Below are 144,179 nucleotides of genomic sequence, written 5' to 3'. Positions count from 1 at the left end.
AAAAGGGAAAATATATATTATTATGTAAGAAAAACAATTGTCCAAGGGTTATAAGGTTGAAGCATGAAGACTCTTGATCATTTTATACCCATGTGTAGATTAACTCATGTAATAGAGTTAGGACATAGTGTTGACTAATCAAAACAACATGAGATTGAGGTAAATATTTCATAACAAAAAATATTACTACACTCAAACATATGCATTGAAAAAAAAACATGGTGAAAATACCCTTAATTTTTGTCCACCTAATTAAAGAATTTCAAATGATGGTTGGACATGAATGCTTCATAATGACACTATATGAAGTTGCATCAACTAATGGAAACTTCAAAAACAAAATTCTCATTTTAAAATAGAATAATTGGTTTGTTGTTTCTATGATTCTAGAAAATTTCTTATTGATAGTACTCAAACCATTCAAAAGTGTTGAGAAATCTAGGGCGTTAGTGTTAGTTGATTTCTCTTCCATTAGTGACTGCTTGTGAATTATTTTTACTTATTTAGATTAGGATCTTATTCACATTATATTATTAGTGTCCTTCTTCATCAAAAATAACCAATGCATGAACATAGATAGACAAGAGACACAGCATGTAGGCTATGATCCAGGACCAAAACCTCTCACTTTTTGAGATGAAAACCCGCACAAATTCTTATTATAGAGATTCCAATTGACGAATACCAAGACCAATACCCTTGACCTATTATCCACTCCAAGACCAAGACACAAGTCCTCTTCTGCTTCTGTCTTCTAGATTCTTCTTCCACTGCTTTTACCTTCTTAGCATTGTGACATCATCATGACACCGAGATCTCTTCTTATGAACCTTCACTGAATCATAGCACAGAAGTTATCATGGTACTATACTGAACTCTAGCTTCAAACTGCACCCTCTCATGTACCTTCTTTTGTCATTTTTCATTCCACATTCAAAGAGAGAGAAACATCTGAGCTGTCTCCTATAGTCCTTCCTTGCTATCCCTTGGAATGTCTTTGATGTCGCTAGAAAGGTCCTCGGTGTCCCTTTGATGTCTTTCCAAAAACCCATCCGAACTTACCTCCTTTCTGTGGTCTAAATTTCAGAGGAATCCAAGCTTGATGACTGTGGAGATTTGAAACAAACCTTCATTGTCCCTTCTCTTATTCAAACTGTATGTTGTGATATAACATCTGAAAAAACATCACCAAAAATATCAGTTGTTGTATGAATGGGTTTACTGTAATTAGCATCAAAAATCTTAGAGTTATCTAAGTTCTGAACTATCCTTATGTGAAGATCCGAGCTGGGTATCTATAGTAGTTTGTCCTCCATAAATGAGCCGACATGTTCGTTCGAATAGGTGTGTCTATTTGAGGTGAGCCGACATGAATGTTTTATTTTTACTTGAAGATGACATGAAGAGGATGGCAAGTGCTTCTCATTGGAGGGCTATCTAGACACATACATAGACTCATATACATTGACTCATGTGCTCAAGAAGAGATCTTCATACATGACATTGACTCTTTGACTCTAATGATAAATCCTAAGTCTCTCAATGGGAGCCACTAATAAAATAAAACCTCTTTTTGATGAAACCCATGAAGCGAGGCATGCAAAAATAATTTTATTTCATTCTTTTCATCATTTACAAAGATCATAATTACATGTCATTATGAAGACCAGACCTAGTTACACTTTTTAACACTCCCTATTAACTAGGGAGGTATTCATAATTGTACTTGTTCATTCTCATTCTGAAGAATTTCTCATAAGAAGAATTCGGATTTGTAACTCATTTGTATAACATCATACCAACTAGCATTTATATAGCAAGGCCTTGACTAACAGCTCTAACTCTCCATAGAGAAAAATGATGGCGAGACAAATGATTTATAGACATCTTCATCATTGTCTCTCTCAGAACATACCCCACCCGATTTCTCTCGGTATATGCTCCATGAGGACTATTCCTTTCTTGGAATCCTCGGTCCCCAAAAGAATATCGGCCCCCCACGACTACTCTTCCATGGGATTCTCTAACTCATCCCACCAGAGAATCGAATGCCAAATGATTACACAATCCTCCATTCTATCTTCTTAGGTGAAGCACATAACAACATGTATATTTCTCCTTCTTATATCAAGAGTGTTTATTCCTTTGATGTACCCATTCCTGTCACAAAGGAATGCACCTAAGCTTTCGACTTAGAAATTTCCAAGTTTCCTCCAAGTAGAAAACTTCTTCTCGGGCTCCCTCTTAACTAGGGACCTGTAGTATCTCTAGAACACTTAGCTGCATGAAGAGCTCACTTCTTCGATGTCATGAATTTCTCTTAAGGAGTCTTCAAATTTTGGGAACTTCTATATACAAATGATCAAACACTTTTATCCATGAGTTAGTCATGTCCTTAACTCATCAGAAAGTGATTCATCGTATTTTCCATCTGGCTTTGCTTCATGTCATTTTGCTATTATGCCATATTTCTGAAATAACATTACATTCTTCCATATGGTCTACTTGGAAGTCATTCACAGATCTTCCCTTTTTTAGTTCTACATAGGCCCCTCTAGATGTTAGTTCAAAAATAATCAATGTACACTTCAAATTAGAATTACCTTTGTGATGATCTTTCACCGTGACATCTTCCTGTACGTATCAACATCCTACATACAGATTGACACATCTTCCATAGATATTCATTATCAAGGGTATCTATCTTTTATGAATTCTTCCGAGAGATATTCTAGTCAAATATTCATGGACTTTGAATTCCTTCTACCTTTGTTGCATATTATCACGATCTCTTCCTATATTTTCACACACTTCATTCCTAGGGTATTCCAATCAGAGTTCCTCAATTGTAGTCAACCACCTGATACTTCTTATGAGGACACATTATGTTGATTTCATCTAGTGTGACTCACATTCCTTCATAGGAGGAGATTCCTTTCCTTTGATCATACTTCTCACAATAGAAGTAGTGATCCTTGTTACCTACAACCATATGGCATGAATTTATAATATTAAATACAAGCATACATACCTGATTTTACCTTTAGGTCATCTAGGATTCTTTCAGTAACTTCCTTGATTGAAAATATCTTCAACCCCTTGATCTTCTTCATCTCTCATGACATAATATTGTCATTCCACAAGCTATAGGTCCTAGTGAAACACTTGCTTCCTTGCTCAATCGACAAATCCTCCAATGAGAATTCCATCACGCATATCCTTATTCAGCAGATGTTTCCCTTTTAAACTGATGTATGATGAGACTTGTCCTGGATGACTTCTTCCTTTGATCTTCCAATGAGGTAACCAAGAGCTATATCCTTCAAATTTTAATACCATAGATTTTGTTCTAGTGGTCCTTCATGTTTCCTTATGGTCATGTCACGAGTTCTTGCTTCTAATGCTTCTTTTCCTTGGACTTCCTTCTTTCAACTTCCTCCACTTCTTCGGTGAAATGGACTTCTTCTCTATCCTTCTTGTTATTGTCCTTATTAAGCTAAGGAAAATATTTCCTGTAATGTTCATAGTCTTTGCATTATAGATCAATGATTATTATCTTCTTTTCTAGATCTTTTAGATGAGATCTTATGAAGATATCCTTCATCCTTTGATATCTTTACGTTTGTGTAGATCAAATCTAATTCATGTGACCTTCTTTATCATACCTTTAGAGAATGAGTTTATCATATGAATCCTTTTTATGTCTCCAATATTGTTATATGAGGGGATCTTTCATAAGTATCCCTTTCCATGAATTCAAAGGAGACCTTTTGATATGTTTAATGACTTCAACTACTTAGAGGACTATGTTTATCCTCCTTCTTCATGCAAGGAATTTCGATGACCCATCTAATTTATAGATCTCCTTGCAAACATGAAGTCATTTTACCAAATCGATTAAAGAATAAAAGATACTTACTTGACAAGCAAAGATTAACTCTTCTACTTGATCACTTTGATGATGGTTGAAGAAGATGTATTAATGCTCCCTCTTGGATGATCTTCTTCCAAATGAAAAATCCTCTCTTCAATAGGGAAGGTTGCTTTTTTTTTTATGATGGTTGAAGAAGATGTATTAATTCTCCCTCTTGAATGATCTTCTTCCAAATGAAAAACCTCTCTTCAATAGGAAAGGTTGCTTTTTTTATGATGGTTGAAGAATATGTATTAATGCTCCCTCTTGGATGATCTTCTTCCAAATGAAAAATCCTCTCTTCAATAGGGAAGGTTTCTTTATTTGATGAGGATGATTTGTTGCTTCCTTGGATTAACTTCTTCAAGGGCTAGGAGAGAATCCTTAATTGTTTTATAACTTTGAAAATTATGATAATTCCTTCTTGCCTTCAACATACTTCGACTTCTCTTGTAGTGTAGATCAGAAATGCTTCTAGGGTTTTTACTTTTTCCAAGATGATGTGATATTCATATTTTAAAAGTCCTTAGAACTTATCTTGCCTTGTAGACAACTTGGTGAGGGTCTTTGTGGCCTTTTAATGATGACTATAGAAACAAAGGCTCTTGTTGTTTTAGATTGCTTCTTCGATCTAGGGTATGGTTCTTCAATGTAGATCTTAATATTTTTCTTTGATAACCTTTGACTTGCTTTGATGCCTTTCCTTGAAACTTGATCCTTGAATGTCTCTTTGATTAGATGCCCTTCCTTTGACTTCAGCACCTTAGCTTTGATACCATGTCGATAAATCTAGGGCATTAGTGTTAGTTAATTTCTCTTCCATTAGTGACTGCTTGTAAATGATTTTTACTTCTTTAGATTAGGATATTCTTCACATTAGATTATTAGTGTTCTTCTTCATCAAATAGTAACCAATGCATGAACATAAATAGACAAGATACATAGCATATAGGTTATGAGCCAGGGCCAAAACATCTCATTCTTTGAGAGGAAAACCCGCACAAATTCTTCTTATAGAGATTCCAATTAACGAATACCAAGACCAAGACCCTTGACCTATTATCCACTCCAAGACCAAGACACAAGTCCTCTTCCGCTTATGTCTTATAGATTCTTCTTCCACTGCTTTTACCTTCTTAGCATTGTGAAATCATCATGACATTGAGATCTCTTCTTATGAACCTTCACCGAATCATAGCATAGAAGATATCATGGTACTATACTGAACTCTAGCTTCGAATTGCACCCTATCATGTACCTTCTTGTGTCATTGTTCATTCCAAGTTTAGAGAGAGAGACATATGAGTTATCTCATGCAGTCCTTCCTTGTTGTCCCTTGGAATGTCTTCGTTGGTACTATACTGAACTCTAGCTTCGAATTGAACCCTATCATGTACCTTCTTGTGTCATTGTTCATTCCAAGTTCAGAGAGAGAGAGACATATGAGTTATCTCCTGTAGTCCTTCCTTGTTGTCCCTTGGAATGTCTTTGTTGTCCCTAGAAAGGTCCTCATTGTCCCTTTAATGTCTCTCCAAAAACCCATCCAGACTTACCTCCTTTTTGTGGTCCAAATGTTAGAGGAATCGGAGCTTGATGACTGTGGAGATTTGAACCAAACCTTCATTGTCCCTTCTCTTTTATTTAAATTGTGTGTTATGATACAACATTCGAAAAACATCACCAAAAATCTCAGGAGCCGTCTGAACTGGTTGACTGTAATTAGCATCGAAAATATCATAGTTGTCTGAGTTCTGAACTATCCTTATGCAAAGATCCGAGATGGGTATTTATAATTGTTTGTCCTCCATAAATGAGCCGACATGTTCATCCAAATAGGTGTGTCTATTTGAGGTGAGCCGGCATGAATGTTTTATTTTTACTTGAAGCTGACATGAAGAGGATGGCAAGTGCTTGTCGTTGGAGGGCTATCTAGACACATACATAGACTCATATGCATTGACTCATGATCAAGAAGAGCTATTTATACATGACATTGACTCTTTGACTCTAATGATAAATTCTAAGGCTCTCAATGAGAGTCACTAATAAAATAAACCTCTTGCTCATGAAACTCATAAAGCCAAGCATACAAAAATAATTTTATTTCATTCATTTCATCATTTACAAAAATTATAATTACATGTCATTATAAAAACCGAACCTAATTACACTCTTCAACAAACAAAAAAATATGTATTATTATAATTAAAGACTTCAAAAATGAAAACTATTTATACATTAAAAGCCTCCCAAATAAATACAACATTGTCCAAACAAAACACAATTTGAAACAATCATCTAAGAAAAGCATTTCAAAATACCTCTTTAAACATATTATTCAAACGTTACAAATAACTTCAATCCAAAGATAGAATCACATGCTCTATACTTTATGTAAATATTTTTAACATTACTTTAATTACACTATTCATATATAATAAAAAAATACAAAAGGTAATAAAGACGTCTTAAAACTATCGTAACATTTCTCATCTTGGTGCATATTCACTCATCTCTCAACTATATCTTGAATTAAAAAGTTGAAATACTATCTCTAATATGGAACAATTCTGTAACTTTAATAGTCAATCTCATGCTTCTTGAGAGACCTAAAAACTAGAAAATATACCCATGTTATGTGATTAGCTAAATTCAAAATACACTTTCTGAACTTCCATGGAAAGACTCCTGCTAATTAATAATTTAAGAATCACAATCAAGATAACTAAATGACTTACAAGATATTAATCATGTCTTTTACTACATTATTCCATAATTATTGCAGGTATCATTTTTATATTAATATTATGTTTATTTTATGATTATATAGGAAAAAATTGGTTGGTCCTTTAAACTTAGATTATTTTTTTTATTTGTGTTTAGACTTCAGCTTTTCATTTTTCTAAGGTTTATATTCATTATTTTAACTTAAAACTGATTTGTTTAAGTTTTGGTTTTTGAGTTGCTAAACAAATTTTGTATATAGAGAAATTAAATTAAGTAAAGTTATAAGAATGTTATTTATTCAATTTTTAATCACAAATTTATATAAAAATAAGTTTTATATAGTAGTTAGTCTTTATGACATAGTTTATATATAGTTAAATTAAAGTAAAAAACAACAAAAATATATTGGGACAAAACCATTGACTATTGTATCCAAAAGTGGAGCATTTTACCCATAAAATTTTTCATGTAGTCCATTGTACCATTGAATTTATTGTGTATGAGTGATTGGGTAGATTGACTATTGGAGTGTGAAAATGGGGTTATATGAAATAAATATATTAATATATATAGTTATTAAGTATCGTAAAAGGTATTCCTAACGTCCTAGAGAATAGAATACATGTGTATTGATGTTATTGTCATGCACTAATGTTATGTAACTAAATGAATTATGGGATGAAGAACACATCTTATCTTATAATTTACATGTCATCATCTCAACACCATGGAATTATGTATCAATGGCATTGATTGTAGACCTTCCTTGCAGCAATATTGATGTCATATAATATCATATCACAATTAGCATCTCTGGTTATTGGGTCTATAATGGTTGGTCCGGCATTGGTTGATTCCTACATTTCTTCAAATAAAATGATGTTATTTATGTATCTCGAATTAGAGGAATAAATAGATTTAATATAGACACTTCTTACCTATATAAAATATATTTAACTTAGTAGTAACTTTTATTAAAGTACAAGTTGGAAGTACTACTTTTTTAAATAATAAGTACAGAGTATTTTTATTAAAAAACACCTTAATGATGTATGCTCTTTAAAGTCTTAAAGTAAATGTGAGATACATGTTCATAATGAAGTAAAGGGAGGTAAAAGAAACAAACAAAAAATAACAACAAAAACAAACTCAGTAGCAACAAGAATACAGATGACTCTAATGCAAACTCGTCTTAATGTGGAGAAATGTATAGCAGTTCAATTTATTTATTTGTTATTGTGACATACAGTGTTCAAAGTTCACACCACATCATGCATTATATCTTGATGTAGTGCTAACAACTCCCAAAATAAGATAATTAAAAATAATAATATTTTTTTGTAAATTGTGATCATCGCAACTCATGTGAACTTCATAGCATATGAACAGAGAGTATAGCAGAGAACTTGCCCATACTCTCGATAAGATAGTGGCCATCTGTATCATTGTTTGACTATGTTCACAAGGAATAAATTTACTAATGATTCAACTAATTTTATTATATTTATGATTAAAGTTCTAATTAGAATTCAAATATATAATTTTATATATAATGGGTCGATAATTTTAAAATTGAATTCAAGTTTTACATATAGTATAATGATATATTTAAAATTGAATACAATTTTAAATAAATACAAATAACAAAAACAAAAAAGTGTAATCAAATCTCACATTGAGAATCCTCGATCAAGGTGTGAGACAGCTATATGTCCCTCTCAGGATTCCCGTTATGTGTGAAAGGATGGCTGAAAGGGTTGGAGGGCAGCCATACCATCTCCCTCATATGTGTGATCAAGTAAGTGGGGTGGTCATGTGCAAGGGTCAAGTTAATGTTGATGAGACGAGCTGCAGGGCTCTTGATATCAAGGTGGGTAAGGTTTCATGCCCCATGCATGCATTTGTTTTGTGTTGGGCTCTCCCTCTTGGAGGTAAGTGTCCATTCTTGGGTTTCAATCTCTGGTCTGCAAGGAAGGTTAGGTGGTTCTCCTCTCGAGACGAGTCTGGTCCTTGCTGGTTCATGGCATTTGCAGTCGGGTATGTTATTCTCCTTTATCCCCTTCCTCGACAGTGGCCTGCCAATTATTATATTGTCTCTCAAAATTTTAATGGTACTCTCTACCATTCGCCTCTTGCGAGAAATGAAACTCATTGTTTGGAGACTAGGAAAGTTTATGTGGCTTCATCTTCTATAAAGTTTTTTGTTTCTATGTTAGTATTTGTTTTCTTTGGTATTCTTTTGTCTCAAATGGGAATGTATATTCCTGGTTTATAGTTTTATGCTGGCGGAATGTATGTTCATTAGCAATGGTTATATTATTGGTTTGTTGACCCTCAGCATGGGACTGAGCTCCAATTATGTGCATCTAACCTATTACATCTATGGTGTGAATCTCATTTTTATTTGGCTTCGGGAACCAGTCTGTGGAATCTATACCCTAAGGAGACATGTTATCATCGGTATTTCTTTGTATCTTGATTTACTTGAGCACGGAGTGTTGGTACTCAGTCTTGAGCGCCAAAGGTGGTTGTCCTATTTAACCTTAGTACGTATGAAAGGCCTGAGCCTAACCTTGTTCATCTCTTGCTTCCATTTCGTGCTATTGTATCAAGTTTTTATAATTTCAGTTATCACCCTACCCGCGAACAGTTGGTCTGGTTCTGGACTATGGCTTATTTTGCTCGGGTTTCAGTTTGTAGTTTGATTGTTTGGTTAGGAATTAAAATGGCTCGCCCATCCCTTGGTGCTAGCTCGTCCGAAAATGGGGGGCGAGGTCGTAATCATCAGTCAGGGAACCACGGCAGTCGGAGTTCATCCTCTGCTCATCCACCGAGAAGAAGCAGTCATAAGTCAGATGTTTGAATTATCAGTGAGGTGGCTCAGGCCTACAACACAAAAACCCCGGCCTAGTTTAAAAAAATGATCTCATCTTGGGAAACATAATTAAATCAGTGGGCAGAAGTTGAAGTGCAGATTGAAGATTGGAGTGTCCTCATTCCCGATCCGGGACATACTCGCGGTTGCACCACCCAATATAAGCAGACTTTCCATCTCTACTGGCTGATTAAAATTATTGTGGCCAAAGCTATCATGACCTCTCCTGCAGGTTCTGTCAAAGCAGATCCAGGTTTTCAGGAAATTCAAAAAGAATTTCAACTTATTCAATTTCAAATCCAGCAACAAAATGTTCGTCTTTGCTGCATTGAGTAGCACGTCCCATGCCTTCCACAGTGAGAATTACCAAGATCCATTGCTAAGGATCCATTTCTCGTGGAGTCCTCTGATGAGTAGTTGTTAGTATGGATATGGTAGTTCCTAATTTTGTCTAGTTTTCTTGATGTATATGTCGGCTAGTAGTTCTTACTATAGTTATTTAGGGTGATAGATGTTTTACAGAAATTCATTCATATAAGGATTTATTTGACCGGATTAAACTTTTGAGGTTTTTGATGGTATATAATGTGGTTCGGTTGCCAACAGACCTAATTTCCCAATGGGCAGGTTGAGGCCACTGAACATCTTTTATGGATATAACCTGCTTTTTGCAAATGAATGAATGAAGAGGTCATGTTAAGCTTACAAACAAAAAATTCTCACATTGAGAAAAGAATCTCACATAATTACATAGTGTATATTATGTGAAGTTATCTTGGTAAAAACTATCTTATCGGAGGCTAATATTAAAAAAATGAAAAATATTGACTTCTTTCCCAACCAGTTGTCATATTAACAAAATGCACTCATAAAATAAGACTCAGGACACGGCATGTATCTGGTGGTTAAGTTTCAAACAATTTCAAGCATTTATTTTTCAAACTTTCTTCAACTAAACATGTCTCTACGGCAGTCCAGAGCTGTTATTACCTTCTTCGTAAAACACATTTAATTTAGACCCACACATTTAAGAATACATGAATGAAGTGGCAGAAACGTTTAATTTGTGCCACACATTTAACAATAAAAAATGAAGTGATTTAAAAATCGCCCACATTCTAAAAATGGAATAAGTAATTATTTAATATAATATTGAAGAATCTGTAATAGAGATTAACACATATGAACAGATACCCTCAAAGCACGAAAGTAGTTGTAGAAACATAAAATGCATGGCTCTCAATTCCAACACAAATTAGGTTTACTCATCTTCACGATTTGTTCTTGAATACCAATCTCAAACCATATTATCAAAAATGTCGTTAAAATATATATCAATGTTGCCATGGTAGTTATCATGGCTACTGGAAACAACATAAACTAGTGCACAAGAAAGCAACATGCATGCCCCACATATATATGGTAGAATTAATAAAAAACAACTATTGGAATTTGCCATGATTGATTGTATAGGAATTTTGAATGGAAAATTTCATCATGAATGGATGAACATAAATACTATAATAAAAATAATGTCTCAAATATTTACTAGAAATTAAGTGGAGTAAATTGAATTTGATTTCAAGTTTGGAAATATTTGAAATTCTCATAATAGGAGAAAAATGAAAAGTCATCCATACTAATCAAATTTTAAAATAGTTTTCAAATCTATAATGAAAATAAGAATAACCAACTAAACAGAAATACCAAAATATTATATCTTATTTAAAATGAAAAGCGAAATAAGAATCGAAGGCCATGCTAGAAATGGTCACATGTGGTTCTTGCCACATTTCAGTTAAAAGTGATGTTATGTTTCATCGTATCTCTGAAAAATCAGACATGATGATGATGATGATGATGGTTAACGTCCACTGAGACCAAATTGGTCTATCAGACCTACAATTTTCTTAATTTTTACTTGTCTGGCTCCTCGTCTTTCTTGGCGAGATTGGTGTTGTAGCTTTCTTTCTTTTCTCTACGGTCTTCCAACTTCCTTTGTCTTGCATCTCCTTCATCTCCTCTGGTTCTTGGGACATTGGTGTCTTAGCTTCGCGATCTATAGTTGGAGAAGTTTGGTTCAGGAGATCTGCTTTGCTGTTAAATGAAGATTTATTTTTTGCGGTATTCAAATCCTCATAACTGTTGATTTGTTGGGGCGGGCTTTCTCCTTGCTTGCTTTGAGAGTTGTTTCCTTCTTCCTTGATTTCTTGTGACTCAGAGTTTTCTCTAGAATATTCTTCTTTGATGACAGTGTAGTGTTCTTTTTGTGCTCCTTCCCACCATGTAGATCTGTGGTGGTTTTTTCTAGCAAAATTTTTCTGAGAGGCTTTTGGGCAATTTTTGGCTAGATGCCCCGTCTCAAAGCACGATCGACATCTAAAGAGGACACTTTCATAATCAAGCTTCTGGTTCCACACATAGTCTTTACTTGTTAGGTTTATTTCAGCTGGGAATCCGGCGCTGAAATCCATTTCCACACAGATGCGTGCATAGGTGGTTCTGGCATATTCCTCTGTTTCTGGGCACCTGCAGTAAAATTTCCCAATTGCATTTCCGATGGCTTTTAGCGAGGAGAAATTCCAGAGATGCAAGGGTAGGCTTGGCAATCTCACCCAAACTGGTGCTGAGGTTATCACTGCTGTAGAGGGATCGAATGATGGGTTCCATGGCTTCATGAATAGGCCTGATTTTTCCCAAAACCAAGGGCCGGAATCTAGAATACATTGTCTGCTTTCAGGGTTTTCAAAATCTACTATAAAGAAACCTCTAGCACAGGGGTAGATATTAATTTCATCAGAAATGATAGGCTTCCATACCTCCAAGATCCAATTGTGGAGTGCTATCAGCCGCGGCCAAAAACCATTGAACCGGCAAATTAGGGCACTTTCGGAGAACTTCAAAGCTTCATCGAGTGAGTCCTGGACCACTTGGATAGTGGGAGCTGGGGCTTCACTCACGATATGGGCAGGAGATTGCCCTCCAGAGGCGGATGAGCCACCAGTTATTTTTGCGAAGCTCGGAGCCATATTTTATGCAGATCTGCACCAGATCGTGCCCACCACAGAGACGAGAAGATATCGAGCCACCGCAGATCTAGGGGCTTAAGAAATTTTAACGTGAAAAAGACAGCAGGAAAATACAACCTCGAGCCACCGCAGATCTGAAGATATCGAGCCACCGCATAGACGAGAATATATCGAGCCACCGCAGATCTATCGAGCCATCGCAGATCTAGGGGCTTAAGAAATTTTAGTGCACATGTGTGAACACAAATTTGAACAATTATTCAACCTTCCACGAAGGGTCAAACTTAGTTTGCATAAAATGCAACAAAAGGCTAGACAACTAAGAATTGATAGCGACAATTGTATATCAAAGGAGATTAAAAGCATATGTGAAATGTTATTACAAAATTCAAAGAAACAGGATGATTTGGTTTGAGCAAAAAAACAGAGCACATAAAAGATTTTTCAGAGTCATCCACATGTCATAAGTATAAATATCACGAAGTAAAAGAGCCTATGTACTTGCTTCAAAGTAACAAAACATTTTGGTTCAATAATGTTATGTTAATGTATCAGAGTGCATTCGGTTCAATAGAAGTTGATTGTCAGCGTTTTTATACAAAATTTCCAAAAATCCTTGCTTTCCAAAAAACTTCAAATGTCATCATTTTTTTGATACAAAATTCATAGAAATTTCATAAATTTTACTATTTTTCCAATTTTGTTATTTAATTTTTTCATAAATATCGTTTATTTAACATGTCATTTTTAGCGAAAAGGTCCTGGAATATGTATTTTTTTAATTATACCTATATGCAAAATGTGGATTTTTTGTTGAGTATTTATGTTAATGACAATTATTTTTTATGTATTGAAGTATCAATTAGTGATAAATAAATTTTAAAAAAATCCTAAACTCAAAATATTAATGTTATTGTTTTTTTTTTTTTTTAACTTTGCAAAAAAAATTAAAAATTATAAAAAAACATTGCAAAGAAAAACAAAAAACTTATGTTTGGAAAATCCTTAAAAAACAAACATCTTAGAACATAAAACAAGAAGAAGAAGAAGACAACTTGAAAAATGATTATGTAATCAACATTTAAAAAAAAAATGTGCATACTTAGGACATAAGAAAATTTATAAGTGTCAAAAATATGCTTTATAAAAAAAATGTTGATGATTTTCAAAATCCACATGAAAATCACCAACATTTAAAAAAAAATCCACACTTAATACATTAGAAAATTTAAAGTGTAAAAAAATAATCCCTCTAAACAAAGAGAGTTGATGTTGCATCAACACTTTTCAAAATCAGCATAAAAATCACTAACATTTTTAATAAAATGTTCATACATTTAAAGTGGCAAAAATAAGTCCTCTAAAAAAAATGGGTTGATGCTACATCAACATTTTTCAAAATCAACATGAAAATCACCAACATTTAAAAAAAAATGTCTATACTTGATAGATAAGTAAATTTAAAATGGCAAAAATATGCTCCAAAAAAAGGTGTATTATGAATAACCACTTTTCAAAAGCAGGTGAATTTTTTGCTACATCAAAAAAACAGTAATCAGTAATGCTCTTGTTTGATCGGTAACTATGTTATTTATTCAACCTTCCACACAGTATCAAACTTAGTTTGCATAAAATGCAACAAAAGGCGAGACAACTAAGAATTCATAGCAACAATCGTATATCAAAGGAGATTAAAAGCATATGTGAAATGTTATTACAAAATTCAGAGAAACAGAATGTTTTGCTTTAAGCAAAAAAATATAGCACATTAAAGCTTTGTCAGAGTCATCCACGTGTAATAAGTATAAATATCACGAAGTAAAAGAGCCTATGTGTCATGCCCCTACACCTGCGGTAGTCTTTCAACCGCTTATAGCGAGGTGCGGCACTACCAATCATTTTATTTTCACCAATACTTACGATTGTAGAATACGCTTAACATTCCATACTTAGTTTTATTTTCGTTACCAAGTATTATTATTAGCCTTTATACAGATGAAAACCCATACATATTCATCATCAACAGCGATTAACACATATACAATTGCACAACAGTATAAAGGGAGGGGCAACTCCCTGCAATATGAGTCTGCCCAAATCAATATATATAATCTTCTTTTACAAGTACAAGTTAAATCTTGGGAAACCCCAAATTTACACTTAGCCAAATTTCCAACTTCGGCAAACTTGGTTGCCTAGCTCGTCGACGCCTCCGCACAGTCGTCGCATGACTCACCAACCCTTTATTCACCTCGTTACACGATCGTGTTGTTTGCCCAACTTGGGCGTGCCTCGTCGTAACCAAGTCGCCACACATGAGCGCCTCCGCACGAGTCACACCTTCGTTCACAACCTCAACACTTCACCATTTCCACTGTTTCGTCGTGCATGGCGCGCCCTACCCAAGTCGCCCGTTCGCACGATTCTTCGTTTCGTCGTGCACGGTGCGCCCTCACCCGGCCACCCGTCTGCACGTCCACCCGTTCACCCAAACTCGTTCACCCGAACAACTTCACCCGAGTCGCCACACGACTTCACCCGGGTCACCACACGACTTCACCCAGTTCGCCCGAACGACCTCACCCGGGTCGCCACACGACTTCACCTGGTTCGCCCGAACGACTTCACCCGGGTCGCCCGATGACTTCACCCGGCTCGCTCGAACGACCTCACCCGGTTCACCCGAACGACCTCGCCCGAGTTTCTTGCCCAACGACCTCGCCCGAGTTCTACCTGAACGACCTCGCCCGAGTTCTACTTGAACGACCTCGCCTGAGTCCTGCCTGAACGACCTCGCCCAAGTCCTGCCTGAACGACCTCGCCCGAGTCCTGCCTGAACGACCTCGCCCGAGTTCTGCCCGACGACCTCGCCTGAGTTTCCTGCATGAGTTTTTCGCCCGAGTTTTCTGCACGAGTTTTTCGCCTGAGTTTCTCACCCGAGTTTTTCACCCGACTTTTCTGAACGAGTTTTCCACCCGAGTTCCACCCGTCGTGCGGGCTCATCCACGCACCATAGAACTCCTTGTTCGAACTCGTGTTGATCGAATGATGATTTGCCTCCACAAACCGTCCACTAATATATACGGGCAGGTGGCGGGTTATGTCACCTGGCCGACCCATGCCCAATGCCCAAGCCGACTCGTTCAACATGTTGCCTTCGCCCGAGTGGAGGGTCAGCCCGCCCAACTCGTGGGACCGCCCTCTCAACTCGCCCAACATCGTATAAACTCGCCCTTGGCTCGTTCAATTCGCATTTCGCACGAGCTCCTCGCCTGTCCTTCGCATGGTGAAGGTGACCTGAACCGCAGGTCCATACATCCTCCCCCACTTGAAGTCATTGTCGTCCTCGACAATATCTCATCCCAGCAACCATCTGTCACCAAGATATCCATACCAAGGCATACACCCCATCGGTATGTCATACATCGGAAATCATCTCAATCCATGACCATCAACCACCCTGTCACAATCTCCACATGCTGCTCCCCATCATGGAAGGTTGGCCCCTCCATCTTAAGCTACATGCTTCCTGCAACATCTCGTGTCGACCTCATCATGTATCGTCCTCGTGTGAACTACTGCCATGATACTCCAACATAATGCTAACACATCTCTGCACATTGCTAGCCCTCATGTTTGAACTAGTTGGGTAGCTAATCCAACTGTCACTCCCAAACCATGAGAATGTCCATCCACATGCCATCATCAGTCGTTTCTCAGAACATCCCATCACATCCTCAACTCGATCAAAAATCCATCTCCATATAAGTGTAAGCCATGCTCAAGTCCATGAAGTAGTCTCCATCCGTCTGTAACATGTTGTCCATGATGTTTTCTATCCAGCATCATCATCCATTTGCAAAACATCCATCTCCTCAAAGTGAAGAGATCATCTCATCAAACTCCGACTCTCAATGTGCCACATCCAGGTCCATGAAGCAATCTCCATCATATCTGTATGTGCCATCCCTCAAGCCTGCCATAGAAACAAGTATACACCTATCTCATCTATCCATGTGTTGCCCATGATCACAGATCAATCAGCTCCCATGTGTCAAAGGTGGTTGAGTCTCGGCTCAACCCATGCTCAAGTGTTGCCACCAAGGCATCATCATCGTTGTAACTCCATCACTCCAAAGTGTCTCATATCGATCCTCCACATCAAGTCACTAATGTGCATAAGAAGTTATGTTGCCATGGTTTTCTTCTACATAATCAATTGAATCAATTACAATTTCATCACCAGGAACAATAGACAATATTTTCTTGTTGTGGAATGCAACATCCCTATTCCTAAAAATAGATAAGGGGAGGTGGGATCATTAGGAGCATTTTGAATACAATTTCTATTGAGGTAATGAAAATCGTCTTCGTTTTTATTATTTGTACGCATCCTATTCAAAATGGCAATGAATATTTCATTTATTTGATGCATTGTAGGGTGCAATTCATAGTACTCTACATGTTCTTGCCAAAAGTCATATATTATTGGTCGCTTTCTCATTGTAGGTTGTTCAAATATTAGTGAATCATGTATAGGATGTGCTTGGTATAGGTCACCGCAAAATATGATTTCAATGTTTCCAAATTATTTTGTTTGAACATGCTTAGTATTCCTTAGTCGATCATCGATGTGATATAGAAAACGATTTCCAATCAAAGATACTTCATCAATGAGAACTATTCTCAATTCTTGGTAAAGTTTTGTTAAGTTGTCTAAGACTTCACTGCTAAGTGGAAGAAAACTAGATTTGTTGAAAGGAATTATAAATGCATAATGAATTGTCAATATGTCTTCATTATATGCAGCTTTACATGTATATGCTAATATTAATCCCTTCGGTTTCAAAGGATCTGCATTGTAATGTGCATTCTAAATTTGCATGAGCATTTGAAATATGGCTTTTGTTGTAAATGTTTTTCTAGTGCTAGCTCCTCCAGTCAAGAATAAGTAGAGTGTTCTGTATATTTTCGTTCATTTTTTCATTGTAATGTCTTTGAGAATTTCATGTTGTTCTCTATTAAGCATTCTTCTAGTTTTGTAGTATTCTTGGTTGCTAAGCATAAATGAGTGTTCTGTCAACTGAAAACCAATATTAAGATGTCATGTTTTGTCATGACATTGGAGCAATTGCAAATCTTTATCCAGGTCATATTTTTCATCGAGATTGTTGGATATTCGAGGTTGTTTTATTGTATCGGTAGAAGCTATAGGGTCGTTGTCAATTTTTTGAATTACTTCTTCCAAATCACCCCATTTTTTGTTGACATTATATGTGAACTTATCTTCATTTCTCTTTATTGTATGCTTATGTAACATGTATGCAGTTATCCATGTTGGCAAGTCTTGCTTCAGTGCATTTTAATTGCTTTGAAATGGGACATATAGAAAAAGATTTTCTTTCTAATAGTTTTCAAAGTCAATGTGTTTTTTTGTATTTGATGAATCGTATTACTCTTGTTTTTTTCCTTTTTAATATTGGTGTGCCATATTTCTTATACTTTGATACAAATTCAGCTAAACATACATGCTTAATAACATGAGGCCTATTGATGTAGTAACCAATGATGGAATTGCACATAACGTCTTCAGAGTTGTCATGCAATTGTTTTAGAAGAATGAATGGTTTAAGTATAAATGTGCGCTCATCTGCTGGTGTTGTGTTTATAAAGTTGCATTCTCTTAAAGTATGATTCAATGGTAGGGAGAGTGTTATATGGAATGCTTGTTGAGCTGAAATTTGTTGAAGATTAAGCAAGGAATTGCCTAATGATTGTATCATTTGAATAGCATCATTTTTTCTCTTTTCATGTTCTTGTTGTATCCTTTTGAATGTAGTTGTCATTTATTTGTCAACATTGGTCATATATGAACTACAATATGATGTTGCAGCATATGCGTTGAGCACATATTGAGCATCCGTATTTTCATTCCATAGATGTGGTATATTGATTGCAAAGATGTTGTTCCACATACGTGATGGTTTTTGTTGTAAGAATACCAATGGTTGTGTCAATGTACTTTGTATTACTTTGATGTAATCGGTTTCTGTTAAATGCAACTCGTCCAAGAAATCTTCTTAAGTAGCTGAATTCCCATAGTGTCTTTGTTCTAAGGTACTCTGCAACAATGTTGCTTTTTCATTTATTGATTCATCTATTAAAGTAATGGGTTCAATAATTGTTGTCCTTTTCATTGGGGGCATTTGGAAATCATATCTACAATGTGATGCTTTTATTTTTTTACAACTTCTAGTATGATGGTTTCCATGTATCTTTGCAAGCTCTGGATGAAGGTGATTTGTGTTACAAGTTATTTATTTGTCTAAGAAGTTTTCAATTTCTTAGTTACTATTTATTCCATATATTGGAGCATTTTTTATCCATACAAGTGTAAAATATGTAACTAGATTCGGTTTTCATAATGACATATGTAATCATGATTTTATGTATTTAATGTAAAGAGAAAATAAATTTATTATTATTCTTCTTGAGGAATGGGTTTCATGTTGAAGGGAAATTTATTTTTAGGTCAAGCACCCATTGAGTGCTTATAGGGCTTGTCATTGAGTCAACAAGTCATAAGAGTCATTGTGATGTGTGGAAAACCCTTTTGGGAATGTTACATATTGTAAAATAAAAATTAGTTGAGTCAAAATAGAGTCAAAAGACCCTCCAATAACTCATCATGGTGCAAAGATCAAGTCAGTCTTCATAAGAGAAAAAGTAGGCCTAAAGGAAGGAAGTTGTACCCCTAGAAAGCCTATAAATAAGAAGGAACTCAACCTCATTTGGACACACAACAAGTAAGTTCGATCTCCTCAAGAAAGAAGCTGGAAAAACAAGAAGAAGAAGAAGAAGATAAAGTTTGAAGTTTTGGATCTCTCTCTCTCTCTTGTGTTAGGGTTTCTAATATTGTTGGGCAAGTCGAGTTGCTGGAATGTTGTTGGGCAAGTCGAAGTGTTGGAATGTTGTGGGGATAGTCAAAGTGTTGGAAAGTTTTTGGGAAAATTGAAGTGTTGGAAATTTGTTGGGCAATTCGTAATTGCTAGATCGAAATTGCAGAAGAAATTGTTGGGTCAAAATTGCAGAAGAAACTGTTGGGATGAAATTGTAAAAGAAATTATTGGGTCAAATCTACAAAAGAAACTATTGGGGTTGAAGTTGCTGAAGAAATTTTTGGTGTCTAAATTGCTAGAAGGAAAGGAGAAAGGTTGAGATGGTCTTGGAGGGGTCTTTGTCAAGGGTCTTAGGTCTTGGAATTCGCCATTTGAAGTTCTGTAAGAACAAAAGAGTTCTTGCAAGTTTTCCTTTCAAGTGGAGAGGTTTTGGCCCTGGTTGATCACTTATATCTTGTGTCCTCTTGTCTTAATGTTCTTTATGGTTTGGTAGATGTTTGATGATAAAAACATAATAATAACAATTGAAATAAGAAACTAATCAAGATAAGCTTAAATGCATCACAAACAGTTATCAAAGTAAGAGAAATAATTTAATCTAGCTGCCCTAGATTTCTCAATATGGTATCAGAGCTAAGGTGACAAAACAAGGAAAGGAAGCTTATAGAAGGACCATCAAAAAGGAATATCAAGAAAGTTCAAGACATCAAGCAAGAATACTCGAGGGCTGAAGCACAAGAAGATCAAAGAATACCTTAAAAACCTAGCTCATTCAAAGAAGGGTTCTTCAATTGAAGCATTCTTTCGAAGCTTACACATTGACCAATCTTCATCACAAGGAAAAGAAGACCTTAAGGACCCAACATCTACTCAATCAAAGAAAGACTCTACATTTGAAGCACCTTGGGAAATCCACCACATTCTACTCTATCATCCAAGGAAGCAAGAAGAGACATTTCCATATCACCAAGGAATCAAAGTGGTATCCCTCTCTTTGAGTCAAGGATCACTTTTGAAGGAAGATTGTTACACGTCAATTTGTTGCCATGACACCTGATCAGTTTATGGATATTCTTACTATCCATGAAAATGTTGAAACTAGCTCCCTTAGAAGTCAAACAACTCAAAATATGTTGAAGTACATGAGAAATTTGGGTCAAATAGCTCTCACACCTTGTTAAGTTCCACCTGCACTGATTTATCTAGAGTTTCCCGCGCATGCGCTGAAATTGAATCTGAGAACAATGCAGAGTTGCACTCTATCTGTAACTATAAACCCACGCATGTCAATTCTAGAAAGTAAAAATAAAAAGTACATTTTTGAAACATAGTTGGTCGAATATTTCCTAACTGAAAGCTTCTAGGTGATGATTATTCAAACTATAACCCTCATAATATGCATCTCCATCCCTTTTCTCATGGTAACCTAATCCCTCATTAAAGGAGGTTCATCCTCTTCTTAGGAATCTAAAACTTCCTCCTCTTTCATCTATAAAAGGACTAGAGGGTTGAGGGATGAAGGAGGTCAAAATTCAGAGAATATAAACTTATGATGTTGGTTTGAGATTGGAGAGTTTGTCATCTGAGGAGAAGATTGAAGACATTTGGGAGGGACCTCACGGCATCAAGGTGAAGGTTGTAAGGCTCCTCTTATCTTTTGATTAATACAAATGAGCACTTTCTCCCATTGATTTTGTCTTTTGTGAATGATGAATGCTTTGCAATTGTTTATTATATTTATTAAGGAAAATTCAATCCCTAATTTTCTTGATCATTAGGCTAATTTGTTTGGATTATTATATCAAATGTACTTTTGATCCTGTCATGGTTTATGTTTGCAGGTCCTGTCAAGCATTGAAGAACCACATCAAGTCACAACAAGGGATCTTCATCAAGCATTTTGTGAAACCGGTGAGAGGTTTATCCATTAGCTATATTGCTTATAATTTGAACAATATTAACTTAGGGAAAGAGTCAGTTCATTTGTCATGATTGTTTCTAGTTTCCATCTAGGATCTAGGGAGATCACTCTTGTCCACAAGAGGGATTGTCCGATGTAACAAACTAGTGACCATATTGGGGAACGTCTTTTTCCTTAGTCTTGCTTTCTGATTTGTTTGATTTATCCAGACCTGAGTCTTCATAAATTAATGGCCTTTTAGATCTGATTGGTTAATTATTGAATTTTTTTATTTTTTCTTAAGGTTTTCCTCCCTGCGCTTTTTCTATTTATAAACAAAGAGCACATCTACGCCTTTTTTGTTGTAGCAACTGATCCCATGCGCTCAGTTTTCTACTGGAAAACCGTGTAGGCCTTGAAAATTTCATACTTGCTTCAACCCAGACCTGAATTTTTCTTTCTGAAAGTGTCGTTCTCTTTGTTTAGAGTGTGTGTTGTCTCTTCTAAACTCAGTTGATTGCTTTATGGATAATTTTTTAAAATTAGGTCTTTTTGAAATAATACCTTACGGTTTTGCCTGGTTGATTTGCTAATTGATCAAAACAAATTTGAATGTCTTTTTTCAAGTGATATTTCTATTTTGTTCTATCAAATACATTGGTTAAGCCTTAAATATTGCTTATTTGTAGTCAAAATCATTTTGAATTGCAAATTAGGGTTTCTGAAGACCTCGTGCTTTTGTGAAAGGATTGTGGTTATTTTTGCTTGATAAAAGAAGTTGTTGTTTTCATATTGGGAATATTTTAGTGATTGCACTGTTATTATTGTTTAAATCAAAGCATCCATAGGAGAATATGTCTTTTCTCCAACTTTCTTGATTGATTTCTGTGTGCTTGAAATTTTTGAGTGATTAGAAGAAAAGAGTGTTTTAGTTTATTTTGATAATTAGGGAAATATGGAAATTAGTTTGTTGACTGTGTTTTTCATTACAAAATAGTGAAATTGGTTGCTTTAGGAAATTGGAAAAGTTGTGAGTTTTTGTATCTCATTTCTCAAAAAAATAAAGAAACTCTTTCTTTTCTCTAAATAGAATTTCATCAAAATTGAAAGTTACTTTTGCATTTTAGAGGGCATTAAGATTTCGATTCGTGTCACTACATCATAAGTATCACCTTCATCCCCCATTGAGTAAAAGAACAGCTTAATAATATATTTTTTAGGGCTCTTTTCACCTACAGTAGCTTAAGTGTAGGGCTTTGGAATAGGGAAGGAAGTAAACTTTACAAAGCTACAAGCCAACAATAGAATCTTGAGTTAGGGAGAGAAAATCCAATTATTTTCATTTTTCCCTTGGAAGCTCTTCTTATACATGAGTTAAGCATGAGGTCGTGTCGAATCTAGTGAAGTGATCTGACCCACTTCATTGGCCTAGATACAGTGATTTACACGTATTACAATGGTACCGAAAGATACTTGGGGTCACTTGGAAGTAAACCTCCAATTGATCATGTGGAGGAGCCTTCAATGGGGTTGATCTTGTTATTTTTCCCTTGTGTTTACGTCTGATCTACGACTGTCTCCCCAGGTAAAATTGTTGTATTTGGTGAACCTAGTGACTTTAATCCTAGGGCTCTACCTAAGGTGACGGCAGAGGGAAGGTCATGTTGTACCTGGAATAGACGTTGGGTACACTCACTTGGACTCTTTAGAGGGTAATATTTGCTTGAGATGGTTTATAGCAGAGTTACTTGCACAATATTGTTTCATTAAGCAGGTTGTAAGGGTAACTGGTTCCAAATGCTCATTTTCTATAAAAAAAATTGACCTTGATCTGTTCGATGTTGGATTTCATCACCAACTAGTAAATATTGATCTCTGTGAAGAGTAACTTTTTATGGTTTGAACTCCTAGATTTTTTAGCATGTGTTAATTTCTGTGTTGTTTTTTTACTTTTTAGAGACATAAGGTGTAATTTAGATATTGTGTGATTAATCAATTGAAAATTTTTCATTGTGGCATAACTACCAAGACAATCACGTAGGATACTCGGGGATCCCCCTGAGTATACACCAAGTCAGTTAGAAAAGATTAAAGAATAAAAACCTAAATCATCTGAAACTGGAACTACAACAGAAACTGAAACTTCTACTATTATAGATTCTGATGTAAGAGGAACTAAAGTTAATCAACCTATAACATCTACTATTTTAGGCCTTGAAGTAACAGAAATTGAATTTGATCAAACTCAGAATTTAACATCACACTCAGCAGTAACTGATTTACAAATTACTGAACTCATTCAAACTGAATCAGATACTAGAGAATCTTCTGATAGAAACCCTATTTCCAAACCAGATATTGACGAACCTGAGTCTGATATTTCTGAGCCTGAAATTCATACATCTGCTATAGCACATATTCCATATCCTCCACTTTCACCGAATGTGAAACTTATCATTACTGATAGTCTCCCTCCTAGTCTCATTTCCATTGAAGAACTTGTTTCAGACAAAGAGGAGGAACCTATAGTTTCTACCAGTGAACCTGCAGATATCTTAGAACTTTTGTTTCAATCTCTTCACCCTGACCCTTGGTATTTTACACCCTTGAACTTTTTAGGGAAAGGTATTCCGTGTTACATAACTGCTTATTCTACCATACCAAGTTTTGACTGGTCCACAATGATTCCTAGAAGTGTCGTTTCAGATACATCCATGTTTTCCACTTCTCCGGAGCCCACATTGTATAGTGGTTTTTTACCACCTAGATATCACTCTCTCGCAGGAGCTTATTCAAGAGCTTCTTCCTCAAACTCATCTTCAAACATGTCAACTAGTATAATTAACTCTACCAATGAATGTTTGGCATTTGCAAGTCATTAATATTATTTTTGGTAATGTTGGTAATCCACAAGCTAACCTAACATGTGGTTATTACCCGCCTGGGGGCCAACTGTCATATCCATCACCTGGAGGACAACCTTTTGGTGGACCTTACCCTACAGATGGGAGGAAACCCCCTACCGGAAGCTACTTTAATTATGTTCAAATGCCTCAAACCAGTTTTTGTCAACCTATTATGCCTCAACCCATCATTGGAATGCCTTACCCTGGATTGAATACAATCTGGAACCCTTCTCAATAATCGATTCCTATTGCTTCTCAAGTGCCTTCATATCAACCTGGCCAACCTCTTGGACAACCTATGCAGCAAATTCCTTTTCAAGGTATGCCTTTTAAAATCCAACAAACCATCCAGGCTAACCCATCGACACCTGCCCAGCAATCGCTTCGGCAACCCACCCTAAATACTCATCAAACCATGGGGTAGTCTTCCACACCAACAACTATTCAGAACCCAAGTTCACGTTCACCTAAAACTCCCATTCCAGGAGTATCACAGATAAGTGTCCTGCTTACATCACAGGTTACTATGCAACCCCTTGTTCAATCTTTACCTCAGGCATCTAGTGTTCAATCCCTTCCTACGATTCTGTCAACACCTCAAATACCTGTTGTTCAGCCTAGCATTCCATATATGCAAGTAACTTTTAAAGGGCTACCTTTCCAAGGTTTACCCCAGAGTCAGTTTGTTCAAGGTACACCTTTTCAAACTCAATTTCTTCAAGGTCAACCCTTGCAAAGTCAACCCTTTCAAGGACAGTTTGTTCACGGTCAAATGGGTTAGAGTCTCCCCTTCCAAAATCAACTGTACCCAGGTCATATGTTTCAACAACCTACTCAACCATAATATGGTATGGCTCATCCTGGACACCCAGGAGGTATGGAGATTCCAACTGCTCAGGCTATCCCAGGATATCCTAGATATCCTCCTCCCAGTACGGGACTCGTCCCTCAGGGTTATCAATCTCCATTGTAGGACCCTAATTGTTAGTTTCCCTTCATTGTAACTTTGGATTTTCCTGACCTTTCTCGGTTAACTAATGATCCACTTCTTTATTTACCATATTGGTTGGATATTCCTACTAATTTTCCCAATGATATTCCTAAGTTTGAAGGTAAGTAGGATGAAGATTTGTCCAACCATGTCATGACCTACCATCTTTGGTGCGTGTCCAACTCATTAGATGATGATTCTATTAGATTACGACTTTTTCAACAAACCTTGACTAGTTTGGTGGCCAAATGGTATGTAGAATTACCGCGTGCTTCCTTCAACATGTTTAACGCCCTTGCTACAGCTTGTTTGACCCATTTTCAGTTACCCATTCGGTATGACAATGGAACTAAACTTTTGACTTCTTTGAAGTAGTCAATGTCAACCCATATCTCAAATCGCATTCACGAATGGAGGCGAAGACGTCACCTAGTTAACGTTTACATTCCAGACCAGATTTTGGCCGAATGGTTCATAAAATCTCTTTTACCAGTAATAACTAAAGATGTTTCCAAAGGGGGTGTTGTAACTGAAGAGCAAGTAATTTCCCACACTCAATATCTCAATCTTGTTTATACTCAGTCTGGTACTTTGTATGAAAAGATCCCAAATTTACCCTGATCTACTCTGAATAATCCACCTCTTCCAAGATCACATGCCACAGATGGCATGATTGGTTATGTGAGCCAGAAATCTAAAAATGAAAAGAAAAATTCTAAGAATGTTCAAGTTTCGATTCTATCTGATTCACCTGACAAATATCTTTCTCCCGGAATTAATTCCAAAACAAACGTCGTAGATTCCTCTACTGGAAAGGGTAAGCCATCCAGAAATAAGAAAAAGGAAAAAGGAAAAACTAAACAAGACAACCGCTCTAAGGAGAAATCAACCAAGAACGAACTGTCTGACGAAAAGAGGAAACCTCGCTATCCTTTCTTAATTTGTGAAGAATATCATTATACTAAGGAGTGCCCTCAACGGGCCGAAGTTTCTAAATTCATCAAAAGTTCACCCAGACTTGTTGTCTTGAAGGATCCTTTTCCTCCACAAGACAGTAAAATGGTCTCTCGCAACCAATCTTCCTCATCCCCATCGGCACATATCATGATGATGTCTTCCAAAGTTATGGTAGTAATGAGATCCAAAGATTACGCATCAAAGAGTCTTGTTAAAAATGGAGATGACTCCAGTTCACGTAGTCAAACTTCCGCGTCTATTCCTCCTTCTTCTGAACCATTACATATTGAAAAACTGAATCCTAATATGGTAATTCATCCGCCTCCTAAGGGTATGCTTCGTAAGTCATCCTTTAATCCTCATGCAAGGGCTGCCCAAAATTATAACATCGTCGAAGATCTGGCTATGTCACCTTTGGCCACATTTTCCCTTGAAGTGCTGCAAACTTGTCCAGCGCAAAGGAAATTATTATTATCATCCATAGGAGATGTAGATCCTCAAGACTCCCATTTGATTGTTTTTTATCTCAGAAATCATGTCTCACATCTCCCGCACCAACTGGCTTTTCAGATACCAGTTCACATCAAAACTCGACGAGTTTTTCAAACAGTGATTGACGAAGGAGCGTCGACATGTATTATGTCCATTTCCTATTGGAAAGCCTTGGTTTCTCCAACAATCAATCAATATCCCACAACTTTGAAAGCCTTCAATGGAAGAGGTTTTCGTCCATATGGACTTTTAAATGATTTGTCAATCAAGTTAGAGGGCAAAACAGTTGACATAGACGTTGAGGTTGTTGATGCTCAACTTGACTATAACCTTTTGCTTGGTCGGAATTGGACTTATGCCATGGCGGCAGTAGTCTCGTCGTATTTTAGGATGATTATGTTTCTTCACAAAGGAATAATTGTGAAAGTAGATCAATTGTCCTACTATACCTCTGACCCTGATTCCACCGGCAGTATCCCATTTGTTGAAAAATCCACCACTCCATATGAGGAAGTTGGTGTTAAACTACTCAAAGACACATCTTTGATGGGAACTTTCGCGTTCCCTCCACCCATTCTTGTTCATAATGAAGCACAAATTAACATGATTACATCAAGTACTTTGGAAATGGGAGATCCATGGAAAGTACTCTCAGAATCAGAAATGATCTTATATGGCGATGAAATGCCTCATAGTCCTTTTGAGTTAACATATGAGGTCATTCAGTCTTTTTCCAACCCATAAACATGTGATGATGATCGAATGAATATGATCATTGATGAATATTCTCATTTGTCACGCTAGGAACCAATCCCTTTGCCTAATCCTTTTAACACAGATTCTTTAAATGATGAAGGGATTATGGAACTTATGACCTTGGACGAAATGCCATGGAACGATACTCATCATCATTCAACTTTCTTACCATCCTTTGACAAAATCGAGAATAATTTCTCATCATTATTTTCATCTGAGACCCTTAGCGATCCTCAAAGTCCAATATCTACCCTTTCCTCCAATTCTAAATAGAATTTAGGGAACATATCGGCAATGATACCTATCAATATCTCAATGAAACCCAGAATAATTGAAAATATTCATATAGGATATTCTTGTTCGTTAGAAGAGATTTCAACTTACAAAGCCCCATTTCAGGAATTCGTGACATTTTTTCCTGGTCCTACGAAGAGATGCCACGAATTGACCCTAGCATTATTATACATGAAATAAAAAATTATCCGAATGCTAAACCAATTAGACAACGATTACATCCTATACATTCGTGAAAAGCTGCTACTATCAAAATTGAGGTTGAGAAATTGTTGAAAGCATGTTTCATTTACCATATTCCTTTAGCTGATTGGGCATCAAATATTGTGCCTGTTAATAAAAAGAAAGGAACTATTCGAGTGTGTGTTTAATACCGAGATATCAATAAAGCTTGTCCGAAGGACAATTATCCAACTTCGTATATCGACCAAATTGTCGACGACTGTGCCAGAAATGAAATTTTTTCCTTTATGGATGAATTTTTTGGCTACAATCAGATAAACATACTCCCTGTTGATCAAAATAAAACCGCATTTATATGCCCATGGGAAATTTTTGCTTATCGAAAACTCCCATTCGTTCTATAAAATGTTGATGTGAATTTTCAAAGAGCAATGTCTTATGCATTCCACAATATCAACCATATTGTTTAGCCTTATTTAGATGACCTCTTGGCTCATTCCATGAAACGTCAGGATCACCCATTGCACTTAAAAGCGATTTTTATTAGGTGTAGGCATTACAATATTCGCTTGAATCCGCACAAATGTGTCTTTTATGTGCAATTCGGTCAGCTTCTAGGTTTCATCGTTTTGAAGTAAGGCATTCATGTCGATCCGCTCATGATAGAGGCAATTTTGAATTTGCCTTATCCTTATAGCCTTACTCAACTCCAAAGTTTGCAAGGGAAGGCAAACTTTTTGTGTAGATTCATCCACAATTATGCTAAACTAACACATGGTTTTATTCTACTATTGAAAAAGGGTATTCCATTTTTCTGGGATGAGCTTGCTGATAAATCTTTCAATATATTCAAGCATGCACTGAATAATACTGCATCCACCCGATTATCATCGACACTAATTTTTGTACTTAGCTGCATCTGATGCCACCATTGGCATGGTGTTAGTCCAAGAGGATGATTCTAGCAGCGAACATGTGATTTACTATTTGAGTAGGAGTCTCACTAAAATTGAGATTAAATATCCACATGTGGAGAAGCTAGCCTTGGAAGTTGTACAAGTTGTTCAATGATTCCGTCAATATATACTTCTCTGAAAAACCATTTTTATTTCATATTGCAACCCCATGATGTACATTCTTACAAAACAATTGCTAAGGGGAAAATACTCGAAGTGGATAATCATTCTACAAGAGTTTGATTTGGAATTTGAAAATTCCAAATCAAAGAAATCCTTGGTATTCAACGAACTATTGTGTGACTTTCCCCATACTGATATAAAAACTGTAGCAGAAGATTCTTTTGCTAACGAAACTCTATTTCTTATTAGTATGTTAGATCTGTGGTATGGAGACATCATTATATATCTCCAAACACAAACTTTTAGGCCCGAGTTATCCAAAATTGATCGTCGGTGAATCTGATACCAATCCCAACAATACAACATTATTGGCGACACTCTTTATCATCGTGGTGCTGATTTTGTATTCCGACGTTGTTTAAATTTTCAAGAAGCCGAAAAAACTTTAAATGACTGCCACTCTAGAGCATGTGGTGGTCACATGTCTAAGTATGCTACTACCCAAAATATATTATGTTATGCAACCAGCTCAAGAAAAGATAGAAAAGATAGATCAAGGCCTTAGAATTTAGCCTCTTCGAGGGGGCAACCTCCTTTACATTACATAAATGAACAATTCTTGGATGATACAAATGAAAAGACCTCCTTTCTATATATAGGAGTCTAAGGGGTCATAACATAATCATAGCTGACATAACAATAATAATGTAAGGGCACAATAATAACAATAGTGGGCTTCTATGGGGCACAATAGTAACAATATGGGCACTACATGGGTACATCAATATAATAAGTGGGTTGTACTAATAACCATAACGGGTTACACTAGTATTATAGGGGCCTAACATGCCCCTCTCCTTCAAAAACCGTTGTCCTCAACGCTTGAGTAGTTCTTGATGCTTCTGTATAAAATTCTTATCCTCCCTTGTGGAATCTTTAGTGGGTAAGTTCTTCCACTTGATGAGAAACTCTGAAATTGATCGATTTCGTAGCTGTCAGGTTCTTGTTTCTGTGACTGCTCCAGGTTCCAATATGATTTTTCCTTCCTCTTCAATTTCTGGCAATATTGTTTGAATTGGGATCTTTTGCAACTTTTGAATAAGTGTCCATACTTCTTCGTCCTTCTTCCATTCATCCCTTGCTTCGTTTATCCAATCTGGTTGGATAATAGAAATAGCACAAAATAATGCTTCCACATCCTCATCCTTGAAGAGTCTTCCCATTCGGTAAGGTCGCCATTTTTTAAGTGCATGTAGTATTGCCAACATTTCCTTCTCATAAATAGCTTGCTTGAGATGTAGCAATAAAAATACCCAATCAACAACATCAAAACATTTTTCACTATGATGTTGATCTACCTGTTGCTTCGTTTGATTTTGCACCGAAGTGGTGTTATCCTTTAAAAGTTGGAGAACTTCTTGTTGATGCTCGATGTGATCTTTCACTTCTTGAACCTTTTTCTTCTTCATATGTCCTTCTATCTCTAGATTTTGAGGAGTGGCAATTTCTTCCAATCCTTTACAAGATATGGTCGGATTCATTTCTTGATGCTCGATGTGATCTTTCACTTCTTGAACATTTTTCTTCTTGATATGTCCTTCTATCTTGATAGTTTGAGGAGTGGTAATTTCGACCAATGAATTACAAGATATGGTTGGATTCATTTCTTCTTTCTCGATGTGATCTTTCACTTCTTGCACCTTTTTCTTCTTGATATGTCCTTCTATCTTGGGAGTTTGAGGAGTGGTAATTCTTGCCAATGCTTTACAAGATATGGTCTGATTCATTTCTTCTTTCCCTAGGGTGGGGTCCTGGCGTAGATCCTCTTCTTTTGATGTTTTTTGATCCTTTTCTTCCTCCTCTTCATATTCTATGTAAAATAATTTCTTCTCAGCACACTTATGACCTTTAGTGTATTTTCTATCACAATTGTAACAAAGCCCTTTTTCTCTTTTTTCTTCCAATTGTTGTGGTGTAACCCTTGTAGGTTGTGGAAGGCTAGGAGAAACAACACTTCCATCTTTATAGTTGTGAGGGGTATGCTTCCTGGTTTCCATAATTTTTCTTTCCACTATGTCACAAAACCCTTTTACTCTTTCCAATTGTTGTGGTGTTGCTCTAAAGAAGGTGTTGCTCTTTGTATCCTCATAATGCGCTATCATTTCCTCCATGAAAATTGACCACATAACAAGTCGTTTACGAGAACAAAGCCCTTCATACCATAAAAATTGATCAGGTTCTAAATATGAAGTTGCAATACATACCTTTTGTAACAGTGGTACACCATGTAGATCAAAATATTGCTCCATCTGAAGTATCCAATTTACCGGATCCTTGCCATCAAACTTCCTCATCTTGCTTTTCTTGATTTTAGGAGCTCGATCTTGAAACGACTGTCACTCTGTACTTTCAAATCTTTAAGTTATGAAATTGTGACTTGTAGTAGCCCTCTATGTCTTCTTTCCAATGCCACCAGTCTGATCCAACTTGGATTCTCCAAGAAAGAGTTATGTGAAATCTCCCACAGCGACTTGATTATAGACTAGTTCAGTAGAGCGAACTTGTATGACGTGCCACGAGTCACTATTTCGACCTTTGGATCTGAAAAATGCATACAAGAAACTAAAGTCTGTCCTTTTTCTGTACCTTCTTACGAAATTTCAATCTGATCCCCAGAGAGAAAGTTAAGACGATTTTCCCCAGGTCACCTGTTTGGAATGTAATTCAGGAGTCTGCAAAAAGACCAACTTCCTCAGATCATATCTCCGCAAATATAGCGCGAAAAGCTCTAAAATTCGGACCCAAGGTTCAACTCGATTTCTTATCAAATGGGTTTTTTTTTAAACTTCTGAAACATCGCAGAAAAAAAGTTATAGCGAAAATTCCACGATGACCTGTTTGGAGCAGCAAAACCCTAGAATCCAAAGCTCTGATACCAAATGTTATGCAACCATCTCAAGAAAAGATAGATCAATGCCTTATAATTTAGCCTCTTCGAGGGGGAAACCTCCTTTACATTACATAAATGAACAATTCTTGGATGATACAAATGAAAAGACCTCCTTTCTATATATAGGAGTCTAAGGGGTCATAACATAATCATAGCCGACATAACAATAATAATGTAAGGGCACAATAATAACAATAGTGGGCTTCTATGGGGCACAATAGTAACAATATGGGCACTACATGGGTACATCAATATAATAAGTGGGTTGTACTAATAACCATAAGGGGTTACACTAGTAGTATAGGGGCCTAACATATTACATGCTGGTTATTTTTGGTTGTCAATATTTAAACACTACATCACTACAGTCCGAAAATGCCATAATTGCCAAATTTATGATCGCAAAATGTGAGCACCTCCCGCTCCTCTTCACCCTATCGTAGTTGTCGGTCCTTTTTCCAAATGGGGCATTAACTTCATCACTTGTAACCCTCACTTGGATGGGGAGCATGGATATATTATCCTTGCAATGGATTACTTTGCAAAATGGGTCGAGGCAATGCCTACATATAGAGATGACGGCGAAATTGTAGCTATTTTCAATTTTTCATTTTCAATCATGTGATTGCTCGGTTCAGCATCCCACAATCTATTGTTACAGACCACAGTAGTCATTTTCATAACTTTATGATGGTCGAACTATCCGCACAACTCGGCTTCCACCATGATAGCTCTGCTCTATATTATCTACAAGCTAATGGTTAGGTCGAAGTTGTCAATAAAGTTTTAACCAATATGATTAAACAGATAGTTGGTATGCATAACAGAAACTGGCACTATATGCTCTTTTCAGTGCTATGGGCTTACCGCACTACCGTAAAAACATCGACTGGTTTTACCCCTTTCCAAATTGTTTATGGTTTGGAAGTTGTATTACCTATTGAATGTGAAATTCTATCGAATTGTTACCTGCTACCTCTATAGACGAAGAACGCTTTGTAAATTTAGCTCATCTAGATGAAAATTTCCGTAATGCCCTATTGGCTAGCGAAGCTCACCATAAACGTGTCAAAGCCCAATATGATCAAAACGTTAATCCTCGTACATATTCAGAAGGTGACTTAGTCGTGGTATATGATCAAGCTCATGATAAACTAGGTGCAAGGAAATTCGAGCCCATGTGGCATGGCCCTTACATCATAAAACACGTATTAGCTAAAGGTGCCTATGAGCTGGTTGATTATGATGGTGTTCCTTTGGGAAAGCCCAGAAATGGTCTTTACCTAAAGAAATATTTTGCATAAAATTTTGGTGAAGATTTGTACATTATTTACCATTTTCTAGGTATGTGTGATAAATTAGTGTTTTTCACATTTTCTACTACTTCTCCTACTTATCTTGTTTTTACACTTGATTTGCATATGTTGACATTTTCTCTGACTTACATTGGCTTTGATGATGGCACTAGTCGTAGTACTCAGAATTTATCTTCTGCATCCTGGGTTATCTATTCACCTAGTGACGAGCTAGTCTCTATTCACGGAATATGTCTCAGTCAAACAACGAACAATATAGCGGAATATAGCGCAATCATTGAGCTATTAGTTGATTCCATTACATTTGGTATCCAGCGTTTGATCGTTAGGTTAGCTTTGCAGCTTGTAGTATTACATTTAAATGGTGTCTATTCAGTAAGGACTCCAACCATGTTAAGGGTATTTTTACGAGTCTGTCTCTTGGAAAGGAAATTTGATTATATCGAATATCAGCACATCCTGAGATATTTAAACACATTGACAGATGCATTATCAAATCATATGTTAAATAAACATTTGCAACATTTGTAAATTAAAAACAATATTCATTCATACATTGATTGAGATAAACATAGGTAAAAAGTAGTATATTTTTCATTAAAATAGAGTTTGGGTGTGTCTACAAAATATGTCATTCGAGGACATAAGGCCCCATGGCCTTTTATTTTCCAAATATGCTGACACCAAAAAGTCAAAAATGGTCCTAGAAACTAGAACAGCTAGGCCTGATGATGCTCATGATAACACACGATAGCACGAGAAACTCGACGCAGAAAACATCTTAGAGGCCCTGGAACCCCAACTACGTGCCTTTTATAGGCACGTGGAATGTCATCAACCCCAGTCTCTGGGATGTTGGAAGTCAACCTCTCAAGGTTGTGCTCCAACTCAGTCAAGATGTCCTTTGCCTCTAGGTTCGCTATTGCAGCTAGTATAGGCAACTCGCCTCGTCTATCGTACCGTCTCATCCTGGCTAGTCGGGTTGGACCCACATCTGCACATGCATTTCGGATAATTAGCCTTTGAAGACAAAAAACACTTAAAAATTGAAAATTTTGAAAATATGTCAAAATGAGAACATTCTTACAAGGATCACCCCACTGAGCTCTGGCTAGAAGTGGGATATCAAGATCACCTCTGTAATCCATCCCAGCATACGGAAAATCCTCGATCAGAACAATCTGTTAGCCTAGCCAGTCAAAAAACTATGTCATATATCTCACTACAAGCCCATCACCTCCATGGCGTGCCATCAGTGCAACCCACCTCATCATGTGTGGATCCCTCGAACCCCCCTCATCTGCCAGAATTATCTTTGGCCAAAGAATAGGAACCCTGTCTAGGGAAAAAGCAACAAGAATGGCACCATAACCGAAATTTTTCAGTTTACCATTCTTGCACCTAGTCAACTGGCCCTTCATGTTTACCACTACTGCCTCGCACCAGTTTTATATCGTTGATTCCACGGTCATTTTCATATGTGCCCGTGTGGTTAGATGAATGGCAACATTGCCACAGAGTTTGCAAACAGTGAAAGCAATGGTCCTCAAGGGTAAAAGTTTGATGGACTTAATGTCAATCCATCCATCTTTGGGCGGTGCACCCCTACAAAAGCGTCATAGGTATCCATCAGTAGTATCTCCCTCGATCTCGATCCAAATAGCGAAAGATTGGCTCCCCTATGGGACAACCCAGCAAGAAAATAAATGTCATTAACATCAATGGTGAGACGATGATCAGCGATCATAAAGCATTATTCCTAGACATTCTAGGTCCTCACCAACCACGTCATCAGATCTACCTGGGCTTTCATCCCAGGGATAAGCCAGTATTTCAGGAGGCCAAAAGTCCTGAGATCCTGCAAAGTGGCCAGATCCACCAAAGCTACCAAATCATTTGCTTCATGCTCTCTTTCCCTCCACTCCATTTTCAAGCAATCAAATGACTTGAAATGACCATTTAAAAGCAGGTAGAAGCATTTTTGAAACTCATTTCATGTTTTTTGTGGTTCAAAACTTTTTTTAAAAATAGCCCCTAGAACCTACGTGGCCACCCTTTTATGGACAAGGCGCAGCTGCGTGGATTTTTCCCGCAGAATTCCCCACATGCCGAGATTTCCCGTATGGAAAATTTTATCAGCCTGTGCGGGCCCGATTGAACGAAACCCATGGAAATCTGAGGGCGCATTTTTGAACAAATCTTTGTCCCAAGAAACCAAATGGAAGCTGAAAATGAAAAACTAAATGAATAGAAAGCTAAGTTATGGAGAGATCTTCTACCTGGAAGAAACGGTTCACGATTTCATGCATCGGTTGGCTCGGAATCAGTTCTAAAAATTTGATGGTAAAACCCCCCTCTCTCCTTTGAACTGATGAAAATACAAATGGTAAAAATATATTACTTTTTCCCACTTTTATAAGTTTTTGAAGCTTAAAAAATATTATTTTTTATGTTTTGAACCCCTTTTGGAGGGAAAATACCCCTTTTGAGCAGTTATGACGATTTTTTGAGTTTAAATGTGCAGGATCATTTATGGAGTCAAGATAAATCATTTTTGACATTTTAGCTGACTTTTATCACTTTTCATGCTCTTAAAAAATTATGAAAAGCGAAAATCATGGAGTCCTCTTTTAAACCCTTTTCAGAGTCTTAAAACATGAAATGATCATCGAGTACTTGCTTGTTCAAACTCGTAAAAGTAAATGAACAAGTGTCCACTCAGTATAATCTTACCCCTTTTACGGACTGAGCTAGGACTTATGAAAAAGGTATACGTTGATCGAACATGGTCAATAGAGTTCCCTCTTGTATTATTTTATCCTTTTTTAGACCTGAGAGACTAAACTGATGAAAAAGAACCTAATGGAGTCTACTTATGTTTTTCTTCTGACTCTCTAAAAATGGAAAACTTCGAGCTTTAGTTTCTCTGGGCTCGTTAAAATTTTACGGTTAAAGAGTTGAATGAGTTTCCTTTTTGTGTCTTTTTCAAACTCTTAAAAGAAACGACATTGAGTTACTCCTTTACTAGACTCGTAAAAATAAACAGTACAGGACTCATTAAGCATGACAAGACTGAACCACTCCTTCTTAGGGTTTGTTAAAAATACTTTGATGGACTCATCCGAAGGATGAGCTTACAGTCCAGGCATATGTTATCCTCCTCAATCTTGTAAAAAATAAAGAGGTACTTGCCAGTATTGGTGGGGGGAAATTGGGGAAGGTGTCCATTTTACATCATCATTTAAAAGGTAGCATGTCACTCTTGAACACGGCACTTTGTCACATTCATGTCCGGGTTTGGAAATCCATTTGCCTTACAATCAATCAAACCTCATTGAAAGTCTTCATGGTTTTGGGTATTATCGTTAAGTCAAATGCTACCGAATCATTATAGTGTCATTATGTGTTCAAGAGAAGTTCAACCTTGGTTCAAATCCCTTTGCAATATCTTTGCCTTCATTCGCGTCGGTCATCCTTAAGTCAGTCCTTGCAAACTATTTTCAAAACTTGATATTGTGTTTCGCATCATAGGCTTTCATACAATGGATCGCTTCCTATCGACTTCAGCTCATTATCTAGGAAGTTGATTTAGAAACCTTCAGTACCTTGGAGCCTACATGCCTTAATGGCAGGTTTCTCGCTTTCGACGATGGTTTCTCATCATTGGCCTTCGATCGAACGATTCTATGAGTGTTTGACTTCAGATCACATATTAGCACTTCATAGATTATACTAACTGTACCTTGAGAACCATTGTCAATATTGGTGATTTCTCGTACACTTGTTAACGATTCACATCATTGACCGGTAATCAAGTGGTTTATGCCATGTTCGACTTCGAGACATTCACTCGCATGGTTAGAATCGTACTGTGGATCGAGAGATGGAGATCAAGACCCTAGATCTAGTTTCATCAATCTAGGTTGTGAGGAGATTTTATATTCATGATTATGTAGACAGATGGTTGTGTCCATGTTGTGTCTACCATCTATATGATCTTAGTTTTTCCATGCTTGTTCATTGAGTTTGCTTTACTCTGAGTATGGGAATGCCTACCTCAAAGATTATTTTTGATATATATTTTGCATTGTGTTCCCTTGAATGTTCCTTGCAGGTTTCCGACCATTGCCTCTGATCCCATCCTTGGAATGATAAAGCACTTCAATCTTTTAAACTTATTTTTCAGACTTCGCACTTTAGGGGGAAATCTGTTACATGTCAATTTCTCGCCATGACACTTGATCAGTTTATGGATATTTTTACCATTCGTGAACATGTTGGAACCAACTCCCTTAGAAGTCAAACAAATCAATATATGTTGAAGTACATGAGAAATTTGGGTCAAATAGCTCTCACACCTTGTTAAGTTCCACCTACGCTAATTTCTCTAGATTTTCCCACGCTTGCGCTAAAATTGACTCTAAGAATAGCACAGAGTTGCGCTCTATCTGTAACTATAAACCCGCGTAGGTGAATTCTAGAAAGTAAAAATAAAATGTACATTCTACAAACATAGTTGGTCGAATATTTCCCAACTGAAAGCTTCCAGGTGATGACTATTCAAACTATAACCCTCATAAGATGCATCTCCATCCCTTTTCTCATGGTAACCTAATCCCTCATTAAAGGAGGTTCATCCTCTTCTTAGGAATCTAAAACTTCCTCCTCTTTCATCTATAAAAGGACTAGAGGGTTGGGGGATGAAGGAGATCAGAATTCAGAGAATACCAACTTATGTTGTTGGTTTGAGATTGGAGAGCTTGTCATCTGAGGAGGAGATTGAAGGCATTTGGGAGGGACCTCACAGCATCAAGGCGAAGTTTGTAAGGCTCCTCTTATCTTCTTATTAATACAAATGAGCACTTTCTCCCATTGATTTTTTCTTTTGTGAATGATGAATGGTTTGCAATTGTTTATTATATTTATTAAGGAAAATAGAATTCCTAATTTGCTTGACCATTAGGCTAAGCTGTTTGGATTATTATGTCACATGTTCTTTTGATCCTTTCATGGTTTATGTTTGCAGGTCATATCAAGCATTGAAGAACCACATCAAGTCACAACAAGGGATCTTCATCAGGCATTTCGTGAAACTGGTAGGAGGTTTATCCATTAGCTATACTACTTATAATTCGAACAAGTTTAACTTAGGGAAAGAGTGAGTTCATTTGTCATGATTATTTCTAGTTTCCATCTAGAATCTAGGGAGATCGCTCTTGTTCGCAAGAGGGATTGTCCGGTGTAACAAAGATATCTTCTATCATCAACATCATCTAAAAAGGCATCAAGTTGAAGATTTCATCATATAGGAGTATCTTCACTTAACAAGTAAGTATATTTATATCTATATATGAATCTATCAAAATGACTTCATTTTTGCAAGGAAATCAACAAATTGGTTGGTTCATCGAATTTCCTTGCATGGAAGAAAAGGTCATATTTGATCCTCATAGAGAATGAATTTATTGGTCATGTCAATGGTAAGATCTCCAAACCATCACAATAAGAATCTCAAGCATTGTTGATGTATATGAAAGGGTAAATTAGGGCTCAAAGGATTCTTATAGAATCCATCAAGGATACCCTCATTCCTTATGTAGAAAAGTTGGAAACATCAAAAGAAATCTATGACAAACTGGTAGAATTATTCTTCATAAGCAGTGTTGGAGAAGTGATATCTTTGGGAACTGAGTTATATAAGATTGTTGGCATTATGGTACAGGTGTTGTCCTTGATGGCAACCCACTCACAGGTCAGTTCAGATTTGATAAAGGGCAACTCACATTGTAATAGGCCAATTCAGAGGTAACAGGATAATGGTACAGAAGAACAGGATGATGGGACAAAGGACTACATATCAGAATCAGGAAATTGAAGAAAAAGAATGTTTTAAGGTGTATACACTAGTTCACCTAGTCCAAATAGCGTATACAAGCAGGTTCAGAGAACAAAAGGCGCGTATACATATGCATGCACTTTCACAAGAGAAAAGCGCGTATGGAATGGAAAATTAAGATTAATTAATACCAACGATCCATACCATGGTAATAGACAACAATATTGAACGGAATAATGGTTACTTGATCTCGTCCAATAATACCACATGTTCTAAGTGTGGTTTTGGTCCGAGGCATTGAGAAAGGCTAAAACTATATAAGGAGGAGAAGATCAAAGGGCTAAGTGTGCAAGTGAAAGGTTTTTTCATGAATACATCTATCTGAAGTATATTTTATGTTGTAAAGGCTATGGTTATGATATGATGTGAAATTATCTTATGCACCATTGGATATAATGTTGGATTAGGATCATGAGACCTAAAATGACTTATCATTGTATGATCTGATAATGGATGGGATAGATCTGGATACTAACGCATGTTTTATCCTTTAAATTCTGTGATATGGGTATCTCTGAAATCTAGAATAACTGTGAAGTTATAAGTTAGTATTTGCAGATCTATACATTGGTTCGCCTTGGTGAAGGTGCATATACACGTTGGTTCGACATTTCCAATTTACGTATGAAGAAGAAAAGCTTGTTGTTCAGAGAAGACTGGTCTATTTGATCAGTGTTGATGTTTTATTGTTCAGAGAAGACTGATCTATTTGATCAGTGCTAGTTGGTTTCAGAAAAATAGTGTATACAGTTTGAAAATGAAAATCATTATTGTGAAAGTTAAAATACTGATTCACCCTGCCCCCCTCTCATAATTTTTCCCAACAATTGGTATCAGAGCAGATCCTTCAGAAGAAGCTTGATCACTTGAAGGGAGATCTCTCAAGATGAACAATCACGAAGGAATGGGATCTATCAAACCACCAATATTCAACGGAAATAACTTAGCATATTGGAAGATAAGAAGCAGAGCCTATCTTCAATCACTTGGAGTTGATGTTTGGGCAATTGTGGAAGGAGGATACCAATATCCAGTAGTAGTCCCCACAAATCCAGCAGAAAAGAAATCATATGAAAACAATGCCAAAGTTGTTAATGCATTATTGGGAAGTCTATCAGAATCAGAATTCGTCAAAGTCATGCAACTCAACACAGCCAAAGAAATATGGGACAAAATCATTCAGAGCTACGAAGGAGACTCCTAGGTAAAACGTGCTAAGCTCCAAACTCTCAGAATTCAATATGAAACTCTCAAGATGCATAGTGATGAAAGTATTGCTAGTTACTTTTTACGAGTAGATGAGATTGTAAATTGTATGAAGAATCTGGGTGAAGAAATAAAGGAGGCTACTTTAGTAGAGAAAATTTTAAGATCTCTATCTTCTAAATTTGAGTCAAAAGTATCTGCCATTAAAGAGAAGCAGGATCTACAATCTATTATTGTTGTTCAACTTCATGGAATTTTAACTTCCTTTGAAATGAGGAAAGGAGGTCCATCAGATATCATAGAAGTCATTTTCAAAGCCTCGGCAAAGGGAAAAGAAAAGGAAGATCTCAAGGAATCAATATATATATCAAAAGAAGATGAGGTAAACTTTGTGAAGAAACTTCAACGGGGTTCCGGAAGATTCAGAGGTAAGCTTCCCTTCAAATGTTTTTCTTGTGGTAGAGTTGGTCATTATGTTGCTAAATGTCCTCATAAAGATAATCATGACAAAGGAAAGGATTCTGCAAAAGGTAATAGAAAACGGTTTGTTAATTGAAGAAGTTATTATACTCATGACAAAAGTGATGGCTTGTCTAATAATGATGAAGATGAATCTGAACAAAATATTAAACTACTCATGGCTTATGAAAATGATGATTTTATGGATGCCTTAGAAGAGGAATATTTTCTTGAAGAAATCACTCAACTTAAACTCTGTTTGGAAGAAAAGAATATGGTCATATACACTTTGAAACATCAACTCACTGAAAAAGAAAATCACAATGAAAAATTGGAATGTGAAGTAGTGGGTCCAAGAAAAGAACTTGAGAAGACAAAATCTCTGAATCTTAGATTTGCTAAAGGATCAGAAACCTTAAGATGAAATCATCAAGGTTCGGCATTCTCCTCTTATAAAGATTGGTCTTGGATACACTAGAGAAACATCGCAACCATAAAAGCCTTCATCCATCACCAGAAGCTATCTTGATGCAGCAAAAACCAGTGAACAATACGTCAATCCTCAGTAAAAACCTAAAGGTACTTCCCAGGTAATCATGCTCATTTTACTCCAAGGGTGAACATCAATAGAAGCACCAACCAAAAGGTGAACAATACCAAAAGATTTTATGATCACATAAACTTCTTCTTTAATGGACAATGTTTTTCATGCCATAACTTTGGTCATAAGGTTGCTCAATGTGTTGCTTACAAAACTATTATGACTAGAGAACCAAGAAAACAAAGGAGTGTGACAAGAATCAAGAAAATCTCTTAGAATAACTTTTCTCCTCTTGAAGATGAAATTGAATGTTCATTTTGCAATAAATTTTGTCATGAAGAATCTGAATGCAGGAGAAAATTTCGGCCAACAATTCAAAAAGAACAAACATCATGAAATTCCAAGGTATGGAAAAGGAAGGAATTTCAATCAGAAAGATGCAGCATAGCTCTATTTGCAGAAGGACAAGAAAATCAGTGGTACATTGATAGCGGATTCTCTAAACACATGAAAAGTGATAAAGATAAACTCCTTTCATACAAATCTTTAGAAAATGAAAAGAATGTCTCTTTTGGAAATGACACACCAGTTGTCATTAAGGGTAAAGGTTTTGTTTATTTAAAATAAAGGGTTAAAGCTGGAAAAGTTATGTATGTTTATGGTTTAAAGCATAACTTGTTGAGTGTTAGTCAAATGTGTGATCAAGGAAATGAAGTTTTGTTTCAAACAAAAGAATGTGTGGTTCGTGAGCTTGACACAGGAAATACCATAATCAAAGGTACAAGAACTCCAAGCAATCAATATATACTAAAAGGAGGTCAAGAACAATGTTATCTTATAAAAACATAAGAGAATTGGTTATGGCACAGAAGATTGGGGCATCTAAGCTTTTCTAAAATAAGAAAAGCATGCAGGCTTAAGGCGGTTCGTGATCTTCCAGATATCATCATCCCAAAAAATACCATCTGCAAACCATGTCAATTCGGTAAGAAAACTAGAGTTCAATTCAATGCCAAAGAAGGATCAGAAAGTAAGCCTCTTGAACTCATTCATACTGATTTGTGTGGGCCAACAAGGAAAAAGTCACCTCGTGGAGAAGAATACTACATTTTATTCATTGATGATTTTTCTAGAATGTGTTGGATTGGTTTACTAAAGAATAAAGATGAATCATTTGAAAAGTTTAAAGTCTTCAAAGCTTTAGTTGAAAAAGAATTAGATATAAAACTCAAATGTCTCAGATCTGATTGGGGAGGAGAATTCATATCACATGAATTTTTTGAATTTTTTGAACATGGAATAAAGAGACAGTTCTATGTTGGTAGAACTCCTCAACAAAATGGTGTGGTGGAAAGAATAAATAGAATAGTTCAACAAATGGTTCGAGCTATGCTTGATGAATCTGGAACTCCTGGCACCTTTTGGGTTGAAGTTGCACATACTGCAGTAAATATTCTCAACAAAGCTCATGTTCGTGTAAATAGTGAACAAACTCCATATGAACTTTGGTATGGTAAGCCTCCTACTGTAAAACACTTCAGAGTTTTTGGAAGCAAATGTTTCATCAAAATTATTGATGAAAAACTTGGTAAGTTTGAACGCAGAGCAGACGAAAGAATATTTCTTAGTTATTCATCTAGAAGTAAAGGATACAAATTTTATAATAAGAGACTTCGAAAAAATGTTGAATGCATTGATGTTGTAATCGATGAAGCATGCAGAAATCTAGAACAGGTGACATCAGCAAAGGAAGATGATAATGATGAAGATGGTGAATGCTTTCTCATATCAAATCAAAATGATATAGAGGAATAAACCAATGAACCATCAAAAGAAGCTACACCTGACAGGGAAAAGGCTCCATCCAGGTATGTTCAAAAGAATCATCCAGAATCTCAAATTCTAGGAGAAAAAGGGTCTAGAGTACAGAAAAGAAGAACTCTTGTAGGAGCTTCTAGTTATCTAGCATTATTATCCTCCATAGAACCACAAAATGTCAATGAAGCTAGCGTAGATGAATGTTAGGCTAAGGCCATGGATGAAGAACTAGACCAAATTGAAAAGAATGATACTTGGGAATTAGTTCCTAGACCTCATGATAAAAATGTTATAGGAACAAAATGGATATTCAAGAATAAGTTGAATGAAAATGGAGAGGCTATTAGAAATAAAGCAAGGTTTGTTTGTAAAGGGTATGCTCAACAAGAAGGCATAGACTTTTAAGAAACTTTTGCACCTGTTGCTAGACTTGAAGCCATAAGAATGTTTCTTACTCTTTCAAGTTTTCTAAAATTCAAAGTGTATAAAATGGATGTAAAATCAACAATTCTTAATGGAGATTTAGAAGAAGAAGTATATGTTGAACAACCAGAAGGATTCATTCTGGGAAATGATGCAAAGGTTGCATGCAAACTCAAAAAGGCTCTATATGGACTGAAATAAGCTCCAAGGGCATGGTATTATCGTCTTGACAAATATATTCAATAAAAAGGTTTCACAAAAGGATCTGCAGACATCAACTTATATACAAAAACTGAGAACGATAAACTGCTAATTATTGTTGTTTATGTTGATGATATCATATTTGGCAGTAATGAAGAATCTATGAGTCAAAACTTTGCTTCTGTTATGCAGCAAGAATTTGAAATGTCTTTACTTGGAGAACTAACTTATTTTCTTGGTCTACAAGTACAACAAACAAAAGATGGCATCTTTCTTTCACAAACTAAATATCTCAAGAAGATTTTGAAGAAGTACGGAATGGAAGATTCTAAACCAGTATGTACTCCAATGGTAACAGGATGTAGTCTCAATTCTAATGATGAATCTCCTACAGTGAATCAACCAATGTACAGATCTATGATTGGAAGTCTACTTTATCTAACAGGTACCATACCAGATATCATGCATGTAGTAGGAATTGTTGGAAGGTTCCAAGCCAATCCAAAGGAATCACATCTTCAGGCTGTAAAAATAATATTCAAATATCTCCAAGGAAATCATGATGTTGGTCTATGGTATCCTAGAGATGCATATCCCACTCTTCATGCATATACAGATGCGGATTGGGCCAGAAATGTTGATGACCAAAAAAGCACTAGTGGAGGTGCATTCTATATGGGATCATGATTAGTATCTTGGTTTGGCAAGAAACAAAGTTCGATTGCCTTATCTACAGCTGAAGCAGAATATGTGGTTGTTGCAACTTGCTACACACAACTACTCTGGATGATACAAACATTACAAGATATTCAAATCACATGTTATCCACCCATATCCATTCTATGTGATAATAAAAGTGCTATTAGTATTTCAAAAAATTCAGTCATGCACTCTAAGACCAAGCACATACCCATTAAGTACCACTTTCTATGATAACAAGTGCTTGAACAAAAGATTAAATTGGAGTATGTTCCCTCCAAAGAACAGGTTGCTGATATATTTACCATATTTCTTCCCAGAGAAGCATTTGAATATCTCAGACAAACGTTGTGAGTTATTTCTACCTCATCCTACTGTTAAAACCAGTTTCAGAGGAATGTTTCCTGTATGCGGGTTTGATGAAGCATAGTCGCGTATATATGTGAGTTTTTGTGGCTTCGGTAGCATATGTGTTTTTCTAATAGAAAAACAGTGGACCAGTCTCAATCAATTTCTGACATGGGTGTTCAGTCTGATATTGATGATTACAGTCTGCTGATATGCTTTGTTCATTATTGTTTATTTGATTGGTGAATATTCCTTGATGAATAAATTGTTGACAATGCATAGGTAGCACAAGTTCAGGGGGAGCATTAGCCTTCAAAAACATTATGCATTGTTGGCATCATGGTTTCTAAATTCAGCTATGGTCTCAGATATCCATATCATTTGTTGAAAAGATCATGTAAAGACCTATGGTGTAATAATATGTCTCTTTCTATCATAGTCTATTATGAATGAGTCATTTTGGACATATGATGTAATTTGTACCCCCACTATGCATGGGAAGGATGATGTACTAACTGCAATTTTTCAAGTCATGTATGAACATTTGGTATATCCCCACTTGGTTGGGTGATTGATGTATGTATGATTCATTGGTGATAAGAAGGTCATACTCACATAGTTGAGTTATAGAGTCATGTTATTCTTTTGAAAAATATTTCTGCGGACTCTACATGTACTCAGGGGGAGCATGATTAGTACAATGCATCTCAGCATGTACTAAGGAGGGGAATATCTTGGTCCGCCCTTTGCACTTGATGTCAAAGGGGGAGAGTATCTTGGTGTGCTTGATATATCTAACAGGTTCTACATCTTGAAGTAACCAACACCAATATGGTTGTCGTCAAGTCGAAAGGGGGAGATTATTGGGATTATGGTACAGGTGTTGTCCTTGATGGCAACCCACTCACAGTTCAGTTTAGATTTGATAAAGGGAAACTCACATTGTAGAAGGTCAATTCAGAGGTAACAGGGTAATGGTAAAGAAGAACAGGATGATGGGACAAAGGAATACAGATCAGAATCAAGCAATTGAAGAAAAAAAAATGTTTTAAGGTGTATATGTTGGTTCACCTAGTCCAAATAGTGTATACAACCGAGTTCACAGAACAAAAGGCACGTATACGTATGCATGCACTTTCACAAGAGGAAAAGCGTGTATGGCATGGAAAATTAAGATTAATGAATACCAAGGGTCCATACGATAGTAATAGCCCATAATATTGAGCAGAATAATAGTTACTTGATCTCGTCCAAGAATACCATAGGTTCTAATTGTGGTTTTGGTCCGAGGTAGTGAGAAAGGCTAAAACTATATAAGGAGGAGAAGATCAAAGGGCTAAGTGTACAAGTGAAAGGGTTTTTCATGAATACATCTATCTGAAGTATATTTTATGTTGTAAAGGCTATGGTTATGATATGATCTGAAATATCTTGTGCACCATTGGATACAATGTTGGATCAGGATCATGAGACTTGAAATGACTTATCATTGTATGATCTGATAATGGATGGGCTAGATCTGGATGCTAACGCATGTTTTATCCTTTAAATGCTATGATCTGGGTATGTATGAAGTCTGGAATAACTGTGAAGTTATAAAATAGTATTTTCAAATCTATATGTTGGTTCGCCTTGGTGAAGGCGCGTATACACGCTGGTTCAGCACTTCCAAGTTGTGTATGCAGAAGAAAAGCTTGTTTTTCAGAGAATACTGGTCTATCTAATCAGTTTTGTTGTTTTATTGTTGTTTGTCAATGATGTCTTCATAAGATCTAAAAGTAAATCTGATTGTATAAGGAGATTGAGTCTGGTTGATTGATTGATTGAGTGAGAAGGGTGATCTTTGCTGCTATCTGTTTAGAACTCTATAATTTGATAGTAGATCTTCAGAATGTCACTGGTTGATACAGTTTTTGTTCAGAGGTTTTATGAGTCAGTTTCTTTAGAGGTATACACAAGTTTGGTTAAAGGAAGTAGTGTATACATGCAGGTTGGCTTCACTAAAGTAGCGTATACATTCTGACATATGATTTTTGAGGTTGCAGTTGGTTCTGGTTGTTGATGCAGTATTATGGGTTCAGCTCTGTGTTTTGGTGATAGTGATCTGATAGTTCAGATTAACAGATTGTTGATAAATGCAGTTGTATTTGATGATTGTATTGCAGTGGTGATTGATGTTACTTTGATGAAACGTGGCCTTCATATTGTATTGATGTGTACCAGGAGTATCCAGTCTGAAAATTTATGAAACATGGTCCCTGGAGGAAGAGTGAAGGTAGTAGCCTTCTGTAGGTCAGTGCCTACGTACTGGTAAACATATCAACCAGTATATGAGCTAGGGGGTTGGAGCTCCCTTCTAGTAGAAGCTGGAAAACAAGTGAAGGTTATAGCCTTCAGCAGGTAGATACCTGCATACTGGAAAACTCTGCACCAGTACAAAACTTGTAAACACTTTTTATTATAAGAAGATTGAAGACTGAGACAACAACAATGGTGGTTTTTTTCCCACATTGGGTTTCCACCTGAAAAATCCTAGTGTTCATGTGTGCTTCTTATGTGTGTTGATTTATTCTGTTCTTAGTGCATCTATTTACTGCTTGGTAAATGCATCATACTCTGATTTAATACAATGAATTAGTTGTTTGTCAAAATTTATTATATATATGTTGATTTCATTCTTTATAGGTGCAAACATACGCTGGTTGGTTTCATAAAAAATAGCATATACAGTTTGAAAAGGAAAATCATTATTGTGAAAGTTAAAATATTGATTCACCCCCCCCCCCCCCCCAAGCATTTTTCCCAAGAAAGATGAAGATATAAAAGGAAGAAGGAATAGCCTCATACTTTATGAGGGTGTCACAAATTAGAGACCAACTACAAGAGTTGGTGGAAATGATGTCCGATAAAGAGATGATCACAGTTGTGCTCAATGCACTACCAGAGGAATGGGGAAACTTTGTATTAAACATATATGGAAAGAAGGAAGCTACCCCATTCAGTAAATTTTGGTCATTGTGTAAGATTAAAGAAATTGAGTTGAAGGAAAAAAGTAACATAGGATCAAACAAGTAAGTTCAAGCATTTGCTTCCATGGCTAGGAGGAAAGGAAAATTTAGGAAGTTTGGCCCTTAGGAAAAAAAAAAAAAAAAAAAAAAATTGATATGTCGAAGATCCAATGTTATGGTTGTCAAAAGTATGGGAATTTCAAGAGAGATTGTCCTAAATTCAAGGACAACAAAAAATAAAAGAAAGGAATGAAGCCCATATCACCAAAGAAGTGGAAGAACCTAATGAGAAGAAATCCAAGAAGGAAAGAATAGATCTTCATTATTAAAGTCTCTCAGGTGCATAGCAAGGAGAAGTAGGAGGTGAAAAGACCTCTACCATGGTTAAAGGGTTACTATATAAAGCATTATAAGGATGCATTATATTAGGAGATGGAATCACAGTAGAATCATATGATTGAAGCAAGAGCTAATTATAGAAGGATAGTTGAAATAGAAGTCTACATGGATGTAGTAGTCATCATAGAAAGGAAGTAGCTCTTGGTGACCCCATTGAAAGAATAAGTAGCATCTATGAATAAATACATCTAGCATGATATAAAGAAGCATCATACATCATGAAGGAACTATATATAAAATTTCTTGGGGAGAAATATCTGAAGAAAGGAAGAAGAGCTCGTTAAAGTTGCAACTATGGTCACGTAAGATAAGGAATCAACATCCAATGACTAGAAGGAACCGGAAATGACATCTCCATGGAGAAGGTATGAAGACTCTAATAAAGTATGTAAAGGAAGGATACCCTTGACATTAGAAGTCTTGGAAATGTGTTTATGAATATGCAGGATGTTAATGTCACAAAAACCAGATGTCATGATGAAAGGCCATCATAAGAGGTAAACTTGATTTAATGTTCATTTTCTATTTTTGAACAACATCTGGTTGGGTTCAAATAGGGCTACCGAAAGAGAGTTGTAGATTTCACCTACAACTAGTACTCATGGGAATGGATGGAAGACCCTAAAAGTAACATGACTTGGAAAAGGTAGATGGATGAAGAAAATCTAGATGTGGACTAGAAGATCACTTTCCGATGAAAAGAAGGATGATATGGTTAGTATTGTTCGTGAAGGAAAGTGATGGATGGTCGATGCCCTATGAAGAAGAACTGGAATATGAGGGCTCCATGATGAAAAAGTTGAAGTTCGTGACATTGAAAGGAGGATCCCTACTAGCAACTGATAGTACCATGATCTCCACTAAAGAGTTGTTTTTGGAAACAAGTCCCTAGTTGAGAGGGAGCTTGGGAAAGTCCTTGATTAAGAGGGAGCTTGGCTATATTCCTTTTATAGGAATGAGTTGGTCCTACCTGGTTAAGAGGGAGTGACATATATGGTTCTCTACTTCATGTGTCATGCATTAGACCAAGACTAATAGTCGTAAGTGTTAGTGAAGGACATGAGGAGACACATCATTCTTATCTTCATATTGTGAAGAAAGAATGGAGTATTGGGTAATCATCTGAGACTGATTCGGATAGTATTTGAGGATGTGGTAGGGCATCCAAGATAAGAGTATCCGAAGAGGAAATTCCTTGAGGATGTGTTATTCCAAGATAGTAATTGTCCTAAAAGACATACCCTTTGAACACCCGGGTGGGGTATGTTCCTTGAGAGACAATGATGATGATGTTTGTCAGTCATTGGTCTCACCAACATTGTGCTATGATCTTGTCGAGAGATAGAGCTTTTAGTGAAGGCCTTTTTATGTGACAATGTTGGTTGGTATGATGAGATGCTCTGGCTTATCTATCTGACTCTTCTTAATTTCCAAGTACCTTATATGGATTATGAATACCTCCCTAGTTAAGAGGGAGTGTTGAAATATGTAACTAGGTTTGATCTTCATAATGACATATGTAATCATGATTTTATGTATTTAATGTAAAGAGAAAAATAAATCTATTATTATCACTCTTGAGACATGGGTTTCATGCTCAAGGGAAATTTATTTTTAGGTCAAGCACCCATTGAATGCTTCTAGGGCTTGTCATTGAGTCAACAAGTCATAAGAGTCATTGTCATGTGTGGAAGGCCCTTTTGGGAATGTTCCATATTGTAAAATAAAATTTATTTGAGCCAAAATAGAGTTAAAAGACCCTCCAAGGCCTCGTCATGGCACAAAGATCAAGTCGACCTTCATAAGAGTACAAGTTGACATAAAGGAAGGAATTTGTACCCCCTATAAAGCCTATAAATAAGAAGGAGCTCAACCTCATTTGGACACACAACAAGAAAGTTCGATCTCCTCAAGAAATAAGTTGGAAAAGGACGAAGAAGAAAAAGAAGATAAAGTTCAAAGTTCTAGATCCCTCTCTCCCTTGTTTTAAGGTTTCTATTATTGTTTGGCAAGTCGAGTTGTTGGAATGTTGTTGGGAAAGTCGAAGTGTTGGAATGTTGTTGGGCAAGTCGAAGTGCTGAAAAGTTGTTGGGAAAATCGAAGTGCTAGAAAGTTATTGGGCACATCGTAATTGCAGGATCGAACTTGCAGAAGAAATTTTTGGGTCAAATTGCAAAAGAAACTATTAGGTCAAAATTGCAGAAGAAAATGTTGGGTCGAAATTGTAGAAGAAATTGTTGGGTCGAAATTGCAAAAGAAATTGATGGGTCGAAGTTGCAGAAGAAATTGTTGGGGTCGAAGTTGCTAAAGAAATTGTTGGGGTCAAAAACGCTGGAAAGAAAGGAGAAAGGTTTACTTTGTCTTAGAGGGATCTTTGTCAAGGGTTTTAGGTCTTGGAATTTATCATTTGAAGTTATATAAGAAGACAAGAGTTCTTGCAGGTTTTCCTCTCAAGTGGAGAGGTTTTTTCCCTGGTTAATCTCCTCTATCTTGTGTCCTCTCATCTTATTGTTCTTTATGGTTTGGTAGCTATTCAATGATAATAACATAATAATAACAAGGGAAAGAAGAAACTAATCAATATAAGTTTAAATGCATCACAAGTAATTATCAAATTAAGAGAAATCAATTAATCTAGATGCCCTATATTTCTCAACAACAATATCATGTTCATGTATGCTCCCTCTATCTTGGAATTCAGTTACAAAGCAGCAATCTAGTATTTTTCTAAAAAACGTATTATCTTGACAAATCAATTGTTTTATGGCATTTTTATTATGTCTATAGTAACATGTACAAGTTACTGGGTCCTTTCTTACAAGACAATCAATGTTTTATTCCTCAATTGTTTCAATGTGCTTCTTTTTTCTTCTATTACTATGTAATTTAGTAAGAGTTTCTACTCGCGGATTCCAATGGTGTTCTGCACTTGTAAATGTAACAAATAAAGTTGAAGGGCCTAATTGTCGTATCATTTCAAATACACGTTTATGCATTTTTTGTAGGTAGTCAGGAGAAACTCTTATGTGCTTGAAATCTATGTATCCAATGTGACTTTATAGTAGTTGTTCTAAATTGGGCTTGTACTTAACATCCTTTGCTAATAACTTTCTTCCTTATATTTTTTCTTTCCTTATTCAGATTGAAATGCATGAGATGGATTTTTCAATGATTATTTGCATTGTTTTGAAGAACAATTTTTTGATGTGATAGGAAAAGTCACCATTGTAATGCATTAGTTCCCATTTCTCTATTTCTTGGTAACGAAATATTTGCATTATGTCATTGTCATGTGGATCTCCAAAGGATAGTGTTGGGAAACTCATCTCTTCAGCATATTTGTATTTGAATATTCCAAGTGTTCGTTGCCCTTCAGTTGGTGCTATTTCAATGATCTTGTCATGCAAATCATGAATACGTTGTGAGCCTGTGAATCCATGTACCAAGGTCTTAGTTGGTCTTTCGCTTGTTGAATAGTTGTCTGTTTCATCTTCATCTTGGGATGTATCATCATTAATGTTAGATTTGAGGATATGATTCCAAACGTTATTTATGTAAATGTTTTCAACTTTATATAAATATCTAAAACATAGTTCTTTTAGTTCTTTCACAATAGTATGCACACAAACTTTCCCTGTTTGATATGCATTCTTATATTCCAACCGTCTTTTCAATGCAATAGTAATTGTCATTGTATTGTCCATGAATTGTGGCAATGTTTTTTGAATAATGTCCATCTGCACAGGTACATTTATTATTGAACCGGTTAAGCCCATTTGGGATCGTTTGTGGCCCCATTGCCTTATTTGTGCAAAAGCAATTCTTAATGCTACAAGCCTCTCTTCAAGTTCTAGAAATGTTGGTATAATTCACAATGGCCTATTACGTCTTATTTGTTCGGGTGTTGCAAATCATGGTAACTTTGCATTGCCAAGTGGTCTTTTGCAAAATTTGCAAATGATCTTGAGACATAATGTTTTGCCTCTTCCAGATATGTTTATGTACATTTGTTCTAAGTCAAGTCCAATGCTTAGCATGTTCTTTCCAAATTTCAAATTCTTACATATTGGACATTTTGTTTTTGGTGTGTCTTAAATTTATTTTTTGTAAGTTTCTATAGGAGTACTCTTGGGTGACTAACAATCTTTATTCCTTAAATTTTTTCTATTGTTTTCAGTGTTGTTTTCACTATGTGTATGTACCATTTGTTTCAATGTGTGGAAGTTCATTCTATTTTTGACGTTTTGATACATGTATACTACTTTATGGTATAGATTGTATTGATTCCTATTTTGATTTGATAATAATGGTTCATAATGAATTTGCAATGTACTTGTTTGGAATGATAGTATGTTATATGTTCGATTGCAATTTGTATTTGACGAGTAGTAATTGACAATGTTTTTAGTGACATATGACCATATTTGTATGTTTACATTGAATATGATTGATGTCCACTAGAAGCAAAATGATGTTCCTTCAACTCTTCCTTTTTTATATGGCATTTCCATATTAATATGATATCCTTTCCAGCTTGCAACCATTGTTTGACTTTGTATAGTGTCATTTGTTAAGTGTTTTTCTAGAAAATGTAATGCATCTTGGTTGCTACCCATCAGTGCATTGCAGAAGGATTGGACAATATAGAGCCTCAAATATTGTTCATCAAATTCAGGTGTTATTAAATGACAAATTGCAGTGAACATGCTATTGGGACATTTGGACATAGTTGTTCTTTCTTTATCCAATACATGAATTTGCATTTCATGAACAATGGATTGGTAATGATTTTCAAGATCTTTGTAAAGAGGTGAAAAGTAATAATTAGAGACAAAGTTGCATCTAGGAAATCTTCTATACAATAGAGGCTCAAAATGTCCATTAATAGGATTTGTATCATGAAACAAAATGTTTAGTGGAATTGTATCTAGATCGTGATTGAAGAATAAATACCTTGTTTTCGTTGTTAGTTACCAAACTCCAATTGGTATGTTCAACCACTTCGATAGCCATCGTATGCAAATGTGTCTCCTCATAGTCCTCTTTCATATTGGCAATTACTATTTGAAGCAGAGAATCGCATTTTATGAAGGTATGTGTCAACATCATGAATCCCATGAAGTTGATACAACATATCAGGTGCTAGTTCATATTGGTATGATTATTTTTCCTATATGTCATTGTGATGTAGACAGATCAAGAAGTGGTTTATTATTCCATTTCGTATTTCAATGGATGAGTTACGAAAGTGCAATAGCACCTCAGATGCATTGAATAAACAATATCCAATAGTATGTACAAATCCTTGTAGTATAAAGAGACTATTCTTAGTTAAGACGTCATCAATATTAGCATCTATGTGACATTTTTTCATTGAATGGTAGTTTTCAACATCCAAGATTTCAACCATTTTTGTATGTAATTATTCTTGAAATTTGTGTTATGATTTTTTTGTGAAGTGCTATGTCTGTTAGATTGGTTTTGCTAAAAAAAGAGAGAGTGTTCAAATCTTTTTTTGTTTTATCGAGGATATGCCTTTGATGATGTTTACTAGGATAGAAGACTGATTGCAGTTTGATATTGTCTATGTGATTTGGAATAGTGAAAAAAGGGACACAACTTTGCAATTGACTACCTCATATTTTTCACTTCTTTGTATTTTCAAAATATCATTGCAAAACAAAGCACATGTGACATTGATCATTATTTATGTACGAACTAATAATAATTGACATGTATATACAATAGGAAGCACCAAAGGAACATTGATGTGTTTTTATTAGTAAAACATACTACACATTGTTGTTTTTCGCACAAATACCTATGGAAATTTATGGCATAAAATACGTACTATTTTTCCTATATATATGATTTTAGAATTCCTTTATGTAAATTTCCCCTTTATGATTTACCATATAATAAAATTAATCACATCACTTCTACATACTTCATCTCGGTGAATTGCCTTTGCATACTTTAGTTGTATGTATGATGGGTCACTGATAGTTAGGATGTTGACATACTTAAAATGACAGTGCATCACTGCCATAGTGGTTTCAAAGGTAGCATTAATTGCATTGTTAATTGTAGAATTTATAGTAGTGCACCTACCAATACATCTGAGGTACGATGGCCTTATGTACAAGGACAAAGTAACAGTGGATTCAGTGCTAGTGGAGGTTTTTTTTATCTGCTTTGTGCAGATAGTAGTGACTAAAGGTAGCTAATGTGGCTTTGTATAATAGTGTTTGTTAGGCATTGAAGGCATTATTTACAATGATATATATAAAAAATAATGTTCTAGCTACATATGAATAAAGAATTTGCAAATAAAAACCATGTATCAAATGTAATTACATTACTGTAATGTCATTGAATTGCCTATGTACCCTACTAAATGTGCCAATTTAAGAAAAATATATTGCACTAAACCAACTGAGAATGTAATAGTTTCAGTTTCTATAGCAATTCATCTTGGATTAAAGATTCCAAGTAGAGATAGAGAGGATAAATTACTATGGCATCTAGAGGTCTATATAATATCTACTAATTTTAGCATTATAATTTGTAAAATGTGTCTCTTACATGAGGTTTAGTGAATCAACAAGTTTATCATTTAAACCACACAAATAAATGTGTTGCATGTTGACCTTTGACACTCACTCAGTGTTCTTTGGATATGACAAAAGATATTGTACACAACAGCGCCAACATTTGCACCAATTTAATTTGCATCTAATCCACCTGCTACGACATTTGCATTTAAAGTATTCATTGATTGTTTTCTTCTCTGCTTTATCTCCACAATCTAATTTGTGATTATCGGCCTCTTATTCCATGAGTTGTTGTAGCGATTTTGAGGGTTACATGACAACACATTCCATGCTTCCAAATTATTCACAGTTGCATAACATTTATTTTTAACATATTCCACTCAAACTAGCAGATGAGACCTGACTTCATTACATCATCAAGACAAAGAACAATTTAACTACCTAAAAAATTCACCTCTTTAAAGGATTTTGAGTATCAAATACAATAAGTAATATCATAAATAGAACTGTAAAAACTAAACCCATCAGCTAAAATAGTTCAAATGTCGACAAACTAAACATTATATTTCCTATTGTATCCTCTATCAATTGACCAAAAAGTGCAAATGGGCTCAAGTAGTTTACTTCTAGATTTACAATTCTTCAACTTCGCACATAATTTTGATACTTTGTGTGCTCATAGCTGAAAGTGCTCACTACAAGCTTTGTGAGCTCTAAACTCTCCAAAGAGAACTGATATATTTGACTGTGCAAAGGGAAAAGGGGGAGTTATTACTGTGGAGCAATATCATATCTTTGGCAACATTTGTCGTAGTGAAGTAATTGTACATTATTATCAAAATCAAAATTCAGCATCTGCACAGCTAGAGAAATTTGATCTGTGTTGGCACCTAACAAATCTTGAATATATATATCATTCAGAAAACCATGGGCATATAGATAAAAATATGGGATGTTAAAGCATACGTCAATGTTTTCAACAATTGTGTATCTCCTAGAATGTTCCCAACAAAGAAACTTGGTAATTGTTAAATATTATCCCATGAAACAAATGTTTCATTCAATGTATTCAAATATCAATCCTCTAGATTAATTGAACTATAGAGATGGTAGAGAAAATTGATTATACTTAATATCTTGCTTAGTTTAGTACCATTCCTATTAGTTAAGGTCAATGTTGAGCTAAACACCATCTAATGTATCTCTAAATTGGCTAGAGTTTATCTAGAGAATGGTATTGCTAAGTTGGTATCATAATATATTCTTGATATTGCAAGTGTTAAATGGAATGTAAGTGGTGTCTATTACATCCATGTAATGCTACCATTAATTTATTTGGATTTCTCTTAGGTGAGGAGATAGTGATTATCTATGCTTCCTTGATGGGGATTTGTTTGGTATGTCAAGTTATAAAATGTGACAAAATTCATATTGGACTCCATCCATGTGTGGAAAGTATGGAAGACAAAATAATCCCCATAAATACTCTTAAATTTAAGAAATAGTGCATATTATATGTTCAGAGAAGTTACAAACAAGCACATAACAAATAGTTGGATGGATTTAGGTATTAAGGAGGAGTGTGTTTCTGAATTGTAAAAATTCACAGGATTTTTGAAAGATAAAAACATTAGAATTAAAGAAGGAAATGCTCAATTAGTATGGGCTTAAAACCCATTAGAGGATTATATTCCAAAAATACGATAAAAAGCTTTTGCTAAAAAGGGAAGAGAGGAATAACAAGTATGGTGGTGAAAGATTCTACTTAAATAAAATGTCCAACCAAATCCACAATTTCTATGTGGATGGTATTAAACAATGAGGTGCCCACATTCAACACCATAATAAAAGAAACTTTAGCTACTGAAACCTATGTTAGAAAGCACAAGAAGAATATGCACATATTTTTATGACCTTCCCTTTCATAAAGGAAGTATGGAAGGAATTAGAGAGGATGATAAGGTACCAAAATGCTTAGATAGGTGATGATATCTAGGGTTCCTCGTAGTAATGATATGCAAACAAGAATACAAGAAAAATTTGATCCCCTCCTTTGAACATTGCACGGGGAATTTGGTTAGCTAGGAATATGAAACAATTTGAAGAAAAAGAGACATTGCTATTAAAATGCATTATTTGGGTTTTAAACATCCTAAATGCATACCATCAATCTTAAGAAAAATAATTAGTTCATTGTCACATGGAAGACATAATAGATAAGATATTTGTATGAGGAATTTCAATGTTGTCCCACAACGAACCTAACATATTATTACAAAAACATTGCATTGAATTCAAAAATCAAAGTTGGGAAGGATAAAATAAAGTTTATGAGTTGATGACCCTTATACAGATTTACAAGTAAATAAATTTGAGAATCTTTAAATTAATTTTTTTGGCATGCTCACTACTTTCAACTATTTAACCAATATCATTTTCAAACATCTACATGAACAAGAAGAGGATAGTAGAATTGGGGAACTTGATTGGTGCCAATTCAATAGGAATGGAACACTTTTAATTATGATCATGATTTTTGGATATAATTATGGTTTTTTTTGGCATTTATATGTCTTGTATAACCATGAGAATTTATGGTAAGAGATAAGATTCCACAACATGTATATTTATAATGATTTTAAAATAATGATAGAAAAGCCTACTAAATTTTTGAATGTGTTGTACAAAATAATAAAAAAGTATATCATATTCAAAATTATGTTGAAAGTTCAAATAATTATTTTAAGTGATTTATTATAAATTTGTTTTTATTACTAAAATTATATATTAATATTTAATTAATAATAATAATAATATAATAATGTAATAGCTCTGGTGAAAGTTTCATGTAATTAAAGTTAATAAAGGCAAAATAATAACCCCGGTTAATGGGACACTTATTCCAAGTTGAATGTTGGGCAAGACATCCTAGTGTGGGTGTTCATTCGGTTTATTATGGCTAAGGGAATTGACAAAGGCAATGGCTATGGCTAAGACTTTGGAAAGACAAAATGGCATTTTGGCACATTTATTTATGAAAATATTGGAAGTTAGGAGAAATGGGAGGTGAAAGTTCACGGGTTGCATGTGAGGAGGAAAATAATGGAAAATGAAGAAAATAGAGGCCTCATTAATAAAAAGGCTTCTGAGGATCAGTTCACAGACTTTTGTCAATTCAGTTTTGGAGCTCTCTCTCATTCTTGGACACTTGAGTTTCTTGGAACACTCTTGGAGGAGTGTGACATACTTGGAGTTTTGGAGCAAGAAGGCAAAGGAAGAGTAGGAAAGTGCAAGAGGACATCAAGATCAGTGGCTACAACGGGTTTTTATTGCAATTACCAAGTTGCATGTATGTTTTCCTCACTAGTTTTGGCATGCCTTGCATATGCATGTGGATTATTGGTCATGATCTGTCACTGGCATGGAGGATTGTCTGGATTGATAGTGGATTTGCTTAGCCTTTCCATTTCCTAGATAGTCATGGTATTGTGGATTTATTTCTTTGTTTTGTGGTTGGTTCTCATGTTTCCTTTAGTTTGGGTTGAGTTATTAGTTCATGGAAGCCTTGGTTGTACAAACGCTCTAGAAGCCCTGTAACAGTTTGGGTTGAGTTACTAGTCCTGGAAACCTTGGTTGGACAAACGCTCTAAAAGCCCTTGGTGGTTTGAGTTACTAGTCCTGGAAGCCTTGGTTGGACAAACGCTCTAGAATCCCTTGGTGGTTTGAGTTACTAGTCCTGGAAGCCTTGGCTAGACAAACGCTCTAGAACCCTGATGGCAGTTGTGGGTTGAGTTACTAGTCCTAGAAGGCTTGGGTAGAGACTAGTGTGATGATGGTTTTGTGATGTCTGACCATGAGGTGGAATCATTGTTTGATGGGTTGAGGTGGTTGGCCTCTGGAAGCCCTGGATGGTTTTGGATTGATGTGTTTATGAGATCCCACATTCATGCTTGGAATATGGCACGGGGATGAATGGCTGAAGAGAGATTTGGCTCAGCCATCCTATGGTCAAGTGGAACATGGTAGTCTCATAGAGTTGCATCGTTAATATGAGGTTATTTCTCCTTGTATTTCTAAGAGTATTATATTGGTTTATATGTGGATCATATGGTTGTGATTTATTTGGTATTTCTATTTCTATTATGATGGTTATGTATATGTTTTATGACGATACCTATGTATGGCTCTCATCATGTTTTTACTTGTAACTTGAATGAAAAATGTATCTATGACCTGATGGATGAAAGTGTAGCTAATGTGTTGAGGCATCAATCCTTCTTAGTGATTCTTAGATGAGTATGAGACCCCTATGCTTATATTTGTTGTTTATATCTGTAGATTACATATTTGTGATATGTTTGACGAAATGCATGCCATGGCTAATAGGGGTCCAGTCAAGGACTTTTTTAAGTAATTGCACTTACATCATCATTTCCTTGTTAACTTTTTGTTTTGAAGGATTCATTCAATTCTGGGCAGTGATTTAGGCTTTGGGCCTGAAAATTTGGCTCAAATCTTGGGGACGTCGGCACAGCACTGAGCAAAATAGTCCCGGAACGCTGGCATGCCTTGTCATGAGAGCCTCCAAAGTCTCCTAGACGTCGTCAAACCCATATCATGGGAGTGTCCGGAGGTCAAGTGGTCTAAAACCTCAATGGGACCTAGGGGCTGGTTACCAAGAAGGTTGGGATGGTTCTTAAGAGTCTTGTTGCTGACGTTGAAGGTTTGTATGGTGTGTTTCCATTGGTTCTACTTCCTTAACGTGATTTAGGAGGTCGAATCATATCATAGTAACTTCTTATCACATGTTTACCCCGGTTGGTCGGTTACTTGGGTAGATGTGGGAGGAGGGTGTTACAAAGTGGTATCAGAGCACAGTTCACCCCTCGGACTGGATGGGTTGTGTGTTAGTCATGCATTCATCTTGGTTGCATGTGTGTATCTTGTGTTGTACGACTATGTGCTTGTTGCATTTGTATGGTATGGGTCATGGTTGTAGTGATGTTGTCATGGAAAGTTGATGGTGTTGTGCTCGAGTGTGTCGTCATGAGTGTGTGGTTGATTATGCATTTCGTATGCATGTTAATGTTCACATGTGGTTAAGTATACAATGATGTAGTGGTTGTTGTCATACATGAGGTTATGGTATGTGTAGTTGACATGGTCATGCATTGATGACTGGACTTTAGCTAGAATAATGGTTGTATGGTTATATGCTTATGTGTTATATTTATATATGTTGTCATGATTATGTTATACACGTATCACGCTGATTTGTTGATCTTGCAGATAATATATCATCCCCGAACTATACTAAGGTATGTTGGTTTATTGTGATTTGGTGTAGCTGACATGATATACCTTGTAGGAAGAAATATCAAAGATGACTAGCAATATGGTAGACTACATTTCCCGAGAATCTCCCTATGGATCAAAAGAACAACGTGGTGTTGGGCACTCTTTTGATTTAGCAGACACATTGAGAAGCTTAAAGACATAAATAAGGATTTGTATGGAAGACAATGACAGAATCATACAAAAATAGGAGAAACAAGCAGAGGTAAATGCAGTGATACTTCAGAGTTTGTCAGATTTGCAGCAACAGGGACCACTTCGGGTCAGCCATGAGTAGGAGAACAAAACTAATGGGGCATATAGTAGTAGGTCTCATGGTGGTCACAGGTCGGATAGAGATGACACAGTGAGAGATGGCAGGTTGTTGGACACTCCGGATAGGAGGGGGGATACACAGGGACTATTCTAGTTCTGGTTCAGATAGGCACTATGATCGTCATCGTTATCAACCTTACAAGAGGAGTGATAGGGGATATTTTCTGGATGAGTTTAAGAAAGTAAAGCCACCTATTCAGAGAACATGAAAGCCAGAATAGCTACATTCAGTCTCAAAGGTAAAGCAGACATTTGGTGGGATAACATGAAGAATGTCAGATGTATTCATGAGGAGGATTTGACTTGGAGTGAGCTTGAGATGTTGTTCAAGAAGAAATACCTATCGGAGAGATACTTTGATGATATGGAAAAAGAGTTCTATGAGCTAAAGATGGGATCGATGACATATGAGGAGTACACTAGCAGGTTCTTGGAGCTACCGAGGTATGTGCCTTACCTCAAGGAGGAGAAGCCTAAGATTCAGAGATTCATTAGTGGATTGTCAATTGCGTTAAAATACAATATTGATTTTAATGAGCCTAGATCATTGTAGGAGGCCATCTGAAAGCTAAAGCACTGTTATGAACAATCAAAGTGCATCTGAGACTAAGCTGAACTAGAAAGGTAATGCAAAGAACAAAGGAAAATGGGACAAGAAGCGAGCAAGACCTCAGTGCACAGGTAATAAAGAGAATGCAGTGCCATCTAAGAAGTTCAATGCATCTGACAGAGGACAGGGATTTTGATCTAAGGAGCAGAACAAGGATGCAGGTTGGAATCCTATAGAGTGTTGGACTTGTGGCAAAGATAATCACGAGAGAGATTGTCTGCAAAATCAGGGTGGTAGGCCTCAGATATATAGTGCATAGGAGGCGCGGATTGTTAGGGATGTTGGTCAGAGCGTTCCTCGTATCTATGCAGCGCTGGATAACATATAGGTAGACCATCAGACATCTATTATTGAGATGGAAGGTAAGCTTTGTGATCAAGTTATTTCTATTGTGATTGACCCTAGATCTAATTATAGTTATGTTAGTCCTGACCTGGTGGATAAGTGTGGTTTGAATAAAGAAATGCATGTAGAGTCTTGGTTAGTGCAGTTGGATACAGGTACAAAGAATCGAGGTCACCATTGGGTAAGAGCTTGTGCATTTGATTTAAATGGTATGTATGCCGCAACACATTTGAATGTATTACCATTGGGATCATACAGTATGTTGTTGGGCATGGATTTGTAGTACCTTCATAGAACCAAGATGGATTGTTATGACAAAGCTATTGAGTGCTTGGATGACAATGGAGAACCAAGAGTTTTGTGAGGTAAGAAGAAAGCAACATCAATTAGAATGGTGACAGCTATGGGGGCAAAGCGTAGTCACAGGAAAGGGTGTGTTATTCGCAATGCACATTTCTAGTGACAAAGGTAAGGAGATTGAGGATGCAGATGTTTTGAGTAGGTATCCAGTTCTACAGCAGTTTTAGGATGTATTTCCTGAGGATATTTCAAAGTTTCCACCTCACAAGGAGGTAGACTTTTCTATTGAGTTGGTTCCAGGGGCAGCACCGATATCAAAGGCACCTTACAGGATGAGTACACCTGAGTTGGTAGAGTTGAAGTTGCAGTTGAAGGAAATGTTGGACAAGGGATACATTAGGCCAAGTGTATCACCATGGGGCGCACCGGTATTGTTTGTGAAGAAGAAGGATGGTACTCTCAGATTGTGCATTAACTACAAGCAGTTGAACAAAGTGACCATTAAGAACAGATATTCGTTACCAAGGATTGATGACTTGTTCGATTGGTTGGAGGGAGCAACAGTGTTCTCAAAGATTGATATGAGATCTAGATATCATCATATATGCATTAAAGAAGAGGACGTCTACAATACATCTTTCCAGACCAGGTATGGGCATTATCAGTTTGTTATAGTTCCATTCAGTTGGACTAATGCTCCAGCTACGTTTATGTGCTTGATGAATAGTGTGTTGCATCCGTATATGGATAAGTTTGTTATTGTGTTCATTGATGACATACTGGTATATTCTAAAAATGAGGAAGAGCATGTCGAGCATTTAGCAGCAATATTGAGGTTGTTGAGAGAACATCAGTTGTATGTTAAGCTCAGCGAGTGCAGTTTCTTTCATACTGAGGTACGCTACTTGGAGCACGTGGTTTCCAAGGATGGCATAGTAGTGGACCCAGAGAAGATAAGAGTTATCATGGAGTGGGTAGCTCCCACAAATGTGAATGAGGTGAGATCTTTCATGGGGTTGGAAGGCTATTACAGGAGGTTCATCAAGAACTTCTCGCAGATTGCTTATCCTATCACATCATTGCAGAGAAAAGGTAAGAAGTTTGAATGGACAGAGGAGTGTGAGGCTAGTTTTGAGCAGCTCAAGCAATTGTTGACACATGCACCAGTGTTAAGTATTGCAGTTCCGGACAAAGAATTTGTAGTATGTACAAATGCTTACAAGAGAGAACTTGGTGGAGTCCTTATACAGGATGGACAGGTGGTATGCTATGAGTCACGGAAACTAAATGAGCACGAGAAAAACTACCCCATTCATGATCTTGAGTTGGCAGTGATCATACATGCATTGAATATGTGGAGGCACTATATTCTTGGCAGGAGGTTTGTATTGATGAGTGATCACAGTGGTTTTCGGTATCTATTTTATCAAACGAATATGAATGGCAGACAGGCTCAGTGGTTGGCCACGATCAGTGACTTTCATTTTGAGATCAGGTATATCAAAGGTAAAGAGAACAAGGTGGTAGATGTTCTTAGCAGGCAGATACAGGTAAATCATTTAGCAACTATGAGCTCCTATGGGACAGACTTAAAGGATAGGATCTTGCAGGCAAGTCAGCAGGATGACAGGTATATGGAGATTGTGCATAGGCTGCAGCAGAGTTCAGGTGGTAGTGCAGGTATAGGTGCAAGTACATGTGGTAGTATAGGTACAGATACATGTACATGTAGTGGTATGGGTACAAGTATAGGTAGTGGTACGGGTACATGTATAGGAAGTGGTACAAGTGCATGTACAAGTACAGGTGATGGTACATGTACAGGAACTGGTACTTGTACTTATACTGGTACATGTGCAGGTGCAAAGAATGAGGACTATCGTCTCACAGTAGACAGATTGGTTAGATTTAGAGGCAGGATATATGTGTCAGACAATAGTGAGCTCAAGAAGGTGATCTTAAGAGAGTTTCGAGTGAAACCATATTCAGGTCACCCAAGTTATCAGAATACACTAACAGTAATGAAGAAATTCTATTATTGGACGAATTTGAAAAAAAATGTAGCAGAGTTTGTGGCTAGGTGCTTGGATTTTCAGCAGGTGAAGGTAGAATGTGATTCTAGAGTGGAAATGGGAGGTCATTTCCATGGACTTTATCACAGGCTTTCCAAGGACATTGAGATAGCATGATTCCATCATGGTTATTGTGGATAGGTTTACGAAGGTTGCATACTTCATTCCAATGAAGTCTACATTCTCAACAAGTGATGTGGCACAGGTCTTCATCAAGGATGTGGTCAGATTGCATGGAGTTCCAAGGAAGATTGTGTTAGACAGAGATGTGAAGTTCAGAATTTGTAGTATGTACAAATGCTTACAAGAGAGAACTTGGTGGAGTCCTTATACAGGATGGACAGGTGGTATGCTATGAGTCACGGAAACTAAATGAGCACGAGAAAAACTACCCCATTCATGATCTTGAGTTGGCAGTGATCATACATGCATTGAATATGTGGAGGCACTATATTCTTGGCAGGAGGTTTGTATTGATGAGTGATCACAGTGGTTTTCGGTATCGATTTTATCAAACGAATATGAATGGCAGACAGGCTCAGTGGTTGGCCACGATCAGTGACTTTCATTTTGAGATCAGGTATATCAAAGGTAAAGAGAACAAGGTGGTAGATGTTCTTAGCAGGCAGATACAGGTAAATCATTTAGCAACTATGAGCTCCTATGGGACAGACTTAAAGGATAGGATCTTGCAGGCAAGTCAGCAGGATGACAGGTATATGGAGATTGTGCATAGGCTGCAGCAGAGTTCAGGTGGTAGTGCAGGTATAGGTGCAAGTACATGTGGTAGTATAGGTACAGATACATGTACATGTAGTGGTATGGGTACAAGTATAGGTAGTGGTACGGGTACATGTATAGGAAGTGGTACAAGTGCATGTACAAGTACAGGTGATGGTACATGTACAGGAACTGGTACTTGTACTTATACTGGTACATGTGCAGGTGCAAAGAATGAGGACTATCGTCTCACAGTAGACAGATTGGTTAGATTTAGAGGCAGGATATATGTGTCAGACAATAGTGAGCTCAAGAAGGTGATCTTAAGAGAGTTTCGAGTGAAACCATATTCAGGTCACCCAAGTTATCAGAATACACTAACAGTAATGAAGAAATTCTATTATTGGACGAATTTGAAAAAAAATGTAGCAGAGTTTGTGGCTAGGTGCTTGGATTTTCAGCAGGTGAAGGTAGAATGTGATTCTAGAGTGGAAATGGGAGGTCATTTCCATGGACTTTATCACAGGCTTTCCAAGGACATTGAGATAGCATGATTCCATCATGGTTATTGTGGATAGGTTTACGAAGGTTGCATACTTCATTCCAATGAAGTCTACATTCTCAACAAGTGATGTGGCACAGGTCTTCATCAAGGATGTGGTCAGATTGCATGGAGTTCCAAGGAAGATTGTGTTAGACAGAGATGTGAAGTTCACTTCCAAGTTTTTGAAGGAGTTATTTACAGGTTTGGGCACAGAGTTGGTCTTCAATACAGCGTATCATCCACAAACTGATGGACAAACATAGAGGATCAATAGGATATTGGAGGACTTGTTGAGGGTGTATGTGATGCATCATCAGCGAAAGTGGGAAGAGTGTCTTCCATTGTTAGAATTCGCTTATAACAATGGGTACCATGAGTCACTAAGGATGAGTCTCTTTGAGGCATTGTATAGGCAGAGTTGTAATACGCCCATAAGTTGGAGTGATAAAGTTAATAGGGTGTTGATTAGACCAGACATGTTGGCAGACATGGAGGGGTCAATGCAAGTAATCAAGAAGAATTTGGAAGTAGCACAGGATAGGCAGAAGAGTTATGCTTATCGGAACAGGTTGTTCAAGGAGTTCCAGGTTGGGGAATAGGTGTACTTGCGCATCAAACCGAAGAAGAGCTCCTTGCAGATTGGATCATGTGCCAAGATGGCACCCCAGTTTTGTGGACCCTTCAGTATTATTGAGAGGATTGGGCCAGTAGCCTATTGACTTGCACTGCCTCCGACAGTGAAAGTCCATGATGTTTTCCATGTGTCATTGCTTAAGAAGTATGTTAAATATGTTGATCATGTGATTGACTGATCTGTATTGTAGGTGGAACCAGAAGGATAATTCCAGCTGGAACAGTAGTGCATTTTGCAGAGAAAGATGTTCATGCTCCAGAACCGAGCAATTGAGCAAGTTAAGGTGCAATGGAAACACTTTGGGCCCGATGAAGCTACATGGGAGATGGAGGATCAGATGCAAGCTATGTATCCTTCCTTGTTCGCTAGTTGAGCGGATGTTTTGGTATATGTTTTGGTATATGTCTTTGGTACATGTTTTGGTGATGTTTAGTATATGTACATATGTATATGGATGTAAATATCGCCATGAGCTATGTTATAAAGCTCCAATAAGCGGTATGGGTGTCATGTCATTATGATGTTATATATGTTATGTTGTCATGTTGGTTTGCTTCTCAGCGGGTTGATCATTCTAAATATTGCATCAAGCTAAGTTATAAAGCTCCATGGGCAGTATGTTTTGCTTATAGCAGTGTTGTGGTTATAGGTGTTGTTGAACACTAAGGACGGTGTTCCCCCAAGGGGGAGGGTTATGTAAAAACCCTAGTGAAAATTCTAAGTAATAAAAGTTAATAAAGGCAAAATAATAACCACGGTTGATGGGACACTTATTACAAGTTGAATGTTGGGAAAGACATCCTAGTGCGGGTGTTCATTCAGTTTATTATGGCTAAGGAAATTGGAAAAGGCAATGGCTAAGGCTTTGGAAAGGCAAAATGGCATTTTGGCACATTTATTTATGGAAATTAAGAGAAAAGAGAGGTGAAAGGTCACAGGTTGCATGTGAGAAGGAAAATAATGGAAAATGAAGAAAATAGAGGCCTCATTAATAAAAAAGCTTATAAGAATCAGTTCACATACTTTTGTCAGATCAATTTTGCAGCTCTCTCTCTATTCTCTCTCTCTCATTCTTGGACACTTAGAGTTTCTTGGAGGAGTGTGGCATACTTGGAGTTTTGGAGCAAGAAGGCAAAGGAAGAGCAGGAAAGTGCAAGAGGACATCAGGATCAGCAACTACAGCAAGTTTTGCTTGCAAGTACCGAGTTGCATGTATGTTTTCCTCACTAGTTATTGCATGCATGGCATATGCATGTGAATTATTGGTCATGATTTGTCACAGGCATGGAGGCTTGCTTGGATTGATAGTGGATTTGCCTAGCCTTTCCATTTCCTGGATAGCCATGGTGTTGTGGATTTATTTCTTTGTTTTCTAGTTGGTTCTCATGTTTCTTTTAGCGTTTTCTGGTTGGTTCTCATGTTTCTTTTAGCTTGGGTTGAGTTATTAGTTCTTAGAAGCCCTGGTTGGACAAACGCTCTAGAAGCCCTGTAACAGCTTGGGTTGAGTTACTAGTCCTAGAAGCCTTGGTTGGACAAATGCTCTAGAATCCCTTGGTGGGTTGAGTTACTAATCCCGGAAGCCTTGGTTAGAAAAATGCTCTGGAAGCCCGGCAACAGCAGTGGGTTGAATTACTAGTCCTGGAAGCCTTGGTTGGAACAAACACTCTTGAACCCTGGAAGGCTTGGGTAGAGACCAACCTGATGATGGTTTTGTGATGTCCGACCGTGAGGTGGAACCATTGTTTGATGGGTTGAGGTGGTTGGCCTCTGGAAACCCTGGATGGTTTTGGATTTATGTGTTTTATGAGATCCCACATTCATGCTTGGAATATGGCATGGGGGTGAATGGTTGAAGAGAGATTTGACTCAGCCATTCTATGGTCTAGTGGAACGTGGTAGTCTCATCCCAGGTTTGGATTTTACATCATCAATATGAGGTTATTTCTCCTTGTATTTCTATGAGTGTTATACTAGTTTATATGTAAATCATATGGCTATGATTTCCTTAATATTTATGTTGCTATTATGTTGGTTATGTATATGTTTTATGACAATAGTTATGTATGCCTCTCATCATGTTTTTACTTGTAAATGAATGAACAATGTATCTAAGGCCTAATAGATGAAACTGCAGCTAATGTGTTGAGACATCAATGCTTCTTAGCGATTCTTAGATGAGTATGAGACCCCTATGCTTAGATTTGTTGTTTACATTTGTAGATTACATATTTGCGATATATTTGACGAAATGTCTATCATGGCTAGTAGGGGTCCAGTTAAGGGCTTGTTCAAGTAATTGCACTTGTATCATCATTTCCTTGTTAAATTTCTAAAGGTTTAATTCAATTATGGGCAGTGACTTGGGCTCTGGGCCTGAAAAAGTGGCTCAAATCCTAAGGACAATGGCACAACACTGAGCAAAATAGTCCCTGGACGTTGGCATGCCTTGTCATGAGAGCGTCCAAAGCTTCCTAGACGTTGTCAGGCCCATATCATGGGAGCGTTCGACGGTCAAGTGGTCTAAAACCTCAATGGGACCCAGGGTCTGGTTATTAGGAAGGTTGGGATGGTTCTTCGGAGTCTTGTTGTTGATGTTGAAGATCTGTATGGTGTGTTTATGTCGGTTCAACTTCCTTAACATGACTTAGGAGGTCGAACCATATTATAGTAACTTCTTGTCACATGTTTAGCCCTGTTGGTCGGTTACTTGGGTAGATGTGGGAGGAGGGTGTTACAAATAATAACAATTTATGTAATTCCGAAGTTAATTTAATGGTAAGTTTCAATGCATATATTTTTTAAATAATAAAATCACAATTACCAAATTGTATTTACTGATGCACACTAAGGTTTGGCCATCTGTCACTTTTTAATTTGGAAGAGCGCCTTCAAGTTCTACTACAGGGCTTCACTTGTCAACCCTTCTCTCTGTTTCGTTGATAGTTGTGACACTACCCTTCTGCAAACGAAACTACTTGGCTCTTATTATGAAGTTTACTATTTCATTCCTCCATGAAACCTAAGGACTTATGTAAGCAACATTTAGTACACTACAGCTGCCACTGAGTATTAAGGCGAAGCTCTTTCAATTGCAGGAGGATTGATCAACGGCAGGGATGAATAGTTTGTGCGTGAAATGTTATGTCAACACAAATGTGCAGGCGCATGCGACCTGTTTAGGTGGGTTTCTCTCTGTTGTTTGGGTTTTTTTCATAGTTTCCCCTTTTAATCCTTTGTTTTCCATCTGGGTTCCCTTGGTATAGTGTTATGGATTTATATATTCCTGATGAATGGTTGTAGAAAACTTGACTAGGCCAAGACTAAACTCTGTTGACAATAGTGGGTTGTAACTCTTTGCAACATAGTTGGATGCATCATGCTTCTTCTTCTTTTGTTTTTTCTATGTTCTAGGCATAAAGCATCTTCTAGTGAAATCCTTGTTTTCCATACATATCAGTAGATGTTGAGCAGTTGGTGAGATAATATTTACATAGAAACTCATCCTTTGTTATCTGATTTCAATGGCTTCTTTAATAGTTATTTGTTTCTCTTATTTACATAATACCTTATTTGCACATAGGACAACTATTACATTGAACATTCATAATCCTAACAAAGTAGTTTCATAGCATTCGTAATAACCTTGCCTCGACCTTGAACTCGAATTAAGCGAAGTAAAAGTGTGTTTTGTCTCTAAGTTTCGAAGTAGCTGAAATAATAGCGTTTACCAAAATTTCTTACAATTGCAACAATCAAAAGTAAAGTGCATACGAGTGGGTCACACCATTTATAAACCATTTTCTATTAATTAAATCCTCAGTAGAAAACCAATAGTGAAGAAGAGATCTCCCGTCTAGTAATAGAAAATTGATCTAGCAAATAGGTTACCTTTTCGCTGTATCTATTTTCTTCTTGACCAAAACAGTTGAAACCATTATTGGGAACTACCCAAACCTGATCTCTATTAGCTCTAGGATGAGAAACCAAACATTGACCTCATCAAACATTGCCCTGGGCTTTGCTTCAACATTTCAAATAAAGCGCCTCTTTAGCCACTTTAGATTTCAAACCCTATTATAAGTTCAAATTTTAAATTTTAAATCTAATAGATTAATAATTCCATGGTTGCATAGCATGACATATAATTAAATAAGTAAATCAAGTAAACCATTAGATTTCTAGTTGGACCATCTTACTTTCCAAAACTAAAATCAAGTTAAATAAATAACCATGTCACCAGCTAATAGCTGATAAAAATCACCAAAAGTTATCCTCTTTCGTACCAAGAATTAGTTTACCTTGTTTAGATATACATATGTAAGATCTTGAATTGAAAGATCTGGTGCATTTTTTACAAAAGTTTGTAGCCATACATTCAAACGACAAAAATGTTCTATGTTATTGTGTTTTCTTGCTCTAAATTTTGGTGTCCCATGGACAGTAGAACAATTACAAGGTGGACACTTGCCGACCTCACTTGCATAATGTTTGCCAGGCCTCACTTGATTACTTGATTACTTAATGGGTATTTTGAAGGTCGTAATGAGAAGCCAATGAAAACACTAGTGCCACCGTTTTCTTCTATTTAAAAATACAAATGGAGTCGCATGAGGATATGGAAATATTAGGAATCCAGACATGGTTTTCTTCCTATGTCAGGAAAAGCTAGAGAATAATCTCTTTCTTGACTTGGAAAAGTCGATTAGAAAGCGTCATAATGGTCAACATTTAGGTCATCATTCGCTACGGCCATCAGTTCTACTACCGAAACACCACCTATGCCCAAATGGAGAACGCCTTTACAGATATTCTACTGCACAACTAGTTCCTCATGGTCAAAACTTTCATTAAAATAGTATTTTGCTCCCTCTACATTGTGAGGATCCTTAAAGTCAATCAAGGTGAAGTCGTCCAGGAAATAGTTAACGGGAGGAACAACCAAAACTCTTTTGTGTAAGTCGTAATTAAACCATGGCTCTTGCATGGATACCAGAGTATCCACTATAGTATCCCAGTGAATGTGAAAACCTATGCTGCCTACAGATGGCACTATTTCTGGTTTTTAATCGTGATTGAAGTAATAGCTCCATCAATTTTACCAAACTGCCAATTCAACATGACTATACCCAGCATTGGGAAAGCCATTCCCTAAATATTCAACAAAAAAATGCAAATGCATTGACACAGGAATGAAATATTATCAAAATTTAGTCTGATTTGGAGTATTTCAAGCAGTTGACAGGAACTTTCAATCTAAGTTCTCAATTTCTGTCAAAATACGCTCATGGTGGACTATTTTAGAAATATTAAAGCAGGCGTCAAGAATTACCTGAATGGATATGACTAATCAGTTGAATTTGTCCAAAAAAGCAGAGCCAACGCTACAATTGTCTCAATTGTCTCATACTTGTGGCACATTTGATGTTAAATTCACTTGAATAGTTCGTCCTCAAGCTAATTTTAGTGGGGGAAGAGCATCCCCACTGAAGAAGTAACATTTACATATAATCGCCGAAGCGAGTAGATACAACCGCCGAAGCTGCAAAGCGAAATTGGGAACGGAGCCAGAGTCACATCCTTCCTATCTTTGGAGGAAGTACAAATATCTGCCGCAGCATAGCAAATTTCAGTGGGGGAAGAGCATCCCCACTGAAGAAGCGACATTTACATATAATCACCGAAGCAAGTAGATACAACAGCCGAAGCTGCGAAGCGAAATTGGGAACTGAGCCAAAGTCACATCTTTCACATTTTTCGAGGAAGTACAAATATCTGTTGCAGCAGAGCAAGTATCAACAACATTATGCTGCAGGAGCAGCCAAAATCATACATCCAGGGGAATAGAACCTGGGTGGGGAGGCGGCAAGCCGACCATCCCGACCGCGGGTCTATAAGCCCAGGTGCATCCTCAAGCTAATTTCACTTGCATAGTGGAGAGTAGACAATAACAATTTCCTGGGCGGAGAGCAGAAAATGACAAAGATTCACAAAAAAATAACAACTTCCAAGGTGGAGGTCCAAAAATAACAGAGGTTTGCTTCCGTGTGTGATTCTGATACATGGAACAATTTTATTTCATTTAATTTTGTCTTTAATTTGGCTCATTTGTATACACTTTGGATTAATTGTGGTCAATATCAAGATATTTACCAGACCGACCAAATCGTTGTTGTACAGTTAGCATGATATTTATTAAATTGCAAAAACTCGCCATCAACTAGATTGATTCTGTGAAGAATGCATCCGAGGTCGAGACTTTTCGAGAGCCTGAAAATTTGTCTAATCATAGAAAAAGAAATTATTTTAACATCTATAAGAATAAAAATAGTCTATGGGACAGATTGCTTTTTTATGTGCTTGATGTATTCAGCGCTTTTTCTGTGAAGCTTCAAACTAAATGCTCCCAGCTTCTCTTTTTCTGTGAAGCTTCAAACTAAATGCTCCCAGCTTCTCGACAAACACCTCACTAAATAAATTATCCTAAGAGCTAGCTCCCAACATATCTAGTTGTCTTTAAAAACCTCATATGAAGTTATCTTTCCTGTAATTTAATGTATATTTAGATTAAAGTTCAATTTTATTAAAAACATTGTTTCTTTTAGATTTCTAACATGAATTTTATTTCAGCCTTTTGTTTTTTACAATTAAAAAATATTTTTAATATATAATTATTTAATAAGAGTTAAGTTTGTTTTATTTAGGAGCGTTAAAATCATTTTTATTTTGTTAACGCAGCAATATCATTAAATATAAAATTATAATTTAAAGAAACACGTTGCTTTTAAGTTCATGAAAACTTTAATAATTCATACATTTATTAAAAAAATATAAAAATGAAATTCGTGACAGAAGAAAAAGCCATAATGAAAAGCAGCCAGGCCAGGTTGGTGGATTTCGGAACTTACAACGATACAAACCAACTCCTCTCTAAGTGAGGGTACACAGCGTTGTTTGAAAGCTTTATTGCTCCAACTGAATTGATTTGTCAAGAGTGCATCGAGGGTCGAAACCGGTTGGGACACTGAAATTTTATGTGTTTAATGTATATTTTGAGTTAAAGTTCAATTTTATTAAACAAAGTGTTTTTTTAATGTTTCTAACCTGTATTTTATTTACCTTTTTCATTTTTTAATATATAATTATTTAATAAGAGTTAAGTTTGTTTTTTTTTTCTTTTTCAGAGGGAAAATCGACATATGGACGAGGCCAGCCAGCGGAATTTAAATCGACATATGGACGAGGCCAGCCAGCGGAATTTCAGAACATATGGCCGAATTTCAGAACAAATCGAGCATAAGGCAAGCTAGCACCAAAGCGCGGGTCCAACATTGCCCGCAGGATTCAATCCCGGCTGGGGGGTGCGGAAGCCATCCGCCCCAACCGTCAAGTCATGCACGTCGCGTGCAATTGAAATAGAGTTAAGTTTGTTTTATTTAGGAGCGTTAAAATTATTTTTATGTTAATGCAACAATATCAATTAATATAAAAGTATAATATCAAGAAACAATTTTTTTTATAAGTTTACAATTAAAAATATATATTTAATATATAATTATTTAATAAGAGTTAAGTTTGTTTTATTTAGGAGCGTTAAAATTATTTTTATGTTAATGCAACAATATCAATTAATATAAAAGTATAATATCAAGAAACAATTTTTTTATAAGTTCATGAAAACTTTAATAAGTCATACATTTATTAAAAAATATAAAAATGAAATTTATGAAAAAAGAAAAGCCTGAGTTTGATAGGTTTTGCCACCTTCGGGAAGAAAAGCAGCAAGGTCAGGTTGGTGGAATTCGAAACTTGGAACAGTACAAACCAACCCCTCTCCGGGTGGGGCCACACGGCGTTGTTTGAAAGCTTTATTACTCCCAGCCTTATATGATATGAAGGATTGAAAGCTCTATTACTCCCTGCCTCATATGATACGAGGGATTGAAAGCTCTATTACTCGCTGCCTTGTTATATGATACGAGGGATTGAAAGCTCTATTACTCGCTGCCTTGTTATATGATATGAGGGATAGAAGATCTCAAAACGATGGTCTCGAAAATGGTCTCTTTCATATATATATAATATATATATATTTATTAAATGACAAGGCCCATAAATATGTTATCAACACATTAACATCACCACGTAGACGTGTAGACGTGCAATACGAGCTTCTACGAGTTGAGTTATGCAGTAATTATAATATTCCACCAAGACTCTGAGACGGGGAGACGCACAATAGGGACATGTGGGAGTACCCTCAAATTTTAGGGAAATTTAGGAAGACGGGGGACATCAGGGTATATATATATTTTTTTTCCTTTTTAATATATATATATATATATATATTTCAAAATTCATATTGAATAATGAAAACATAAATACAATGATACATACATAATTGAATTAAATAATGAAATACATTGATCCATACTCATCATCCTTACTAATACATACATGATTCATCCATAGATCACGAGATTCGATAATGAAATACTCCAATCCATATTCATTATTCATTATTCACCATTCTAGAATCTACATTGATTTAAAAATTAAATTCATCATTCTAGATTCTAAATTGATTTAAAATTAGAATTCATCATTCATCATTCATCATTCTAGAATCTAATTAGTACTAAACATAATAGACTATAATAGATATTGAAATCTGAATACTGGAATAGTAAATTGATATAACTAAAACTCAAAAACAGTGGAGTGATGAGTCTAAAAGTCACTCTAAAGTACAAAGAGGGCTTGGTGCTCCTAATTGAATACTAATTCCATACCCTTGTACATGACAAAATGCAATGGAAACATTGGAATCCATCGAATCCTGAATCCCTGAAAAACTGTTAAATCTGTTGGATTTTGAGTGAGATCTAAAATTCTACTTTCTCCATATGAAATCCAATGAGGTTGGAACCAATCTCAAACATCCTGAATCATTTCATGGTAATGTTAAAAATTTAAGTAAATGATGAAAATGAAAGATAAAGGAAAATGTCACTTTTACTTTAAAAATTTAACATTACCATGAATTGCATAGGCATTAGTATGAAATATGGTCAAATACTAGGTTTTCCTTGTCATAAATCATTGTTTACAAGCAAATTTGACGGGGGACGCATAGCCCATATTGAGGGGGGGACACCTAGGCGTCCCCCTTTTATGGAGTCACGTCCCCCACATTGGGGAAACGTCCCCCCCCTACGTCTCCCCGCGTCTCCCCAAAAGGGGGACGTGGGGAAACGTTTCCCCAGACATCCCCCCGTCCCGAGTGCGTTGGGTGCGCGCACCCGACCTTGGGGGACGCATCCCCGTGGAACACCGAGTAATTACCTGTCCAGACAGTAGTACGAGCCATGGATGATGCACCCACCAAATTCACTCATTATGATGCATTGCACAATAACATCTCTAAATTAACAACCAATAGCAGAGATATATGGTCTCTCGATAGTCTCTTTCGTATGTATTTATTAAATGATAAGGCTCATAAATATTTAACATCACTACGCAAAGTGTCGTATGAGCTTGAGTTATGTAGTAATTACCTTTCCAGTCAACCGTACGAGCCATGGATGATGTACCCACTAAATTTACCTATTACCATGCATTGTACAATAACATCTCTAAATTAACAGCCAATAGCAACAAAAATATATCTCAATAAAAAAATAAATAAAAAAATAAAAATTATACACCGTTGTTAAATTAGAAAACATTTCATATATTTACCAAACTATGTACCCACTAAATTTACCTATTACCATGCATTGTACAATAACATCTCTAAATTAACAGCCAATAGCAACAAAAATATATCTCAATTAAAAAAAATTATTCACCTTTGTTAAATTAGAAAACATTTCATATATTTAACCAAACTAATAAGTAATCAGTGCAATACCACGTGCATAATCTTGTAACAGAAATAATAAATAAACAAGTAATTTATATATACAAAAATTTTAATAACACTTTTGCATAACCTATCATATATCTGGAACAATCTTGTAACTTCATACTCAATCTCATGTCTCGAACGATCTTGTAACTTCATACTCAATCTCAGGTTTTACCTATCTGTACATAAACGATCTTGTAACTTCATGCTCAATCTCATGTTTTACCTATCTGTATTTCATGATCAAGTAAATTAGAATTTATATTATATGAAATTTAATCTAAAGATCGTTATCCATCAATAGAATAAGAAGCACAATTTCAAGTATTTATATATATAAAAGAAGTATAATTATATATATATATATTGAAAAAAAAAGGACAATTTCAAAAATATATATAGATGAAATTGGATTTTTTTTCAAATATATATATAGTCCAACTTACAAACAAAATTAATTTTTTCCAAAAAAAATGTCGTGAAGAAGGTAATTTCATTTATAAGTTAGACTAAGCCTATATATATATATATGCTTAGTTTAACTTATAAACGAAATTACCTTTTTTCACGACATTTTCTCTGGTTAATTTTAAACAAAATCTGGTGGAAATTTTTAAAAACTTGAGTTTAAATTAATTAATTTGTAAAATTCAAATTCCCCATAAGTTTTGGTGCTGAATCCATTTATGCATTCAAAAATGTATTTTAAACAACAACAAAATCACACTCTGACTTGAAACTGTATTGCCAGATTATGGTGAGGAAAACTATTTCGTCTATAAGTTAAACTACACCTATATATTATAATTTAATTATAAAGTGGCAAAGAAAAAATTAAGAAAATAAATCCGTACACCTTTATCATCTATACAAACAATCAAATCAGAAGAACTGCAAAAGTTGTATAATACGAAACTGCCACCAACAACATATATCATCCACAAACTTGAAAAACTTGAAAGCTAAAAAATATATGTTAAATTTCATTACAAAATTCCTGTAAGACATTGAACACGTTCATTTACTATAAAGCCTTAGCTTAGCACCCCCACTCCAAACTAGAACACCACACAAAATATAGATGGGAAGCTCATCCGTATTGAGATTCTATCAAAAGGAATGAAACCAAGGTGCACAAACCCCTCTTAAATCAAGTTAAGAGTTTGTCAAAATACATGAGTCGAATAGAAGAAATTTTTATTCTACATATATGTCCAATTCATATTTCAACATGCTAGTAAATAAATACTAGGAGCCATTGCCTCTCTTTCTAAAATTTGAAACGAAGGTCTCTATTCCATTATAAGAATACATGCATGGCGTTGGTGTTGACATTCTATGAACGGCAATCTTTACTTTGTAACCACAAACCTGTGTTTAAGATCTGAAATTCCAACTGGACATTCACCTTTTTCATCATATTCAACAAATTCGCCATCTAAAAAGTTTATATCTTTATACCTCGTTCCGGAAGTCTACAAATATAACAAAAGGAAGATTAGCGAAAGCAAGTGAACTCATACATTAAAATCCAAAACAAAGATTAGCGAAAGCAAGTGAACTCATAGATCAAAATCCAAAACAAACCGCTAATTCAAAATCCTTTAAAAAAAAATAACATATGTGAGAGACCGATAGCCCACAAGGTACATGGGAGGATTTATCTTAGATTCTTCTGGGATATTAACAACATATACTTCCATATCTTTGGAATTAAACATAGATATCCAATAAAACAATCCATTGAAATGAACCCTTCTATGTAAGCACAGGTACCCGAGTCTCCATCTAACCAACAAACATATCAAATTCAATTGTTTTGTAAAATGAGTTACGTTAACAACACTTGCAAAGTCTTTATGCAGGCAGGGATGGCTTACGGCGGACAGGATGGGCTTCACAGGCAATGAAGCTGATTTATGGAATGGTCTTTTGCCATGTGTAGAAAGGAATCATGTTTGAATCCAGGAACATCAGGACAAGCTAGTCTGGTCTTTTTCTCCTTTGAGGATTTACGTGCCTAGGCTTGGATAGATGTTTTCAAGTATAAAGGAAGGAAGAAGAGAACTTCAATGGTAGTGGCGCTATCTTTGAAAGTTGAAATGTCCTACTAAAGCAACGCTGTTTATGTGGTGTTTATTGTTGAAAAGTGTAATTAGGTTCAACGCTGTTTATGTGGTGTTTATTGTTGAAAAGTGTAATTAGGTTCAGTCTTCATAATGACAATGTAATTGTGATTTTTCCTTCATGGGTTTCATGAGCAAGAGGTTTTATTATAGATGGCTCCCATTGTGAGCCTTTAGGAATTGTCAAAAGAATTAATGTCATGTATGAAGAGCTTTTATTGAGCATGTGTCAAATGTATACGAGTCTATGAAAGTGTCTAGAAGCCCTCCAAAGACAAGCACAGTCCTCCTCTTCAAATCGGCCTCCAAATGAAGTAGATGGCAGACATCGGCTTACCCATTTAGAGACACAACCCTTCATATACTCAGGTCGGCTTATTTATGGAGGGAAACCACTATATATAGGTGTGAAGGATTTCCGCATTTACACAGGAAAAAAAAGTTCGATATATCTCTGAGATTTTCGGTGGACAAGGCAGAGACAATTTCGGATGGGTACAGTAAACAATTCAGATATAATCTTAGTCAAGGGAATTCAGATCCCTCTGAAATTCGGGTGATGGAGCACAGTAAGAAGTTCAGATATCCCTGTGGTTTCAGATGAACAGTCGCAGAGTGAAGCTCGGAAGCAATCACAGGAAAGAGCTCGGATGAGGTAGGGACTGCGGGGTTCTGTTTAGGACTAAACACAGTGTACAGAAGTTCAAATCTATCTCAAAATTCGGATGGATAGATGCAGTGACAAGGTCGGATAAATTGCAGTGGAACTCGGATCGCGGTGATAAGTATTTCGGTGCCGCTACAGTGGTCACATTTTGGTGACACTACATTGACATGTCTCGGTGCCATCTCTAATGTATCTACAGTTCGTTGTGGAGATGATCTCAGCATTAAGAAGGTCGAAGAGGAAGAGGAGTCAAGAAGCAGAAAAGAGCAGAAGACAGAGAACTAGTGTCTTTGTCTTGGAGTGGCTAATAGGTCAAGGGTCTTGGTCTTGGTATTCGTCAATTGGAATCTCTATAAGAAGAATTTCTGCAGATTTTCCTCTCAAAGAGTGAGAGGTTTTGGCCCTGCCTGATAGCCTACATTTTGTGCCTCTTGTATATTTATGTTTATGCATTGGTAGTTGTTTGATGAAGAAGAACACTGATAACTTAAGCAAAGAGAAGATCCTAATCTAATGAACTAAAAGATACTCACAAGCAGTTACTAATCAAGAGAAATCACCTAATTCATGATGCCCTAGATTTCTCAACATGGTATCAGAGCTAAGGTGTCAAAGTCAAGAAAAGAGCATGCAAATCAAAGAGACACTCAAGGATCAAGTTTCAAAAAAGGCAAAGGATCGAGTTTCGAAGGATATCAAAGCAAAAGTTCAAAGATCTACATTAAGAATCAAACCCTAGATCAAAGAAGAAAGTTTACTTCAAAAAAAGTCTTGGGATCATCAATCAAAGATTTAAGGCCAAAGCCTTATTTCTACTCAAGGCAAATAGATCGACAAATCAAAGCAACTAGCAGTCTACAATAGCGAAAGTTTTGGATCCTCTGAGTCATCATTAAAAGACCACAAAGACCCTCATCAAGTCAAAGAGATCTACAATGCAAGGTAGCCCAAAGTACAGACATTCAAGAGAAGAACTTCAAGGACTAAGAGCACATCATCTTAGAGAAAGTGGAGACCCTAGAAGCATTTATGATCTGCACTCATTCACCACCAAAGAAGTCGAAGTATCTTGAAGGCTAGAAGGCATTGTCATCATTATCAAAAGCTATAAGGCAAGTTCCCTCTCATCGAAGCAAGGATACCCTCCTTATCCTTGAAGAAGATCATCCGAAGAAGCATCAAAAACATCCTCCTCAATCTCCATCAACAAAGGGAGCTAGATCTAAAGGCCTTGTCATCATAAAAGGAGCAATCTCCTTTCATTGAAGAAGGGATTTTCATTTGGAAGATCATCCAAAAGGGCACTAATAGATCTTCATCAACCACCTTCATCAAATGGATCAAGTTGAAGATTTCATCTTCACTTGTCAAGTAAGTATCTTTCATACTATAATCTAATATAGTAAAATGACTTCGTTTTGCAAGGAGATATATAAGATGGTTGGGCCATCGAACTTCCTTGCATGGAAAGGAGGATAGACATAGTCCTCGAAGAAAGTGAAGTCATTTCAATGGAAAAGTCTCCACACCATTTGAAAGTCAAGCATTATCTGAATATATGGAAAGGGATCAAAGGGCTCAAAGGATTCTCATGAAATCAGTCAAAAGTCCCCTCATTCCCTATATAGCTGGATTGGAGACATCAAAGAGATATATGATAAATTGGTAGAACTATTCTCTGAAGATGTAATAAAGAAGGTCACATCACTTAGATCTGATCTACACAAATTGAAGGTATCAAATGATAAAGGGTTATCTTCATAAGATCTCAATTGCAAGATCTGGGAGAGATAATCTTCATTATTCCAAATACACTAACTGATGAACAAGGTAACAAATGTCTATGAGGATAAAAAGGCTATCCCATTCAACAACGTGTGGTCTCTATGCAAGATAGAAGAAGACAGGTTGAGGGCAAAAAGTATTCAGACACTTGCCGAAAGGAAAGAACATAGTTAAGAATCAATGTTATGAACATTACAGGATAGATTGTCCTAAACTTAATAAGGGCAATAACAAGGAAGATAGAAAAGAAGTCCATTTCACCAAAGAAGTGGAGGAAGCTAAAAGAGGAAAATCATTAGAAGCAAGAGCTCGTGATAGGACAGCTGGAACAAAATCTATGGCAGTCAACTAAGAAGGTTATAGCTCTTGGGAACCTCATTGGAAACTCAAGAAAAAGGAAGAAGTCATCCAGGACAAGTCTCATCATACATCAAAAGGAAACATTTGCTGGATAGAGATATGAAAGATCTCAGGACTCATTGATGGAATCTTCATCGGAAGGTTCACCAATTTAGAGTGGAAGCAAGTGTTTCATCAAGAACTTCAACTTGTGGAATTCATTGGATGATGATACAATGACATAGGAGATGAAGCAGATTAAGGGGTTGGAGCTCTTTTCAATCAAGGAAGTTGTTGAAAGAAGCCTAGATGACCTAAAGGTAAATAAGGTATGTATGCTTGTATTCAATATTATAAAGTCATGTTGTATGGTTGCAAGTAACATGGATCATTGCTCGATCTTGAAAAGCATAAGGTTGTCAAAAGGCATGGGTCACACTAGATGAAATCAACATAATATGTCCTCATATGAAGTATGAGATGGCTCACTACAATTAAGGAACTCTGCTTGGAAGCTCCTGGGAATGAAATGTGTGAAGAAAGAAAGGAAGAGGTCGTGAGATATGGTGTTCATATCTTATTGAACAAATATCTGGATAGGTTTATGCAGGTCTACCAAAGGAAGTAGCATGACATGAAGCAAGGCCAAATGAAGACTAATGGATCACTTTCTGATGAAAGGAATAATGACATGACTGACCCATGAATGAAAGTGATGTATGGTCTATGCCCTATGAAGAAGCCACAAGAGATGAAGACTCCTTGACAAAGAAATTCATGACATCGAAGGAAGGAACTCTTCAAGCAGCTGGTTGAGGAGCTGTTGTAGTTCCCTAATTAAGAGGGAGCCTGAAAAGAAGTTTCTTACTTGGAAGAAACTTGGAAATTCCTAAGCCATGAGGGAGATTAGAAATTGATATGTTCTCCCTAATTGAGAGGGAGAGATAGACACATTATTCTTGTCTTCACTTGGGAAGACAGAATAGAGGATTGGGTAATCATTTGGCATCTGATACTCTTTGAGGATGAGATAGGGCATCCAAAATAAGAGGAGTCGTGGAGGACCGATATTCTTTGAGGACTGGCTACCCAAGATAAGAATAGTCCAATGGAAGGTCATACTCGGTGAACACCCGAGTGGAGTATGTGTTGAAAAGTGTAACTAGGTTCGATCTTCATAATGACATGTAATTGTGATTCTATGTAAAGAAGAAAAATAAAATTATTGTATTGCTTGCATCATGGGTTTCATAAGCAAAAGATTTTATTTTTGAGTCAAGACTCCCATTGAGAGTCATTAGGAATTTTGTCATCTAGTCATAAAAGAATAAAAGAGTCATTGTCATGTAATGAAGTCATGTTACACATTGTAAATAGTCATTCTTGTCTATGTAAAAGTCATCCTCCAAGACCTTATCACTAGCCCTCCTCATGTCGGCCTACAACGAAGAGAAGAATCTAGAAGATGAAGTCAACTTCCCTCCAAGAGATCATGTTGGCCTAAAGGTCATGAACAACCATGTATATATACCCATACTCAGCCTCATTTGAAAGGCATGAATTCGGTCAAGAAAGTCGAGAAAGAAGTGTGAGATAGCCTCCAAAAGAATTCTCCATATCAGCGAAGCAAAAAGGAAGAAGAACAAAGATATTCCAGTTTCGGTTTGGGTTAGTTTTCTTTTCCACGTGCAAAAAAAAGTAGAGTCGAAGGTATCCAGAAGAAGTCGAAGTAGTAGTTGTCTATTGTATGGGTATAAAGCCTCTCTAGAAGGAGTTGAAGAAGAATATATTAGGGTTTTGTGGTAGGGCTACTAGCCTACAAGAGAAGACCGAGGACCAAGGTAGCCAAGACTAAGAAGAAGAAGAAGTTCAGGACCGGAAGATCAAGGAAACTGAGATCTAGAAGGGAAGGAATCCGAGAGCTAGAAGAAGAAGAGCAACAGTGAAGAAAGAGGCTAGTAACTTGGTCTTGGGAGGACTCTAGAGTCAAGGGTCTTTTTCATGGTCTTGGTATTCGTCAATTGAAGATCTATAAGAAGAATTTCTGATTGGGTTTTCCTCTCAAGGAGTGAGAGGTTTTGGCCCTGGCTAACAAGCCTACATATTGTGTCTCTTGTCTTCTATTGTTTATTTGGTAATTGTCTTGATGAATAGAACACAATAATAATATAACGAAGAGAAGATCATAATCCAATTAAAAGTATATCACAAGCAATTATCAAGAAGAGAAATCTCCTAGCTTCTGATGCCCTAGATTTCTCAACACAGTATCAGAGCATAGGTGTTGAAGTCAAGAAGGGGCATTCAAGCAAGAAGACACATGAGAATCGAGCTTCAAAGAAGGATCAAAGCAAGTCAAAGAACACCAAGCAAGAGATCAAGATCTCCATCATACAAAAACCCTAGAAGCACTTTTGAGATCATCACTCATACATCACCAAAGGAGTGGAAGCTCTTCAAAGACTAAGGAAGGCTAGATCGAAAGGCATTGTCATAAAGGGCAATCTTCTCCTTATTGAAGCAAGGATCTCATTTGGAAGAAGATCATCCTAAAGAAGGAAATCTTCCCTCGTCGAAGTAAGAACCTTCTTAAAAGGATCATCTGAGAAGCATCAAGTTCGTCATCATCATCAAGTTGAAGATTCTATCTTCACAAGTACCTTTTTCTTATAATCTAATCTAGTAAAAATGACTTCATGTTTCAAGGAGAACCATAAGCTGGTTGGGATATCAAACTTCCTTGAATGGAAAAGAAGGATAGACATAGTCCTCGAAGTAAATGAAGTCATTGATCATGTCCATGGAAAGGTCTCCAAGCCATCCAAAGAACAAGCATTATCTGAATACATGGAAAGGGATCTAAAGGCTCAAAAGATTCTTAAGGAATCTATCAAAGATCCTCTCATTCCCTATGTAGCCGAGTTGGAGACATCAAAAGAAATATATGATGAGCTGGTAGAACTTTTCTCTGAAAGTACGATAGAAAAGATCATATCACTTAGATCTGATCTATATAAATTGAAGGTATCAAAGGATGAAGGGATATCTTCATGCCTTTCAAAAGCATCTCAAATAAAAACTCAATTGCAAGATCTAGGAGAGATGGTATCTGATAAAGAAATGATCTCCATTATTCTAAATGCATTGACTGATGAACAAGGTAACCTCATATCTACTAAGGAAGAGGAAGCTATCCCATTCATCAAATTATGGTCTCTATGCAAGGCAGAAGAAGACAGGTTGAAGAAAGAAAGTGACAAAAGATCAGATGAAAGGGATCCATCATAGTCTTGATGATGGATCCCTGTTGGGATTTGAAACGTTGACGGAAAATGGTTTTTACTGTGGGTTCTCCGATTTCTAAGTTACAAGAAAAGGGAAGTTTGGTAAATTTGGCCCTCAAAAGAAAAAGGACATGGCTAAGGTTCAGTGCTATAGATGTCAAGAATATGGGCACTATAGAAGAGATTGTCCTAAAAGGAACAATAACAAGAGGAATAAGGAAGAAGCCCATATTACCGAAGAAGTAGAAGAGCCTGAGACAAAGAAGCCTAAGAAGGAGGAAGTGAAAGATCTCCAATATGACTAAAAGAATCTCCTTCATTAATAGGTATTGTTGTAGATAGGAAGCTTTGAAATGAGATAGGATGCATCATATTAGAGAATGGCATCATGGTAGAAGCATTAGAAGAGTGAGCTCGTGACATGTATTATATGACGGGTGTCTGGAACAAATCCTAAGGAAGTCAACTATATAGGATATAGCTCTGGGAAACCTCATCGAAAGATCAAGTGATTGTTATAGAATTCCTCTGGAAAAAGGGTTATCATACAAAAGATAGGATAAGCAAGATCCTCAAAGATTCTCTGATGGAATCTTCAATGTAAGATTCACTGATCAAGAGGAAAAGTAAATGTTTCTTCAAGAATTCCAATTTGTGGAGTTCATAGATTGATGGTATGATAACACGAGAGTGAAGCAGATCAAGGGAATGAAATTCCTTCTTTCAAAGGAAGTTGTTGCAGCAAGTATGGATGGCCCAAAGAAAAGATGAGGTATGTATGCTCAAATTTAATATTGTGGAAGTCATGTCATATGGTTGCAGACAACATGGATCACTACTCTATCTTAAGAGGCATGATCAAAGAAAGAATCTCAAAGGGATGCAAAAATGCATGTGTCACATATTTATTAGATGAAATCAACATAATATGTCCTCATGTGGAGTATGAGGTGGTTGACTACAACTAAGGAACTTTGAAGCTCCTGGGTATGAAATGTGGAAGGAAGAGATCGTCAAATATGCAACAATGGTAAAGGCAATCAACATTCGAAAGTCGAAGAAGATTTGACTATGATATCTCCCACAAAGGTATGAAGACTCTAATGAAAGTCTGGAAAAAGATGGAGACCCTTGACAAGATATATCTTTAGGAAATGTGTCAACATATATGCAGGATGTTGATGCCTATAGGAAGATGTCATGATGAAAGACCATCACAAAGGTAATTATGATTTAAGTATTCATTATTTATAAACTAGTATCTGGATGGGCTTATGTAGGGCTACCGAAGGAAAGAACTATGAATGTCTTCCATGAAGAACCATGTAGAAGGATGCAAGAACCTTCCGGAAAAGAAATCCTAATGAAGGTAGCATAACATGAAGCAATGCCAAATGAAGACTAATGGATCACTTTCCGATGAAAGGAATGATGACATGATTAATGGATGAAAGTGATGGATGGTTTGTGCCCTATGAAGAAGTCCCAAAAGATGAAGACTCCACAACAAAGAAGAAATTCATGACATCGAAGAAAGGAGTTCTTCAAGCAGTTGGTTGTCCCATCATCTCCACCTGAGGAGCTGTTGAAGGTCCCTATTTTGAGAGGGAGCTTGGAAAGTTTCTTACTTGGAAGAAACTTGGAAATTCCTAAGCCAAGAGGGAGCTTAGGTACATTCCTTGTGTAGGAATGAGTAAATTCCTTTAATGGAATAGATATGTCCTCCCTAATTGAGAGGGAGAGATAGACACATCATTCTGGTCTTCACCTGGGAGGACAGAATGAGAGGATTAGGAAATCATTTGGCATTCGATACTCTTTGAGGATGAGATAGGACATCCAAGAGAAGAGTAGTCGCGGAGGACTAATATTCTTTGAGGGCTGGGGAGTCCAAGATAAGAATAGTCCTCATGGAACATACCCTAAGTACCCAGGTAGGGTATGTTCCGAGAGAGACAATGTTGGGAGTGTCTATAAATCATTGGTCTCGCCAACATTGAACTCAGATCTTGTGGAGAGATAGATTTGTTAGTCAAGGCCTTGCTATGTAACAATGCTAGTTGATATGATGCTAAACAAATGGGTTACCAGTTTGATTCTTCTTATGAGAAATTATTCAGATTGAGAATGACCAAATACCATTATGAATACCTCCCTAGTTAAGAAGGAGCGTTGAAAAGTGTAACTAGGTTCGATCTTCATAATAAAATGTAATTGTGATTCTATGTAAAGAGATGTAAAGAAGAAAAATAAAATTATTGTATTGCTTGCATCATGGGTTTCATGAGCAAGAGATTTTATTTTTGAGTCAAGACTCCCATTAAGAGTCATTAGGAATTTTGTCATCTAGTCATAAAAGAATAAAAGAGTCATTGTCATGTAATGAAGTCATGTTACACATTGTAAATAGTCATTCTTGTCTATGTAAAAGTCATCCTCCAAGACCTTGTCACTAGCCCTCCTCATGTCGGCCTACAACAAAGAGAAGAATCTAGAAGATGAAGTCGACTTCCCTCCAAGAGATCATGTCGGCCTAAGGGTCATGAACAACCTTGTATATATACCCATACTCGGCCTCATTTGAAAGGCATGAATTCGGTCAAGCAAGTCGAGAAAGAAGTGCAAGATAGCCTCCAGAAGAAGTCTCCATATCAACGAAGCAAAAAGGAAGAAGAACAAAGATATTCCAGTTTCGGTTTGGGTTAGTTTTTCCTCCCACATGCAAAGAAAGCTAGAGCCGAAGGTATCCAGAAGAAGTCGAAGTAGTTGTTGTCTATTGTATGGGTATAAAGCCTCTCTAGAAGGAGCCGAAGAAGAATATATTAGGGTTTTTGTGGTAGGGCTACTAGCCTACAAGAGAAGACCGAGGACCAAGGTAGCCGAGACCAAGAAGAAGAAGAAGCCGAGGGAAGCCGAGATCTAGAATGGAAGGAAGCCAAGAGCTAGAAGAAGAAGAGAAGCAGTGAAGAAAGAGGCTAGTAACTTTCTTTTGGGAGGACTCCAGAGTCAAGGGTCTTTGTCATGGTCTTGGTATTCGTCAATTGAAGATCTATAGGAAGAATTTCTGATTGGGTTTTCCTCTCAAGGAGTGAGAGGTTTTGGTCCTGGCTGAGAAGCATACATACTGTGTCTATTGTCTTCTATTGTTTATTTGGTAATTGTCTTGATGAATAGAACACAATAATAATATAACGAAGAGAAGATCATAAACCAATAAGTAAAAGTATATCACAAGCAATTTTCAAGAAGAGAAATCTCCTAACTTCCGATGTCGTAGATTTCTCAGCAGTGTGTACCTTGAGAGACAATGATTATGGTGTCTATGAATTATTTGTCTCACCAACATTGTGCTCTAATCATGTGGATAGAGTTGTTAGTCAAGGCCTTGCTATGTGATAATGTTGCTTGATATGATGCTATACAGATGGGTCACCAATCCAACTCTTCTTATAAGAAATTCTTCAGAATGAGAATGACCAAGTACCATTATGAATACCTCCCTAGTTAAGAGGGAGTGTTGAAAAGTGTAACTAGATTCGGTCTTCATAATGACATGTAGTTGTGAATTTTGTAAATGATAATAAAATTATTTTTGTGATGCTTGCTTCATGGGTTTCATGAGCAAGAGGTTTTATTATAGATGGCTCCCATTGTGAGCCTTTAGGAATTGTCAAAAGAATTAATGTCATGTATGAAGAGCTTTTATTGAGCATGTGTCAAATGTATACGAGTCTATGAAAGTGTCTAGAAGCCCTCCAAAGACAAGCACAGTCCTCTTCAAATCGGCCTCCAAATGAAGTAGATGGCAGACATCGGCTTACCCATTTAGAGACACAACCCTTCATATACTCAGGTCGGCTTATTTATGGAGGGAAACCACTATATATAGGTGTGAAGGATTTCCGCATTTACACAGGAAAAAAAAGTTCGATATATCTCTGAGATTTTCGGTGGACAAGGCAGAGACAATTTCGGATAGAACTCGGATGGGACAGTAAACAGTTTGGATATAATCTCAGTCAAGGGAATTCGGATCCCTCTGAAATTCGGGTGGATGAGCACAGTAAGAAGTTCAGATATCCCTGTGGTTTCGGATGAACAGTGGCAGAGTGAAGCTCGGATGAGGTAGGGACTGTGGGGTTCTGTTTAGAACTAAACACAGTCTACAGAAGTTCGGATCTATCTCTTCATTCGGATGGATAGATGCAGTGACAAGGTCAGATAAATTGCAGTGGAACTCGGATCGCAGTGACAAGTATTTCGGCGCTGCTACAGTGGTCACATTTTGGTGACACTACATTGACATGTCTTGGTGCCATCTCTAATGTATCTACAGTTCGTTGTGGAGATGATCTCAGCATTAAGAAGGTCGAAGAGGAAGAGGAGTCAAGAAGAAGAAAAGAGCAGAAGACAGAGAACTAGTATCTTGGTCTTGGAGTGGCTAATAGGTCATGGGTCTTGGTCTTGGTCTTGGTATTCGTCAATTGGAATATCTATAAGAAGAATTTGTGCGGGTTTTCCTTTCAAAGAATGAGGGTTTTGGCCCAGGCTGATAGCCTACATTCTGTGTCTCTTGTCTATTTATGTTTATGCATTGATAGCTGTTTGATGAAGAACACGGATAACTTAAGCAAAGAGAAGATCATAATCTAATGAACTAAAAGATACTCACAAGCAGTTACTAATCAAGAGAAATCACCTAATTCATGATGCCCTAGATTTCTCAACATTTATTGATGAACGAAGTATTAGTTTGGAATATATTACAAAAGAGGAATTAACAAGGACCTGGCAAATGTGCTCTTTGTAAACTCAGTGAAGAGACAAATGGTCATTTGATCATGGGTTGCGATTATTTAAAACAGGTATGGTTAGAAGTGAAGGTATTAACAGGTTTGAAAAATGTCTGTTCAGGGGATTCTGTTGAAGTAGATTTGAGGAATTGGGCAGGGAATCCACAAACAAAGGCTTTTAAGACTCTTGCATTAATAGTGGCCAGGGGAATTAGGTTGGCTAGGAACCTTTCAAATTTTGAAAAATAATATTCCTCTGATAAAGAGTGCAGCCAATGGACTCAGCATATTCAGTCATTTCCCACAGGATAAGAAAGAAAACTCAATGAGGGTAGGAATTAGAAAATTGATAAGAGTGTTCCCTAGGCTTTTTTTGATGGGGCTGTTACCCCTCCTTCCAGCAGGTGTACTTAAAGAATTTTTTCTCAACAGGGATAAAATGCTTGACTGTGAACCCATTTGGACCATGTTAAAAGAGTTATGAGGAGAGAAGATTAGATGTTATGGAAGTTGAGGCAGTGAGTCAAATTGTCCATCCATGTGTGAATCGTTAATTTCTGGAAGTCTCTTCCTTGTGCCAATTTCTCAGTCGAGGTATATACAGCCTGTCATCTAAGACAACATCCATGTGCAAATTTAAGCTGATTATTACCTGTAGCAGATTGATAAAATCTGACTGGTTATGCCCAAAGCTTCAGCTCACTATTGCAGTCTCAATCAAGGTTCTTGTTGGCACTCGAACATTCATCATGGTGGACTTTATTTCATGCAGAGTTGAATAGTCAAACCCAGCGTATTTTCGGAGCTGTTACTGCCATATATTCCAGCAGTAGCTTAGTAGCAAAGGAAGGTTTTGAAGCAGGATGAAGTAGCAGGGATGCAATCTCTGATGGTATATAGTCTCGACCAGCAAATAGAGAAGGATAGAATAAATTTCTGAGATGCTAAGGCAGAGCATGATAATTATTATATTATAATAACCCATGTTAACTTCAGCTGTTCCTTACAAGTTCATCAAAGGTATGGATTAATTGAGGTAGTAAGTCCAAGCAGGACAATTCTGGAAAAGATTTTCTTTAAACAGATCTCAGCCTGTTACAGTGACAAACCAGCAAAGAAGATGAGGTGTAATTTTCTACACATGAAAATGACACGGATGAGAAACAAAAGACAAATAGATAAGGCTGTAGCAAAATGAGAATCGAAGTATATCCAAGGCATATGACCTAGTCAGCACCCTACATAATATTGTTGAAGTCTACAGGATTATTGAAGAGACAGTGGATCTTTTTGCAAGAATGATTACCAATCCATGTCTCAGGAAGCAAGTCCTCGTGATGATAATGATCCATGGGCTGCCATTGCTGCCCCTCCACATTCTGCCACAGTAAAACCCCTTTCTGAAACTACAATTGTGTTGGAAATACTAAGAGGGGGGTGAATCAGTAATTCATTACCATTAACAATTTTTAGCTTTTAAAACATTTGATGCACACAAATCATGAAACACAGATCTTTATATAAGGAACACTGTACAATTTATATTTGTAAACTTCCTCGTACAAATTAAGCACCAACTTACAACTTTTGTAGGCACCAATCTACAGGAGATTTCAGTCCCCTAGTTGAGCACCACCTCAGCAAATCATCGGCACTAACCTACAGGAGACTCTAATCCCCTCAGCTGAGCACCAACTCAGCAATTTGTAGGCACCAACCTACTTCTTCAAGATACTTCACAACTTCTCCTGGTTCACACAAATTGCCTTTCTTCGGTAGGAGTTGTCACCCAACCATGCCACTCTTAGATTTGCTCCTTCAAGCCTGATCACAGCCACTTGTCCTTTTCTGCCTTGTCCTAGTCCTTGACTCAAGTCATTTAAGCTTCACTCCACATCTTAGGTCACTGTATCTGCTAACTTTTGTAGAACTTTCTCAACCTCAGAATACTTGAAGCTTTCCACAAACACAGGTTTTTATCCTCTTACTAATACACACTGATGTCTGAACACACCTTTTCTTTGTTTGCTCTCTGCAGTATGCGCTACATGTCTTTATAATCTGATTCTCTTCTGCTCTTTCAGAAACCTTCTAACCACAGTGAATTCTACAAGCTCAGTTCTGCAACAGTTTTTCTTGGTCAACTTCAGCCCTTTCTTCCCTTGCTCGGATTCTGGTCTACCTCATACCTTAGTCTCTTGCTTGATCAGCGAGCCAGTGGCCCTTCCCTTCATCATTCACCATGTGGTCTGGACAGTCTATAACTCGTCCTCTACAAAGGTTTCAGGGCTCATCGACATTACGCCTGTTCAGGTCTACTCCAAGGTACAACTCCAAAACAGGGTAAATACAATTTTTTGCAATCAAAATAGCCATGTCTGTTGGCAGCTTTTAAACACAAGAAATTTAGCCCACAAAGATAACCCAGAAAACACTGTCACTTCTCTTTAAGCTGCTCTACAGGCTTGGGGCCTAGATAGACCAGGACTCGGCCTTATCCAGAAACAAACAAGGATAAAAAGCACAGAAAAATACGAGTGGATATCCACAAAAATCACCTCTGCAGACCTTACTTAACAGCTCGGCAGTCTTCCTTAGTCAGCTCACTGTTCCTCAGCTTGGCCCTGTCTTGACTCTCAATTCAGTCCTCTCCTTCCTCAGCTCGGATCTTGCATCAACTCATCACTCTTCCCTTAGCTCAGATCTGTGGTCAAACTCAGCACTCTTCCCTCAGCTCGGATCTGTGGTCTGTCTAATACCTTATTGCTTGCCTAGAACCCAAGATAATGCTCAAATGTGTTGATTTTTGTAGCTCGGGCAGGTACTTTTGAAACTGCGGAAGGTCTTCTAGCCATCTTCCTTGCCTAGAAAAACCTTGTTTTGCCTCTTTAGGAGCTTGCATGCGACATGCAAGGCATGCATATCAGTTGCATGTGACATGCGGAGTTTGCATGTTGATTGCATGCAGCATGCAGAGTTTGCATGCAACATGCAGAGTGTGCAAGTGAGATGCTTGCATGCAGATGTGTTGCATATGACATGCCTGAGATATGCATGTAAAGCAAGCTAAATTTATGACTGGTACTTGAGCTAAATTAAAGAAAGCTAAAGATAAGAAAGTTAACTAAAGTGAGGTAACTTATCTTCAGTTAAGTTGACGAGCTAATTTTGGCCATCGATCTTAGCTTAGAAAAGTTATAAATTGAGCCTAAGGGTTGAAGCAAAGACACAACAGCAGCACAAGATTGAGAACAACATCTCAAAGAGCATGTGCTAGGTCCAAGAGGGTGCAGAGGGGCTAGAGATCCAGATATGCAAGAAAGAGTCCAAGTAAAGTTCATATCAGATCAAAGTATTGTAATCTGTATTTTCTCGGTTGGGCCATTAACCTAGGACGGGAGCCCAAGTAAGTTCTGAGTTTTAATAATAATGAACCCATTTGTTGGGCAGAAATCTGTCTCATTGTAATTCAGATTGTGTAATTTTGCTTCCACTTAATAGTTTTGTTAGGAACTTAGTTGTGTATTTGTTCCGTAATTAATTGCTTGGAATTAGATATTGGGTGTTGGGTTCGTGTAAAATCTAATAAAATGAGCCACACGAGTGGCATATATATAGTATTTGACGTCATCCTTTTTGGGGCCAACTTGTGCAAATGACATGATATTTAAATATATATATGAATACGTTCAAAAATCTATTTCTCCACAATCGTGAGGAGTTAGGAGGCGTGCCACCTATCATCGGAAAGGTCTCGAAATATGCTATTTGACTATATAACTTTACCTTTCACTTGGACTGCCTTTGACATCAATAACAACCATTTTCAATAAACTACATGTATTGGGTCATCTTCAGAGAACAGCAATAGACCCAAATTAGCAACAGGGATCGGCGCTTTTGAAATTTTGGGTCTGAGTTTGCCACCAGAAGCCAAAAAAAGGACGCCAACAAAGCCACCAAAAGGAAGCCTTCGTTCGTTTGTTCGCCAGTTGTTTTTTAACATTTGTTTGTGGTACACATGGTGTAGTAAACCATAATGCAATGAGGAAGAAGGCAACAGAACGAGGGTTTTTACAGAGATGGTTGTCTAGGAGAAAGATCTAGCATGGATCCCAATCAAATCAGCGCCCAGAATACCACACACTGCTAGGCTCGATGAACTCGTAAAGCCTTTCGAATTTCTAGCAAAGTTTCTTGGCACTGATTAGCACCACGGCATCCCAATACCTGAACGGATTAAATTATTTGATCACTGTAAGTGGCCATTCATTGCCTCATTATTCCACACAATGGAGCCGCACACCTAGCCATTATTTATTGGACCTCGTGGATTTGACACCTGGTGGAAGCATTGACCCATTCCTCAAGTAGGACCATTTGAAATGGATGTTGGAAGGGGGCCAACTAAAGTTTATTCACGCATAAATTTTTCTATGGCAAGACCTCTTGGGGAATTATATCATTGTACATGTGGCTTTGCCCACTTAAGCTTTTTTTATTATTAGCATATTGTTTTTCGCCTATAGCAGCTTTGTGGTGCATCATGGTTTAGCCCATGATTCTGTAGTTTCAGTTAAGGGACTACAGTTACATTCTAATCCAGGGTAAATGGAGTGGCGGTTTATGGATGCCATGGAACAATGTTGCAGGACACGTCATGGGAGGGGTCGTCTCGATACTCGAAACGGGCCGAATTGCCGAAACGGACCCGAAATGTCGTCAGTCATCCCGAATGGCGTTTTGCGATTTTGAAACGTAGCCTGGGATGACCGGCGGCGTTTCAAGGCCACTATAGGCCGCATTTCAAGCGAAAAAAGCAAATTCTTTTTGTTTTTTGGGCGTCTCAAGGGGCCAAGAAGGGCGTGAGCCCCTTCTATCACCCAAAAACACTAAGTTAACACTTTTTTATGTAGCAGTTAACAAAATTTAATAAAAAAAATTAGAAATAGAATTTCTTTAGAAAAATAAAAAATTAGAATTCTCTAGAAACCCTATCAGCCTCTTCTTTTCTATAAAAAGGCACTTCATTCACTCATTTCTCACACATTCTTCTGCAAGAGGAGCTTCCTATAGCAGCAGCAAGCATTTTATTTGTGTTTTGGAGCATGGGCAATAAGAGGAAGGGCGTGGACAGCAGTTGTTTGGGTGAGTGTTTCATTTTCTAATTTTGCAGCATTCATGGCTTCTCAAAGTTGTGTTTCCAGTGCCCCTAAATCTACTCAAACAACCAGGCAGCAAGAATATTATCCTCTATGGAAGTATGTTACCAAAGTGAAGCAGATGGGTTCCAATGGTACATGGAAATGGAAGTGCAATTTATGCAAAAATGATAAGACCTTCAAGGGCTCTTACACAAGACTGAAGGCTCACTTTTTGCATGAAGAGATAAAGGGTATTGATGCTTGTGCACATACCATAAATCCAAAGGTGAGGGCTAAATTCAAGAGAGAGAGAGAGATGATGCTCAAAGGTTGAATGATCAAATAAGCAAAATTGGCATGGGTACTACCAATCCTCACATGAGTAATAGCATTGAGCCAAGGATTGTTCATGAAGCAAGAAAGAGGAGGGCGCTAACAATAGAAAAAGAGTTATCCAAACCATCAAATCCAATTAAAGGCAGCAGATTGTTGAAAATGCTTGATAATCAAGGGAGAGAAGAAGTTGACTCAAGAGTGGCAAGGGCCATCTTTGCTTGTGGCATCCCTTTTAATGTGGTTCGATCCCCAAGTTGGCAGGATTTGGTGAGAGGGGTTAAAAAAGCCCCTCAAGGTTCTATTTCTAGATAGTAAAGCCATACCTCTATCTCTAGCATGGAAAGGATATTCATTCTCTAAGAGGATAAGTGGTGTTTTTAACTTTTTTCTTGATGCACTAGATTTGATGAAACTGAGAAAGAGCAGTTTTATATATGGACCTTTTTTGTAAAGGTTTGGAATGTCCCAAGGGATGGCAATTAGCAAAGATTAAAGAATGTTTGAGAAAGCATGTGAAGAACATAATTTGTAACTTTTTCAAAGAAGTGAAATTATGATTTCCGAGGAAAATAAAAGTTAGGTTAACAACACAGGTAGATACTAACATCAATTCTTCTCAACTTCCTATACATGACTTTAATACCATGTTAGAGTTACACACAAACATATAAAGAAATACAAATACTACTAAGAGTGAGATAGGAACAATAAAATATTTCATTATTATTGAGTGATATCATCCCTCAGTACATAGTAAAAAGAGAGGAAGAAGTAGATGCAATGTTGCACGAAGCGGGTGCATTTTTTGGAAGCGAAGCGTCGGAAGTGGCATTTTCCAAAAACACTCAGAAGCAAAGCATCCTAGAAGTGTCTAATATATATATATATATATATATATATATATTCAAAAAAAAAAATCCAAAATGCCAAATTAGTTGTAGAATATATGAAAGCATGCATACTTGTACATAAATCAAGATAGAAATGGCATCCATAGTACATTAATGATTAATTATTCAAGCATCAACCATCTATAATCTAGATTCTATCAATCACAAACAAACATACAAATTATTAAGTAATATAATAGAAAGTAGACCATTACCTTATGGAATGAAATAGGTTATCTAGCAACTGTCAAAAATAACATGACCAAATAGTTATGCTTACAAAATAAGCCATGTACACAACTATGAAGACCAAAAGGTCTAGAACAATAAATTGAACTAGTTGCTAAACACCTCTCTACAGAAGAAGTGTTCAGCAATTGTGAAAGCACCCATGTTGCCAAATGTTGTAGTTGTGGGGTAGCATTGCCAAGCATGTTCCACCATCACTTAGATCGATATCCTCATCTGACACAACATACATGGTGGCAGTTTTTCTCCCTGCAAAATCTTTGATACCTCCTTTGGTCCGACCAAACAAAATACACCCATACAGTGGAAAAAACCCTTTCAATGCCTTTATACCCCGAGATATGGTTATACATATAAAATTCACCAACGCCCTCACCCACACTCCTACTTCACATTCAGCCTAAGCACAGTTACTCGAGGATCTCAACTACTTGAGATTCAAACTCATGGACCCCATTGTGAGGTCGAGGGCTCGGGGTTTAAATATGCCACACAAAAATATACCAATACGCTGACTATGCCGACTAGTTCCCAACCCAACCAAGCTTGTTGGTCAAGGGTTGGGGATTTCTTGTTAGTTGGGGTCTCTCCCAAAATTAAAACGTCAAACTATTTCTTAGGTGGGTCTAGCCCTAAGTCGGGGGGTCGACATGTTGAATTTCCACGACCTTGGGTCTAGGTTAGAGTCTTAAAATCACTAACGCTACCAAACCAAGAATCTCAACCATAAACTACTTTGCACAACGGAAATATAAAGCAGTAAATCCTAAGTCACAGGACACGTCCCCTAGGGTCCCGTGTCCCGTATTTTACGTATTGGACACGAAAACGGCCCTAATACGTGTCCAATACGATTTTTAACGTGTCATAAAAATCGAATACGTATTCGACGTTTTCCATTCGTGTCATAAATTTTGAATATGCGTATTTCGTACATAAAATACGTTGCCCTAACGTATTTCGATGTTTTGAATACGTATTGAAAAAAAAACATGGTTTATAGCGTAAGCGTTGGTCTATTCCGGCCCCCGGGTTATTTTCGGTTGTCTGGAGCTGTCGTGTGGAGCTGCGGGAGTGTTCGTTCAAGACCAGCGTTAAACCAGTAAGCCGAATGATATTTAATATTTATTATTTATGCTTGTAATGATTATCCGGTTATCCCCCATATCCACTGTGTCTCTACATCGATACCCATCGAGAAAAACAACAGACAATACTTTGAAGTTCCGGCTTACAAACTCCGGTTGGTTAGTGAGATTCGGTGAACGACTTGCTACATATGTTTCACAGGTTTTTAAATTTTTTTAATGGTTTTTCATCACAGAAATTTGAAGTTTATTCAGTTTTTCATCAACGCTGTTTACTCCACAAATTTCAAGCCCATCTATCTCAAATGAACTTGTAGTTGCAAGCATCCACGTGGTATGAATCATTAGAGTGCCACGTTTGTTTGCTGAGACTTCTTTTGGTTGCCGAAATGTGAACGATAAATGTAAAACCCAGTAAAGAAACAATCCTATAATTTCAATTTGGATCTCTGAGTTTGAAGCTCAATGTTCAGATTTCAGAATATTAAAAGTTATAGCCATCAGCGCTTTGTTTGTTTGGTTCTGTGGTTCCAGTTCTCTTGCTTTTGTTGTGGATTCACTTAGGTTTTTCGTTGAATGCAGGAGTAAATTCCCTTTTGGTGTTGTCTTGGTTTGGTTCAGGGATAAATTTCTTTTATGTTTTGGACTTTCAGATCAGATCTTTGCTAGATTTTTTTTTTATTGTTTGGATCCACCTTTGTATCTTCTTGTAGCAGGTAATTGCTTGGTTCAGGGTTTATTTTATCTTTTGGTTGGGGTTTTTGTGACTCACTTGATTGTATTGCAGGTCTTAAATACCATTTCCAGTTTGCACTGAGAGGCCAACTTCATATGGTATCCTACAGCACATTTGCATGTACAGAATTAAAGCCCAGTAAAAGCTAATCTTGTAGACACATATCAGGCCCTTATATTTTTTAATACAAGTCTGTTGGGTTTTTTCTTGCTGAGAAATATATATAAATATTTCAAAAACAACAGATCCCCACCTCCCTGTCATTCTTCACAAAACTAAGGCACAGTCAACCTAACATAGACAAAATTGGCAAATTGAGAAAAAATAATTTACACTCGGTCCAAATACCAAATTTATGGCCTGCCTTTATCATTTAAAATTGCGTCAGTTTAGCCCACTCAATATTTTAACTTTAGATGTTTTACGGTTTACCCACTGGAGAAATTTTGTGCTTAAAACTTTCGTTATAAGGCAATCTGTCATATTTTAAACTTTAAATAGAACTAGGTGTTAATAAAAATAAATAAATGAAGACCGCCATTGTTCTAAAAGAATAATAAAAGGAATATGAAATATAGGTATGATGATTTCAGTCAAATGGAGGATATTGGTAATAGAGATAAGAAAATAGAGTAATTGAGCTACACTGACCCATTCATATTATCAACTGTTACAAATTTAATACTCTGTTCTAGTCACTTCTGATCAGTTGCCAACTTGCCACCTTCTAAGGACATCTTCAAGGCATGGAACCCTGCTTGTTTGTCTGTATTCATAACTTCACCGTTACAGTCCCATATGAGATATCTGTAGCAATCTAAACACACTGATATAAACTGTCAATAGTCATCCTCTTACCTGTGTAAAGGAGTGTCAAATTCATAATTATTGCGGTTTGTGACAATTTACAAACAGTAAGAAACAGCAAGACTTTAATTGTGACTTTAATTGTTTTTTTTGTAGGTGAAGGTGTGTGGACTTTATAACAGTGAGAAGATTAATGGCTCAATCATCCAAGGCAGCCGGCAGAGGTCAAAGGAAGGGCAGTGCTTTTCGTGGTCCCCGCCCTCCAACTCCAAGTGTTTCAGTTTCTGTTTCACCTTCTCTTGGTCATAGTGCCCCAAGTGCTTCAAGTGAAGCTGTAGGTGTTTCTCAGCCAACATTAACATATGATGCTGCTGCAGCAAGACAACAAGCACAGCTAAAAAAATACCCTCTCTGGAAGTATGTAACCAAGAAGCAAGTGCCAAAGACTGGTCCGGGAGGGAATGTGCATTGGTCTTGTAATTTCTGCAAGGGTGAATTTAAGAGCACTTACTTTCGAGTTAAGGGCCATTTGTTGGGCCTTCCTTGTGGAATTGGAGCATGCAAAACTATCAGTCAGGACGAAAGAATGGATTTGGAAAGGGAGGATGCAGCTGGCTCTGTGAATGTGGTGGCAGCAAGCAGGAAAACTAGTAAAAATGAAGATCCTCTTCCATTCTTGAGGAATTCTAATATTAGTAGATTTGGGAGAAAAGAAATTCAGCCAACAAAAAAGAGGGCAGCCCAAACTTATAGTGGTCCAATGGACAAGATTTTTCGGCGTGAGCAGCGAGATGAGGTTGATCTTACATTGGCATTCTTTTTCTATCTCAACTTCATTTCTTTTAATGTTGCACGGTCTCCTATGTTTATTGAGATGTGTCGAGCTCTAGTTGATATGGCTCCAATTGGGTATGTGCCTCCAAGTTCAGAAAAACTTAGAACCACATTGTTGGTGAAGGCAAGGAAGGAGGTGGATAAAATTCTACAACCTATTAAATCATCATGGATCTCATTTGGTGTCAGTATCGTCTCTGATGGATGGACAGATACAGCCAGTGTTTTTAAAACCGGAACCGGTGACCGGACCGGTCCACCTAATGAACCGGTTTACCGACCGAAACCGGTCTAACCGGGACTGGTTTGGTCTAAACGAACCGGTTTTTAAAAAATACATTAAATAATTAATTTTTAATGAAACAAGACCATTTTTAAGATGTAAAACCATGATTCCAAGCCAATAGAGACAAAATATGCAAAGTTTGCTCATTTATATACCATGCAAAGGTGAATATATCAAAATGGCACCAAGTGTAATACATATCATGGACAAAATAGCAAAATACATAAGAAATGAGGCTCTAAATGGCCTATAAAGTCCAAAAACAATGCTGCAAGCTATGAGGCCATTGGCCTACTACAAGTCTATAGTGTACACATGATCAATCATCAAGTTCATCACCACTACTAGACACGGGATCATCATCAGGAGCTACATAGACATCATCTGATTCAGAGTCTGAGGATGCCTCAGCCTGATCTGCAACATCAGTATCAACGCCACCAATGACAATAGAAGTGGACCTAATGGAAGCACGAGTTTGTCGACCTGCACGACTAGTGCCTTCTATTGGTTCCTTGCCTTTCCTTGATGCCGCTACTGATCCTGGTTCTGATGCCACCACATAATCTGCCTCATCCCCCGCTAAAGCCATGTCGATATCAAAATCAGCCTCAAACACAGGATCTTCAGTCTCCTCCACCCATTCTGATGTTGGATCAATATCGTCCAACACAATGGGATCTAGATCAGGTGATTTGCTCATCATTTGGTTCCTCCTCAGTCGAAGGTTGTATTGCACAAAAACAAGATCATTTAACCGTTTTTGTTCCAAACGGTTTCTCTTCTTCGTGTGTATGCGCTCAAAAACAGACCAATTGCGCTCACAACCTGAAGCACTGCAAGTTTGACTGAGGACTCTAATTGCAAACCTTTGCAATTGAGGACACTGGCCACCAAATGACTCCCACCAATGTGCTGCAAAGAAAAAGACAATAATTAGTAACTTAGTTTATAATTGAATTGTAAAGAACGTAAACAATTTTAACTTGAAATGAAAAACAAAATGGAAATTGGAATTGCTTACCTGGTTGGTCCACATCTCTTGCCATCTTTGCCAAGTTTTTGCCAAAAGTACCACTTGCCATATTGAAAATAGTAAGCTGTCTATGTATTTCCAACTGGTCTACATGGTTAGGGACCATGCGCTCCAAGCAATCAATCAATCCAGCTCTGACCTCCCCATCATGCTGATCTCCTAGCCGATTTTTATAGTGATACCTTGGGTTCAAAAAATACCCGGCTGCATGTATAGGACGATGGAGTTGATTGTTCCATCTGTTATCAATGATCTCCCATATACGGCCATATTTAGCTAACCTGTCCTTGTAAGCTGCCCGTATCTGCTCCTTTGCCTGATCCATAGCTTCATAAATGTAGCCCATGGCCAATCTTTCCCCATCCACCAACCTTAGCACCTTAACAAGGGGCTCGGTAATTTTCACAAGCTCTACAGACCTTTTCCAAAAATAAGCGTCTAACACTTTCTTTTTGGTGTCTTTTCCATCTGGTCTACGAGCCCACCGAGATTCAGACCATTCTTCAGAGGAAAACATTTTCTGCAAGTTTTTATGTTGATCATTGAGACATTGCAACGTGAGGAAGTGAGTTGCAAATCTCGTAATTGCAGGCCTAACAAGCTCTTTGCCTCCAGTGTGTTTCCTCATTAGGCTCAATACCCATGAGTGGTTGTAAATGTATTTTGTAATGCACTTGGCATGCTCTACAGTGTTTTTTACCCACTCCACCTTGCCTATATCCTCAAGCATGAGGTCTATGCAATGTGCAGCACATGGAGTCCAAAATATGGTCTTATATTTGGCCTCAAGCATCTTTCCAGCAAGAACATAGTTTGAGGCATTATCAGTGATGACCTGCACAACATGCTGCTCCCCAACTTCCTGAATAATGTTATCCAAAAGCTCAAATAGAAGGCTTGCATCCTTTACCCTATCAGATGCATCAACTGATTTCAAAAACATGGTTCCTTGAGGGCAAGAAACAAGGAAATTAATGATAGTGCGGTTCTTTCCATCGGTCCATCCATCTGACATAATGGAACAACCTGTTTTGAGCCATGACTCTTTAAACTCAACCAAATACTCATCAATGGAAGATATCTCTTTTTGCAAAAGAGCTCCCCTCAAGTCATGCATACTAGGGCCTTTGAAGCCCTTTCCTGCAGCTATAACAGAGTCCCACATAGCTTGGTAATAAGGTGAGCGAGCAGCATTAAATGGGATATCTGAATCATACCACCATCTAGCAATGTATTGGTGAGAAGTTTCTTTGCATTGTTTTTTCCAATGTTGATCCAAAGTGGGTTGAGAACTTGGCTGGGAGGAAGTGGGATTAGATTTAGAAGAGGCAATGTTGGCAGAAGATGAGAAATAACTTTGGATGTTTGCTCTCTTTGTTCCTTTTGATGTTTGGCCAACTCCAACAGAAGGATGAACATAGTGAAAAGGGTCATTGGTGGAAGGGATAGAAGTGGAGTCTTGAATCTCATAATCATCATACCCACTCTCTTTCATAAGATTCATGGCTTCTACTAATTCCCTCTTCCTTGCAATTTCATCTTGGATGGCCTTCTCCCTAGCCTTATCCTCATAAAAATTTTCAAGCTTGGCAATGTATTCTGCCCTAATAGGACCTAACAGTTCTTTTGGTGCATCACATGGCTTTACTTGGCCTCTTACCCCAGCCAAGTGTTGTTTCAACCTAAGAATACCCCCACCTCCAATAGATTTATGGCATAATTTGCATATCATTTTTCCATCAATTACATCACAATGAACCCATGCATCGTCCTTTCCTTTTGGAGCCATGTTTGCTTGAAATAATAACAATTTGCAAAGAAATCTGCCATTAAAAAAAAATTGCAGCTAAGCAAAATGGAAAACCAAAGATAAATGTAGAAAAACAAATGCACATTCAAGGCTCAAGCTACAAAATTTGATAGCATAGAGCTAGAGAGTTTATAGCATACATGATAGATCATAGAAGTGAGAAGTTAAGTATAACACATTAAAAAAAAATTCATGGACAGCAGACTCAAATGAGGAATTATCAAGTGCAAATCCTTACCTGGAAATGCAAACTAGCTCCCTTAGCCTCCTCTTGAAGATGGCAACTCCACTGGCAGCTACACACTATCTCCAAAATAGCTCCAACTCCAACTCCAAGATGACTACTTCAGCAAAAACTCCACACTCTCCAAGCTCACAAACAAACTCACAAACACTCACAAACACTCCAAATCAGTTGTGTGAGACAAATGAGAGTGAGAGGGGTGTCTTATAGCAAGTGTGAGGGTGTTTTTGGAGGGAAAATACCTTTCCCTCCCCCCCAAAACCCCTAAACCACTAAACCGCAGGCGCTTTTTTCATTTACCGGCGGGCTGTCCATAAACCGGCCGGTTTAGGACGGAACCGGCCGGTTTGCTAAAAACCGGCCGGTTCCGCCCTAAACCGGCCGGTTTTGACCGGTTAGGGCCAGTTTCTGGGCAAATGAGGTGGCTAACCGGGTTTGTTAGGCTGGTTCGGACCGGCCAGGCCTCCAACCGGCCGGTTAGACCGGTTACCGGTTTTTGTGGCCGGTTTTTAAAACTATGGATACAGCACGCCATCCTCTCATCAATTTCATGGTATATTCTCAAAATGGACCGGTTTTCTTGAAAGCAGTTGATGCTCTTGGACAATACAAGGATGCACAATATATGGGTGAGCTGTTTATTAAAGTTATTGAAGAAGTAAGCATTGAAAGTTGTGTGCAAATTATCACAGATAATGCACCTGTTTGCAAAGCAGCTGGCTTGATTGTGGAAACTAAATATCCACAAATATTTTGGACACCATGCATTGTTCACTCTTTGAATTTGGCACTCAAATCTACTGCTTCAGATGTGACATGGATTGGCAATCTTATTGAGGATGCACGCCATATCCGAAATTTTGTGCAAAACCATACCAATGCCCTCACAATATATAAAGAGTACACACATCTATCCTTGTTGAAGATTGCAGATACTCGGTTTGCTTCCTCATTCATCATGCTTAAGAGGTTGAAGGAGGTGAAGGCCGCTCTTGGGGCCATGGTTATTTCAAATCTTTGGTCTTTTTGGAGAAAGACGGATCAAACAGCTTCAAAAAAGGTAAAGGACATAGTGTTAGATGATGGTTGGTGGGAAAGGGTGGATCTTACCATAAAGATCATGAACCCTATCATTTCTTTCTTGCGGTTTGCAGACACGGACCAGCCCATCTTAGGAGAGGTTTATGAGGGTTGGGATTCCATGATTGAGTCTGTGAAGACTATTGTTATGGAGAATGAGTGCCCTGCATATGAGACATCAGCAGAGAGCTTATGGTCCACCATACAGGATATTCTTATCTCTAGGTGGGATAAGAATTGCACACCTTTGCATTGCTTAGCTCACTCTTTGAATCCCAAGTACTACAGTCAAGAGTGGCTCCATGGTGGGACCTCACACAGATACCCTCCTCACATGGATGGAGAGATTTCACAAGGGAGGAAGATAGCATTCAGAAGGATGTTTCAGGATAACACATCTTTTCTTGAGGTGGAGGAAGGCTTTGTAGAGTTCTCCACTGGCACCAGGAGATTTGGGGCGTATGATGTACTTGGAGATAGGGGGGTCAAAAGTGCCTATGCATGGTGGGCAACTCATGGGGCAGCATGCCCTATTCTACAACAGTTAGCCTTGAGGGTCCTCTCTCAAATTACTTCATCTTCTTGTTGTGAGAGGAATTGGAGCACTTACGGGAATCTATATAGTTTGAAAAAGAGCAGGCTTGAGCAATCCAGGGCGGAGACAATGGTGTATGTGCACACCAACCTTCGTCTTATTTACAGGCAGAGACAGGAGTGGTTGAAGGGAAAAACAAAGATGTGGGATGTGTTTCCTGATGATATGGGCTTGGACGACAGTATTGAGTTGGCATTAGCCAACATGGATCTTAATGACCCAGTGCTAGAGCCAGTGACTTTTGATGATGAGACACAGCATCTTGAGGGGTCATCCTCCACAGCAGCAGATCCTGGATTGGGCATAGAGGAGGAGGATGGAGTACAGTCAGATGGCAGTGGCAGTGATGGTGACTATGACATAGAGGACATGGACTATTGATAGAGTGATGAGTCATGACTCATGGACCAGTACCGAGCTATGATATTCCTACTTATTTTGTATCTAGTATCTACTCTTTTGTATTTTCCATTGGCATTCTCTCAGGAGTCAGTATCTACTATAGTCTATGATCTATCTATGTACAATGTACATTGTAAACACTGAACAGTGATACATTTTGATTTTGATGACTTAATGGAAAATCTGCATTTTATGGTTTTAATATCTAAGTTCTAAATTTATAATTAGTAGTAAGTACTTACTACTTAGTTTCTTATGTGCTTGTAAGTTGTAAATTTTGATTCTATTTATTTTTTTTAAGTGAACTTTGAACTTTGAGAAGTAATTATATTTTAATTTGATTAGATAAGCTGCAACCTGCAATTTAATATGGATAAAAAACTATATTTCGGTATATATATATATATATATATATATATTTTATTAAATATATATAAAACGTGTCCCCCGTGTCCTGTTTCCAGGTCGCTGCGTTTCGTATTGAATACCTCGTATTTACGTGTCCTCCGTGTCTCGTGTCCTCATGTCATGTGACTTAGAGTAAATCATATATGCACAAATATACACGGTATTTAACAAGTACAATAATGTACAATCACCAATCTTCGTTATATTAAACCAAATCTTAATAATACAACAATCTATGGTATACAAGATACAATGACAAACTTCGTTGCAACTTCGATGTCGTATCTTGTCCTGTTGGTCCTTCGCTCCTGTACTACTCACTAGTAGTGCCTTAGTCCATCAAGGCCACTACACATCGAGACTCCAAGAGGGCTACCTCCTAACAATGTTGCAAGTCAATTTTGTTGTATGTACATGGGCTCATCAAACTGCTCTCTAGGCTGGCAAATACCTAAGCTCCAATTTGCTTTCTAATAGCCTCTTTCGTCCATCAAAGAGCTACACATAAGGTTGCAATACTTCACCCAATCACGCACCAACAACGTCCTTCTTGTTTGCTACTCTAGGGCTACTTTGGTTAGCCAACACACTACCCTCCAATCAGATCAATGGTACCCAATCACATCACTGCGAGATCTGCTCCTAAGAAAGGCTTCTAACTCTCCAAGTCAGCCTTTCTAATTGGCTCCCACGGGCTGCTATATGATCCAAATCCGGTCACCAAAATGTGACCCAACACATACCAAAACACTGTTGTTTCAACTTGCTGCAACGCTACAATTCTGAGACTAGTTAGGGCACTAACCATAGTCCGTTAACCACCCAATGAACTATTCCAAAATTTGCTTCTTTTGTTGCAGTTATCCTCCAAGTGCTTGTTGCCCCATATGCTGCTCTCCTAGGCTAGATTGTGCCCCTAAGAGGACTGTGGCACCCTTCAACACCCAAACTAGGGTTGCGGTAGCCTCTTGGGAGGACTGTCCACCCTCCAAAGTACCCTCAAACAATCTCGCTGCTTCTTCCTGGGCTGCAGCCTTCACAAATAGGACTACGGCCCTCCAAAACAGCCCTTTGATGGCCCTATTTCACCCTTGAAACAATTTGCACCCCACACAGCAAACTCGGCTTCTTTCAGAAGATTTCGAACCCCAAAACAGTCCTCTTCCTCCTCGTTGTATGCCTCTCCTTGCTGCGTCCTCCAAAACAGAGCTATTCGAGTTCTCCTTAGGTATGTATTGCCCAAGTGCATGCTCAAAACACATGTTCTCACCCTCTATTTATATATGTAACGAGGGGCTTCAACGAATTATGAAGAGACACACCTATTGGAATTATTCACACCAAGCCTACATGACTTGACAACCGATAATTAACTTGTCAACTTCAAAGATTCATTTCTCTCTAATGACAACTCGGAAACGGATGATTCTCATTGCATTGGAATCGTCTTTCTGCCCTCCATCGTCTCATGCCATCACATGTAGAAATATGCCTCTGAAATTGCCCCAAACACGATTGGGTGCAAAACCCCACACTTGGGTTCCAAGCCCACAAGCTACCCTTGTGGTGCTTTTCCCTCCAAACCTTGAACCCTAGGGCTTAGAGTACCTCCCAAGCTACACAAATCAACACTCCCTCTTAGCAAGGGAGGTACTTCCAAGACTAGGAAGTCTCTCGTCATCATCATCACTGCTCACAACACTTGCCCAACTCCTGGCACTCATAATCGCAACAATCCTTGTACGATGAACTATGCCCTTCTCGGAAGTGTCGTTGTCACTGTTGGAAGCACCCTGCTTCTTCTTCTTATCCTGTAACGTCTTCCACTCTCTCCATGATTCCTTCTTGGTAGTTGTAGGAGCACCCTTGCTCCCCACTGACCACGCACTCTTCTTGGACTGCAGAGTCTCCCTCTAAATCTGCAAGCTCCCTCTCGAACTTGACTCCCTCTGAGTCTCTGGAACCTGGACCTTCTCAAGAAAGTGTACCTTCTTCTCAGGAACCTGTACCTGCTCCTTTGAAGCCTGCACCTGCTCTTGCTTCTCTGGAACCTGTACCTGCTCCACCTGCTTCTTTCCATGATCCACAGGCTTGCCCGTCAACCTGTAGAGACCATGCTCTCTAACTCTGAGTACAATCCCATCGAACTTAGAGCCTCTAGGCCTGAGTCTTGCCTTCCTATCCTGGAACAAGACCTCAAATCCTTTCCTCTCGATCACTGAGACAGAAATCATGCTATATTTGAGTCCTGGTACAAACAGTACATCCTGGACCAGCATCACGCATCCTGTCTCCATTCTGAATGGCACAACTCCCAATCCTCGGATCTCCAACTGACTCTTATCGTCCAACACTATGTGCAACTTCGAGTCCCATTCAGCTAGAGTCTCAAAAACCTCCTGTGACCCTATCATATGCTTTGTCGCACCACTGTCCACGTACCATCCATCCTCAGTGACAATACCCTGTGAGAAATGAGAAATCATAGCAAAGTCCTCTTTCAATCTCCTGGAGAGATCATCTATCTTTGCTAAAGTGGCAACATCGGCAGCCTGCTCTCCTTTCTTCTTCTCATCACTTCGCTTCTTCTTCATCGGACATCTCGACGAAAAATGACCCATCTCACCACAGTTGAAACACTTGACTTTACTTAAGTCCTCCTTTGCTTACCCTTCATTTGTGATGCAAGTGCCATGTCATCATCTGAAGCCTTCTTCTTCAAATGAAGATCCTCATCCCGCAACTCTTCCTGAAAGAAGTCATCCCACAACCTGTCCAAGTCTAGCAGCATCTCCCTAGCAACGCTTCCTTTGATGAAGGGCTTCCATTCCTCGGTGAACCCTTTCAAGGCAATCCTTACCATATCTCCATCTGAGATAGTCACACTGATGGCAACAAGCTCATCTTTGACTTGAGACAATCTCGTCAGATACAAGGTCACGCTTTCACCCTTTAACATCTTGGTGGACTTCAACTTATCCTCCAATACCAATACCCGGTTCTCGTTCTTATTCTGGAACAAATTTTGAAGAGCCATCCACATCTCATGTGCGGTGTTCTTCCCAGACAAATGAGGTATTAGGGCACCCTTCACACCATCAAGGATGATCAATCTCGTTGTCGCATCCAAATCTTCATATATTTCCAACACCTTAGGGTCGGTTGGCTTCTTGATCTCTTTCTCGGTGAACTCTTAGAGCCTGTTGACCTGTAAAACCAACTTGATCCTTTCCTTCCAAGGACTATAGTTGGACAACCCCGCCAACCTGTCCTCATATCAGAGACCTGCCTACAACTTCAACATTGGAGTGAGCCCTTCACTTACAATGTGAACAACTCCCTCTCACGTTGTACTTCGTTGCACACAACTCTAATTTACTTACTTCCAAAGTAGCTCAGACACGTTCTGATACCATGTTGAATTTCCACAACCTTGGGTCTAGGATAGAGTCTTAAAATCACTGGCACTACCACACCAAGAATCTCAACCATAAACTACTTTGCACAGCAGAAATATAAAACAGTAAATCATATATGCACAAATATACACAGTTTTTAACAAAATTGTACAATGATATACAATCACCAATCTTCGTTATATTAAACCAAATCTGACTAATACAACAATCTATGGTATACAAGATACAATGACAAACTTCATTTCAACTTCGATGTCGTATCTTGTCCTATTGGTCCTTCGCTTCCGTACTACTCACTAGTAGTGCCTTAGTCCATCAAGGCCACTACACATCGAGACTCCAAGAGGGTTGTCTCCTAACAATGTTGCAAACTTGCAAGCCACTTCTGTTGCATATACATGGGCTCATCAAACTGCTCTCTAGGTTGGCCAATACCTGAGTTCTAATCTGCCTTCTAGTAGCCTCTTTCGTCCATCAAAGAGCTACACATAAGGCTGCAATACTTCACCCAATCACGCACCAACAATGTCCTTCTTATCTGCTGCTTTAGGGCAGCCAACACACTGCCCTCCAATCAGATCAATGGTACCCAATCACGTCACCGAGAGATCTGCTCCTAAGAAAGGTTTCTAACTCTCCAAGTCAGCCTTTCTAATTGGCTCCCACAGGCTACTATGTGATCCAAATCCGGTCACCAAACTGTGACCCAACACATACCAACACACTGTTGTTTCAACTTGCTGCAACACTGTAATTCTGGGACTTAGGGCACTAACCACAGTCCCTTAACCACCCAATGAACTAGCCCATAATTTGCTTCTTTTGCTGTGGTTATCCTCCAAGTGCTTGCTGCCCCTTATGCTGCTCTCCTAGGGTAGTTTACAGCCCAAGACATGGGACTGTCTCCCTAAGAGGACTGCGGCACCCTTTAGCACCCAAACTAGGGCTGCGGCAGCCTCTTGGGAGGACTGCCCACCCTCCAAAGTACCCTGAAACAGTCTCGCTGCTCCTCCCTAGGCTGCAGCCTTCACAAACATGATTGCGGCCCTCCAAAACAGCCCTTTGATGGCCCTGTTTAACCCTTGAAACAATCCACACCCCACACAGCAAACTCAGCTTCTTTCAGAAGATTTTGGACACCAGAACAGTACTCTTCCTCCTCATTGTATGCCTCTCCTTGTTGTGTCCTGCAAAACAGAGCTATCTGAGTTCTCCTTAGGTATGTAGTGCCCAAGTGGATGCTCAAAACACATGTTCTCACCCTCTATTTATATACATAATGAGGGGCTTCAATGAATTATGAAGAGACACGCCTATTGGAATTATTTACACCAACCCTACATGACTTGACAACCAATAATTAACTTGTCAACTTCGAAAATTCATCTCTCTAACGACAGCTCGAAATCAAATGATTCTCGTTGCGTTGGAATTGTCTTTCCATCCCTCTATCATCTCATGCCATCACATGTAGAAATGTGCCTCCGGAATTGCCCCAAACACGATTGGGTGCAAAACCCCACACTTGGGGTCCTTTGACTCTACTCTTTGTACATGAGAATGATAGAGTGAATGAAGAGCATCAATACATCTATAGATCCACGTGATCTAGTAGACTAAATGATAGATGAACCCACACGTAGGTGTGGTCAAATCTAATTAAAATTAATGACAGATTCATCTTTCCTTTGACAAATGCAGGTCGACTACAACATCAAACGGAAATTTATAACTCTAAATTTGTCTATCTACTACCAATTGTTTCGTCATACACATAATGCAACAGTAACTATTGAACAAAACTAGACTTTAAATCCATTGAATTTACCAAGGGAATAACATGACCCACAACAAAATATATTCACCAAAATGTCATGTAGCCCCACCGAAGCTACAAATCTCATGAACTCCAGTTTTCACCCCAACAACATCGTGAAAATTGTTCACTCTCAAAATTGTTTGCAGTGATCTACAAAGGATCAAGGAAAACCTCAAGTGCAATAATCAAAAGGCCAGCCCATCATCACTTCAAATGTACTTCTCTTACTTCAAGCTAGTGCATGTTAGCCACAAGGGGTGTCTCGAAATGCTTCAGATAAAAGATTGATAAAATAGCTTAAAATTGACAATAGATGACTAGAGAAAGAAAAGAGAGATTCTATAATATAGATCTATCACATCTACGATTAATCCTTTCATTCGAGTCAGTTGGTTGGTCCGGGATATGCTGTGCATTTCTGTTAAGGCAAACTTAAAAAATGGCTCTGACGCCGTTCGCTAACCATAACCGCGAGGGATTAGGATAAGCCGCAGGAACGAGCCGCAGGACCACAGGATCGAAGGTATCTTGGGAGCTAGGGTTTCGGTGCTGCTGACAGATCGACGCCAACACCGGGGATCTGCTGTCGCTATCCGGCATGGAGGAACAACGGGGAACGGACCTCGTGGATTTTTCCGAGGATCCGTTGGAAGGTCAGTCAATTTTCACTAACCCTATCTTAATCGCTCCGGGTTTTGCTCCACCGACCGCAGAGGCATCTCGAGGTCTGGACTTCATACCGGCGGTTACCTTGCCGGACCCTACTGCATCTTCTTTTGGTCTGAAGGCTCCGCCTCTATCGCCCAGCACTGCTTATCTCCTCGCCTCCTTACCTCCTGATTCACTGACCTTTGATGAGATCCCATCGCCGCTGCCAGACGCTCATACTATCCTGGTTAAACCGAGGGTTCAGCCTAACCAGAGGGCTATACCGACAAATCCCCCTTTGAACAATGGGGTTAAACCCTCGGGGAGTTTCGGTGCGCCGGTTATTAACATAAATCCCACAAAACCCTCACCGGCTGGGGACACAAACCCCCTAGCGGATCACCCTTCGGCACCGCGCTCCAAGAAATCGAAGTGTGTTAGGGCTATCAGGAAAGAGACCACCATTACCTTCGGCAACACACAGGATTTTGAGGAAACGATGGCTACAGCACGCACAGTTTTGGTCGGACATGTGCGAGGGCGCACCTATTCGGCGGATCGGCTGCTACGATGGGTTAAAGAGATCTGGGATGCCCTGCTCCCTCAATTGCCGGAGGTACAGGTTCTTCCACGGGGGTGGTTCTCCCTCCACTTCACTTGTGAAGAACACACGACCGCGGTCCTGGAGAGATATTGGCACATCGAGACTGCACCTGTGCTTTTAAAAAGATGGACCCCTTTATTCGATCCTGAGAGAGAACAAATTGCAGCAGGGCCATTGTGGGTGAGACTTCCGGGGCTTCCATTACAATACTGGAGTGATGCAGCCTTCACCAGAATTGGAAATGCACTGGGGACTTATTTGGATCACGATCGATCCTACATAGACACTCGAAGGAGAACAGTGGCCCGTATACTGGTCCATCTCGATACCAGGGAGGGACTGGAGGAAGAAATCACTCTGCAATGGGGGAAGCATAAGCGTAATCAGATATTGGACTACGAAGGAGTCCCTTTTCGCTGCAACCGGTGCCATAAAGTGGGGCACCTCTACAAAGACTGCCCATTGATCAAGAGACCGGATAGCTCTCCACAGATCTCGCCAATTGCCTCCAGGAGATCTGCGCCTCATACTCCTCCACCGTCACAAGGATTTTCGGCACCCCTTGGCGCACAGGCAGACACAGCGGTTAACAATGAGGACTCGCCCTCACCACCATTGACGCGGGCTCGGGCAGCAGCAGCAGCTACACATACCTCGGGCACAAATCTCTCTTTACCCTCTTCTCCTATTGCTCTTACATCAGATCATTCAAAATCTTCTACATTCTATATGGCACATTGCACAATTCCTTCTCCTCCTCTGATTCCCTCCACTGTCCCGCCTTCTCTCACACTCGCTCAACCCCTGCCCCCATCTCCTCCCCCAGCATCGCCTGCACAGCATATCCCCCCACACCCTTACTCCCTCCGACCCCGGACCTCTCACTCGGCATCCTCCGATTCCCAGTGTGGGCTGGGCATTGTTCCTCTTAACTCGGGACTCTCCTCCACCAGGGGAAGGAAATCCGATCTTAACAAAGCTATCAGACGTGCGGGAGCGGAAGTGGCCTCCGGCCGTCAATCCACTATCGTGGGGGCCCTTAGAGCATCAAATCCCCCGAAGAGGGGTCCCCCATGAAATGCCTCTCATTCAATTGCAGGGGTTTGGCTAGTTCCCCCAAAAAACTAGCACTCAAACGACTTTTTGAGGTCGAACACCCGGATGTCATTCTCCTTCAAGAAACGCTGGGTGATGCTGAATCCATTTCACATACCCTGAGCTCCATATCGGCTGGGTGGCATTACATTGCTTTGGATGCCATGGGCAGATCTGGTGGACTGGCTATGGGATTTAATCCTAAAACCATCAGATTGGACTCTTCCTGGGGAGGTCATGGTTATATGGGTGCTGACATTTTTTCTTCAGACTTGGGACTGCCTCTGCGCATCATCAACATATATGGGCCTTGCCAGCATAGGGAAAGTTTCTGGCGGACACTACTCAGTAGGAGTTTGATGTCTCTTGAGCACACAATCCTAGGAGGTGATCTAAACTTCTCATTAGGGTTTAGAGAGTCCTGGGGCTCCTCGGCGCAAGTAGATCCAATTACAGATTTCATGAGACGTATCCTTGAACAACACGATCTAATCGACATTCCCATGCAGAATCCCCTCCCCACATGGAGGAATAGAAGGATTGGAACAGCAGCTCTGGCTCGTAGGTTAGATCGTTTTCTGATGAAAGGTCCTCTGGTACACCGGCTACACTATTACAAGCAGTGGGTGGGATCTGGAGGTATTTCGGATCACTCTCCTATCCTCATGGAGATCATGGGCCCCTATCCAAAACCAAAAGCGCCCTTCAAGTTTAATCACCATTGGCTCCAGGACCCCAGCTTCTCCAAAGTTGTCACAGATTATTGGCAAGCCCACCCCATTAACAGAGAAACATCGATGGCAAGGGGCTTTGTCAAAAACCTCACAGAACTAAAACACTTAGTGATTGAGTGGGCCAAGATGAAAAAGGCTAGGGAGGATGAACAGCTCTGCTCGGTGGAAGAGGAACTTAAGGGCCTTCTGGATGAGAAAAACTTGGGATTTATCACAGATGAGCACAAGACCCGTCTTGTTGACTTGGAGAAGCAGAAGCAAAATATCCTCAAGCTCAGGGAGGAATCGACACGGCTGAGAAGCAGGGCACTGTGGCTAAAAGCTGGGGATGAAAACTCTAGATTCTTCCATAACTTCGCAAAAGGGAGGAAAGTGGCTAACACCATTTGGAACCTGCCCCTCCCGGATGGAGGGCTGGCGGATACCTTCAACAAGCTCTCCAATCTTGGCACGACTCACTTCAAGGGCATCTTCAAGAATCCTGCTGGAACAAACCTAGCAGAAATCATCAATGTGGCCACTCACTTTCCCCGATTTGTGGACAATGAAGATAGTGATGCACTCACGGATCCGGTTTCCATGGAAGAGCTAGAAAATACCATCAAGTGGTTTCAAAAGGAAAAGAGCCCAGGCCCTGATGGATGGTCAATTGAGTTCTATATTGCATTCTTTGACATCATTGGAGAGGACATCCTGAAAGTGGTGGAGGAGAGTAGGACATCGGGACAGCTCTACCATGCCATAAATTCCACCTTTATTGCCCTCATCCCCAAATCGGACTCTCCTTCATCCTTTGCCGACTTTCGACCTATCTCCCTGTGTAATGTCCTCTACAAAATCATCTCCAAGATCATTGCAAATCGGATTAGGCCCATACTATCTAAGCATATTGCCCCTCAGCAGTTTGCATTCTTGGAGCACAGACAGATCCATGAAGCCATTGGTACTGCACAAGAAGCAATACACTCCATATGGACGAAGCACCTCAAATGCATCCTCCTCAAAATTGACCTCTCCAAGGCATTTGATCGGGTCAGCTGGCTCTATATCAAGATGATACTTATTCATCTAGGCTTCCCCAATCTGCTCATCAATTGGATTATGGCATGCATCACTTCCCCCACCTACAGCATTCTGATCAATGGGGCAGCCTCACACTTCTTCCACTCAGAGAGAGGGCTGCGTCAAGGGTGTCCGCTATCTCCCCTGCTATTCCTACTGGTCATGGAAGCTCTCAGCCGCCTCATCATTACCGCTAAAAGGGAAGGGTCTATCAGAGGCCTAAAAATTACAGAGGAGTGTTACCTTACTCATCTGTTGTTCGTAGATGACGTCCTTATTCTACTTGATGGCAGCATACAGGATACATCCACTTTCAATCGGATCCTTAAGCTTTTCGCACTCGCTACGGGGATGGAGGTTAACCGGGGAAAGTCCACCATCACATTGGTGGGCACCACTATTAATGAATCCTTCTCAGCCAGTCAAGCATTCCCTTACTCCACACAGCCCTTGGACAGAGGATTAAAATATCTTGGTTACTGGCTAAAGCCCACTAACCAAAAGATCGCGGATTGGGTATGGCTGGTCTCTAAAGTGGAAAAGCGGATAACAAGCTGGTACAATAGATATCTCTCCAGAGCTGGCAGATTAACACTGATCAAATCAGTATTGGAAGCTACACCGGTATTTTGGATGGCTCTTGCATGGATACCCCGGAACATCCTCTCAAAGATACAGAGACTATGCAATAGATATCTATGGGCTGGCAACGAAGACAAACGCACCTTTGCATGGATTGGTTGGAGCAAGATTGCCCTTCCTAAGAAATGGGGTGGCTGGGGCTTGAAGGATCTTGCCTCATTTGCTTGTGCTTTGGCAGCCAAAATGGGCTGGGCTTTGCTGACATCACAAAGCCTTTGGACAAATATCACCTACCATAAATATATATGGCCTCTTGATATCATCGACTGGGCCAGGCTACCCTCATGGAACAAAATGGGTATCTCTTCTATATGGAAAGCTCTTCTACACTCATTTCCGCTCATCAGAAATAACATTGTTTGGCGAATTAGGAATGGTGGCAGAGCGCGCATAGGTTTAGACCCTTGGAGTGGTTGCGGGGGGCGTCATCTGCTTCCACAAGCGCTGGTCGATCTCCTCAAATCTCATGATATAAGGGTAATAGCACAAATCGCAGATCATGAGCAATCTGATATCTTTCACCAGGCTTGGAAGTCTGCCACCCAGCTCAACCTCCCGCAAAGATGGCATTCTACCTGGCGTGAATACTGTGCAGCCCTCACAGAATCCCACATTAGAATCGTGGAGGGTCCAGATGAACTCATCTGGCATCAGGCAGAAAGCGGCATATATACACCAAAGGAGGGTTATATTCAGATCATCAAGCAGCGTAAGCCGGAGGTATTAGACAGATGGTGGCAGAATATTTGGAAGCTCACTGCCTCACCCCGATCAAAACTCTTCACATGGTGTGCCTTTCGGAACAAAATACCCACTGGAGATTACCTTATGCGCCGTGCCATATATGGTCCAACAAGATGTGTTCTGTGTAAAGCTGATAATGAAACTACAGAACACCTACTCTTGCGCTGCTCTACTGTACAGCAAGTATGGAAAAACATTAAACCATTCACACACTACACTGGTGATTGGAGTGGCTCTGATCTCATTAACGCCTGGATTGAATGGGGCAATCATAACAGGGGTTCAAAAGCTGTGAACCTTCCCATTATTGTCAATTGGACTATCTGGAAGACCAGGAACAAATTGATTTTCGATGAGCGTGCGATACAATGGCCCCTTATTGAAGCTGGTATTATCACTGCTTTTACCGAGCTTCCTGATCCGCCTCCACCAAAACAGCGCAGATCAAACCCACCTCCCATCATCGAACAGGGTACCCCGTGGGCCTTCTTTGACGGCGCAGCCAATGTTCAAAGCTGTGGGGGGGGTATCATCCTACATATATCGAAGAACCGTTGCTACCACATCAAAGCGGGTCTGGGTACTGGAACTAACAATTTTGCCGAACTCATGACCTTGCGTCATCTGCTACACTTTGCCTTAAGCCATCACTGCACAAGCATCAACATTTTTGGTGACTCACAGATTATCATAAATTGGATCAATAGAATTTCTACATGTCACTCGCACACACTCAGAGTCATTCTTGATGAAGTTTTTCAGCTCAAAGAGGCTTTCAGCCATATCAATGTGACTCACATCTACAGGGAACATAACCAGGATGCTGACAAATTTTCCAAGGAGGCCGCGCTGATGGAACAAGGACTCTGGGAGATAACCGAGATATTGGAACAGCAGGAACAAAAATTTTATCATCGCCCATACATAGACCCGTTGTATCCTACAGCGGGTCTTCACGCAACTTAATTATAATCCAGCATTTTGACAGCAGTTTTTTATATGACAGTATATATGTATGTAAATTTTTTGTACATCTAAAGGATGCCAAATAAGGCATCAATGAATTACACAGTTTACAGAGAACTGAACAGAACCAAACCAGCACAGTTATGTAATTTTGAAAACAGTGAACAAGGTAATGCGTTTCAGCATCTACATATGTAATCTTTCATATTAATGAAATTTTACGGATTTTTCCAGTGGAAAAAAAAGATCTATCACATCTACATTCCAAATTAGAGAAATGCCATACTGAACAACACGCATAAAAAAAAAACACCAATAAACTAGCTCACACTCCACATAAAAAGTTATTTTGATAGCCAAAGGAGAAAATCTCTACATTACCAACCACAATAGTTCATGCATAGCTTGCAAATTCATAAATCAGCACTCTAACTCAATAAGATTACACTTTTACTATAGTAAAACTTCAAAGATACAAGAGAGAATCCACCATAAAACTTTCAAGATAACCTTAAAATACCAAAGATATCCAAGACATTCACAATTTGCTACACAAGAATATAGAGAGAGAAGAACACTTCAGGTAGGGTAACACCATCAAATACTCCTTATGGAAGGAATCACTCCATAAGCCATGCTTGTTACAAGACAATACAATCCAACACACATCGAATACAATGATATTCATGTGTATTTATACTTTCTCATGAGTATTCCTAGGAGTCTATGCCAAATGCCCCTTTATATTATATTATTTCCTTTTAATTACATAGTGGGCATATTCCATTATTATGGCCACATTACATTCATTATCCACTTGGGTAACTATACGTACCCCATATTATTCTCCCTAGGTACATTATATTCAATCCCCCTTGGCATGTTTTGTCCTTGAAACATGGGAAGAAGCCATATAATATGACCCATTAAGAAATGTAGTCAACTAGTACCATGCATGAGCATCCAACCATCCTAGTGAAATGTGGACATAGGGTCCAACTATGGCCTTTCCTCGATCTTGATTATGGTTTCTCTTTAAGTTCCATGTCTTCACTATGTTGCTTTTATATCTACATGCATTGCTTTTAGTCCTCTGTGCCGATTGCCTCTTTGGTTCAATGTTGATCAATAGTAAGTTTGTTGATGCTCATGCCCATGCCTTGATGATTGTTGCTTCTCTAGGTGGTGTGGGTGGCAATATATAACTACCTTAGCTATCAATTATTTTTTCTTTGACTCTTCAACACGTATTCATGCATTTCCTTAGTTTCATCTTCCTTTTTATGCCCTCCAATTGGATTTTATTCAAATGTTTTTGTAATCTCTTCCTCTGATTTAACTTTGGACTCTTCATTTGATGTGTCATTAGGTATTGCAATTATTTTCTCTGTAGTGATTTCTTCATGTGGCCCCTTGGGCCCTTCTTGCTTACTAAGAGACATATCCTACAATTTGATCTTCTTTTTCTCATACCAAAGCTTCAAAAACTTCTTTTGCACATTAATATTAACTATACCAATTGATTTCATCCAAGGATATCCCAAAACAATATCCACATCATCCATATCTATAGCATAAAAATATGAATGCAACACATATTTATCCATGGTAATTTTCAAATCTTTAAAAATTTGAACATTTTCACCTTCAACCTGTGTGCTTTGAATATTCTTTGTGGGAACTTGCAATCTTTTAGCCAAATTAACATTGATGAAATTGCGTTTCCAACTAAGCTTAATATAAACAATGGCCTTCTCTTGTTGAATACATCCATGAACTTGTAATAACAAATTGTCACATGAGAAACAAATCAATAGCAGAAACATGATTAAGTCTCAAAATATTCAAGCCCTACTCTCACCACACTAATCTCAAGCTCAATATAAGTAACAATACCATTTCCATGTTTAACAAGTCCACCACTTGTATATTCAATCTAACAAAGTAATATAGAACCAAACCCTTTAGTATGCTTCTCAAACTTGAGAGAAAGATGTTCTTGTGTAATGTTCCCAGGAAATTAATTGCCTAAGGGACGAAATAGCCTATTGATCCCCGTAGGCTACAGTCCTCAATAAAGGGGAAAAACCCCAAAATTTCCAATTATGGGCAAGTTTTGGGGCAGCTGGGCAAAGAAACCCAAATCTGGGGTTTGAAGGGAAATTTACTCAATCATTTAAGGAGGAGAGACCCCTCTAGGAAATCTATAAATATGAGAGGGATGAATTCATCTTGATCATCATTGGATTGGAACATTTGTCTCTAATTTTCTTTGAGCCTAAGGCTCTAAGGGTTTTAAGACTCCTTTTCCCTTGTCAATTTCGGTGGTGAAAGATTCCATCCTAGTTGACCTCCTCTTGTTATTCCACTCTATTCTAGGCAAAGGTTTCATCTAAGGCAACGAATTCTTGGAGACTTGATTCTGTTTTAGCATAGGAATTCTATTTGAGGAAGCAAGCTTTTATTGGTCTTGATTTATTTTGGGCATAGGGGCATCATTGACGGCAGTGACTTTTCTGTTGATATCGGGCTTTATTCTGGGCACAGGAATTATCCTTTGGAAGACACTGAAGTCTCTGCTTGTCTTTTGATATGGTTTTAGCACAGAAATTACCACTGGAGAGAACGAAAATCTTTTGTTTGATTTTCGTCCTTGTATAAGAATATCAATGTGGAAGGATAGCGAAGACTATCAAACCCCAGGCTCTGGCATAGCACATACATTTGGAGGCCGCAAAACTTGCTCTTACACTTTCTGTCTTGGCTGCAGGAAACCGTCCGTTTAGGGAAGCCAATCTTGCAACAATTCCTGAGGAGTTACGGTAGGGTGATTTTCTGGAAATTACAAAGCTGCGTCAAATTACATGAGTGAACATCACCCTGTGGAATTTCCACAATCTTGGGTCTAGGTTAGAATCTTAGAATCTCTAAAGCTACCAAACCAAGAATCTCAACAAGAACTACTTTGCACAGCGGAAAATATAAAGCAGTAAATCACATATGCACAAGTATACACAATTTTTAACAATTACTGTACAAGAATGTACAACCCAACCTTCGTTATATTAAACCAAGTCTGAATAATACAACATTCTATGGTATACAAGATACAATGACAACATGCTGCACAGACTCGATGTCGTATCTTGTCTTGTCGGTCCTTCACCTCTGTACTGCTCACTAGTTGTGCCTTAGTCCATCAAGGCCATAATACATCGAGACTTCAAGAGGGTTTCCACCTAACATTGTTGCGCGTCACTTCTGTAGCATGTACACGGGCTGATCCAATCTGCTCTCTAGGTAGGCCTAATTCTTGAGCTCCAAACTGCCAAGCTAGAAGTCACCTTTGTCCATTAAGGTACTGCACATCAGCACCAAACTTCACCCAACCTTCAGCTCCTCTTCGTCAATTCAAGATAACTCATCTAGGGCTACTTTGGGTTATCAACACATTGCCCTCCTCCAGACCAATGATGCCCAATCCTCCACTGCAGAATCTGCCCCTAATTGGGGTTACTTATCGCTCAAGACAATCCCAATACACAGCTCCCACAGGCTGCTCCATTTCTGATCCAATATTGGTCAACTTCTTTGACCCAATGCACCTCCAAACGCTGCTCCAAATCTGCTTGCACACTGTTGTTCGTGACTGTTATGGTTAGGGCACACCACTACAGCCCTAAACTTCTCTAACAGTCCACAAACAAAATTCTAGAAAACTATGGTTTAGGCTGGGAGTTACACTCCTCCACGCTGAAGGTAAGGGCTAAAACTAGCCCTTCAAATAGCCCATGCAAGCCTTGTTGCTATGGTATGGCCTGCGACCTACCACACAGCACTTTTGTTGCAATATGCTACCCTCAAGCACTGCCATAGTCCATCCGCAATCCTCCAAAACAGCCCCAAACAGACTTGTTTCCAGCCCTTAAGGCCTTGACCTAGAAGCCAACATACTCAGCCTCCAACAACAATCTTTGGACCTTGTTCTTCCCTTGAAACATTCCTCCAACCCACGCTACCCTAGCCTCCCTTGCTACGGCCTCAAAATAGAGATCTCCCTTCCTCCACGAGTTGTCCTCAAGGAATGTGTTACACAAAAGGATGTGTAAAATGAATCTCCTTCACCCTCTATTTATACACAAATGAGGGGCTCCACGAATTTAAGAAGAGACATGTCTTTTGGACAATTTTACTTCAAGCCTACATGACTTGAATACCAAATAATTATTTGTCAACTTCAAAAATTCATTTCTCCACTTCTACAACTCGGAATTCGATGATTCTTGAAGCGTTGGATTCTCCTTTCCGCCCTCTATCATCTCATGCCATCACATGTAGAAATGTGCTCCCAGAAATGCCCAAAACATGATTTGGTGCAAAACCCCATACTTGGGTTCCAAGCCCACAAGTGACCCTTGTGGCGCTTTGCCCTCCAAACCCTGAACCCTAGGGCTTGGAGTACCTCCCAAGCTACACAAATCAACACTCCCTCTTAGCGAGGGAGGTACTTCCAAGACTAGGAAGTATCTCGTCATCATCATCACTGCTCGCAACACTTGCCCAACTCCTGCGCTCACAATCGCAGCAATCCCTATATAGTGAACTACGCCCTTCTCGAAAGTGTCGCTGTCACTGCTGGAAGCACCCTGCTTCTTCTTCTTTTCCTGTAACGTCTTCCACTCTCTCCATGATTCCTTCTTGGCAGTTATAGGAGCACCCTTGCTCCCCACTGACCACGCGCTCTTCTTGGACTGCAAAGTCTCCCTCTGAATCTGCAAGCTCCCTCTCGAACTCGACTCCCTTTGAGTCTCTAGAATCTGGACCTTCTCAGGAAGGTGAACCTTCTTCTCGGGAACCTGTACCTACTCCTCTGAAGCTTGCACCTGCACCTGCTTCTCTGGAACCTACACCTGCTCCACCTACTTCTCATGATCCATAGGCTTTCCCATCAACCTATATAGACCATGCTCTCTAACTCCAAGTATGATACCAACGGAGCTAGAGCCTCTAGGCCTGAGTCTTGCCTTCCCATCCTAGAACAAGACCTCAAACCCCTTCTTCTCGATCATCGAGACAAAAATCACGCTATATCTGAGCCCTGATACAAATAATACATCTTGGACCCGCATCACTCGTCCTATCTCCATCCTGAATGGCACAACACCCGATCCTCGAATCTCCAACTGACTCTTGTCACCCAACACCATGTGCAACTTTGAGTCCCATTTAGCTAGAGTCTCAAAAACCTCCTGTGACCCTGTCATATGTTTTGTGCACCACTGTCCACATACCATCCATCCCCATCAATAGTACCCTACGAGAAATGAGAAATCATAGCAAAGTCCTCCTCTTCCAATCTCCTGGTGAGATCATCTATCTCAACTGAAGTGGCAACACCGGCGACCTACTTTCCTTTCCTCTTCTCATCATCTCCCTTCTTCTTCATCGGACATCTTGACAATAATGACCCATCTCGCCACAGTTGAAACACTTGACTTTACTCAAGTCCTTTTGCGTACCTTCATTCATGCTGCAAGTGCCACATCATCATCAAAAGTCTTCTTCTTTGGATGAAGATCCTCGTCTCGCAACTCTTCCTGAATGAAGTCATCCCACAACCTATTCTAGTCTGGAAACTTCTCTCTGGAAATGATTCATTTGATGAAGGGCTTCCATTCCTCGGTGAACCTTTCAAGGCAATCCTAACCATATCTCCATTTGAAATAGTCACACCGACGGAAGCAAGCTCATCTATGACTTGAGACAATCTCGTCAAATACGAAGTCACGCCTTCACCCTTTATCATCTTGGTGGACTTTAGCTTATCCTCCAATACCAATACCCAGTTCTCGTTCTTATTTTGCAACAAATTCTGAAGAGCCATCCACATCACATGTGTGGTGTTATTCCCGGACAAATGAGGTATTAGGGCATCCTTCACACCATCCAGGATGATCAATCTCGCCCTCGTATCCAAATACTAGTACACTTACAGCGCCTTTGGGTCAGTTGGCTTCTTGATGGCTTTCTTGGCGAAGTCCCAAATCATGTTGACCTACAAGACCAACTTGATCCTTTCCTTCCATGGACTATAGTTGGACAACCCCTCCAACATGTTCTCATACCGGATACCAACCTGCTGTTGAATTTTCTAAGTCTATCCATTAGAAAATTAATTTGTATTTTGCTGGTTTATTTCTTCTACTTGTTTAAATTTGAACAAGTTATTTAATACATTTAAATACCGAAATAAACACAATACAGTCACAACATCTACAGATCATCAACTGAAAGAAAACAAGCACACAAGTGACACTGTTATTTTTGGACAAATGTCCCTGGAAAAACCCAATGCGAGAAAACCAGTGCAGCTATTCAGAGGGTTATATTATTATGCAGTCTATCTAAGTACAACGGGGTGCCTAATCAGCTCACCCGACAGAGAAAAAATACACGGCAGCAATACCTCTATATCCGGAAATAGGTATTCAAAAAACTTGTCCCACGAAACCCTCTCTGGCACAACTGAAGCTCAGCGCTGGCCCCTCTGGCCTCTGCGTCAGCCTCCTACTAACCTGTATCAACACCAGGACCCTCTGCGTCAACCCTCTGAGGCACTGCATAGCCTCTAAGACCCTCTACGTCACTCCAGCAACCTCTGCGTGGATGACGCAGTCCCTCTAGCCTTTGCGTTGTCTCTGCTGGGCTCTGCGTAGCCTGGACTGGTTGTTGCTCTCGCTCTCTCTGCTTCTGCACTGGTCTCTCAGTACTGTCTCTGCCTCTCTGCCTCGTACTCACTACCCCTCGTTGTTGATCACTGATTCAACTTTGCTTAGCAACCCCGCTCTAGCAAAATGAATGACTAATCACTCTAGTGTGTTCTCCAACTGACCCTCAAGCCTCCTCTTATACTTTTCTCGTTGGTCCATCAACGGTCGAGATTAAATCTCTAATCAACGGCTAAGATTAGATTTGGCTTGATCCATGACTTTTAGAACCTTCTAACCCAGTTTTATATTAATACCCATTAATATTTTATTTTTTCTAAGTTTAGACTTAGGAACTCCATTAAAAACATTAATTATTTTAATATCTCCCAAACCGAGTACAATATGTCCAAACCATTTCTGGGTCTTGGAGATCTCATGTGCTTTAGCCGCTCCACCAATTTTCATGGCTAGAGCACATCCGATGCTACCCCAAATCAACACTTGCAACTTCGACATTGTCACCTACAATGTGACCAACTGCCTCTTAAGCCGTACTTCACTATGCACAACTCTGATTCGCTGATTTCCAAAGTAGCTGACACACGCTCTAATACCATGTTGAATTTCCACGATCTTGGGTCTAGGTTAGAATCTTAGAATCTCTGACGCTACCAAACCAAGAATCTCAACAAGAACTACTTTGCACAGCGGAAAATATAAAGTAATAAATCACAAATGCACAAGTATACACAATTTTTAACAATTATTGTACAAGAATGTACAACCCAATCTTCGTTATATTAAACCAAATCTGAATAATACAACAGCCTATGGTATACAGGATACAATGACAAACACGCTGCGCAGACTCAATGTCGTATCTTTTCATATCGGTCCTTCGCCTCCGTACTGTTCACTAGTTGTGCCTTAGTCCATCAAGGCCACAACACATCGAGACTCCATAAGGGCTGCCACCTAACACTATTGCACGTCACTTTTGTAGCATGTACACGGGCTGATCCAATCTGCTCTCTGGGTAGGCCTAATTCCCGAGCTCCAAACTACCAGGCTAGCAGTCACCTTTGTCCATTAAGGTACTGCACATTGGCACCAAACTTCACCCAACCTTCAGCTCCTCTTCGTCACTTCAAGATAGCTCGTCTAGGGCTACTTTGGGCTATCAACACGCTGCCCTCCACCAAACCAATGATGCCCAATCATCCACTGCGGAATCTGCTCCTAATTGGGGTTACTTATCGCTCAAGACAATCCCAATACACGGCTCCCACAGGCTGCTCCAATTCTGATCCAATTCTGGTCAACTTCTTTGACCCAACGCACCTCCAAACGCTACTCCAAATCTTCTTGCACACCACTAGGACACACTGCTACAGCCCTAAACTTCTCCAACAGTCCACAAACAGCTCTCTAGAAAACTGTGGTTTAGGCTGGGAGATACACTCCTCCATGCTGAGGGTAAGGGCTAAAACCAGCCCTTCAAATAGCCCACGCAAGCCTTGCTGCTGTGGTATGGCCTGCGGCCTACCACACAACACTTCTGTTGCAATACGCTGCCCTCAAACACTGCCACAGTCCATCCGCAATCCTCCAAAACAGCCCCAAACAGACTTGTTTCCAGCCCTTAAGGCCTCGGCCTAGCAGCCAGCATACTCGGCCTCCAACAGCAATCTTTGGACCCTGTTCTGCCCTTGAAACAGTCCTCCAACCCACGCTGCCCTAGTCTCCCTTGCTGCGGCCTCAAAACAGAGATCTCCCTTCCTCCACAAGCTGTCCTCAAGGAATGGGCTGCACAAAAGGATGAGTAAAATGAATCTCCTTCGCCCTCTATTTATACACAAATGAGGGGCTCCACGAATTTAAGAAGAGACATGTCTTTTGGACAATTTTACTTCAAGCCTGCATGACTTGAATACCAAATAATTATTTGTCAACTTCAAAAATTCATTTCTCCACTTCTACAACTCAGAATTCAACAATTCTCGAAGCATTGGATTCTCCTTTCCACCCTCTATCGTCTCATGCCATCACATGTAGAAATGTGCTCCCAGAAATGGCCAAAACATGATTGGTGCAAAACCCCATACTTGGGTTCCAAGCCCACAAGTGACCCTTGTGATGCTTTGCCCTCCAAACCCCAAACCCTAGGGCTTGGAGTACCTCGCAAGCTACACAAATCAACACACCCCTGTAACTAAGTTTGGAAGATTTGGATGACTGGATGCCCCTCGCAGAAATCTAGCGCACCTCAAGATGGAGCCCTAGCACTCTTGCTGTAGGAGACAGGTCCTGAAGCAGAACGTAGAGTCTTGAAGGGTACGTTGTGGGTCAAGCTACCAAGTAATCAAACCTGCACTAAAGTCAAAGGCATGAACAGAGCAGTTTCATGTCATCACAACGTAGCTTGGACAGAATAGTCGCAGAGTAGAACAGGATCTGATTTTTAACATTTTAAATAGTCGTATTACACAGTGAAGCTGAGACATTAAAAGTATCAAGTTTCAATGTAATTACAGACCGCAGGACTGATTATATTATCTGGTTGCTCAAACTCAGTTAAGATTGTAACCTTGGGACTGGAATGAACTGTTCGTTACATTGTTGATTGGGAAATATATTCTATATTGAAGTGCTATCTTATGAATTGCTGACTGTGGATGTATTAAAGCTGTTACCTTGTGAATTGTTGGAAACTGTTGAAAAAGACCTAACTGCGTGAGAAACCTTAGGGCAAAATTACCCTAGCACTCTACATCTTGACTTGATCATAGATGATGTGCAATGGTACTTTGCAACTAGGTAATGGTATCCTCTCCCTCTCTCTCTCTCTCTCCATCCAAATCGCCATTTTTAGCTCCATCCAAAGTTCCAACCAATCGCTTCAAGGTCCTCAATGAGGACAATGGCCAAGAAGATCCAATTGAAGAGAAAACATGAAAAGCAAATCCAATGGAAGTGAGACAACACTCCACCAATGAACCATTAGAAGAGGGGACAAATAGAAAGAAAGAACATTCAAAATGACTTGAGGAAGAGAACCTTAACCACAAGACGAGCCCAATCCACACACTCCTTTGTATGTGGGGGCTCTCAAGCATTCCGATGTATTTTGTTAGGAAACTAGTATGTCAAGTAGTATACTAGTCATTATGTAAATAGAGCAAGAGGTTGGGGAAAAGGAAACTCAGCACTCAATCTCACTTTCTTTGGAGATTGAAAAACTGTGGACAACACCCTTTACCCTCATTTTGTATCATCTCAGGTTGTCTAGGTTTGGCCACAGTGTTTTTTTTCTTTTAATACAATCTAACGGTCATTATTAAAAAAAATACAGGTTAAATTATCGTACTTGTGATGCATAGTTGATCCTCTTAAAATTTCTGATCATAGTTTAGCAGTTTCTGCAATTTAAATATTATACCCTAAAATTAGGTAACTAAAAACGTAAACTTCAATTAAAACAATAAATTCTAGATGCTAGATTGTACAAACACGCCACACTAAAAAATACAAACAACAAGTACATAGATATGAGCTCTCAATCATGTCTATTTATTAACTAGAGAAAACAGAAATACCCCATCTCTCACACTCCTAATGTCTTAATAAAAAACTAGAAATTTTAACATGATACCAAAGCATGTCGTCTAAAATCTTCCAAGATCTATGTATGGAGTGCATTGTTTCCTATGAGAGGAGTTGTCAAAGGGTTTCCGTGGGTGCAATGCCCTAATTTTAGTTATTGAGGCAAATCTGTGGGTAAGATAGGCACTCAGATTTGTGAGAGGTTTGTCAGTGAGATGCCCATCAGACTCTAGTGGTTGGAGTGTTCTTTACGCTAGAGAGAGGCAATCTGCACTTCTAATAGGTTGCTAATTTGAATGATTTCCAACTGAATGTTTATTTGAGGTGTGTATAAAGAGTTGGAGGGATAACTAGTCTTGATCGCAAAGAATGTGGCCATCTAGAGGATGTTTCCAACTTTACACCTTGAAAGTGCCAACTGCAGATGCTACTAGAGGAATTTGATCTATGGTGTTTTGTGGATGCTAAGGTTACATCTACCAATCCTGTGCAATTGATCGAACACAACAAAAAGACAGGCAAAGGGAAGAGAATAATCCTTGATTCTGTGGAGAATCATTTGATCCCTCACTTCATGGAGAAGTCATGGGAAAAGTATTATGCCTTGAACACTCTGTACCAAAGTATGAATATGTCTCACAAGATGTTGCTGAAGAATAAGCTCATTGCCACATGCATGAGCAATATAGACATAGACATAGTAGCCAACAACTTGATGAAGATCACCAAGCTTCAAAACTAGCTCATTGCTATCAGCATGAAGGTGGAGGATGGGGAGTTGGTGCCCATAGCACTAGATGGATTCTCCTCATCTCAGAACCCATTTGTTAGTGGTATCTATGCTCGTGAGAAGATTCCCAACTTTAAGAAGCTTTGGGATGATTTCATCCAAGAGGAAACCAAGCTAGAGACAATTTCAACCAGAGCGGAGGAGATCCAAAACCTAGCCCTCATCAGGAAGGTAAGGATAGGAGATAAGAATGGAGGACCTGACAGCAAAGAGGAAGAATCAAATTCTTCAAACTAGGGGAAGAAAGACTTGAGTCACATGAAGTATTTCAAGTGCCATAAGATGAGCCACACTATGCATCTTGGACGAGTTAGTATCCAGACTTGAGATAACATTCAGGGCACATTGAGATAACATTGGGTGGAGAAACTTGAGATATTTCCACTGTATTGAGAGGTGTAAATCAGTTTTTCAGTTCGTAGTTTTAGGGAAGTTAACAAAGCCATGCAGCAAAGTATTGTGTATTTGGTAACTTAAAAATCTATGTCAGCACTTGTTCAAGTTGTTATCTCCATTCATAATATGTTAGAACTCCAAAACCTGAAAAGTATCAAAACAGGTGTTTTGGCAGTACACTCCTAAAAAAGAGTTAAGCGGGGAGAAATATTTCAACAACATAGCTCCATGTGGTGCAAGATTAAAAAATAAAGAAAACGCAACTTAACCATTCAATATGATTTTCAACCCAACAGTGCAGTAGTGGCAATTGTCAAACATGAAAGCTTCCTCATTCAGTTCTGCATTGTATTACAGTTTCTACCAAAGCAGGTTTCTTATTCATAAAACATAACATGCATTCCTGATTCAAAAAGATAAATAAGCAAAGTCACAAGACTTACAGACTCCGCTACCCATCCATCTTTGAAATAGAACTCCACAAGTTCAAATCCTCTGCAATCAAAGAGCATTAAGGGAGCAAACTCCTGAGATTCGCTATCTTCAATAGTGTACGGATGCCCCCGCCCTGGAATCATCGATATGTTTCCATCCCTGCCACAGAACTTACACTGCATACCAGGGAAAAGACAAATAAGATTAAATGAGATTATTCACGATCTTGGAAAGAGAAAACTTTTAAAAAACAATCTCCACCCTCTAAAGAATTTAGCTCGGATGCACAGAAGATAGATATCATATCAGCAGAAAAATATCTGTAGAGCTCCACAGGTCAATCGACTGATGCAACACAAAGATAATCTGAGGTCAAGTCTACTGAGATCATTTTAGTGCATTAACGAGGGCAGGCATTTTGGGTTATAGTGATACAAATGCTCTGACCGAATCTATATATAGTCGAGTCGAAATCAACATAACTACTTGAATTGGAGATTTGACTCAGAGTCGAACCAGCTATGGTTGAATAGACAACCTGAATGTCCAACTGTATTACACTACTTAAATATATGGTTGAATTGACAACCTGAATGTTCAACTATATTACAATACTTAGATATTAGAATGCAGCTGACATAACTTCCTTTAACAATTAAAAGCATCGGGTATGATATTAAGAGCCTAATAAGGTCCAGTTATACCAATTTGACCTGTCGAACATATGTTAAGTCCTCGTGCACACACAGTCCATGGACCCAGTTATACATGAGAAAAATACAAACTTAATCCCTTACAAAGCTTGGTTTTACCACAGTTCAAGTATTTTTTCCTATTTGATTCATGCACAGATAATATAAGAAAATGTAAGTAACCCACCTTCTGCACAAGATGAGCTGAGCCTCTACCTTTGGGGAGGTCCACCATTTCTGACAGTGTGACACACGATTCCTTCTGGCTCACTTCTCCGCAGTTTCCGCATTTCAACTAGTGAAAATACCCAACAATGCTTTAAGCTTTTTGAATGACAAAACAAAGCATGGTTTCTATAATTTATGTCTACTTCTCTATATGAAAGTCTATGCTATACAAACCCGCCAAAAAATGTATGGGTGTGAAAGTAGAAAAATCCAACCTTTAAGTAGTAGGAGAAATCAGGATCATCACAACCACCCTGAGGTTGAAAATTGGTGAGATTCTCTAGCTCCGCCTTGATTTCCAAGATAAGTTGTACCATCTTGGGCTGCCCACAATAAGCAGTACTCGGCAAAGAATTCCACACTATCCCAACTCCTGCCCAACCACAACCCTATCCTCTCCGTTCAATTATATAACAAGGCCTGCATCACCAGAAAGGTCAGATTAGATTGGAACTCCAACATAAACCAATCAAATCAACATGCTAGTAAATCAATTACACAATTAAAATTCCACTTGCAGGGCAGTTAATATTCTGCATTATATACTGTGGCAATTGTAATGGCCTTGTAAAAAACAGATGAAATTTGCTGAGATAATTAGGTTTCAAAAAGATATCGAAGGGAATAGGTTGCCCACCTTTACAACACCCCACACCTGAGAATGGCCAGGAAAATCCGCAATTCATTACTTTTAATTGCGGATAAACAGAGACAAAACCAGTAAGACGCCTCTACGAATAAAAGTTGAACAGTTTCCTTCGCAAAATTGGGCCTATGATTGAACAACAGTTTGTCTAATCGAATACGGAGTTGTCCATTGCCAATTTAGATGTGGACGCACATATTCCTTAAATCCACGACGAAAGCTTTTCGCCTCTTTGTCCGCATGTAAGTTATAGTGAATAATTATTATTATTATTCAATTTTATCGGTGTAAGAGATTTTTTTATTCTGGATTTATTTTCATTCCTAAGTTTATGAAGGCATCATACTCTATCTCTTTGGTTTTGAATCTATGACCTTTGGAGGAAACACATGCTCTCAACCATTAGGCCCACTCAAGCTGTATAAAAAGAGTCAAATTATACCCCAAAAAATCCATATATTCTAAAATATTTAGACAATTTTGATATCAATAGTGAGTTCTTTATAATCAATAAAAATAAAACACCAAATAGGAAGCAACAATGTATGAGTTTCAAGAAAGATGTTATTCATTCATTACTCAACAATAATACGAAATTTTATTATAATGATAATAATAAGCATCTGATTTTAAGATCATGGCCAAATCAGATATTAAATTGGTGTATGAGACTCTCTAATTTGTGGGAAAAGGGATTCTTTGGTGTATGAGACTCTCTTATTTGTGGGACAAGGGATTCATGTCCGCACAACGATTTGGCTGCTAAAGCCTAAAGAGATGTACATACTCTACCCCCATCTAGATTTTAACATGTGACCTCCTACTAGGAAATGTGTGCGCTTAACAATTATCTACTCTATTGACCATTAAAAGTCTAAACTCTTTATGAATTAATGCTAACTTGGTGTATAACCATAAGCCTATATCATATGTGTTTTAATCAATTTAGTTTTACTATGAAAGTTGGCATTTTTCTTCTTTTGGTGGGCTTAAATGATTCTTATGCCACCACATAGCATTGTAAACATGTCTCTCATTCAAGAAACCAAACTATTTAGAAGCAAATTACTTGGACAACATTGGCTCAATCATCTTGGCTATGACTTTTACTATGATTTTGTAGATAGAGTTGCACAATGGTATTGATCTAAAGTCCTCAAAAGTATCAAGGTTAGATTTTTTGGAATAAAAGAAATGAGAGAGGAATTGAAGACCTCCATTACTTTCCTTGAGGTCCTATATTTCTCTACCATAGCCAATAGATCCCCCTTTATATGGTCATAGGAACCAATATGAAATTCATTGGACCAACCATCAAATTAGGGTTTTTTTCTTATTGGAAAGAGTAAGCAATATCCTTTAACTCCTTTGTCATTGGGGTCATCATGAGATCTTTTTGGTTGTCCTCCATAAACTTAGGGTAAAAGGAAGAGAATATCATTATCTCTACAATGTTGGCCCTTTTGGCTCGTTAAAAGGTGATTAGAAATGTGATGTTCCTACCTTAGAGATTACTTGAAACCTATTTACTCTAGCCTTTGCTACATTTTTAATGTTCTATGTAGTATTTATATTTTTTCTCATTTTTGTGTAATTATAAAAGAAATGTGTGGTTTTGTGTCCATTTTCAACCCACAAAGCTTTTCTTTTGAGTTTCCATAAAGCACTTTTAATTTAGCAATTCCCTCTTGGCATCTTCTAGTTTTTTTAAAGTTGAAAGATCATCTTACATTGAATAACCACTAGCATTCTACTTAAAAATATGAACTATGTAATTTTCCGCAACCTACATATCCATGAGAGAGCTATTCAGTTTATATTTTCAACCATTCAATAGTGGGTTAGTTAATTTTCTTTAAGGATTCATTAAATTTAAACATAACATATTCCTCATTCTTATAATTCATGTGTTCCCATTCCCTTCTGACAATATCCTTGTATTGTTCATCCTATAACTAGTGGTAGTTAAATCTAGAGTCCGTGCTTCTCCATCTTAATAGAAATATGGGAGTGACCAAATATTCCCTACGGTCCCACTCATTATCTTACTTTTGCTACCTCTATTAGTATCCTACTAGAGACAATGGACCTGTCAATCCTTTTTGAGATAACATCATCCCCTAGACTATTGTTTCTCCAAGTCGGAGACAACTCAACAAGTTCCACATCACATAAATTTACATCTTCAAATTTATGTATAAAGAGGACAACTAGAAGGCGTGGTTTTGTATTCCTCCTTTTAATCTCTCCTTTCATCATGGTGAAGTTAGGTCTCCCCCTAATATAACATTCTCACTTCTATTGTTATCTTGCTCAAACCATTCCTCACGTAACTCCTTTCTATTCGAATAGGGTCCATACACATTGAAAATAGTGAATAATTCCCCCTACCTCTAGAATTGAAACTCAAATTTAATCTTAACTTGATCAATATATATTAGAAACCCTACACCTCTTGTTCCATCCAATTTTCAATCCCCTTGACTTGCTTGCTACTTCCAAAGCCACAAATTACCAATCTTTTATAATTCCTTCCAATGAATCAATGGTTGCATTATCTAACCATAGTTTCTTACAAACAAATAAAATCATATTATGAGTTATTATAAATCTACGGATTGCACCCTTCTTATGGGATGCGCCAACCCCTTGAATGTTCAATGTGTTGTGGCCACAACCACCACCCTGTTAAAACCTTCTCTGGTAGCAAATTTGAATGGGTCCCCTAGAAGTTTGATCTTTCATTTCTCCGAATGATGACTCTCCGAATGATCTGTTTTTATCCCAGGGATTTTAACTCTCTGTCGAGTTAAATCTTCAATTCTTAATGGTTAAGACCCCCTCAATAAGTCTCTGCAGCATGATTCATTTATAACCCAGTCTAGCCCTTCATTCATATCCTTCATCGGGACTTTTTCAATCCTCATAAACCTTCATGGTGCTCTATGCCCACACATATAACCAACCCCCACTCTTTACTATGGGTGTATATGGACTCAACCCTCAAAACCTTCTATCGCGTCCTTATTTCTATATCAATGCTTTGATAATAGAAATACTATACAAATATGCATAACTTACCCTTTTCGCGCTTCCTCGGTCTTTACACATCTCTCGATGCATGCCTTCATCGCTTATCGCAATCACTTGACCACTCCTCCATCGCATATCGCTTTTCGCATTGGTAAAGGGCTAAGGTCTATCTCCCATGAGTTACTGCGATGCTATCAAGTCTCCGATCGCATCGGATATCGCAATCGGCACTTTCAACGCTGATACATAAGGCGCACCGCGATACACCAGACCCACCAGGATTATTAAACATAACACATATATTTTTCGGGTCCGCTTCCCCAATCGCAAATTGCAATCGGTAGAGTTCAATGTTTATACATAAAGTGCGATGCGATATGGTAGACCCACCGGAATTATTAACCGCAGTGCATATATTTTTTGGGTCCGGCCTATCGCAAATCGCAATCGGCGAAGCCCAAGGCTTATACATAAGGCGCGATGCGATATGGCGGACCCGCCAGGACTATTAAACACAACTTATATATTTTCGGGTCTGGCCAATCGCAAATCGCAATCGGCAGTCGGAGAAAGTGAAGCGACATGTGATATGCGAAGGGGCGATGAGTGGACCCGACGATAATTATAGATCTGGGTGTATAGTATTTGAAGTCCGGCCTTATGGTTCGGCTACGGGTTTTCCCGTGTATTCCCATGTGTTCCGATAAAGTGTTGTGGTCCAGGTTTTTAAAAGAAAATCCGATAGAGTGAATGGTCCGCTTTTGAAGCATTGTCAAGCGATTCTTGAATAAAAATGAATATTATGGGCAACGAGAATACATGTTAGGAATTATAGTGCAATAATCATTTGATAGAGGAGCTTGAAGACTGGAGGAAGATGGGTGGGTTAGGGTTCCTGCTCTGGTCTATGCCGTGACGTACTGGTTTTGCAGTCTGCTCTCGCCGTCTACCCCTATAACAGCTTTCGAAACCGCCTCTGTCATCGACTGCCCGCCTTCCTACCTCTTTCCTTGTTACTTCCCGCCTGCATTCTCCCTAACCATAGTTGTTACCAGTTAGCACTTTCACCTGGGTAGTTTTAACCTTTCACCGTTTACCCTTCCTCTGTTCCTCGTTTCGATTCCGCAGGCAGCTGTCAGCTAACGACTGAGATAGTTATGGAGGATAACTTAGATTATTCAGCGGACCCATCGGAAGGTGAGCCCATTTGGACAGAGGCGAGACCACTCTTGAGGGTTTCTACTCATTTGACAATGAAATCTCTGAGGAGATAGGTGCCCTTCCCTCCATCTCTAGTCCTCGTTACAAGTCGGTCTCGTTGCCAAAAGACACCCCTATAAACCCGGAGTTCATTTCTCAGCCGCTTTCACCTTGCACTTTGGCTTTTGCTGAGCCTCAAGATGCCCCTAAAGGCCTAACCCTAGGCGCGGCCTCTGCTTCGTTCCCCTCCTCGTCTAGCTCCGACAAACCCTTATCTGAACCCCTCTTGACCTCGGCCTCTCTAGCATCCACCTGTTCTACATTTCTTACCCCGACGACTCCCCTACAAGGCAATTTTACTGGCATCAGCTCCATTCCTGAGTTTTTTGCTTCCTTCCTGTCAGACACTGTTAGGGTTTCATCATCTCCAACAACTACTCAAACTATCGTTCTACCAGAAGTGGCGGCCTACAGGTTCAGAGAGGGGTCTAAGAGGAAGCGGAGTCTCAAGCTTAAGAACTGCGAAGTTTTTCTAAAATTCACAGAGGATACTCCGTTACTGGAGTCTATGGAGTCGTTGGAGAAAGTTCTGGTGGGTCGGGTCAGAGGCAGACAATACAGTGTGGAGCGTCTGCAGAAATGGACCATGGAGGTATGGGGCCATCACCTAAATGACCCCCCCAGGGTACAGACTTTTGTTAAAGGATGGTTTGTGATGCACTTTAGTTGCTTGGCACATACCAATTAGGTCCTTTCGACTATTTGGCACATTGACCAAGCCCCTGTTCTCCTTCGGAGGTGGACACCGATGTTCGATCCTGAACAAGAACGGGTGGATGCCGGACCTATCTAGGTTCGCCTCCCGGGGCTTCCATTTCACTTCTGGATGGAGGACATTTTCAAGAGGATTGGGAACGCTCTTGGTAACTACCTCACATACGATGCCTCATTCCAGACTACGGGGCACATGGCATATGCTAGGATCCTTGTACACATGGACCTATCTGATGGAGTTCTAGAACATATCAATATACAGTGGAGGAATATCACTAGACGACAGATCCTGGACTATGAGGGCATCCCATTCAGGTGCCGGAGATGTCACAGAGTTGGGCATTTGTTCAAAGATTTCCCCCTTAATGGTGGTTCTTCCAGGAAAGCTCCGAGATAGGAGCCATTGACCAGAGAAGTTTTCGATCAGGTGGAACAACCTCGGTCCTCAGAGGAATTGCCTTGGCACACCGTTTCGCCTGTTAGGAGGACTGAAACTCACTCTACCCCTCCGGCGGTGACTTCTCCTCCAGCTAAGTCCTCACAGAAGAAACGAGGAAGGCCTCCACTTCGACCTCCTCCTCCGTCATCAGATATTGCCCGGTCTGCCTCTGGTGATTCCATCGACTCGGGTATGAGCACCCCTCTTCCTTTTTCCTCTCTTTGTTTCTCATTTGTTAGCGATTTTTTGTCATCTGGTTTCTCTTTGGATTTGGGTCATGGGCCAGTATCATCTGCTCCCCCTACCCAGATCACTTGTGACATCTCCCCCTCTCTCCCTATCATTGCCCCCACTCCCCCCTCTCTATCGTCTACTCCCCCTAACCCTCACTCTTCATCTGCTATTATCCCTGCAATGTAGGGGTATCAGACCCGTTCAAAGGCTAAGAGACAGGCGGTGGATCATGTTGGCCTTGATATTATCTCTCCCCCCCATCGCATAAACTCCATCGAGGCTAACCCTCTTCTATTACAAAAGCACAATCCCAAGCGGGCGATGACATTGCAGCTGGTAAACAGTCCACTATCCCTGGGGTCCTTAGAGCTAGAGAAACCCCCTCTAGACCCCCTCCATGAAGATTCTCTCATACAATTGTCATGGGCTTGCTAGGCCTGAGAAAAAACTGGCACTCTGTCGGATAGTTCAATCCGATCATCTTGACATTATTTTCTTACAAGAGACCCTTGGCCCCATTGCTGACATTTCTAGACTCCTTGAGCACATGCTTCCGGGGTGGAAGTTCACTGGCCTTGATGCACAACAGAGATCTGGAGGTATATCCTTCGGATATAATGCTTGTTCCATTAAAATGATCAAATGTTGGGGAGGGGTTGGTCATATTGGAGTAGACATTTTTTTAGCAAACCTAGGCATGAATTTTAGAATTTTTAATATCTACGGGTCGTGCCAAAACGGACCCGCCGCGATTATTAAACATAACACATATATTTTTCAAGTCTGTTTCCCCAATCGCAAGTTGCAATCGGCAAAGTTCAATGTTTATACATAAAGCGCGATGCGATATGGCGGACCCGCTGGAATTATAAAACGCAGTGCATATATTTTTCGGGTCCAACCTATCGCAAATCGTAATCGGCGGAGCCCAAGGCTTATACATAAGGTGCGATGCGATATGGCAGACCCGCCGGGACTATTAAATGCAACTTATATATTTTCGGGTCCGGCCAATCGCAAATCGCAATCGGCAGTTGGAGAAAGTGAAGCAACATGCGATATGCGAAGGGGCGATGAGTGGACCCGATGATAATTATAGATCCAGGTGTATAGTATTTGAAGTCCGGCCTTATGGTTCGGCTGCGGTTTTCCTGTGTATTCCCATGTGTTCCGATAAAGTGTTGTGGTTCGGGTTTTTAAAAGAAAATCCGATAGAGTGAATGGTCCACTTTTGAAGCATTGTCAAGCGATTCTTGAATAAAAATGAATATTATGGGCAACGAGAATACATGTTACAACAGGTTTAGTGGTTTAATAATTATAGTTGCTCTGCGTTGCGAGATTAAATAGAAACTGTGACTGAATGCAAGGTTTGTTTGTGGGCATGTTTGTCATATTTCTCATAATCATAGCTAATATGAACTATTTCTGCAGGCAAGGACCAAGAGAAGAAAGGCGAGTTCGAGTGGACCCGGTAACGGATAAATGTGATTTATATCAAGACGACACCTCTGCACCACCGATGTCAATATTGCAAAGACATACTCTACAAGAAAGGGATACGAACTGCCATAGTGCATAATGGAGGCACGCTCTATGTCAAGAGGAAGCACTCATGACAGCGCTGATCCATCAAGATGTTATTACCTCCAAACACACCTTCAATCATGCCAGATGTGGGATGATGAGTGCAGTGTCTTTAGTTTCCTTCAAGAAATAATAGGGAATAACATCCGCTCAATACAGGTGTGAAGAGATGACACGCAGTCATTCTCTTTTAATCAACATCTATTCATTTCCCCAGGAAATGAAGCGCTCCAGCAGATATGCCCTCTACGTGTCAGCCGTTTCACCGATCGATTCTACATCTGTATATTTTAATGTGTATATGGAAAAGAGCAGGAAGGTGGAAAGTCGGGGGGGAAGATGGAGGGTCAGTCTTTTCTGCATAAGTATTACCTCCGGAGATGGGTAGAGGACTTTTTTTGGGGCAGAACAGCTTTTGATTTATTGTGCTAATAAAGAAGATTGTTTGGGTCAAGAAGGAGCCTTTTTCAGATTTATTTTCCTCTTCTTTCATGTGTTTAGAATCAGGGTGTTGTTGCTGGCATAAATATAAATGTGTTTTGTTTTGTGCAGATTGATAACGATACAGCTTATGACTAGTCTTGGTTATTTGAATGTAATTCTTTATCATGGTTAACTCATGAGCGGTCCCCGATTCAAAACTATATTAAACATCAGTTGCAAGTTTATTTGTAGGAACAAGAATGTGCATTCTTGTATGAATAATTAGATTGCAATTAAGCTTTAATACAACCTTGTTCATTTGTGAACTCAGTAATTGATTCATTTGGACTTGGAATCTATATATGATGTTTAATCTCTTTTATTATGCTCCTGCAAGATAGATTAGAATAGTTAAGATTAGTATAAGTAGGTAGAATTAGTATAGATAGGACTTAATACATATAGGTTAGCTGTTTCTTTTGTTGATTTAATTGAAGTCTTCCTCCGGGGAGCAATCTTTCAACACCTATAACAGTTTACGAGATCCTTTAAAACTCGTTGGAACTAGCCACTCCAAACAAAAGCAGATCTAATCGGGGCCTGCGATCGGGTTAGTTCCCCTTGTTGGCATAGCGAAAATTTGTCGCGTTAACACAATGATAGTAGAATCATGAATTAACCTTTTTTAAGAGCTTCCTTGTTGTAAGGGTCCCTAGGATCGTGCTTTAGTTTCTTGTAGTAACCTCTATTTTTACTTTTTCTTTTGCTAAAAGAATATTGGACTTCCTCCTTAGAGTTATCGATAATCCAAAATCACTTCTATAAAATTATAGGCCTCCTTCTATTTCTAAGTCTCGAGATGCAACATATAAAGATTTAGAGGATCTATGATGGTATATTTTTCCTTCTTCTACTCCATTGGACCATTTAAGTCCTTAACCTTCTTGCAATCTACCCTCTTAGAGTATTTCCTAGACCCAATTGTTCTTATAGAGGAAGGATATGTGAGTTACCTGATTTCCTTTTCCTCCTTTGCCAATTGATCCTACTTTACTCTTACTGCTAACAAAGTCTCTAATGTTACAAGGCTTATTTCCATATCATTCTCCTTCTTATACTTTGAAATCTAAACCCATGTACCCCTTCACTTGAAAATTATGATCCAATTATATCTCTTAAATGATTGTTGATTGACCCTCTCACATGTGGGTTAACCTCCTTAGGGACTATAGCAAACAAATAGTGTAGCTTGTATGTATTAACAATGTATAATACACAAATGTATAAATAATATATATTGATAAGTTGATAGAACAAATGGACTTCCTCCTTAGAGTTATCGATAATCCAAAATCACTTCTATAAAATTATAGGCCTCCTTCTACTTCTAAGTCTCGAGATGCAACATATAAATATTAGGAGGATCTATGGTGGTATATTTTTCTTTCTTCTACTCCATTGGACCATTTAAGTCCTTAACCTTCTTGCAATCTACCCTCTTAGAGTATTTCCTAGACCCACTTGTCCCTATAGAGGAAGGATATGTGAGTTACCTAATTTCCTTTTCCCCCTTTGCCAATTGATCCTACTTTACTCTTATTGCTAACAAAGTCTCTAATGTTATAAGGCTTATTTCCTTATCATTCTCCTTCTTATACATTGAAATCTAAACCCATGTCCCCCTTCACTTGAAAATTATGATCCAATAATATCTCTTAAATGATTGTTGATTGACCCTCTCACATGTGGGTTAACCTCCTTAGGGACTGTAGCAAACAAATAGTGTAGCTTGTATGTATTAACAATGTAGAATACACAAATGTATAAATAATATATATTGTTAAGTTGATAGAACGAATGATAATGCATTGCCTTCATGACAATTGCTTATATAGGCATTGACTAGCCACGAAGGTGAATGGTCATGTCATTTGACCCTTTTAACCTTTCATAACTAATAATTAAAGATTATTTATATTATTGTTATATTTTATTATTATTTATTTAACTAATATTTTATGAATTATTTTGTTCATAGCATTGCCACCCTCTCAAAGATGCTTTGTCCTCAAAGCATGATGAAAATAATTCTCTTATTGTTGTGTATGACACTTTGGCATGTGTAATTCATTGGTAGTACTATCTTTGGAATCAGGAATTATCCATTTCTTAGTTGATTTTTTTAATATATATATATTTATTCTAATTCTTATTATTATCATAATTTAATTTTTATAATATACTATTTTTTTACTAACCTAAATTTTATTGTACCTAAGTATTATAATTTTTAATTTGTATTCCTTTAAACTTATATAACCACTCGTTGCGTCCATTTGTATCTAACTGTCTCCAGAAGGGTACGCAACAATCCTCTGAACCTGGAATATTACATCCAAATTAACAACTAATTTGCCACTTGCAGCATCACCTCACAATACAAACCATTGCCTCGCAATTTGGAGAGTCTTTCCTATGCCTTTTTTCGCCACTTCATCTAGAGGTATCATGTGAGATTTACTTTTCTAGAATTCGATGCTCATTTGAATGATATTTCCCTCCCATAAGGAGAAGATAATAGATTTCTCGAACTCCCATTTTCCAAGGAGAGGCTCCAAGCAATTAGCATCCACAATTCCTGGGCGTTGTGAATACAAAAAATGGAGACTATTGTCCACATGCAATCTTTCAATCCCTTCTCCTAAATCCTTCTCTTCTAAATTGTTCCCTTCACAAACCCTATAATCGGTGTTATTTTCCTTATAATGATTCTCAAGAATAACAAGAAATTGTTACATTAGGTTTGCAAGAGAGGGCACGATCTCCCCAAACCATTTTCCAGAATCTACATAAGATACCAAATCATCAAAGAAGAGAGCATCTCCTTTGCCCACAAATTGTTTCCACTGTTCATTCACTTTGTCTTCTGGACACTGTAATATTATGACCAGATATTCTTTCATGTTGGTGGCATTGCAAGCCACCAAAAATGCAGAGTTGAAAAAATATTGACTTTGAAGAATGTCTGAATGGGCTCAAAAATCCAGTATAGGCACCCTAGAAATTTTGTATGTTTCTTGAAATATATATTCAATAAGAATGGCATTGAATTTGGTCCCGAACAGTTTTTAAGAAAGCATCCTCTCACACAAATCACATTTCAAGTGCACAAGATTGAATGAGTGTTGCACATTCAGCTCATACTTAATTTTCATGAACTATGTCAGCTGAGGGTACTCCTTTGCCACCATGAACATATCTGTGTTTTTGATAAATTTATGTGGTTGGGCACTTGTGTTAACAAAATGTTGCATGTAATCTTTTTGCTCAGTCCTCATGGGCACCCTCCTATACCAAAATTTTTCTCCTCTCTAATGGAACCTTGTATCTAAATTAGAAGCGTTTGATTTTACCATATTCCAATGGTCTGGAGCTAGAAAGGGAATCACATTGCTAACATGCCAGGGAAACCCTAATGATTTGTTGTGTTTCTCTTACTCATGCAGATCATACATTGTTAACAACTGATTATTATGTTTATTATAATAGACATGATTGATATTCCCTCCCACACGACAGGTTAAAAAAATTCCAAGTAAATTGTAGAAATTGCACGAAATTTGCTACTGCTAATGAAATCAAACTGAAATCAAGAGACAAAAATTTATTCTATTATTTTGTGGAAAGTTAAACACACGATAGAAACACATGCAATAACATGCAACCATCAAAACACAAGGAACACAATGACTTTACAAGGGAACCCAACTGGGAAAAACCCCTTTGTTGCTTTACATTAATTTAGATAAGAAAGAGAAACAATCATAATGTCTTGCTTTAGCTTTGAAGCACACCTTGCACGGTAAAATTGTTCTCCTACTTCTTGACCTTCTCTGGCCAACACTTCCAATTCAATCCTCAACCAACCTCCTATTTCCTTGCGTAGTCCTAGAGGAATTAAGCTCCTAAAAGATAGGGAAATTCCTTATTTCCTTGCGCAAATCCAAAGGGAATTGATCACTTGCTCAGTGCAAAAGCATTGTACACTCAACAATATACAATTATAAATACAAATGTTCCTTTTGCATCCATTCAACTAGGCAATTCGAAATCCATGCATGACTAGGTCTATTTCTAGCAACGGTCATAACTACTCAACTAACCTCTAACTAACTCTACTAATGACTAGAGCTCAGTTAACAGAGTTCAACTGAAAGTAACTGAACTAGATTACTAAATTTTAGCAATCACTACATGCACAACTCTATTTCTAGCCTACAAACTCGAATTTACTGACTTAACTAGTAGATAAGGCCATGTCACTTCAGCTAACTACAATCTAATTCATCTTGTTGATGCGGAAAATCGAATTTTCTCCATTTGACTAGGGCACTAGCCAAATGAAGTTTTTTTCTTGCTACATTCTAACACTCCCTCTTAGCAAGACAAGGGTTCTACACAATCCCAATCCAACTCCTGTGGAATGTATTGTAGCACAAATAACACTACCTCTCACTCTTTTTGTTGCTACTACAACAACTACAATTGAGAAGCAACCAAAATGTTGAATCAATTGTGTCTCTGAGCTGCAACTATCTCTTGAGCATCTGACTGCTACTAGTCTTTGCACTATCCACTGGGAAATCTGCGCTATTATTGACTCTTCTACTGAGCCTCATGCATTGTTGTCAACACTACTTTGTACTCCTCAATACTTGACTACTCCAACTGACATTGATCCCCCTGCTACTAAATAATGTGGGCCCCTGTAGCAAGGGTGATGATCCATGAGAAGAGTATATTGCAACTATTACTCCTCCCTTATGGACCCTGCCCAAATCTTTGCAACTTTAGGACTAAGGCTCTACATCACCCCACCTCACTCCTGGAGGTATAGTTGCATACATGGTGAAATCTACCTCTAGCTTGTAGATATTTTTCACTCTAACTCCAATCTATTTCACTTGTCCAGTAGCAACATGCTTCATAAAATCTTTTTCCTTACTAAACACCACATCATAACCTATATCCTCCAATACAAATACATAAATCAGATTTTTCTTCAGTCGAGGCACATACATTACATTTTTTAGGTGAATATGGGATCCTGACTCCCTCTTAAAGGTGACGGTACCAATTCCTTTGGTATTATACCTCCCATCATCTCCAAACTCTATGTGTAATTCCTTGTTTCCTATCATATGATATGAGGCTCCAGAACCTAGGTACCACTCACTCCCTCTTATTGTGCTTTCCATGCAAGCAAATAGGGTGAAATATAACTCAAATTGAGATGCAAGTGCATCTCCTCTTGCTCTTGTTGTAGGCTCCTTGCTGGATTTCTTATGTGGACACTTAGTTGCAAAGTGTTTATAATCATGGGAGTGAAAACATTTTATTTTTTTGAGGTCCTCCTTCTTGCCATTATTCTATATGGATTCTACCTCACCTTGGGCCTTCATGCCTTTAGCCTTCTTTCCTTTGCCAACTAGAGCACAATCTTCTTCCTCATCTGCAATGGATGTGACACCATCTCTAGTGTTTCTTCTGATCTCCTCCGACACCAAATCAGACTAAAGTCTCTCCCAATCTAGTAGCTTGTCTCTTCTGTTAACTGAACCTTGATAGTTGTGCCAGGATTTCAGAAGGCCAAGGAGTGCTAAGATCAAAAGTTCAGATGATGGCACATTTTCTCCTACTCCTCCAAGTTCATCTTGAACCTAAGTGAATCTGGAGAGGTATTGTGGAATGGTTTCATTTTTCTACATTCAAATGCTCCTGAGTTCATCTCTCAATGCCAATTTCTTGGCATCAATATTGCTTTGGAATAGATCTGTGAGAGTTTTCCACATTGCAAAAGGAGTCCCCTTTCCATAGAAGTTCAAAACCTCATGAGCTTTGACACCCTCCAAAATAATCATACTGGCTCTTGATGTGTCTTTCTTCCACTTAGCAAGGGCATGTGCATCTAATGTTGCTGGTTTTGGAATATCAGTTTGTGTATATTCCCATACTCCATTGTCATCCATAATAACTTCCATATTGTCTTTCCAAGCAAAAAAATTTGAGGTGCCTTCCAATGCATACTCAAGCCTCAATCCATTGAAATCCATATTTCCTACACTAAAAAGAATCTACACCAAAAACTCTACAAATCGAAATTTCTCTGAGAGAATATTTAGAACAAGGTTTCTATGTAGTCTTATGAGGCTCTAATTCCATGTAGAAATTGCAAGAAATTTGCTACTTCTAATGAAATTGAACTGAAATCAAGAAACATAATTTGATTCTATTATTTTGTGGAAAGGAAAACACATAATAGAAACACATGCAATAACATACAACAATCAAAACACAAGGAACGCAATGATTTTACAAGGCAACCCAACTAGGAAAAACCCCTTCGTTGCTTTGCATTAATTCATTGGAGGAAGAGAAACAATTACAATGTCTTGCTTCAACTTTGAAGCACACCCTACACTGTAAAATTGTTCTCCTGCTTCCTGACCTGATATGGCCAAAACTTAGCCAATTCAAGCCTTAGCCAACCTCTTATTTCCTTACGCAATCCTGGAGGAATTAAGTGCTTAAAAGATAGGGAAATTTCCTATTTCCTTGCGCAAATCCAAAGGGAATTGATCACCTTATCAATGCAAAAGCACTGTATACTCAACAATATACAATTATAAATAC

The 144,179-nt window shown here is 38.4% G+C and overlaps 1 protein-coding gene and 1 long non-coding RNA gene across 2 annotated transcripts; both read right to left on the bottom strand.

Annotated features, from left to right (window-relative positions):
- Positions 1 to 76,506: 76,506 nt before the first annotated feature.
- LOC149154228 (uncharacterized) lies at positions 76,507 to 129,981 on the bottom strand. The gene is made up of 5 exons (XM_089443793.1): positions 129,788 to 129,981; positions 129,366 to 129,570; positions 129,110 to 129,217; positions 128,239 to 128,406; positions 76,507 to 77,099 (listed from the first exon to the last, which is right to left on the bottom strand). Exons 2-5 carry the CDS (start codon positions 129,465 to 129,467, stop codon positions 76,977 to 76,979), a joined length of 501 nt encoding a protein of 166 aa, XP_089299919.1. The 5' UTR covers positions 129,468 to 129,570; positions 129,788 to 129,981; the 3' UTR covers positions 76,507 to 76,976.
- LOC149154229 (uncharacterized) lies at positions 89,595 to 92,610 on the bottom strand. Its single transcript, XR_016263319.1, has 3 exons — positions 90,201 to 92,610; positions 89,925 to 89,997; positions 89,595 to 89,753 (listed from the first exon to the last, which is right to left on the bottom strand). It is a non-coding gene; the product is annotated as an uncharacterized LOC149154229 (long non-coding RNA).
- Positions 129,982 to 144,179: the final 14,198 nt, after the last annotated feature.

This window comes from Pinus tabuliformis, chromosome 9 (genome assembly GCF_031772625.1).
Source record: "Pinus tabuliformis cultivar Carrire ecotype Pingquan chromosome 9, CPIR1, whole genome shotgun sequence".
In the NCBI taxonomy this organism is placed as follows: domain Eukaryota; kingdom Viridiplantae; phylum Streptophyta; class Pinopsida; order Pinales; family Pinaceae; genus Pinus; species Pinus tabuliformis.
Note: the sequence above shows the minus strand (reverse complement) of the source record. Positions and strands in the feature narration are given on the sequence as shown.

Bases quoted from the DNA above. Each gene is read 5' to 3' on its own strand.
- LOC149154228 (XM_089443793.1), bottom strand. From the start codon at position 129,467: ATGGTACAACTTATCTTGGAAATCAAGGCGGAGCTAGAGAATCTCACC. The intron at 129,218-129,365 runs GTTGGATTTTTC...TATTTTCACTAG, and splicing joins ATTTCTCCTACTACTTAAAG to TTGAAATGCGGAAACTGCGG. The intron at 128,407-129,109 runs GTGGGTTACTTA...CCTGGTATGCAG, and splicing joins CAGCTCATCTTGTGCAGAAG to TGTAAGTTCTGTGGCAGGGA.